The 121,184-nt window shown below is 40.9% G+C and overlaps 1 protein-coding gene across 3 annotated transcripts; it reads left to right on the top strand.

The window, feature by feature from the left end:
- The first annotated feature begins 46,662 nt into the window (after positions 1-46,662).
- Positions 46,663-116,016, top strand: LOC137286167 (ras-related and estrogen-regulated growth inhibitor-like). Of its 3 annotated transcripts, none has more exons than XM_067817848.1 (6): positions 46,663-46,758; positions 87,444-87,638; positions 106,881-106,937; positions 110,184-110,257; positions 110,895-111,724; positions 112,836-116,016. In XM_067817848.1, the coding sequence occupies exons 1-5, from the start codon at positions 46,749-46,751 to the stop codon at positions 111,333-111,335; spliced, it is 777 nt and encodes a 258-aa protein (XP_067673949.1). In that variant the 5' UTR covers positions 46,663-46,748; the 3' UTR covers positions 111,336-111,724; positions 112,836-116,016. The 3 variants fall into 3 exon arrangements, with proteins under 3 accessions (XP_067673949.1, XP_067673948.1, XP_067673951.1); XM_067817847.1 differs by lacking the exon at positions 46,663-46,758 and adding an exon at positions 70,999-71,191; XM_067817850.1 differs by lacking the exon at positions 46,663-46,758 and adding an exon at positions 71,024-71,253.
- The last annotated feature ends 5,168 nt before the right edge of the window (positions 116,017-121,184 follow it).

The raw sequence follows: 121,184 nt of genomic DNA, 5'->3' as shown, positions 1-121,184 counted from the left end.
GTTGGACCCCTTAATATAGACAGGTTCGTATCGCTTTTCTTGCTGTGTATGGAATACTGACAACGGTGAAAGGGCATTCATGGACTTATATCTATGAATCCCTAGACGCGATATAGTCGTATTGTTGCTATATCGCATTGCCGCCCTTTGAAGCAGTAGAAAATTATTCAAATCGCGAGAATGCGACAAATGTCACCGTCACCTTGTCGCACTTTGGATAATTTTGCCAGGTTGTGCTTGTACATGAAAGGTTGCCACCGCGACAATGTTTCTGTTAGGATTTATTTCAAACTTATGCCTTATAAGGCTGTATTCAAAATGTGTATCTTTCTACTGAAACATGACAGAATGGCATCGCCAGAAGTGAAGAATAACATTAAGTTCAACCACGGGTTTCTTCTCTGGTTAATTACCCACTAGTCACTCTAACATGTCTTTTACCGACTAATCGTCTCCGGAGCTTGGTTTAGTTGGTTGTTTCAATCATTCCAATAACTCATGCCTCGCCCCTGTCATCCTGAAAGGATGGTTGAAATTTCATCTGGCACCAGTAATGAGAATAATCATTCTGGGAAACCATAAATCGATATAACCTCTTTTAAAACTACCCCCTTGAGAACTGACTGTTTTCTCATGACATAAACTGAGAGTGTGAATAATCTCAACATGCACACTGTAGAAGAGAACAGAAGTAGAAAGTTGTGTACCATGTTGTCTACATCATTACAAGCAATTCAATAATTACTTTCTTTTAACACCATACCTCAATTTCCTATATTTAATTCAGGGTTGGTTACGTGTTAACCGGACCGGAAACATTTTTTAGTTGTCAACCCTGTGGACCTCCTGTCTGTTTGTAGGAGTTTCATACACTGCTCACCATCCTATGTTGGGGAAACAGTATCTAACCACTTGTTTTCTCCGCGACGGCATTTAAACCAAACATGAGCGTACCGACGAAGGAATGTGATCTGTTTTCATTCGTACAAATCGGCATTTCAGACAGTGGACGTAACAAATGATAGGAAATAGCTTCGGATAGTCGACATCTCACTGGCTGAAGGATCCACGCATGCATCATTTTGAACTGATGACCAAGTTGCTCAGGGTTCATCTGACGTGGCCACATGTAGACGCACATCAATGATCTGATATTAACACATGTACATAGTCTCATGCCTTTTGCTTGAGAGTTTTTTTATTACTTAAGTCACGTTTTTTACTACAGAAATAGTAATTCTAACTCCAAAGCGGGTTCATATATGAAAATGCACATTGGCACCACTTAAAATCATACCAATAGGTCTGAATATATCGTTTTCAGTGACTTTTGTGAGAAGGGAATAAGCAATTAGTGCATTCCATCCAAGACCCGGCCGGGTTCAGCGGCCCTTGGGCCTCAGCATGTCAAGATGTTCTCTTTGGGTTGGAAGCTCTTCAATAATGAGATTGTAGTCATTCTTTCCCCATGTCCTCAATGGTTCAGTCTCATTAAAGGCTGACCTTACAGCTCGTTGCTGTAAACACCAAAGAGCTGAGGACGTCCTATTACAGTTCACGGCAGAACGACCTTTCTCGAACTTAGACCGACGATTGACGTAACAGGAAGTCGACATTACACCAGTCACAAGGCACCTTTCTTACACTTTCAGCTATTCCTGACCGGAAGAAATACTTTTATGAAGTTCTTGATACAATCATATACCATGTGATACACATGAATGAGTGAGTTTATTTCGACGCCGGTTTTTTCAGCAATATTGCAGCAATATTACGTCGGAAGACATCAGAAACTTGTTTCACACATTGTACCCATATCGAAATCGACATCGATACAAAATTTGAAACTGAACACATGAAGACTGACATTGAATGACAGTGCTAGCCATGGGTTGTTGAAAGTCTTCATTTTCAAATGTTTTTTTGTTTTTGTTTTTGTTTTTGCGACCGAAATGAAAGACTGATGATGTCAAGCAATCGGAATTAGCCGTATGTCCCTTCACTGTCTTGTGTTAACCTTTTCGACTGATTAGAAAACACAGTGGGACGATTCCGTAAGCGACGTCCTGATATGTCGTTCTGACGTCACCTGTGATGGGATGTCTCTCGATCTGTGTGTAGGAGCAGCGAGCACAAAGGCCTGGTCTTAATGAGATTGTATTCTGTTGCGCCAGACAGCAGGTTCGTTGGACCCCTTAATATAGACAGGTTCGTATCGCTTTTCTTGCTGTGTATGGAATACTGACAACGGTGAAAGGGCATTCATGGACTTATATCTATGAATCCCTAGACGCGATATAGTCGTATTGTTGCTATATCGCATTGCCGCCCTTTGAAGCAGTAGAAAATTATTCAAATCGCGAGAATGCGACAAATGTCACCGTCACCTTGTCGCACTTTGGATAATTTTGCCAGGTTGTGCTTGTACATGAAAGGTTGCCACCGCGACAATGTTTCTGTTAGGATTTATTTCAAACTTATGCCTTATAAGGCTGTATTCAAAATGTGTATCTTTCTACTGAAACATGACAGAATGGCATCGCCAGAAGTGAAGAATAACATTAAGTTCAACCACGGGTTTCTTCTCTGGTTAATTACCCACTAGTCACTCTAACATGTCTTTTACCGACTAATCGTCTCCGGAGCTTGGTTTAGTTGGTTGTTTCAATCATTCCAATAACTCATGCCTCGCCCCTGTCATCCTGAAAGGATGGTTGAAATTTCATCTGGCACCAGTAATGAGAATAATCATTCTGGGAAACCATAAATCGATATAACCTCTTTTAAAACTACCCCCTTGAGAACTGACTGTTTTCTCATGACATAAACTGAGAGTGTGAATAATCTCAACATGCACACTGTAGAAGAGAACAGAAGTAGAAAGTTGTGTACCATGTTGTCTACATCATTACAAGCAATTCAATAATTACTTTCTTTTAACACCATACCTCAATTTCCTATATTTAATTCAGGGTTGGTTACGTGTTAACCGGACCGGAAACATTTTTTAGTTGTCAACCCTGTGGACCTCCTGTCTGTTTGTAGGAGTTTCATACACTGCTCACCATCCTATGTTGGGGAAACAGTATCTAACCACTTGTTTTCTCCGCGACGGCATTTAAACCAAACATGAGCGTACCGACGAAGGAATGTGATCTGTTTTCATTCGTACAAATCGGCATTTCAGACAGTGGACGTAACAAATGATAGGAAATAGCTTCGGATAGTCGACATCTCACTGGCTGAAGGATCCACGCATGCATCATTTTGAACTGATGACCAAGTTGCTCAGGGTTCATCTGACGTGGCCACATGTAGACGCACATCAATGATCTGATATTAACACATGTACATAGTCTCATGCCTTTTGCTTGAGAGTTTTTTTATTACTTAAGTCACGTTTTTTACTACAGAAATAGTAATTCTAACTCCAAAGCGGGTTCATATATGAAAATGCACATTGGCACCACTTAAAATCATACCAATAGGTCTGAATATATCGTTTTCAGTGACTTTTGTGAGAAGGGAATAAGCAATTAGTGCATTCCATCCAAGACCCGGCCGGGTTCAGCGGCCCTTGGGCCTCAGCATGTCAAGATGTTCTCTTTGGGTTGGAAGCTCTTCAATAATGAGATTGTAGTCATTCTTTCCCCATGTCCTCAATGGTTCAGTCTCATTAAAGGCTGACCTTACAGCTCGTTGCTGTAAACACCAAAGAGCTGAGGACGTCCTATTACAGTTCACGGCAGAACGACCTTTCTCGAACTTAGACCGACGATTGACGTAACAGGAAGTCGACATTACACCAGTCACAAGGCACCTTTCTTACACTTTCAGCTATTCCTGACCGGAAGAAATACTTTTATGAAGTTCTTGATACAATCATATACCATGTGATACACATGAATGAGTGAGTTTATTTCGACGCCGGTTTTTTCAGCAATATTGCAGCAATATTACGTCGGAAGACATCAGAAACTTGTTTCACACATTGTACCCATATCGAAATCGACATCGATACAAAATTTGAAACTGAACACATGAAGACTGACATTGAATGACAGTGCTAGCCATGGGTTGTTGAAAGTCTTCATTTTCAAATGTTTTTTTGTTTTTGTTTTTGTTTTTGCGACCGAAATGAAAGACTGATGATGTCAAGCAATCGGAATTAGCCGTATGTCCCTTCACTGTCTTGTGTTAACCTTTTCGACTGATTAGAAAACACAGTGGGACGATTCCGTAAGCGACGTCCTGATATGTCGTTCTGACGTCACCTGTGATGGGATGTCTCTCGATCTGTGTGTAGGAGCAGCGAGCACAAAGGCCTGGTCTTAATGAGATTGTATTCTGTTGCGCCAGACAGCAGGTTCGTTGGACCCCTTAATATAGACAGGTTCGTATCGCTTTTCTTGCTGTGTATGGAATACTGACAACGGTGAAAGGGCATTCATGGACTTATATCTATGAATCCCTAGACGCGATATAGTCGTATTGTTGCTATATCGCATTGCCGCCCTTTGAAGCAGTAGAAAATTATTCAAATCGCGAGAATGCGACAAATGTCACCGTCACCTTGTCGCACTTTGGATAATTTTGCCAGGTTGTGCTTGTACATGAAAGGTTGCCACCGCGACAATGTTTCTGTTAGGATTTATTTCAAACTTATGCCTTATAAGGCTGTATTCAAAATGTGTATCTTTCTACTGAAACATGACAGAATGGCATCGCCAGAAGTGAAGAATAACATTAAGTTCAACCACGGGTTTCTTCTCTGGTTAATTACCCACTAGTCACTCTAACATGTCTTTTACCGACTAATCGTCTCCGGAGCTTGGTTTAGTTGGTTGTTTCAATCATTCCAATAACTCATGCCTCGCCCCTGTCATCCTGAAAGGATGGTTGAAATTTCATCTGGCACCAGTAATGAGAATAATCATTCTGGGAAACCATAAATCGATATAACCTCTTTTAAAACTACCCCCTTGAGAACTGACTGTTTTCTCATGACATAAACTGAGAGTGTGAATAATCTCAACATGCACACTGTAGAAGAGAACAGAAGTAGAAAGTTGTGTACCATGTTGTCTACATCATTACAAGCAATTCAATAATTACTTTCTTTTAACACCATACCTCAATTTCCTATATTTAATTCAGGGTTGGTTACGTGTTAACCGGACCGGAAACATTTTTTAGTTGTCAACCCTGTGGACCTCCTGTCTGTTTGTAGGAGTTTCATACACTGCTCACCATCCTATGTTGGGGAAACAGTATCTAACCACTTGTTTTCTCCGCGATGGCATTTAAACCAAACATGAGCGTACGACGAAGGAATGTGATCTGTTTTCATTCGTACAAATCGGCATTTCAGACAGTGGACGTAACAAATGATAGGAAATAGCTTCGGATAGTCGACATCTCACTGGCTGAAGGATCCACGCATGCATCATTTTGAACTGATGACCAAGTTGCTCAGGGTTCATCTGACGTGGCCACATGTAGACGCACATCAATGATCTGATATTAACACATGTACATAGTCTCATGCCTTTTGCTTGAGAGTTTTTTTATTACTTAAGTCACGTTTTTTACTACAGAAATAGTAATTCTAACTCCAAAGCGGGTTCATATATGAAAATGCACATTGGCACCACTTAAAATCATACCAATAGGTCTGAATATATCGTTTTCAGTGACTTTTGTGAGAAGGGAATAAGCAATTAGTGCATTCCATCCAAGACCCGGCCGGGTTCAGCGGCCCTTGGGCCTCAGCATGTCAAGATGTTCTCTTTGGGTTGGAAGCTCTTCAATAATGAGATTGTAGTCATTCTTTCCCCATGTCCTCAATGGTTCAGTCTCATTAAAGGCTGACCTTACAGCTCGTTGCTGTAAACACCAAAGAGCTGAGGACGTCCTATTACAGTTCACGGCAGAACGACCTTTCTCGAACTTAGACCGACGATTGACGTAACAGGAAGTCGACATTACACCAGTCACAAGGCACCTTTCTTACACTTTCAGCTATTCCTGACCGGAAGAAATACTTTTATGAAGTTCTTGATACAATCATATACCATGTGATACACATGAATGAGTGAGTTTATTTCGACGCCGGTTTTTTCAGCAATATTGCAGCAATATTACGTCGGAAGACATCAGAAACTTGTTTCACACATTGTACCCATATCGAAATCGACATCGATACAAAATTTGAAACTGAACACATGAAGACTGACATTGAATGACAGTGCTAGCCATGGGTTGTTGAAAGTCTTCATTTTCAAATGTTTTTTTGTTTTTGTTTTTGTTTTTGCGACCGAAATGAAAGACTGATGATGTCAAGCAATCGGAATTAGCCGTATGTCCCTTCACTGTCTTGTGTTAACCTTTTCGACTGATTAGAAAACACAGTGGGACGATTCCGTAAGCGACGTCCTGATATGTCGTTCTGACGTCACCTGTGATGGGATGTCTCTCGATCTGTGTGTAGGAGCAGCGAGCACAAAGGCCTGGTCTTAATGAGATTGTATTCTGTTGCGCCAGACAGCAGGTTCGTTGGACCCCTTAATATAGACAGGTTCGTATCGCTTTTCTTGCTGTGTATGGAATACTGACAACGGTGAAAGGGCATTCATGGACTTATATCTATGAATCCCTAGACGCGATATAGTCGTATTGTTGCTATATCGCATTGCCGCCCTTTGAAGCAGTAGAAAATTATTCAAATCGCGAGAATGCGACAAATGTCACCGTCACCTTGTCGCACTTTGGATAATTTTGCCAGGTTGTGCTTGTACATGAAAGGTTGCCACCGCGACAATGTTTCTGTTAGGATTTATTTCAAACTTATGCCTTATAAGGCTGTATTCAAAATGTGTATCTTTCTACTGAAACATGACAGAATGGCATCGCCAGAAGTGAAGAATAACATTAAGTTCAACCACGGGTTTCTTCTCTGGTTAATTACCCACTAGTCACTCTAACATGTCTTTTACCGACTAATCGTCTCCGGAGCTTGGTTTAGTTGGTTGTTTCAATCATTCCAATAACTCATGCCTCGCCCCTGTCATCCTGAAAGGATGGTTGAAATTTCATCTGGCACCAGTAATGAGAATAATCATTCTGGGAAACCATAAATCGATATAACCTCTTTTAAAACTACCCCCTTGAGAACTGACTGTTTTCTCATGACATAAACTGAGAGTGTGAATAATCTCAACATGCACACTGTAGAAGAGAACAGAAGTAGAAAGTTGTGTACCATGTTGTCTACATCATTACAAGCAATTCAATAATTACTTTCTTTTAACACCATACCTCAATTTCCTATATTTAATTCAGGGTTGGTTACGTGTTAACCGGACCGGAAACATTTTTTAGTTGTCAACCCTGTGGACCTCCTGTCTGTTTGTAGGAGTTTCATACACTGCTCACCATCCTATGTTGGGGAAACAGTATCTAACCACTTGTTTTCTCCGCGATGGCATTTAAACCAAACATGAGCGTACCGACGAAGGAATGTGATCTGTTTTCATTCGTACAAATCGGCATTTCAGACAGTGGACGTAACAAATGATAGGAAATAGCTTCGGATAGTCGACATCTCACTGGCTGAAGGATCCACGCATGCATCATTTTGAACTGATGACCAAGTTGCTCAGGGTTCATCTGACGTGGCCACATGTAGACGCACATCAATGATCTGATATTAACACATGTACATAGTCTCATGCCTTTTGCTTGAGAGTTTTTTTATTACTTAAGTCACGTTTTTTACTACAGAAATAGTAATTCTAACTCCAAAGCGGGTTCATATATGAAAATGCACATTGGCACCACTTAAAATCATACCAATAGGTCTGAATATATCGTTTTCAGTGACTTTTGTGAGAAGGGAATAAGCAATTAGTGCATTCCATCCAAGACCCGGCCGGGTTCAGCGGCCCTTGGGCCTCAGCATGTCAAGATGTTCTCTTTGGGTTGGAAGCTCTTCAATAATGAGATTGTAGTCATTCTTTCCCCATGTCCTCAATGGTTCAGTCTCATTAAAGGCTGACCTTACAGCTCGTTGCTGTAAACACCAAAGAGCTGAGGACGTCCTATTACAGTTCACGGCAGAACGACCTTTCTCGAACTTAGACCGACGATTGACGTAACAGGAAGTCGACATTACACCAGTCACAAGGCACCTTTCTTACACTTTCAGCTATTCCTGACCGGAAGAAATACTTTTATGAAGTTCTTGATACAATCATATACCATGTGATACACATGAATGAGTGAGTTTATTTCGACGCCGGTTTTTTCAGCAATATTGCAGCAATATTACGTCGGAAGACATCAGAAACTTGTTTCACACATTGTACCCATATCGAAATCGACATCGATACAAAATTTGAAACTGAACACATGAAGACTGACATTGAATGACAGTGCTAGCCATGGGTTGTTGAAAGTCTTCATTTTCAAATGTTTTTTTGTTTTTGTTTTTGTTTTTGCGACCGAAATGAAAGACTGATGATGTCAAGCAATCGGAATTAGCCGTATGTCCCTTCACTGTCTTGTGTTAACCTTTTCGACTGATTAGAAAACACAGTGGGACGATTCCGTAAGCGACGTCCTGATATGTCGTTCTGACGTCACCTGTGATGGGATGTCTCTCGATCTGTGTGTAGGAGCAGCGAGCACAAAGGCCTGGTCTTAATGAGATTGTATTCTGTTGCGCCAGACAGCAGGTTCGTTGGACCCCTTAATATAGACAGGTTCGTATCGCTTTTCTTGCTGTGTATGGAATACTGACAACGGTGAAAGGGCATTCATGGACTTATATCTATGAATCCCTAGACGCGATATAGTCGTATTGTTGCTATATCGCATTGCCGCCCTTTGAAGCAGTAGAAAATTATTCAAATCGCGAGAATGCGACAAATGTCACCGTCACCTTGTCGCACTTTGGATAATTTTGCCAGGTTGTGCTTGTACATGAAAGGTTGCCACCGCGACAATGTTTCTGTTAGGATTTATTTCAAACTTATGCCTTATAAGGCTGTATTCAAAATGTGTATCTTTCTACTGAAACATGACAGAATGGCATCGCCAGAAGTGAAGAATAACATTAAGTTCAACCACGGGTTTCTTCTCTGGTTAATTACCCACTAGTCACTCTAACATGTCTTTTACCGACTAATCGTCTCCGGAGCTTGGTTTAGTTGGTTGTTTCAATCATTCCAATAACTCATGCCTCGCCCCTGTCATCCTGAAAGGATGGTTGAAATTTCATCTGGCACCAGTAATGAGAATAATCATTCTGGGAAACCATAAATCGATATAACCTCTTTTAAAACTACCCCCTTGAGAACTGACTGTTTTCTCATGACATAAACTGAGAGTGTGAATAATCTCAACATGCACACTGTAGAAGAGAACAGAAGTAGAAAGTTGTGTACCATGTTGTCTTCTCTCTTTACCAGCTTTCTCCAGTGCATTCGCACATTTTTCCTGTTCACAAATATTTAGGGGGAGTAGCTATGCAACACAACTTCCTCCGTCAGCTTTCTCATGAAAGTAAAAATATCAAGTCGTTTCTTTGTCTCATGAAAGTGAAAATATCAACTCGATTGTGGCCCACAGGCTGCAAATACTATGCTAACTAAGTTCCCCATGTCTCCAAATGACAAGGATGAATTGCAAATTAACTCAGCGTCGCGAATAGTCTATGTTTGTTCCTTCTGTTTGATATTTATATACATGTATTCACCACTGAAACACGTCGCTGTTGACAGACAAGTTGCAGTACACAGTGTCCCGTGACGATCAGGATTGATGCGAACTGATAAAGCTTGGTACGTCTCCAAACTATCAGAATAAAAATGTCCTCCTGTGGACTTCGGTCATGCAAGTTGGAATGATCCTAATGCAGGTGGATTAATTACAGTTTTGAAAAATAACAAGTGTTTAACTGCATTCAGAAAAAAATGTGCATATTACCTGAAAATTTTGTTAAAAAACTGAAACTGAGTTGACTGTTACAGAAAAACAATCGCAGCTTTTGGATTCATGTGTAAAACGGTAAGTGGTGACAGTAGAGGATATGAGTCTGTTCGATGACGCACAGTTAGTTACGCCAGACACTGTAACCGTCCATTCCTTATTCGGAAGCGTGGGAATTTGAGGACCTGTTCTACCCAGGGATTCCGAAAAGTCATCGAGTTTGTATAGAGTCCAGTATTTTATCTACATGGGGACACAATGCAGCATGGTTGTGTCTATCTATATTGAGTCGCACTTACGGCTGTCTTGAAGCAGAACCTCAGTCTCTTCAAATACTTTCTGTCTTCATTAGTGGCGGTGTGGTGCCTAATGGTTAAAGCGCCCGCTCGTCACGCTAAAGATACGGGTTTGTTTCCCAAAATGTATTCAATGTGTAGAGTCCATATCTAGTGTCCCCCGCAGAAATAATGCTGGAATATTGCTGAAAACGGTGTAAAACTTTACTCACTCACTTCTGTATTCATCATCGTTTTCGGTTGCGTCGGACCTTGGATAACTCGAAGCACTGACGCCATTAACTTCAACTTGGACTTTAAATTTCCAATCATTTTATACCCACGAAATCAATTCCGGGCCATAGGCGAACTGCTTAACCGAAAAATAAACCTTTACTGAGCAATCGTGACACATTTTCACTCTGTTTCTAAACCTCTTTAAGTAATATCATTATTTCATAAGGCAATATGTCAATGTGGATATGAAAAACGTCATAGCAGGATGTAAGATTAAATTTTGTTGATTAAAAGTTCCAACAATGGAAATACTTTAACAGGTTCGTCAATCTTTCGCTTCTACAACGGCAAAAAAGCAAATTACATGAACCCTCATTACCGACAGATGAATAGAAGAAACACATGACGGCTCCCCGCGGAAACATGACAAATACATACAGAAAACGCAACCCCATTCGTCTTCAGCACTCCAGAGCAGAACGAAAATTTGGAATAGTTATAATGAATTTGTTGCCGAACACCCTGATGAGCAGGCAGGATCCATGTGTCAGGACATACGTCATCACACGTGGGCGTATCCGGTTACAAAACAAACTTTGAATCATCATGCGGCGTCATGTTAGCACGTGCACCACGAGAAAAATCCCTGAATAGAATCTCGAGACTTTTTGTTCATGAATAATACGTGCTTTGTTAACACGTTCTGACAGATTTGTGGCTTTCCAGTTCTCCCACTGGGATTGTTTTCAAGACTGACTTTCCCTCAAAAATGGACCAAAGGTGCACGGTGTTTTAATGAGGTATTATGTTCATAGAGGACACTAAACGGTGTTCCGTGTAATACCATTTTTATTAAACGAGTTAATGATTTGGTATCAAACGAGCTAAATCTTTATCGAGTTTAATGAAAATGGTATTTCACGGAAGCGAGTTTAGTATTCTGTTTATTACTCGCCAACATAAATTAACAGAAACTGCGGCGAAATTGCCTACAGTGTGAGGACTCTCAGCTTTCAAGTCAAGCAAGGTCTAGTAAAATCGCGACATCAACATTAGCATTGTGACGTCATAACTCTGAACCCTTATGACGTCATACATCTAGCGGTATTACACTAGTGTAATATTGCCGTAAAAATATCACACAGCAGTATCTTCCACGGGCGAGTAATAAATACATATACTTCTAACTGTTTGGGGCAAACGATGTCAGGAAACTAAAAGACAGAGCGAGTAATCGGAGAGAGAAATGGGATTGATACATTATACCCATGGTAGGAAGCGAACCCGGATCTTCGGCGTGATGAACGAACGCTTTCACCACGAGGCTACCCCATCACGCCTTTCATGTGGAGTGATCGATCAAAGGTTTACAATGTCATGCCTTAATGACAAACCAAAGTCGAACACTCTAAAGACGTTAAAGAAAATTCGATTCTTTATATCACGTTAATCAAACATGTCAATTATGTGGGCAACAAAATAAACCTTATTGATCACTTTGACTGTAGAACCAGAAACACCGTGACAATCTTAAGTCAATGAGAAAATTTTAAGCCGCTTTTAGCAATATTTCAGCCACTTCAACCACTTCGCTACTTACCATCCCAAGTGGATCCGGGTTAAAATTAATCTACTCGGGATTAGAGACTCGGGATCGGGTGGTCAAGCCCACTGGTCAATTGCGTGGATAATGCTTATGATGTTGACCACTGGATTGTCTGGGCTCGACTCCATTATTCTGACAAACGATTATACACAGACCACGTAGCAGAGATACGATGCGTTTCAGAAATACGCATTAACATATTTTTTCATATCTTGATGTTGTCTTCTGTATTATCCGTTAATATTGATAAGAAATTGCATTGTTAGACTCATAGTTCACCCCCACGCTGATCATTATCCAGTGAACCCTTTGTCACCAAACTGATATGAGAACCCTGATTGTTTACTGCGATCTCATCTATGCAATTTCTTCATCCACTGTGTTCACAAATTGATCATTAAGCGGGGATTGTTGGACGGTGATGGATATCGACACAACAGGATTTGATTCTCCGGCTATTTCAGTACCCGAATTATCTCCCTTTTCACAGCTCCATCTATGAGACAATCAGTCGTTGCCAGCGGCAGATTACGTGTTCCAAAGGCTTGTTACCGACAGATAACAATCGGTTCATGTAACATTAGGGATGAAATTGAAATTTACTGCCAGGTCCAGTACCTCTGTAAATTTCTTTATCAGCTAAACTGTCAATCTATCCTCAGGAGAATTGAGAGAAGTGGTTTTACGGGGAATCGAGAGGACAATGTTGGTTGATGGATATCCTCTTGTAGACTCTCTCTGCTAAGTACGGATCAGTATAATGGTGCTTACCTATATAATCGTGGCTCAGACGAACTGGATTTTCTTCTTTTTATTAATGTTATTCTATAAGAAAAACGGGACAGTTGCAATGCTGTGTTTCGAGAATGCATTAGTGAGTGAGTGGGTTTCATGCCGCCTTTAGCAAAAGACGACTAACGGGATCGGGAAGTCAGACTCGCTGACTTGGTTGACACATGACACAGATCGATGCTCATGTTGTTAATCACTGGATTGTTTGGTCCAGATTCGACTATTTACAGGCCGCCACCATAAAGCTGGAATACTGCTGAGTGCGGCGTAAAACTAAACTCACTCACTCACTCCAGAACATTCCATTTGAATCAAGAGGGAAATAGGTTGGCGTCTAAACATTGAAAAGTTCAAATTCCTCGCGCCAATCGTGTTGTGGTGGTGTTTTGCCGAACTAAAATCGCTCTACGAGACACGTGTTAAACAGTAGCTGTATTGATTTCACGCCACGGTCAGCATATATTGCACGTGCATAATCTACCTTTAGCAACCAAGTGTATCCACCTCTTCGCAAAACACTGTTTGATAGTGATTCTTAAACACATGTTTATGTTGCATAACCCATATATCTGTAACATACATGTATCTAAATTAAAGTAATACACAAATGATACCCACTGGTCAGTAGTCTCACTAGCACTGGGACCGGAGTTGCGTTATAGTGGATACAGTGTCTATGTGGATAGTGGAATGTGTTTGGTTCAATCCTCGGCCCCAACACACCAAATGCGTTAAATAATGGTACTTCATGTTACCCTGGCCAGACCTAAACAAGGAAATGTCGGTATTCTGTGTCTTCGTTGGGTTTCAAGGTTACAACGCGACATGGCATCAGCGAACTTACATTACATCAACATTATATGTCGTGCTAGTGCATTAGTCACTCTGTATCAATGCAACAATCTTGAACGCGATGCTAAACCTAAATACCTCATTATCACTGGACTCTGGTTGGCATGATAAACACAAGGAAGAATAATATATATCCGAAATGAAGCGACGTCCAGGTGTTAAACCTTTAAATCAGCAATCGTCTCAGTGTTGTGAGTTATTTACAATGTACGGCGTCACTTCAGCAGTATTTCAGCAACATTACGACCGGAGCATTAATTTGCGTGGAATGAAATTGGCGCTGAAATTGAAACGATAAGAAATCAGCTTCAAACATGTCTGTAAAATACACAGATGCGGAAACCCGCTGTTCTGCCATCACTGCACTGTGTACGTGTGCTGTTGAACGTTTTCTTGCATCTTCTTATGAATCTTGTATACATCTGGGGAAGGCAAGATGATATAGGAGCAAGAATAAGTCTTATCCACTCGGCCATCTCTGGTGTGCGGAGTGCCTCACTGAACATCAACAATCTGTCGCATTAAAAAATCTGTTCAGTGACATTTTGTCTGTGTGTTTTTCGTTCTGTACTTATTACTTATTCTGTAAACATTTTTTAAATAAAATATGTTTTTTATAATAAAATAAATATTAGTGCATAATTATAGTGCGCACTTGTATGCACGGCAACACATTTGTGTGCAGGGGGTAACCCATCATTACCCCGGATAGTTCATGCTGCTTGTTAGACGCTGGAAGGTTATGGTGACGCGACTAATCCTACCCGGGGTACCCATTTTCCACTGGGTGAACAAAGGCAGTTTTGATCACGTATCACAAGTGCTTCGTTGTGGGGCAGGACTGACGTTCTGTAGAAAATCTCAGGTGTCAAACTGACAAACATGGTCACCCACACAAAGACTCTCCACGCTCAACGTTTTGCTCAGGTCACGCTGATTTGTGACCTGAGCAAAACACTACATACCGCCAGAGTGTTTGGGTTTGTATGATGGTGACTTGTAGGTCCGCGTCAGATTTGATCTTCAGTGACCTATGTCGTAAGAGATGACTAGCGGGATCGGGTGGCCAGGCTCACTGATTTGGTTGACGCATGTCAGCATATCCCATTTGTGTTATTCAATGAACATGATGTTGATCGCTGGAGTGTCTGGTCCAGGCTCGAATATTTACAGACCACCGCCATATAACTGGAATATTCCTGAGTGCTTCGTAAAACTAAACTCACTCACTACACCGTTCATTTGAAACAGTAGGTATAAGTGCTCGTTCTTAGGTTTCGCATCATTGCCATCATACCGACGAACCAACTGTACCAGACAAACGAGTGATTGATATTACGAGTGCGATTCGCGCCGCAGAAAAGGATGACACGCTATCACCCAAGTCGCTGTGACTGACCCCTTGTCAGTCGTCATTTACGTCCAGCAGTGGTTGCGTTCGGCCAATTCAAACACAGAATTCTCCCTGCTGACGTTCATTGTTTACAACATGAAAGATACGTGACAGTGTATCCATCATTCTCTTTGCTCTTCTTTCGACCACTGCTGAGGACTGAGTAGCACAGAAGGAACGGTTGAAAGGTCTGTGGTTCGATCCTGAGCTGCGATATACCGAAAGTGAAGAAGTATTGTTTTGTGCCGCTTTTAGCAATATTCAAGCAATATTACGCCGATGGACAACAGAATTGGGCTTCACACATTGTACCGATGTGGGATATACCAAAGGGGGATATACCTATGTGGGATATACCTTGTGGTAGAAAGGTACTTGTTGTTGCCTTGACTGGCCCTTTGACATGAAGGTGATAAAAAGCCTAGTCGAATAGGTTTCAGTAAACTGTGTCCGAGGTATTCATGTTAAACCAGCGACACGCACGCCATTCACCAACGCCAGCATAAAACCATAACAGTCTTGAACGAGACGCAATAACCCTTTTGTCCTCATTTAAGTTTAACGAACATTTATAATTTAATAGTCACGTATCATGCTTTAAAAGATGAGGTTCTAAGCGTACTCAAAGAACTTGAAAGAGCATGGCTTTCTGGCATATTTAAAGAAAGAACGGTAAAAAAAACTGCTTGTCTGAATCCAGGTGTCGCTTTTCAACAGACTAGGTCATTCGCAATTTTATACTTGGAGAAAAGGAAATACCAGGTTAATCTAAACATAAACTTTTTCTCTTGTAAAACTTTCTTGCCGAATACCCCACGTGTTTCCGTGTGCAAGCCGTTGTGGCAATATGGTGTGGAGCTCGGCCTTATGTGACCTCTCATGACCTCAAGTGACCTGGGGTCAATCTTCCCGTGATGCAATGTAGCACCGCTCGTGTCAGGCCGATGTCGGTACCGAGGTGATGAATATCTCAGAATGACGTCACAGACACGATCAAATTTCCCGTCAGCGCTTTTGTTGACATGTCGGAAAACCTACAGCATTGTGTTAACAAAATGACTATTTCATGTTCGAGAATAGCTTGGGAAAGATGTTTTCAGAGACCAAATTGCATCGGGAATCTCATCGATAAGTTTGGTAATTTTGTACAAACACAAGGGACGAGCGTTACATGAACGAGGCGAATACGGTCGGGGTCGAGCAATTTTCTTGTACGTATAGACTTAAGTATTTGATATAAAGTACTTTAAAGCGACCACTCCGTGCTTGGAGACAGACGCAGGGGATGCCTTTACGTCCTAATTACACAAGGCCGAAGCCAACCTCATTTCCCGGTCCCAACGTGGGCTCAAAAACAAACACGAATTAGTCAGGCTTCCTAATGCCGACCAGCCGTAAACCCTCTCATTTACGACAATCGATGTCTTGGAAAATCTCATGAAGGCGTAATGATAAGATATTTACGGTCGTAAGTCACAGTCGTCCACGATAGACGGCGTTCGTGTCTCAAAGTACACCATAGCTAATACAAAGTCATTGTCCACTACCGAGTCAAAGCTTTGTCCACATCAGTGCGGCTGGAGATCAAAAGGTCAATGCTGGAAGACTTCGTCTGAAAGAGTCTCAAGTTTTATGAGATCAGGAATTGTATAGGCCAAACGTTATTTTCGTACGGTTTGAAATTAAACACGATAAATGTCTCGTACAGCTGTCTACGAAATATATGCGGACAATGTTACAGATGAAATACAATATTGATATCCTTTGTATTTTATTTGGTGTGAATTACATTTGACGAACTGTTTGACATACTGATATTGCCCCTGTGGATTTCATATTTACTTACTATTCCTATATTACATATGTTTGAATTAACGGTTAAGGCATTTTAATATCGTCATCGTTTTTTGTCCCCATATTCTCAAAGCTCTCACAACCGTGAAGATCCAGGTTAGAATTGGCTTCATCAACCGATTCCCCCACCAAGGCAGAAAACATTAATCATTCTATTTTTGTCCGATAACCATGTTGATGTTCCCATTTTGATGGCATACGCATTCCCTTTCCGATGTGAAATAGAACCCAACAATTTTGCTCGAAATTATTATCGTGTACCTTAAAACCTAAACAGCAATTCAGTATTGAAATATTCGTCATACAATTTAAGAAGTTTACAATGAGATTGAAATAATCACTCCCAACTTTTACATATAGAACTGTAGTTTTATAGTCGTTGCAGAAAAAAACATAACTGAAATATACTGTACAACTTTATGGATGACAACTTCCTGTCTATTGCATTGAGCAACGTTTGTAGATTGTACATTCTTACATCGTTATCAAAGGGTATGTTTCATTTTTAACTCACCAACTTCTAAAATGCAGATAAAAAATCAGGACAAAACATGTTTTACGAATACCCCAGGGTTTGATTGTGGGCGCCATGCACGAATTCCCAAACACATCATAAATCAATGTTTACAGGAGCTACATCGTAAATCCGTAGCAAACGTTCTTTGGATTTCTTTGTTTACAAAGGACACAACAAAACAATCAGGTCCATTCAGCTCACGCCTGTACATATATATTAAAATAATCAGTGTCATGTTTATTTTCGAGTTGTAATCCGACTTAAGTAGTAAACACAAATACCACCAGTCTCACGCGTACTGGTGCATTGACCACTCTCGCTGACCCTAAGCTTCCTTCCATAGGGTTAAGCCATCAGTCAAAATAAAACAACAACGTCTAAAATCGGGTTTAATATTTTCGCTTTTTCAAGACGACTCCATCTGTTTAGATTTCTACATATCTACTATAATCTATTTCCCTCGTGCTGTTTTATCGTTTTTTGGATAAAAAGAAACTGACACGGCTTATCCACGTTTTTGACATGCTGATTTCAACACCTCGTGCTTTATTAGCGTGTTATCGTAAAGATCAGCTGATTACCTTTCCCAAGCTGCCTGTAAACATTATCCTCTTACCCAGGTACGTTAGTGTATGTATGAAGAATTTGGTGTCTGTATGTGTGTTTGTGTGTCCGTGTGTGTGTGTGCGTGCGCTCGCGCGTGTTTTTATATTCTAAGTGTGTTTGATGTTCTTTTATTTTCTTTTTTTATTTTTTTATACATTTTGGGATTTTTTTAAAAAAAATTCTCTCTCTCTCTCTCTCTCTCTCTCTCTCTCTCTCTCTGTATGTGTGTGTGTGTTTTATTACCACATTTGGAAATGCTGTTCTAAGTCTGTTTGTGTGTTAGTTGGGTTTCTTATTTCCTTTTTTTAATTTTTTGTTGTTGTTTTTTTAAAAAAAAAAAATTATGACTAACGGGGTCATGTGGTCAGGCTCGCTGACTTGGTTGACACATGTCCTCGGTTTCCAATTGCGCAGATCGATGCTTATGCTGTTGATCGCTGGAATATTTACACACCACCGCCATATAGCAGGAATATTGCTGAGTGTGGCGTAACACTAAACTCACTCACTCACTCACTTCTGAGTGGCATTTTTAGAAGTTGGAAGTCAGACAGAACAGTTATATATGAATGTCAACTTGTCTAAGTCTAGAGCACAAAGTTTCGATACGGGTTCTTGTATATTGTTTTCAAGTATGAATTCATTCTAGAATTAAAGATGTTGTCATCCATGTATACTTGTGCTTGAAAACAACACAAGAACCTGTTTCGAAACATCGTGCTCTTGAACTTAAGAAGTTGGCATCCAAATGTACAGGTTCTATCTATGTTGGAACATTAAATGCAGATTTTCAAAATCCTGAATCTCCTATCTTCCTGGTAGTCCTTCGCTGCAAAATATACTGAACAGCAAAAGAGACGCAACTCTGTTTTTGTCAAGTTTTGAAATAGAAGACATAAACATGAACACTTATTCTTATGAGATTTCCCATTGTTTGAAACTTGCGTTCCTTTTACTGTTCAATGTAGTAGGTGCTTATTTTTCGGAGACCGCACGCTTGTTTTCCGATACCCTGGTTGTGCACTAAACTGCAACCAATGCATTATGCCATGTACCAAACATGTTTAAGCGTTTTGTCATAGATACAAGATGAGCAGGGAATCCGTGAAGAAATATAATGACAATATTTTTAAACTTGAAAATGTAACACAGCGTTGAGAAGAAACTGTTCGCACGATGGCCTGTTAATTGTTGAGTCTGTTTCTATAACTACGACATCCGTACCAAATGTACCATCGAATAACAAAACCAAGACGAAGTCTTTCTTTTGTGACAGTTTAGGAAACCTGCGGCTATAAGTCAGGCTTGAAGAGGAAATAAAACAAATCTCATCACGTCCTTACTGAAAGAATTATCTTAGGTCTGCCTTTAGAAATCATTCAGAGCCAGAAGCATATCGTGAACGATCTTATTTCAGGATGCATTAACCTACTTATTGTAAGAAATATCACTTAAGTTGTGTGGGGTTATGAAGTAGCCTAGGGTTCCGTTCTGAACATGGGCAAAATGTGTGAAGCGTCTTTTAACTGTCCTCCGGATATCTGAATTGACAGAATCAAGGGGTCTTGTGCCACTACCATGAGACCAAGTATCAAGTGCTTATTGTCACTGACAGGGTTCTAACACTATGTGATAGGAAAGAAGTGAACGGATTCAATTTTACGCCAACAATACTTTAGCTATATGTATTAGACGGCTGGCCGTAACTAATCGAGTCTGGGCTAGGCATTCCAGTGATTAACAGTGTGAGCATCGATCTGCACAATTGAGATACGATGACATGTGGCAACGAAGTCAGCGAGCCTGACCACCCATGCCGCTAGTCGCATCTTACGACAAGCGTTGGTTACTGATATTCATTGGGTCGAGAGGAAAAAGATGTAACTGCAATAAAGTATGATCATAAGAAACTCACAAGGACCAGTAAGCTTTGTTCGCTGTAACCGCAGTTCGGTATACGAATTTTTAATTAATTATTTTTACAAGGGGGCAAAAATCAGTTAAGTATAACCGTCAGTTCGTCATACTTGTAGGCTTGTTTTATACACATATTTAAAGCCAGTGGATGTAGCGGCGCCAAAGTGAGAATGGATGATATAAATGAAAACATTTATGTTGTTGTTTTTTTTATCAGGATATCGCTGAAAGCGACGTGAAACCGAACTCACTTTCACATCACACGTATCTTTAACGTGCTGGGTTACTAGTTCAACTATTCCTACTTCAAGACAAACGACCCCCATGGACCTGGATCACATACAATTACGGTGCCTATTAGGAGATAAACATCATGTGTTGGCCAATTTCCGGGTGTTATTGAGTATTTGAAGCACGGGAATATTTCAGCCGGAGGTTTCAAATGAAATATTCACAGCAAAAATAACTTGGTTTCCGTTCTTGCGGAAACCTGATGGATACTGGGTAATGTAGGTTTCCGCTAGGTTTCAGTTTCAGGAAACGCGCAATGAGAGTTTCCGCATAGTTTCCACAACTGAAACTAACAAGTCTTAGTTTCCGTCATGTTTACGTCAACTGAAACTGTAGTTGGAAGTTTCCATTTAGTTTCAGTTTACTGAAACCTTTATAGCTGGAGTGAGTAAGTTTCTGGTCTTGCGGAAACCTTGTGGATCTTGGGTAATGTAGGTTTCCGCTAGGTTTCTGTACAAGGAAGATGACAATGAGAGTTCGCTTAGTTTAGAAAGCTGAAATATGTTGTATTATCTTGTTATATTTATTACATATTTATTTGAACAAAAAACAAACGCTGGAAATATTATGATCCAACTTCTTAGAAAAGCTCACATTTTAATGCAACAGGGCAGTTGCAGTAGTACACAATTCGCTGTATTAAGAAACTGGGGCGCTCAGAGAAGAGTAACAGAATTCTCTGCACACAAGCATTGCTCAGGAAGTAGGCACACTGAATGAAGACGAGCTAGCCAGTACACAAAGTGCTTTGTTCTTCTGTAGATGTTTGTTGGTGTATGCGAGTCCTGGTTAATATCTGGCGAAACATCTGAATCCGAATCAATCAGGCTCTCACATTGTGGTGGTAATAGCTCGCAAACCTTGAATGTGCAGTTAATATCTTGGTCACTGTCAGTGTCTGGAAAGGAAAAGGACATTCAGTTTGAATCATCAATTCAACTGAGAGACAATTCAATGAATGAAACACAGCAATATATATGATAATGCAGATAACATGTATTACAAATATTAAATACGTATTACCATTTGCTCACTTTCAGTTATTACAGTTACATGTATGATACATACATTAAATATATTAAACATGGATAGCAAAGTGACAGTGCAAACTCGATTTTTGGTAAAATCTAAAAATTCTTTGATGACTAACCTGATGAAACATTTGTCATTCACCCGAAAAATCTTTACAAACTAACAAACATCTTGTTACGGAGATGGAGATAACGTGTTTTTCTTGAAACAGACGTCTGGCAGTGAGGACAGAAAAGCCGTATTTCTCCTGGAATTTAAAATATATGTATATATTATGCTTGAATCCATGTACAGTTACACTTTGAGTGAGGTCAAAAAGGTTTGTTGTATGTATTAACATAGTGTCAGCTTCATTATAAAGCTATATGAATAATATTGTTATAAAAGAGATTCCCTTACCGGGCATCATTCTCCGAGTTTGTTGGTCCACAATCCATATCTGTAAATCAAATAACTGACACAACGATTCTTTCAGAAATATGAAACTTGAGGTGTGATGATAATGTCAATGCATTGTAGGGCTAACACATGCAACATGTACTGATGGACAAGGTTTTAATGGTTATAAAACAAATATCAAACCATGAAACTGATTAACTGGTACAACTGGATACACAGAACTGACACAGAACATAAGATACTGGATAATTTGATGAACTAATAAATGTATGATGTGACTTGGTTGAAATATTTCTGGAGTACAGATTATATGAATAGATATAACGAAGACATATATGCGGAATATCTCTGGGTACCCATGTTAAAACAAATATTGTAGAAACCAACCATATTTCAGAAACGTATTTCTCGTGATTTTAGGCTGTTTTTCTTGACAATTACTTGTCGCAATGTCCACAAAGAACTGTGTCCCTGCAGCAGAAAGTGCTACGAATAGTCTACAGAAATTATGCATGTACAAATCATAGCCAAAGGGTCAGTGGGATTGTGCTTCATTCACATTGACAAATGAATTAAGGTTTCAAAGAAATTGTGACACATCACCAAATTATATTAGTAATAGTAGTAAAGTTAACTTAAAGGGTAGATAGGGATAGTAGATCTGGGTGTATAACTGAAAAGAACAAACAATGTTAATATTTCTAACCCCCGTGCATGTTGTGAGCACACTGCGTAAATTACTTACATGGTACGTGGGGGGGGGTCCATCCAGCAGAAATATATCCGGATACTACTTTCTCCTGACAGGAGTTTAGAAAATAACTTATTTGCCACAATAAAGTTTCCCATGAGTGCTAAATCAGTAGGACTCATGACGCTCGGGCATGTTAAAGTAAGGTGAACATGTTTTCACAATTAATCACTGTTAATAATCACAAGGTCTACATATTGATGCTTGACACTGAGAAAAAGCAATCAATGACGCTAATGCGATGAAAAGACTGCTAAAACCATAACTGCTCACTGTTGTCACTTTGAGTACTTACATTCAATCCGCTGAATTCCACTTTTCACACTCCCCTTTGATGTCGGCAATGTAAACAAATAAACGAATGGCGACAGGATCACGTCCACGCGAGACTATCTAATTGTTAACAAAACAACTCACAACAGGGTGTACCTCCCTCTTTTGTTGTAGAACGAGGAAATCTACTGTCAAATGGTCACATTAGATTTATTTAAAAAAACACAATGACAAAACTGTCTATTTCCCGTGAGTGTTAGCGAGACGCCATCTTGTTTGGCGGGTAGGAACAAATTTGTTTTCCTAGCAATTATTTTTCAAAACTTTAAGCATAAGATGGCTGCGTTGTGTAAACTTTGCCATGGCCACCTCACTTTCCCCAAAAGCACTCGACGAAAGAATTCGCGACTTGGAGAAGAAAGCTTGGGGATGAATTACGATCTGCATCAAAAAGATCCGCCATATGTAGTGGTTCACTCATGGGTTTACTGGGTATTGCAAGATGTATTTCACCAATTCAGATATATTTTAAAGAATGATAAAAATGATGGGCTTTTACAATGGCAACATTTCGGTGTAATGTATTAAATGCAATCCTGGATCATTAGTGAAATGAAATTGTTTACCCCCAAATTCGCTCAGAGGGGTCAGATGTGTTTCTGAACTATTTGAGGCAAACACTAAATTCATATAAGAAACTGTTAGCTCTGTGTAGGATACATTTAAAATTTCATGTAATTTTTCAAAAGTTTAATACATACGTGTTGAGCATAATCATATATATACCTGTTATATATAACGTATTTGATTTAATCTTTTAGGCTGTTGTGAGAAAAATCTGGACACGACTGCTCCTGGAGGATCACCCTTGTCTATCGAAGGTATGTGCTCATGTTACTAGGTAATTTCACTTTGAATATTTCATTAATTCACTTCCCTACGTACGTTTTCTCAAAATGAAAAATACATGAAAGTATCATTTGCAAATGGATTTGAATAGCCGGTAAACTAAATCAGTTTAACATTACACCTGTGTGAAATTGCCATCAAACTGACCCCTTGATTTTACAATGCTTAATTGCTGCAAGGTTATGTCATGTGATATAACTATCATGATCTTTATGTCAGTTGTTCACTTACCGGTTGCATAACTTTGGCAAACAGGATGTACATAGAATTTGCACGAAATAACACAAAGGATGGTTAGCCTTTTTGGAAGTTATTTTAAATCATTTAACTACAAAATGGTAAACTTTCAGAACAATATATGTATTCAAAGTTATAAATCTGCAGTTTACTTGGTTGAATAATTTTCACTGACGATCGTTAATTTTAATAGACATTGTGTTGAATGCATGATTGAATGAAGTGCAAGAAAAATGACATTTGTTTTTATTTCAGTAAAGCCGATGACGAGGACTCTATGAATATAGTAGTCAAAGAAACAAGTGACTATATCACGACCAAGGATGGTCAATAGGATCTTGTGAAGGTAATTTTCACTCACCTGCCTGTCATTATAAATAGTTAATGATTTAAATAATAGTGTAAAGACAGATTTATGGATGTTAACTTCAGTAACCAAGCCAGCATGGCATATATAAATACCTTTGCCTAACAGATGAACTAAAATGTGTGAAACATGCTGTATAGTACTTTAAACATTTATTTTCAGAAGCGCTTTGTAGAGTGTGGCGGAACAGGCGTGATGATCTCAGTAGACAAGAAACCGGAAAGAAAGTGTCACACAGAACAGCAGCAAAAAAACAACAACAAAAAAGAATGAAATCCGTAAGTATATCTATTCGAATAATAACATGTAACAATTCTTCTCATTACAATGTGTGACAGATTCTAAGTTCCGGAAATATACATTTAAAATGTTTATGGATTATTGCTTTTTACATTCTTAAGATATGTAACACATGATTCAGATCATAATTTCATAAATCATAACATAAGAATGAAGTCAGTTAATGGTGATATATAAACATGTTATTACACTTCAGTGACTTCATGTCACTTCAGAGCAACAGTTTGTGTGTCCATAAGAAAATAGGATATGTCATTAAATGTGATGAACTGCTTAACTTGTGTTGGGGTGATTAATGAAGTAAATAATGTTTCACGACACTTCCTTTTTAATAATTTGCAATCCATCTTGGCATTATGGTTTATCTGTTGATTGATTTTTGTTTAATTTTCAGAAAATTGCACTGCGCATGAAAAGCCTGAAAACTATTGACTGGCCAGATCGACGAAAGGAAAGGGTTTCAACTATACTTACCTTGGAAATGACTTCACCAGTTGTGAGTGATGAAGAAGATGCCAATTCATTGCTCTCTTACCCCTTTACCTGGGAATCTAAACTCAAGATGTCTGCACTGGACTCAGCCACAATTTTCAACGCCACCACCAAAGCTAAGGCCAACATGAAGACCAGGATGCGGCATCCAACCACAATGACAGAGATATCCGCTCAAGGATGCCCAAGTGGGCTAGTAAATAGCTAATCGATCACATGAACGTAATTTTATCTGTGATCAATTAAATTTGAATTATTCTCAATGTAAAACTTTAATAGTTTTGATATTCTGATTGTATTTCAATTAATACAATTTTATTCAATCTTAATTTTTATCTATTTTCCAAGAGACCTTTATTTACTTTAAATACATTTTTTGTACTTTCAAAGTAACCTAAGTTCTTTATTGCATTTTATTTCATTGTTGTATTGTATTGCATGGTGTGTGTTATTATATGTTTAGCATTGACTGACTGGGGTGTGTTTTTCTGTGTCAGCGTGAGGAGGTGCAGGAGGAGTCAAGGGATGCAACTGTTATAGCATGTTTTTAGAAATATTTTTGTCATAAGTGACAAATATTGATCTGTTATCTAGTGCTATATCTTTTTATTATTTATTAGATATATGTTTGATCCATATTTGTGTGAAAATAAAACAGTGAATCTTATTGTATCTTTTGTTTTTCTTTATGTATACGTGATGATTGTACACAAACTCCTTATATTGTCTTTGCCAATCAGGAGTAACAAGAATGTTATATGCAATGACACACATTGAATGACTCCTGTGAACCCGAGTAAATGAAATGCTGTGGAAAGTTTTCTGGCAACAGAAACTCTGCGGAAACCTGATGGAGTCTTGGTAACTGAAACTCTGCGGAAACCTGATGGAGTCTTGGTGACTGAAACCCTGCGGAAACCTGATGGATCTCTAACTTAACTGAAACTCAACGGAAACTTGTTGGAGCATGGGTAACGGATACCGTGCGGAAACCCTTAGAAAGTGGGTAATTGACAGTTTCCGTCATTGCGGAAACTCAGTGTAAAAGAACGGAAACTCACTGGATTCTTGGTGGAAACTTAAGTTTCAGTCCACTTTCTATCAGGTTTCCGCACTGCGGAAACCAGGTTATTTTTGCTGTGATTCCCGTGCTTCAAATACTCAATAACACCCGGAAATTGGCCAACACATGATGTTTATCGACATTGTAAACACAAAAGTAAACCAAAGGGGTTTTAGTGTCTGCACTCGTTTACATCGAATACGGACACAGCAGTGAAGTTTCATCAGTTGGCCGTTTCAGCTGGTTCTCATGGTAGCATCTGGAGTTGCTCATTTGTGACGTCATTCTAACTTTACGTCACAATATGATTTGAATGACGTCACCACTGTTGATGACACAACAAAACAATTGTTTACGTGTCAATACGCGGTGAATAGTCTTTCAGTTTCCGGGGATCTAATACCATTTAATCATGTTTTTCAACCAATCAGATTACACAACACAATAACTGTTGGTTTACAATTTCAAATCTAGTACATTTTCTGCATGCTTCACCGTTTACCTAGCATTTCCCTTTAACGTTAGCGTGTGTGGTTGGCCTTAAGGCCGATTTGAACGGTATGTCGTAGGTTTTCTTGGGAACAATAGCGACGTTAACGTAATGATGAAATTAGCTTATAACGAGTTTGATATTTCAACCTTCAATTACCGGGGTGTAGTTGAGGAGGTTTAGTCGATGAAAAGAGATAGTGAGACGTTATTTGTTTGATAAACAAACGCAAACGCTGTAACATTATACGAAACTTTAACAAAGAAATAGGTTTCCATGGTTACTCGAGGGATGACGATTTATAACTAATACATGTTATAAAATGTAACAAGCGATTCGATACCACAGACATGAATGCATTCATCTGAAACCACTAGACATGTGTTTTTTGTGCAGGAAATAGTTTCGGCTGTGGGCAAGATACCCTGATGACATTAAGGAATGAAGCTAAATTAAGTTGAATTCTGAGGTATGTTATGTCGGACACACTTTCATTATTATTATAAAACCCAAAACTCACTACACAGTCGTTTAGAGGAAGGGAAAAGTGTGTCCACTGGCAACATAGTTTAAATTTAGAGTTTCCAAATATTTCATTCTTTTTTATCCTTAGTACATATCTATTAAATAAAATATTGAATTTTGTAACATTCTTTGCCAGGACAGCTTCTGAACACGCGTAAACTGGGTCGTGTTTTATATTAAGGAATCATGTGCTCGGCATGGTGTCTTCGTCATATCTACAATTACCTTTTTGTATGCTCAGCTCAGCTCAGCTCAGCACAGCTCAGCTCAGCTAGGTTTGAACGTTCTGAGCATGACTTGCATGACGCTTTTCACATCTCCGTAGGCATGCTCGATTGCACCGCAAAACACAAAATGCTGAGGCTGTTGTAATATTTACACTTTTAGGTCAGTCTGAACCGATAAGTACAAATCTTAAAAATACACAGACGAGGCGGTTCACTGGTGTGATTTATTTGTGGTTCAGATAGCTGAATCCGTGGTCCGCAATATCATCGGCGGATCCAGAGGGGTGGTGTGTGTGCAAGGGGGCGCACCCCCTCCCCCTCCTTTTGTCCTGAAAGTTTATTAAAGGACATTTGAAACTCGGGAGACTCGGAAGCGGGAGTAAATGAACTGAGCACCTCACCTTTCTCAAGAATCTGTATCGCTCCTGAATATGCTAATTAAACTATGTTTAAAGTGTTTAGGTCTTCATAAACTCTTTCTACCCTTTTCGATCGATATTTGTAAACGTTTGAGTTTCATCAGAGAGCGATCGATGATGATTTAAGTTGACTGACCCGCTAGGCTTTTCGATTAGGCCTTGTACACCTTTCAAGATTTTTTTCAAAACTTCGACTTTAGCAACCATCGATAGATGACGGATATAAGTTGCATCGCTCGGAGAATGTTATCTCCTATCGTCAGCTGCCAGTGGGAAAAATGAATATCTTTGGAAATATTTAGTTGACCAGAAAATACAGGACGTAACGTCATGATGGGCCGTAATCGGGTTACTAACACAAACATGTAATCTAATGCACACTCGCGAATCATAAGTAACAATGTTTTAATAGTTATAATAAACAAATGTTATCCTTTTGTTAACATCGACCATCATGTAATACTTGATATATTGGCCGCCATCTTGCATGTTGTCTTCTCTGACGTCCGCGCATCTTGGCCATTGAGTTTAAACACGACTCATGTGATGAACCAATAGTGTAGGTACGTACCGATGGCCTATGCTAGTATCCCGAATCCTTCTCTCTGTTGTTGTGCTGATACGGCATAAGAAAGATTGATTGCGACGTTGTTGAGATAGAAGCCTTGTCAACGATACAGGTGCTATTGAATCCTTTTGTGTGTAATCGTTCATGACAAGCCAGGGTGGTAGGAAGCAAATAACGATGATCTATGGCAGCCTTATCGAACAAAACTACATTAATAAAGATAATCTTGTCAAGGACAAAGCTCGGGTCATGGTGATGTCCAAGGGTTTATGTAGGATTTAACCTCATGGAAATAGTACACTCTGTAGAAGAATCATGTTAATCTACATGCGCGTCGAAAAATCAGTGTGAAAGCAAGAGCTTACCAAGACATGCAGCGGTGTAGCTACCACTGAAAAAACATCCCGGGTTTACACATGATTGTTGCTGAAATGTTTGAGCAATGCAAGCTCTCAATGCTATCTAAATTTATAACTTTGCAGCGTATCGGGCTTACACGCAAAAAGCGACTTGTTACGCACCTAACATTTGTCTTATAAACTGAGCTATGTTTACGAATCACCACACATTGTGTTCAAGTACACAAGGGAGTAGCAGTAGGTATATTGTAAGTCAACAGTAATGATATTCATCCAGCGCCAATGTATTGTGGTTAGGTTTTGAAACGATGCTTGCCTTAAGTGACGAATGGTTCTGGAGATGAGATTCGTAACTTGGTTGACCGTGTGTCACATTCGGATACGTGACTGAGTGTATCACTGCTCTGCTGGATTCAGGCCCTGCCAGTTACAGGTCAAAACAGACATAACAGTATTCTAAATACAAATATCGTAACTAATAAGGCAATCGCAAGGGAAGAAGTGATTAAAAAATCGACGGTCGATGATGAATTTCATGGGAACCATTTAATGTCATATCCAGGTTGGTCGGATTGCACAGTGTGAATTAACCGGATTTCCAGAATATTGCTTAGTGCGGAGTTAAACAAGAAACGAGACTTTAAAAATACCAACGCCTAATATCAGTACGTTTAATACCAACATCGTCGTGCATTTTGTGACGTTGACAGCATGGGGGTATAACTGCAGCCGTTCGTAACTACTAACCTATTTCTGTGACCTACAAGAAGACTTGCCGTAATGACATAAGTAGTTAAGAATGAACTGCAGCATCAGCTCATGCGCAAGTAGAACGTTTGGTCGAACCTTGGAAGAACATGCTCAGCTTGAACCGGAAATTGTCGCCTCTCAATTTCCCAAAATACCAGGGGGGACATTTGTGGAAGCAGAATAAGCCCTTCCCCTGGGAAGAAACGGAGGTACAGGATCAAGCCGAAATTTTCAACCATCGTTGATTCTGACAAAAAAGCTCTCCGTGATGAACTTTAAGCCGGTCTATAAGCCAAGATTAGCGTTGAGCTGTGTGTGGCAGCTCCATCGCTTCGGCAACATCGCGGAGACGTCTAAATCAAAGGATAGATATAATGTAGGTATATCTCGGCGAACACTGCCCTGGGAGGTCGTGATTTCCCTTCAAGGCTTCGACCTGATTCCAGAGAGAGAATAGCCGTTATCGATCGCTGCGTTGATTCGTCGCTTTATACGTCCATTTGTCTTATAGCGAGGAAGCGTATTCGACTGTTTTCAGTATACATCAAGATGAATAAGTACTTCAAATATATCGTGTTTTAACTTACATTTTGATAAAATCAGACCATGAACAATAACTATTCTTTACCGTTATATATTTCTAAAAAATGTCTACATCAGAATATATAGTTACAATATTAATACATGCTTTCAACAGGATAGGGGTGGTCCAGTGGCTAAAGCGTTCGGTCGTCATGCCTAAGGCCCGGGTTCGATTCCCCACGTGGGTTCAATGGTGGAAGCCCAATTCTGGTGTCCCCCGTGATATCTTTGGAATATTGCAAAAAGCGGTTTCAAAACCCGTTCATTCACCAATATTAACTGGACTGAGTTGCTACGTTGATTAACATAAAGACTCCTGCCTCAGCAGTTTGGGTCCCCTAACTAACACATGTACCTTGACTTGGACGCTGTGTATTTTGATATTTATGGTTTCCAGTTTTAAATGTGCAGTGTTTCATGTCATCATTTAAGTCGAAGCTATATTCTTTGGATAATATATGATTTATCAGAACGAGTTGTGGTACATAACAGCTTTGCCACAGTAATTTGACAGCATTGATAAGGTATACTCTGTACCACGCATACTAGATCTTGTATCAGTATGATAGTACTATTGTACTAGTATAAAGATGCAATCTGAGTGAGTGAGTTCTGTTTTACGTCGCTTTTGAAATTCCAGTAATATCACGGTAGGGAACACCACAAAATGGTCTACGCACATTGCACCCATGTGGAGAATCGAACTCGGGTCTTCAGCGTGACGAGTGAACGGTTTAACCACTTGGCTGCTCCGCCTCCCAGGGGCAGTATGATTGTGTACGATGGCTGGAATGACATACAAAAAGCGGAATTACCAATTATTCAAACATGAATACATGACACGTTTTGTGGATAACTTCTTTTGTATTTTCTATACCACGTTTCCGAGCTAATTCTTGCTCCTTCATCAAATGAATGCTGAGTCACTTGAAGGAGCAAGAATTAGCTCGGAAATGTCGTATAAAGATAAAGTGAAGGCTGAGCTGTTATCTATAAAACTCTCATTCGACTTCTAAAACCATTTAAAAAATGTTAGTTATTCGAAGTTGGGGACAAACATTATCTACCGATGTTACGAGTGCAACAACACATTCGTTGGAACAGAACAAGATTTGCTGAGTAGGGTAACAGCGATGTCAGATAATACTAAGAATGCCACAGTTTCAAGTGGAGCTCATCTTCAAGTACACATAATCAACCATTTTTCTGAGAGGCCTTGGGAAGAACTCGTCAATCTGTCTTAGTGCAAATCTGTTTACTTTCTTCTTAGGAACGTCATTATTTAGCCCTGATTGTATAATTTACAGCTACACAAATGTTTAGTAACATGTTTCCAGTAAGAAAACGTATTTTGACATTTACAATACAAGCTGTTTATGCCAGTTAATCTCCAACACAAATGTTTACACCGGCTTTAGTTACCGGTCGGGGAAGAAAGGATTAGATTTATGAAATGCCCGTCTACACCAAGCCAGTCTCGTGTTTATTTAGAAAGGGCGAATAACGGTAAACCGCCGTTAAAGGCATTCACGCTTCGTGGATGTTTTTATAATTCATATCACGTGCGTCTCACAAATGTACCTGAAATGCATATTTGTGCCTATCACCGACGAGCAAGATCAAAAGTCAATGCTTATTTACACAGCGATGTGTTGACAGGTGAGTTGTCATTTACGAGATATCAGCTCCCGTGGCACGGGCAGACACGAGCACTAAAAACACGTGCAGCAGTAGGGCGGGTTACGCGCGGGGCGATGAGCTCGGACTGCACGATTAGCACGTGCGGAATTGAATCAAAATAGACCAGCTGGACTTATTTTGCATCCCCTCTGGAGTATTTATACGGCTAATGGAGGTTCGGAATGCTAATTTGAGGAATTCAAGGGGAACAGTCACTGTAAGTCGTGTTTATGTGAGAGTGAATTTATCTCTAGTATTTGGGACGGTAGTGGTTTTATTAATAATCTAAGGGCGGTGGGGTAGCCTAGTGGTTAAAGCGTTCGCTCGTCACGCCGAAGACCCGGGTTCGATTCCCCACATTGGTACAATGTGTGAACCCCATTTTCTGGTGTCCCTCGCCTTAATATTGCTGGAATATTGCTAAAAGCGGCGTCAAACTAAACTCACTCACTCACTATTAATAATCTAACATACTGTCGTAACTGTTTAACAGAGAGGTAATGTTTCAGCCGCTTCGGTGATGACATATTTAGGTTGACATAAGCACATCTAGCCTGTGTTATCTTAAAGCTTCATACACATGCAGTGTGCGAAATAGTTTCCAGATTTTGCTAGGCACCCGGGTTAGCTATGCACAAAAGTTACTAACCCAAAAAAGAATTCACTAACCCAAAATTTGAATGTAAAATTTAGAAACAAAGCAAATGATTACAAATATTAAGGAGAATAAGGTATTGTCAGCATGACATGGGTTTCATAATTAAGTTGCTAGTATGATGAAGTCGGAGAGGGTGACATATTTACACACTGATCAAACCAGCCAGTCGGTCCAATGACTATGGAGACTGGATTTGTACTAGCCACAGACTAGCGAACTAGCGGTCATTTCGTACACAGGGTACATGCTTCTGTGCGGGCTCAATCCTTCATGTTTAAGGAAGTTTCATTTAACCCGCAAGTGTTAAAACGACAAGAGTGAAACTTGCTGCAATGGCAGTAGGGATTTTGAAGAGTGAGCGTAGTTTTACACCGTACTCTGCAATATTCCAGCAGTATGCGGCGGTCTGTAGATGATCGAGCCTGGACCAGACAATCCAGTGATCAACAACATGAGCATCGATCTGCGCAACTGGGAACCGATGACACGTGTCAACCTAGTCAGCGAGCCTAACCACCCGATCTCGTTAGTCGCGTATTACAAACATGGGTTGCTGAAGGCCTATTCTACCCCGGGACTTTCACGGGTCGAATTTGGGAGACATGAAGAAAAAAGACGATGAATTTGTCATATTTTGCATTAACAGTGTGTATGATCGTGATAGATTGAACCATCAAAATCCAGCGTACTTAAACATACAATATTTGAACGTATCAGTGGCCAATGGTAGTTTGGTAGTTATAGCAGCTGTTGTGTTGGTGAATGTAGTAGTAGTCGTAGTAGTAGTAGTAGTAGTAGTAGTCTGTCTACTAGGGTACTGGATGCATTTTCCCTTGCGAGAGTCGTTTCTCTAATGCCTAAGCCGTTATTGCAACAGGTCTTGAAATCTCTGAGGTTCTGAACGACTAACAGGGGTCTTTATAATTTAAACGGAGTTTATTCTAATGTATCACTATTTGATATTTTCGGAGACCAAGCGTTTATCTGCTGTAGTGTAGTATTTGTTGATGTGATTGTTGCAACAGCCCGATTACGCTGCCCTCCGCACCGCTCTGAAGGATTTATCTGGTAACATGACTAGAAACTGAGCATGACTAACTTACAAAACCACAAGAAATGTGTCGTTTTATAACAGTCAGTACTGCCGATTTCTTGTGGTTATTTCATATTTCATATCAGGAAATGGCGACAAGCCCAATTATTTCCTTAGAAACATCCAAAAAGATGATCAAAACTTGTCCATCATGAATTATTTATGTGCTTTTTGAATAAGATAAAAATAACATATGCAAGACCGGGAAACCTAAATTGATAATTTTTCATGAATTTGTTTCGGACCGGCAAGCCTTTGAAATATTTTACATTTATGAACCTTGCGCGGAGAATCTGTGCTTGTGTAGGCTGGCAGCAACGACGGGGGTAAACAACAACGGCGACGAGGCATTTACATTCTAGCACAGCACGCTGAGAGCTTGATTAAGCACTGACACCACCTTCGTCCTGTTTTCACGATCTGGTTGCCGTCTAATTTAGCCAGTAACGTCAAAATGGCATCACATGATTAACCACTGAGAAGGATTATATCTTGTCTATGATGGCGTGTAAACAAGCCCAGTTACGGCGATACGTATCGTGTACACGCAGAAGGATGTTTCGCCATTATCCATTCTGTAATTGCGATGGCTTATCACTACCTGGGTTTGATTGCGTGTTGTGTAATGCGTTACTGATCAGTATTTCATCTAAATGACGGCATTGTTTTGATTTAGTTTATTTGTTGTTTTTTCCACACTCAGTAATATTCCAGGAGGCATGTGGTCTGTGAGTAATGGGGTTGTTAACAAACGAGTGATCAACAACATGAGCATCGGTCTACTCAACTGGGATAGTGTCATGTGTCAGCCAAGTCGCCCAGTCTGACCACCCGATCCCGATCGCCTTTCGAGACAAGTATGGGTTGCTGAAGGCCAGTTCTAACTCGGATCTTCACGGGTCACAACCAGAATGGTTACAGCGCAGTCGGTTTCACAGTCGACGAAAACTATTATAAACTATTCAACTGCTGGTCGAAAAGAAACTTGTTTTCAAAGAAAATCATGAACGTTTAGAACACAGATGTCAAATTCTCACGTTTGTGTAACCCTGTAAATATTATTTAAATTATTGCTTACTACTGGCATTACCCGTGAAGATCCGGGTTAGAACTGGTCTTCAGTACCCATGCTGGACAATGACTTGGTTGACACATGTCAGCATATTCCAGTTGGCTAGATCGATGCTCATGATGTTGATCACTGGATTGATTGATAGTGCTGCGCTAAACAACAAGCAAACAATTGTTATGCCGTTAACTGACAGGACTTATAAATAACAGGAAGAGATCATTCCATTTGACACCCTCCGTCTACACGTGCTGTTGCCTTGGTCTGATCCAGTTTCCCTGAGCCAAACATTCAAAGGGCAGGTACTTGAATTTTCCACACATGATGTACTCTACACGATGCTTATCGTACTGATCTACTTGTTGTGTATTGCAGCGCTAAACAAGCTAATACAACATAAACCAACTCCCATTTTCAATAAAGGAAGCATACGTGTTCCATCTCAATCTTCATGTTATATTCTGGTAAAAATCGAATGAGTTTAGCTTTATGCCGCACTCAATATTCCAGCTATATGGCGGAGGTCTGTAAATAATCGAGTCTGGACCAGATAATCCAGTGATCAACAGCGGGGGGCGGTTTTTTTTTGGTTTTTTTATTTCGGTATTGCTTTATGTGAAACTGGTCAGAGGTTCAAGGACGCTGAAATGTTAGCTGACCACACATTACTGCCATAATACAATATGGATTTTGACAGTTTGTGCGAATTTCATTTGAGAATGTTTTATATGAACAAATCTATTACAGTGGTACAACATAGAAGAGATTGAAAGGGTCGCGTTCTCCCCATCCAAGATCATGCGACCTTTCCCGAGCTCTAGTTGTCACGTGCTGAAGGCGCCCTGTGATATGAAAAGCATTTTAAAATGAATGCCTTATAGTTCAATTTGTTAAAATACTGTCTTCCGTCACGTCTTAACAACAGTTGCATCAATTCTAAAATTACAATTATTGAACGCGCTTGTCCACATCGGGTGATACGCCATCACTGTGGCTTGAGGTTCGGTAATTGGAGATTCCAGGAATCGCGGGAAAGGAAAGTTTACCAAAAACATGAGCCCAGGAGATTCAGTGAGTGAGCAGGCTTCAGACATAGTACCCATGCTGGAAAGCGAACCTGGGTCTTCGACATGAAGACCGAACATTGTAACCAATAGGCTACTCCCCTTGGAGTGAGCGAGTGTGTTTTACGTCTTTTTAGCGATATACCTGTGGGGAACATCAGCAGTGGGCTTCAGACATTGTACCCAAGTGGGGAATCGAACCCGGGTCTGTGTTGTGACAAGCAAATGCTTCAACCACTAGGTTACCTCGTCGACTCCAGTTCAAAATACTAAGGATGACCTTACAGTATTAGTGATATGTGCCCGATGACATTTGCAATGTCTCACACACGTTCGGTCTTGGATTGCAGTGGGCTGTTCAGTTTTTCAAAAGTTAACCATTTCGGCACACAACTGAGATCGATAAGGTACACAAAGCCATAAATGCTTTTCCAAATACCCTCGTTCCCCGAGACGATTAATTCTCGGTTTTCAAATTTTATATTTCTTATCTTTATAACCGAGTTTCCAGATCCAGTTACCTGCTGAATCAGCACAATTTGTAATTTGCGTTGGTCAGTACAGTCGTTCTAAGTAAAATATCGTCAGCATGAACAGCGTTTTGTTGCTTTTTCAGGGACACCTGAAGTCATCTAAGTTTGAATCATCTAAGTTTGATCAGAGTGACTTTTGAATCATCGCTCACGACGTTATTTAAAACCTAACCTCATTTCTTGTGCTGCAGCCGTGTCTTTTATAGGTGATTTTGGTAATCTGAATTCATCGTAAAGTGAAAGTTGAATATTATTTCATTTTGTTTGATATTCGCAGTCTCGATATATCCAGGGCTCCCACGAGAACTGTTAGATTGAGTGAGTGAATTTGGATTTACGCCACTTTTGACAATACTCCTGCAATACCAAACGAGGGACACCAGAAATAGGCTTCACACACTGGAACTATGGTTAATCGAACCCGGGCCTTCGTCTTGACAAGAGAACACGAACACTAGGTTTTCTGACCGCCCGAGAACTATTGGAATGGATTATAGAGTTAAAATGTTTACCAAAATGCAGACCCTTGGGATACAGAAGATGTATTCTCCATGAAGACGGGGTGGCCTTATGGTTAATGTGTTCCATTGTGATGCTCAAGACTTACTCCAATTTCTCTGTCCTTTGCCGAACACCCTAGTTCGATTCCCCATTTGGATACAACGTGTGACCCATTTCTGGTTTTCCACCGCCGTGATATTGCTGGAACATTGCTAAAAACGGCATAAAACAAAACTCACTCACTCTGGTCTTGTGCCCTTGTATGCCGAGGATGTGATGACCTTATCTATTATAAAACGCCAGATATCAGACGAAGCATTTTTAGTAGTACTGAGATGAAATTAGGACCAGTCTTTGAACAGTCGTGAAGCACTCGCATTATTCACCAACCAGACTTCGCATTATTCACCAACCAGACTAAGTTCTAGTTCTAACCGCGGCGGTGTCTTGCCGGAACCCATGTAGACGATGACGTCATTGCCAATGTGGATGACCTTTTGGACAACCAATGGAAGGAAGGTAAGCCAGGATAAAATACCTGTAAAATCGTTGGCAAATACGTATCAGTGATGAAGGTTATTATGTTGGTAAAGATATCATCCTAATCTCCTTGAGAAAATGTTTCTTTAAGTTCAGAACACATCAGTCATGTGTTCCGATAGAAACAATTGCAATAAGACTGACGGGGCCATCTCTACACTCTAAACAAACTATAACTCTGTGAGACCATCAGATTGTCCAGCTGGGTTCGATTCCCCGCATGGGTACAATGTGTGAGGCCCATTTTCTGGTGTCCCCCGCCGTGATATCGCTGGAATATCGCTAAAAGCGGCGTAAAACCAAACTCACTCACTCAGATTCTCCAGTGACAGAATCCACAGACATTACTTACTATTGGTGCCACGGCGGCTCCTATGACACCATTTCGAGACCGGAAGATCTGGAGTACCTCAACTACGTTAAGAATTGTTGTGCTGGTTTGTGGCCGCGGTCGGTAAATAATGGAGTCTGGACCAGAAGATCCAGTAATCAGCTGCAGTGTCATGAACATCGATCTAGGCAACCGGGATATACGCTACCCAGCCCCAAATAGACAGCTGGAAACCTGATTTAGGGCTAGCATAAACTCTTACGTCAAGTCCGATATAACAAGGTGAGGTGGTTATGCCAAGCGGTTATTGCTCAGAATCAAACCCATACAACAGATACTGTAATCACGTCGTTTTCATTCGTGCTGATGACAGTCCTGCCAGAGAGCATGTTCTTCTTTGGGCCCAAATGCTGACTGACTGAACACTACTATGCCGGGCACAGAACAGGCACATATCATTTGAAAACAACGAGGGTATGAACAAGTAAATAACACCGATGTTCGAAGTTGGTGCAGGACGGTGGATAAGATTGTTGGGCTATATCTGGGTGTTTACACACAAGTAGTTTGTGCATATGGATGATATATGTCATGTCTGCTAAAGATCTTAGAATGAAAACATAAGGGTCAGGCCATTGGGTGGGGGTGAGGTAATACTTCGGGGATGGGGCTAGGACAGGGGTGGGGAGAGGTACACGATTCGGAAGTTGTGGGTAGGGAGATTACAGACACACCAGAAAAGCTTATGTTTGCATACGGAGCTAATCGCAGTGTCCGTGACGTCGTCACCACTCATAGATAGTCTTTACACTCATTTCGAAATCTCATTAACACCATTAAACCTCATTTGTTCTCGTGGGATTTAATTCAAAACTAACCATTTGAGGTGATTACAGAGAGAACAGTATGTGTTTGCAAAGAACATGAACGCCAGTGTGTTAATTACCAATACAGGGGGACTGCAAGGTTGCATATTGTTCCTAATATTATTGACAACATACACTGAACACCAAAAGAAACGTTACCCTCCTGCCTTAATGAATTTGTACCTATCTTCAGCTGGCGTTGTGATGAATGAACGTCAACTTTTTGGTCTGGCTACGGTGACCCCAGTCTGACTTTAGCGCTGGATAAGTCATATAACCGCGATACGGTGGCATTCGAGGGCGTTGGCAACTGCATTACTTTCGACACCATCTGCACCATTACAATGGTTCTTTCTCTCTCTTCAGCCGTTAATCGTGGAATATTTCTCGTTCTTGTGAATCATGCATTCTAGTCTCTCTTTAGACCATATGGAATCATTCTAGATGTGAAGCAGATGCACATATTGCTATGTTTTGGCAACCGATATTGCTATGTGTAAGCAGAACGTGGAAAAAGTGTTACTTTGCAAGCGAAAATACTAACAAAGGTAATTTCAGATGTTCCTAAACAACTTATGTCAAAAACGCCTTTTACTTGTTTTCTTTAATGCTAATCGCCCGAAATGTATTAAAAGACTGAAATTATAGGAATAATATTCTTTCACAATTTTAAACACTTGACAACAGTTGTTTCTTGTTTAAATAATATTTATTCGTGAGTTGCATACAGCTGTGTCAGTTTTCATGTAAACTAATACTTCTCACATATCTTTGGTTGTTTTTAAGAAATTCATAAGGCGGGAGCGCAGCATTTCTTATGGTGTGGAGGTATATTAAGGACCTCACGCTTCATATCCCCGGTCACTCTTAAAGATCCGGGTTAGAACTGGTCTTCGGCAACCCATGTTTGTCATAGCTGATGTATTTGACACATGTCTTATCCCAATGCTGTTTCCAGTTTCAATTAACAACAAACCACCGTCACAGAGCTGGGATATTGCTAAAGGGGATGTTCACCAAGAAACAACCAAAAAGATAAATAATCCTGATTGTTCACTCGTCATGTTTGTTTGTTTGGGGTTTTTTGGGGGTTTCTTCTTGGTTTTTGTTTTTTGTTTTCTGGGGTTTTTTTGTGTGTGGGGTTTTTTTTTTTGTTTTTATTTTTGCAGAGAAGAAATGGCAAATTAAACAAATGTCAAAATCATCAAAATCATAAACAAAACAAAAGAATTCTCCTCTGACTTTAAAACGAAGAAAGAGACTCTTGTCCGGTTGGAAACAGTCTTTCAGTGGAAATATCTTCGAAGTCCGAATGACTCTAAATTTAACAGATCTATTAATTCTGGCCTCCTGTATGCAAAATGACGACAGTGACTTAACTTTATGACTTTACACGCATGTCAGGTTGAAATACAGCTTTATAATCCATGTGTATCATCCAAAGCGTTCAACGTTCGCCCTTCAAACATGGTTTAAATCTCTGTCCATCAGACGGAAATATAAGGCAAGTGGTATCAGGCCAGCACAATAGCCAGCACTCTTTCAGCACGTGTGGAAGACGTTAATTATCAGACGCTCCCTGTGTTCTTAGCTGTAAATGTGACAGGTCAGACTGTCGTTATCGACAGCTAATAAAGATAACTCGTGTGAAAATCTTTATTTTCTTTTTTTCAATGCATTTTAAACGTTACAAGGAAATTAATTGTTTCACGCATCTGATCTTAATTAAACGTTGTGCTCATGTATTTATATTTATTTTAACTACTGAAATCATATATAGTTGCAATTGTGCATGTGTGTTGTCTTTTCAGTTGCTGCTTTTAATCCCGTGCGTATCATTTGCTTTGTTGTCCTTAACTTAAATTCCCACTTAGGTAATAAAGCCCTGTCCTATCCTATCCTGTCCTGTCCTGTCAAAGGTAGGTCAGCCCTCTTTGTTTGTATGTTTGGACGCCACACTCAGCAATATTCCTCACATATGACGACGATTTTTAAACACTTGTCTCTGAACTTGACAATCCCATGATTGACATAACTTATTGACATTGCGACACTCCAAACACGCTATTCCACATATGCCAATCAAAATGTCCTCTCATGTCCCTATCTCAACACAGAAATGCAGTCGCTCGTGGAAGCAATTTGATTGGATGGTCATTTCAGTGTCTTTCCATTCGAATCGGGATATAAACGAAGGCGTGGTACTGAGCTGGTTCACTGTGTTCATCAAACGGAGTAGCCATATATATGATCGAGGAAGCTTATTGAAGTGACGAAACCATGTCCTTAAGCACCGCAAATTACTCGTACCAGACAAACTCTCACGACTCCAACATTATTATAAGCTCGAGTTTATGAATCACACAAACACGAAACAGTTCTCTGCTTTATCAATATTACATTTCTCGGTTACACCAAGATCACTTCGGTTACTGAAGTAATGAGTAATCGTGCATTCACCCCAGAACTGTTTCATCCCAAGTATGAGTAAAACGTACGTCATTAACAGCTCAAATACGTTAAAAGTTACAAATACACATCTCCAGCTTGAGATCAGTAAGCTGACCTGTTTACTACAAGCAGTACGAGGGCGGTATGTGAAAGTATGTTTGTTCTCCCCAGTCAAGACACAAGAACAAACTATCGCTGTATGCCTACCGCCCTGTGTAACAGCTCATGATCGGTCGATTGTGCGTCACACTAATCGGAAACCATCGGGGATGCGCCGAAGGTGATGCGCCCCCGGTGTCACGGACAGCCAAGTTGGAACGTGGCGTATATGGTGAAAACAAATAAAAATGTCCATGCTCTCTCTTTCGAGAGTTAAAGTGACAGACAAAAGGAACGGTACATACATCTTTCAAGATATGGTGACTAAAAACGAGACTTTCAAATGCTTTTTTGATGAGGATAGGGATTTTTCTATAGGGGTATCGACATGAATGAATGAGTTTAGTTTTACGCCCTATTCAGCAATATTCCAGCTATATATCGGCATCAAAATAATGTTTTGGATTTTATTGGAGTGTCTTTGCGACTGTTTTAGCCTGTTGAAGTTTGTGATATGTTTCATCCACATTTCAAGTGTATACTTTCTTTTACCCGTCAGTTTACATATAACAAAATCCTGTAATGGGTATCATAACTTAGACTGCCATATTCACCTGTCTTTACAATAACACATGAAAAACACGAAAACCAAAAGATCAATGATACAAATCCACCTTCTTTTGTGAAAAACCGCACGTGCTCAGTGTACACCTTGCTGCGGTTATCGTATCACCCCATCCATTCATTCTAGTGTGATAATTATTGTTGTGTGTGTTTCGCTGCTGAGGGTCACTATACGTCCAGATGGGCAAAATATATTTTCGTTCGTTTATTGTATTCCGTATGAAGACAAGAAACGGAAATAAAAGTGAAACACGATGGCGTCACTTTTGAAACCGAGCGTGATCAGTAACGATAGAAGGGACAGTAGGGTAGCCTAGTGGTTAAAACATTTGCTCGTTATCCTGCAGACCCCGATTCGATTCCCACATGGGTACAGTGTATAAAACCTATTTCTTGTGTCCCCTGACTCAATATTGCTGGGATATTGCTAAAAGCAGCGTAAAACTATAGAGTAAGGGTTGAGACTGATGAACAGGGATTTTCTTCTATATTTTATGGTTGTTGCCATTGAATTCTATATGCAGCAGTGCACAGTGACAGACATTATTGCAGTCCGCCAGAAGTGAAACATTAAGAGCAAATATTTTCAACAAGGAACAGATGAAAGGACTGCAAACTTTATGCTCTGTACTAGTTTCGTGGCAGATAGAGAGAAGACGCAGTAGAACTTAAATGAGAGGTGAACGGAACGTTTATGGATACTTTCCTATTTTATTGCTCATGAAAGGATTCTATATTCCGAACTTAAATCTGTCGTCAATTTTACTCAAATAACCAGAGAAAAACAGTAGGAATGTAATCATGGTGAGTGACTTCATCATTTTCCGTATCATCATAGTTGAGCATTACGACGATCCTGCTGATATCTGAGGGGCGAAATCACGCGGAAAACCACGAAAGTTTCCGAATTACAGATGCCCTCACTGTTCTAAAACCTCGGTCAATATTGGAAGCCGGTTAAATCCATTATCTGATTACAAGATCGTGAAGGCTTACTCCCGGCCGTCTGGACGCTGGTCAGTTTCGCACATTCTATGTCCTGCCGATGTAGCCATTTACACTTGGCGTTGTTGTTCTAACGTTTGAATAATGGATGATGACCCTTCAAGCAGACGTTCATCAATCGATCCTCGGACTGTGGCTAGTCTGGTCAGAATGTCAGGTGTGCTTGCAACAGTTGTAAACTGACCTCTGGTTCGTGTTCAGATACTGCTGATTGTTCCTCTAGAGGTTCTGCAGTCTGTGGCTGTAAGCTACAGTCCAATACGTAGTTTTATAAATGACAAACAAAATATGGGCTGTGTGAATTATGAAACGTTCTAAATAGGATTTAAATGCTTGTTTGAGGGTAATCCTGATAGGTAAAAGGCATCCAGTAATGACTTTAAGTAGCATTTTCATTGGACAGTCAGTCATTATTTTAATGTCGCATTAATCGTCAAGCAGTATCGCGGCGGGGAACACCAGAAATGGGCTTCACACATTAAACCAGGGCCTTCGGCGTGACGAGCAAACGCTGAACCACTAGGCCACTTCGGAAACTTATAGGCAAGGTATTATTTTGTACCTGATAATCAAATAATGTAATGATTTGGAGTTTGCTAATGACCTTTACATATTTTTTTTAATCATCAGTTATTGAGCTTATGAAACCATTTGATATTAATAGGAAGTATCTCTGGCGGGGAGCCAGCGAAATCATTACGTTCGTCAGTGTTCTCCTATATTCTTCTATGTTCTATATTCGTGTCCTTATCTTCTAATCAATGCTCGTGGTGTCAGTCACTCGACTGATTATTTACATAATGCTTTCTTTGTTTCTGCTAGGGTATTGCTAAGTGCTGCGTTAAATCACAAATAAAAACGAAACAAATTATATACGCGGACACGATCATTCAAAATATAACCTTTCTAAAATGTTTGTTTTTAATCCCCGGAATGTTAGAATTTAACCCGAATCAAGTAAAACAGTCAGTAATTTTGCCTACTCCTTTATATTTTGTTTACTTTTTTAAAACAGTTTTGGAGTTTATCAAAACAATCAGGCTTCTAAAGCGTTTACAATTGACAAAAAAAATCATCCATGTCTCTCAAGGTTAAATGTTCTTGTAGTGTTCACACAAGGGGTACTTGTATCCCCGAGGAACGTCGTCAACGATAACGTTTTAACCTGTCAAGATCTGACATAGATACCTATCACAAGAATGTTAGTGTTTACTTGACGATGTCACGTGTGCGAGCTCCAGGCAGTGTTTGTTCACACCAGGAATGACTTGTTATACCAAACAACAAATGTATGTGAAAATATTTCTGTATTTAATACACCACGATGAAGTTGTTTATTAATTAAAGGATTAATTTAAAGAGAATGGGTTTAACCCCATGTTTACATATTACTTATATCACAGCTGGTCAGCTTAATGTGGACAACTGTAAGCGAATACTGTAAAACCTTGCAAAGTGATTGAGTTGAGTTTTACGCCACCTTTAGCAATATTCCAACAATATCACGAAGGGGACACCAGAAATGGGCTTCAAACATTATATCCATGTGGAGAATCGAACCCGGATCTACGCCGTGTCGAGCGAACGGTGAGCCACCTCACCGCCCCAAATAGTTGAAAAAAGTTCTTATGATTAAGATGCTCCCCGTGGGAACTAAAGCCTACTTTAAACAACTGCACAATTAAACTGCAGATATACCTACAAGGAACGGGCAGTTTATACAAAACATTGTGTAAGAGAATGCCTGTCTCAAAGAACCGTCAAGTATGAAAAAATGTCGGTCAAACTCCGAAACGAATAAATTTAGAATGGCTTATTCAAGGATCACCGCGATGTGAATATGGATTTATGTTGCTTCATAATCATGATGTCATTGGTGTAATAAATAGCATTTAGTTCCTTCTACCTATGTGAGGGATCGAACCCAGAACTTCGACCGATCGCTTTGAACTCTTGGTTACTCAAATTGCATTGTTTATGGAAGTCCGAATGGGTTTGTGGGGGGCGTGGGGTGTGTGGGGTGTGTGTGTGTGTGTGGTGGTGGTGGGGGGGGGGGTGGGGGGGAGATGGTGGGTTGTAGCCACTTTACGCCTATTTCACAATGAGGGTTACTTCGTTTGTTTGGTATGCAGTTAAAAGCCTCACTCAGCAACATTCCAGCTATATGGCAGCTGTCTGTAAATAATCGAGTCTTGAGCAGACAGTGTCCCAGTGATCACCAGCACGAACATCGACTTCATTCTGGTCATGATGACATGTAACAACCACGTCAGCGAGCCCGACCACCTGATCCCGTTAGTCATGTTTTACAACGAACGTGGATTGCTGTGGACCAATTCGTACCCGCATCTTCACGGAGGGATGAATGTGGAGAGCAGTTTGTTGCTTCTATTATAATGTGTTAACTAAATAAATAAATAACCCCCGCTGCCTACCAACCACCTTACTTCGTTTGCGGTCCACCCATTGTGTTGAGAATGGTGTATTTCAATGTTATTAAATAGCATTTCATCGGGTAGCCAATGTCTTTCCTTTACGTCTATGTTTCAATAAAAAAGAACAATTGACCCACTGTTGATGTTGTCATTACTGACCTATAATTGTCCTTTAACTGTTACTGACCAGTATATTCTGTGTTGTAATCAGCGATGTGGGTGCTCAAACGTATTGCGTGCGTTTGAAAACCCCATATCACACTAAAGAAAATTGTTCATCTAATGTCCATTAGAAATAACCCTAATGAACCCAAATTTAATTTAGCTAAGTTTTTTCCCTGATTTCTTTTCCATAATGTTAACGCCACGAACGAAACATTATTATTTTCTTTCATTTTACTTTTAATTTTGGAAACATCATTTAAATTACCCTATAAATACCATCATTAACACCAGGTGGCTGAGTACACAAGGATACAAGGTCTCCTTAGAACTCTTTCATGTATGCCTCACACACCAACATGCCCATATTGCCAACGTCAACAAATGAATACTAATCTAAACAAACCCAGCCCCTGTAGCATAAAATACATACATTTTTGTCTATATTTCACTGTTCCAGACGGTGTATTTCAATTACGAATGCACCCGACACCCAGACTGTTTACATCAACCACCTAAATTCATATTTCAAAAGCTAGGAATCTTATTCTTTGTCAGGCGAGCGCGCATTACTTGTTAACACACCTACCCGTTGCCATGGAAAAGGTTCAAATACTGCGGCATTTCAGATTATAGTTCGAGGAACCGTTACGTCTAGTCTGTGTCACAGGCCCATAACCATATTATTTTCCCAGCTCCCTACAACGCAATAGTAATAGTAATAGCAATAATAATAGTAACAGTAATAACAATAGTAATACCGATACCAATAGTAATAGCAATAGTAACAGTAATAGTAACATTAACAGCAATAGCAACAGCAATAGTAACAGTAATAGCAATAGTAACAGTAACAGTAATAGCAGTAGTAACAGTAATAGCAATACTAACAGTAACAGTAATAGCAGTAGTAACAGTAATAGTAATAGTCCGATTATATGTCACTCATTTCTAGGTTCATTGTCTGCTCGCGGCGCCACGTACTATCCCTGGTTATAGGACACTATCGTACTGTCTGATACTTTTTCTGCTCCCTGGGGATCAACCATACTGCCTGTACGCACTCACACTGCCAGCAGATCCTCACGGGTACCCATTTTACAGCTGGATAAACTGAGACAATGTGGATTGAAGTATCTTGCCCATGGATACAACGTAAATGTGACCACCTCGGGACCACCCCTAACTAAGGCAAGTCTAGATTTCCCAAGGCTCGAGTTCCCAACGTCAAGGTATCGACATATCATATTGTAACAGAGACACTGGTAAAGCACGAGTAGGATCATGTAATCTGAGTCTTTGGCGCCTTATGTTGATATCAATCGTCACCTTTAACCTTTAAGATAGCTGTCTAGCGTGATCACCTAGCGCTAAAGTAATTCCGTCACAATTCAGAGATATTAAATCATGCAAATATATTATTTTCGTGTTGTCGCTCAGATAGCCTGACCTCCAACGATCCTCTAATCTGCGAGGATATCACGTGACGCGATAAGGTGCTGACCTCCTCGGTTGCATAAATACTCCCCGTGACATAATTACCGTTCATCGCGTTCCCCCACCCATGATGCCAGGTAAGTGAGGAGATCATGTTTCAATTATTAGTCTTAATAACACCTATATTTATATATGATATTTGTGTCATTGTTGTGCGTAGGAAACGCTCCATCTATAAAATATGATACAATACCAACAGATAAGACGGCACGTAGAACATGGCGGTAGATACGCTGGCATTGTCGGTTGGATGGTTGGCTTGCTGTTTGAAGCCGCATTCAGCAATATGCCAGTCATGTGGCGGCGATCTGTAAATAATCTTGTCTGGAACAGACAACCCAGTGATCAACAACATGAACATCAATCTACGCAATTCGTAGGAATACGCCAACGTCACGTACATAATGCAGTTTCATGCTTAAAACATGCTTACAATCACACTTTCAAACGCAGTCATACACACCACAGAAGCACGTATCAAGTTTATGATTATATTTTGAGTATGAAAAATATTTTATATATTTTACGTAGTGATTTTTGCCAGATTTCAGTACATGTATAATTTGAAGTGAACAGAATTAGGTTCACTTTTCTCTCATGTCAACAATGTCTTTTATGTAAAGATATTTTAGAGAATGCTCTGAAAAATTATTTTACTAACCTTATTGTAAGGAATCCATATGGGAAGTTTTATTAGTTTACGTGCCTCTCATCATGTGACTGCTGGTCTCCGTCACTCTATGTGTGTGTGTGTGTGTGTGTGTGTGTGTGTGTGTGTGTGTTTGTGTTTGTGTGTTTGTGTGTGTGTGTGTGTGTGTGTGTGTGTGTGTGTGTGTGTGTGTGTGTGTGTGTGTGTGTTTGTTCAACCTTCCTCTCAGTGTATACGTAATGGACTGGACTGGCAATTTAACGGCTGCATGGGAACCATACAAGCGAGTGCAATAGTGACCTATGTGTCTTGATTGGGGAAGGTCTTGATTGGGGAACCTTATTCTAAGGAATCCATATGGGAAGTTTTATTAGTTTACGTGCCTCTCATCATGTGACTGCTGGTCTCCGTCACTCTATGTGTGTGTGTGTGTGTGTGTGTGTGTGTGTGTGTGTGTGTGTGTGTGTGTGTGTGTGTGTGTGTGTGTGTGTGTGTGTGTGTGTGTGTGTGTGTGTGTGTGTGTGTGTTTTTGTTCAACCTTCCTCTTAGTGTATACGTAATGGACTGGACTGGCAATTTAACGGCTGCATGGGAACCATACAAGCGAGTGCAATAGTGACCTATGTGTCTTGATTGGAGAAGGTCGTATAAATGAGGGTCAACTATATTTTAATATACATGTACAATTGTCTCCGAAGAAAAAACCCTGGAGTAAATAAATAAATAAATAAATAAATAAATAAATAAATAAATAAATAAATATGTGTAATTGTTGACTCATGTTGTTGCAATAAGTATGTCAGGTAAGTAAGTCAGTGAGATATCAAAATCAAAAAGAAATATAGACAGGTGGTAGCCTAGTTGTTAAAGCGTTCGCTCGTCACGCCTAAAACCCGGGTTCGACTCCCCACATAGGTACATTGTTTGAAGTCCATTTCTGTGTCCTTTGTCGTGATATTGCTGGTAGTTTGCTGAAACCTCACTCTCTTTCTCAGAGAGAAATGATCAGTGTTGACCTCCATTTAGGTCTGAGTTAAGTTGGGGGTCTGCATTGACGTATATAAATATCGATCAAACTTTCAAGGCCTCTTGATCCCCTTCAACATTGCAAAATCCATTTCGTCATATACAACACCAATCAATCATTGAGATTGAAACGGTCTTGCACGAACATGCATTTCAAATTTCGATAGGACCTTGACTTATCAATCAAATTCTGTTGATGGGGAATCTACAGCCCCTGAAATGTAACTTCTCGATAACATACCCCCGAGTCAGGTACTAGCGAGGGTCTATTGACGACGTTGTGCAATGATCTCAAGAAGGTTCAGCTGTATATATCACAGTTACTGCCAGCGCTATAGGACATTGACCACAAGGGTACAATGAAAACGCTGTCTATGACGCTCTCAGGGTTTAATCCCGACAACCTGCGTCGCAACTGATCTTTTATTTCCGTTCGCGATCGAAATATATCACATTGCCAAGAGGAGTATAGTTGTGTCAAGATCTTACCATCTACTTTAAGTAATAATTTTACCATGCTGCACACTCAGCAGATTTAACCAAGGTGAACTGAGTATATCAACGTCATGACTTCAGCGCCATATGATACATTGCTAGAACTGGCAACGGAGCTTGGCAACAAGCAGTAGTGTTTATTTACAGAAGCTTCATATTAATATCATATCCATTTACTATTTTTATCTTTATTTTATATTACACAGAAGGAAATAACAGCACAAGACGTTAACGACAGAACATATATAATAACCAAAAATATTTAAGTGGTGTAGAACGCAAAAAAGCAGTGAAAATTGTTAAAAGGATAGCTCAAAAACACTGCTTGCAACCAATGCTAGTGGAAATGTCTTGCTCAACTGGTAGCATCTGTGCCATGTATGGCCAATGTAAATACAATATCGGCGGTCTATAAATAATAGAATTTGGGCCAGACAGTCCTGTGGTCAACATTGTTAGGTTCTGCCTACACAGTTGGAATACGAGGACATGTGTCAATCACGTCAACCAACATGTGTCAACCAGCAGTGGTCAAGCTTACAAAAAGACCGATCCGGTGAATCCATCATCATCATTACGTAACTGCTTATACTGATGTTTTTTGCGCTGGCACATCGGAAGGAAGTCCCTTTATCTACAGAGCTTCTGGTGTTTGAGTGAGTGTAGTTTTACGCCAGGTTTAGTAATATTCCAGCAATACCACGACAGAGGACACCACAAATATGCTTCACACATGCTAACCATGTGGAGAATCGAACTCGTGACTTCGGCGTGACGAGCGAACGCTTTAACCGCTAGACTCCTCCTCCTGCCCTCCCCCATCCCCCGTCCCCCACCGTCTGTTTTTTTAACATTCTGTGTTGGAACATGCTAGGCGTTGATTCTAGCCGCTCGCAAATCATTCAGACAAGTCATACCTCTCAAGTCTTAATATAGGAAGTACCACTACTGCCACCTAGGCTAGTGTTAGTCTACTGACCGCATGTAAGAAATGATTTTCACGATTAAACCACTTGAGGGCCCTGTGTTTGACGAGCATGACTTTCTTGTTGACATCATGTCCAGTGTGTCGTCACTCACACTATTCACAACATCTCCAGTATCTGGAGATTGTCCGAAGATTGTTTGAATCACAACGTTTGCAAGACCGTCAATATCTAGACTCACATCGTCCTCAACACTTTCAGAATCTTGAATCATAATTCATCTAACATTTTGAATGATATTGTTCGCAACATTTCAACTATTTGATTCCTAGTTTTCGTAAAGCCCCCCGTATTTTGAAACATGATGTAAACAAGTATCGTTACTATTGAATTCCATCGTGATTCAAGTCACATATCCGTATTGTCTCTCACACAATTACTGACGCACCGACCCAAAGGCTTTTAAACCCACCCAAACCCTAGTATAACTATTATCTCTGACCACTAATTACCCCTGCAGACCCCGTGACGCTCTTTGGGTTTGTGGTAAATATTACAGAAAATTGGTCCCTTCGAGATCAGACAATGCAATCGAGATGTCGATTGCACTGCCCACGCTCACCCCATGGCAGTGCCCGTCCTTCACAGTCGTCCAGTGGTCAATATTAATTTTCACACAAAGGTCACTGGCCACTGTTGCATTTGTGACATCTGCACTCCTCCCTAGGGCGAGTACTCGTGCACCGAGGTTTTCATCAACAAGTGTTTACATTCACTGGGTGTCTCGTCCAGATACCCAATCTCGCAAAACCACGTCGGGTCTTCATTTAACCTCGTTATATCTCGCAGCTTTGTAGGACTTCCGAAAACTCGTTTAACCAGCTAGAGATGTTGGCTTACAGGCATACACTGAAGAATGCGTTTAGTATGTCAGTACATGTTTAAATCTGAACCTGTTGACGAAAGTGTTGTATTGATATGTACATGTTCTGTCTGACCGCATGGCATGAACTATTTTCCCAATAAACGCCAATAGTATCTTAATATGGAACGTGTTTTTCACCGTATCTGTGTTGTTCAGTATAGAAGCCTGACGTCAAAATGACGCGTCATTGTCTACAATGTAATTTATTTTTATTCTGAAGACAGGCAGTGAACCAAAACTAGCGCACAGTCCGACTTAATGTAACACACCACTCGACGGTACCATCAAGACAAGACTTGAAATAGCGATACATGTATCAAAGACCAGGACCTACCTTGTATAACAGAGAGCGAGCACTGATGACTCAGCCGTGAACCCACAGCCGCGTCACAGGAGTCTGTGACTGTAGGTGATTCCATTGAGGAATTATAGATAAAGCAGCTGCAGTACTGAATTCTAGGGCTTGTGGTGACATGATTTTCGTCCCACGCTGCTGAGTCGAGCCCTTTCCTTGAACAATGGGTGCAATTTGTGGTGCCGATATTACTTGGGTTTTTCTAAAGTGGCTTAAAACTATATGCATATGCATTCGAACACTCTCTCCTTCGAAGAATAAACCCGAATGAGATCTGAACATTGCTCTTTATTAACGTGTATCTTGATTGGAAATTGATTCTCTGTCTTATCATTCCATCTATATGTATATTGCACATATTGGTTTAAGAACAAGATGAGACTTTGAATGATATTATCGATTTACTGGCGAGCGACTGTCTACGACTTTGTCCATTTTGATCTCCAAGAATATCGTTTTGACATTATACGCCAGTCTAAAGTGTTATATATTCGTGTTTCATTGTAATTAAAGTTGAATGCCAACATCTATGTACAACAGGGCATTATCACAGCTTGACCCTCACATGGGTTACTGTATACGTTGTTCCGAGTTCTGGAAAGTAAGGGTGGTCGGACTATGCAGGTAACATAACCAAAAGGTCCTTTATATCTATTTCATGTTCATGTATTTACGATCTGGTTTTAAGGCACCAATGTAAACAAAAACTGACTATCTAATATAACCAGCTCCATTGCCACTGGAAGCTAAGGTAGACCATTCTAGCTGCGCACAAAATGTCACCCGCTTAATGATGTCTACGGTTGTACTCAGCTTAAGTTATTATAAAAAAAATCAAATACTGAACATCTAAATCCATGGTTAGTTTAATTACTGGACAGATTCCATGGTATAAAACAACAACAACAACAACAACAACAACAACAACCTGTGCGGTCTCACGGTCCTACCTTTTGGTCAGCTTGTCTGTGTCTCCAAAGCTCAGTAGTAATATGCAATAACTTTCTTGTTAGAAAAGTGCAATACCTTAAAAAAAACATTTATGGATGACAACTTCTTTATTTCTATGATGCGACGTTTCGGTATAGCTTATTATACCGTGTTCAAGCAAGAGTGAAGTTTTCATCCATGAAGTATTGTACGTTTCTGTTATCCATCAACTTCTAAAACTCCAATCAAACAGATCAACTTTCTTGTTGTATTCGTTCGTTTCACTTTCTACTGTTTGGCGCCACATAGTGAAATGTCTTCTATATAAAACCTGCTTGTAAAATGTGTGTTTTAAAACATATCTATGTCCAGAACTTTTCTTTACTGTGATGGCGTGTGGTCCTGTGCATAGAACTGAGGTCACCAATCAGGTGAAGTTAAGTAACAGTCCATGGAAGGATGTTTGGCAGCTTGACTCCTGAGGGCTTCTAGAAATCTAGTCCTGCCCTACAACGAACCACGTGTGGTGCATGTTGTCTCACCTTGTGCAAGTACGTTTGTGCACAATTGTCTAAGTTCACCCAGCAAAAACATAGTACCTGGTGAATTAATTCGTGTGACACGGCACCATAACCCTATATGTCAAGTAGACTGTGCGTACAGTTATGGTAGGACATGAATACCTTTTTGAAGAGCACCTGGTGTCATCATTGATTTGCGGTGACCCATTCATAGATCCTTCACAGCCTGTTTCCTATACACCTAACTGAATGTGTTTCTGAGGACAGACGTTACATATTGTTTGTTTCATTTGGCCACCATCAGCTAGACATTCATGGTTCTTTGTTCTCAGTTTTCGCTTGATGGAAACATAATTACCAAGGAGATAAAAACACGTTTCATTTCAATTTCGAATTATATTTTCAACACATCACACAACCCAGTAATTTGTAGAATTTCTTCATATCAACACCTACGTCGTTAGGGTATCTCATTGTGGATAGTTTCCACAGCTGTTGTCTATCTGGGACGGAATGCTGTAAGGTGACTGGCTAATGGTTAACCGCCCCCTTCCCTGCTGCTCCCAACCCTAGACTACTACTTAGTCTCTGGGTATATTCAGTTTGATAGTAGGAAATAAACCCATCTATTTTGAACGGGAGCCCCAAGTGATGGGGGAGATTTAGAACCTGAGGAAGTCTAGACTTGCTTCGTTTAAGGCTCTAGCATTGCACTGAGGACTATAGACTTGTAGAAATCTCGAAGGTAATGATTAAGAGTTTAAATAATAATTTAAGAAACATATGCATGATATATGTATCCTTCCGCTTATCTAGACTTGCCTCTTCAAAGAACAGCATTGCTATATATCCATAGGTGTAGCACTCAGTACAGCTTTGGAACAAGGCTAGGAAGACTTGGCAGTAGGGAAGATAATGAGGTTCAGGGACTGTGAGACAGACTACCAAAATTCCCTTGAGTCTCTGTAGCCCTCCATTCACATCGGATACAGGTGGCCATACCCTCGTGTTCAGGTATACAGACGCATCGTGTTTACTCCGCCGGGGGTAGGGGTTGGAGGTGGGGGGTTGTTGCCAGTACTGCGTGTTTCACTGCGTGTACGTATGTGTATCTTTACTGCTGTGAGTGTCTGTCGGGGTCCTACAGCGTGTCTGTGTTTTTATCTGTTACTGGCTCGGCTGTGTTATCTAGCGTACGTTTGTTATGGCTTGTAACGGTGGCACAGTTACATTATCTTCACTGGTCCATAGCAACCGCGTAAACAGAAAAAAAACGTTATAAAACAATGTTACCTCATGTTCTTTAAAGTGCGTCTTGGACCACTGAGCAAGTACTTAAAACCGCGGTGCAGAGCTATGCCCCTTAGCTGTTTCAGGATCGGAAGGCCAAAGTTCCAGACTCAGACATATCTTTTTGACCGTCATGTTTTTTCCGGTTTACAATAAAAATGTGTCACAGACTAAATCATTTCAACAGGTTTCCTTAAAACTTCATTTATTCAAACGACCTGTTTGTTTCAATATAAGTCAAAAGTGCAACGAAATTCTATCCCCTTTGTCTATGTCATGTATTCAGCAAACATTCGGTGTATCCCCTCTTATCATAAACCTCATCTCCGGGCAGGACGCTCAAACGTTGTCAATACATGGCAATTAACACTGTAACATGGTAATTAATCGTCTGAATTGTTATCTTGTGAAATCTCTTTTATGTATTTATTCATTTATTTAGCGACCCGTGAAGATCCCGGCGTAGAATAGGTCTTCAGCAACCCATGTTTGCCATAAAAGGCGACTATGCTTGTCGTAAGGGGCGACTAACGGGATCGGGTGGTCAGGCTCGCTGACTTGGTTAACACATGTCATCGGTTCCCAGTTGCGCAGATCAATGCTCATGTTGTTGATCACTGGATTGTCTGGTCCAGACTCCATTATTTACAGACCGCTTCCAAGTAACTGGAATATTGCTGAGCGCGGCGTAAAACTAAACTCACTCACTCATTTATTTAGCACTTCACTCAGCCATATTCCAGTTAGTTGGCAGCGGTCTGTAAATAATAGAATCAATCAAGTGATCAGCATCATGAGTATCGATCTACTCCATTGTAAAACGAAGACTGTAAGGACGTCAAGATTAACATCTTTGCAAATCAACATCAATGTACTGAGCACTCAGGTGATAATTATCTGAATTCACTTGCCATCGAATCCATCACGTCTGATGGGCCAGTCTACCTAAAGGCTCCGGGTCTAGATTTTCGAATCTCTCTTAGCGCTAAGATAGTCGTAAGTGCCATACATTAACATTGACTTGTGACTCACAACAAGGCTTGTTTTCGTCTTATGACCAGCAGAGAGTAACAGTTAATATGTTGTCTTACGGCTCATTTCGTCAGCTATGTTTACTACTGTACTGCCAAACTGAAGAACGCAACTGAAGTTAAATGAGATACTGGTAATGAAGATAGTATGGATGCCAGGTAGAGTTACTGTCCCTGATTTTAATTGGTTTTCGCTCGGCTGATTGTGAGTGCAGCAATTTTCGACTTTTGACATACATGCTTAACTGTGTTAGATGGTCGCATAAGATCGACCATGTAGAAACATTATGTTACGACACGACAATAGTTACAGGATGCCAGTGAAGGTCCAGGTGACAACCGATCGTCAGTAGCCCATGTCTGTTGTATCCATGTAGTGTAGGTCGATGATCATAATATCAGTCACATGATTGCCTGGTCCAGACTAGATTATTTAAAGACCGTCGACATGTACATATAGATGGAATATTCCATGGGTGCTACATTGAAAAACAAAAGTTACAAGTAGCTGAACGACAATTAATTTTCAACGGTGTCTGGGGTTGTTGTCAAGAGCTATAATTGTGACTTCATGCAGGCAACTGCCCTTGGTGTGACAGGTGGTCGTAAAAAGCCAAACATGTTTTTCGTGTCTTTTTAGGGGAGTAACACCTGAGTTAAATCATTTCCTTGTTCTTGTTTCTGTATTCTGGCACAAATTTAAGTGTTGACCTGAAAAGAAGCTACCGGCGGTACATATCATGAAAATTAACATAAGCAGAATTCTTGAAATTCAGAAGCGGTTGTTCGGATGTTTGTGTCTGTCCCGTCTGTATGGGTACTATATCTACGGTATCCGATACACGGGTGCTGTAACATACAATTACCTATAAGGGGAACGCCGTACAACCCAGTGGGAGACAGCTGGTATTTACAATGCGAGTACTTCACAAGAGAGTGTTTAAACAGATGTGTAAGGCAGGTATGGTGCTGACGGTTAATATACACGAGAACTATGTCAGCTATGGCAGAAAACATCTTCACAACGTTGATGGATGGAGCAACACTAGGCCACTCTCCCCGCCAGCAGCAGTGTACGTCATGTAGATCTACCTGCAGATAAGTATTTAACGTGTAACGTTATGGTAATGTCTATACGTGTCACAGAGGTGAGGAGGGGTGAAGTGGGGTGAGGTGTGGTGAAATTGGGTGAGACGTAGTAAAATGGGGTTAAGTTGAGTGAGGTTAAATGAAATTGAGTGACATGTAGTGAAGTGGGCTAATGTTTGATGAAGTGGGGTGAGGTGAGGTGACGTGGAATGGGGTGAGGTGAGGTGGAGTGAGGTGAGGTTAAGTAGGGGGAGGTATACTGGAGTTAGAAAAGGTGTGGTGAGGTGAGGTGAAGTGCAGTGATATGTGGTCGAGTGAGGTGGAGTGAAGTGTGGTGAGGTGTGGTGAAGAGGGGAGACGTGTAGTGAAATGGGATACGTTGTGGTGCAGTGGGGTGAAATATGGTAAAGTAGGTGATGTGGGCTGAGGTATGGTGAGGTGGATGTGCATGTGTCTGAGTCTGTGTGTACATGTGTGGTTGTTCGCCCTCGTCAGAACGGAGGCACATTTGTAACTCCCAGTATGTGGACTGTTTTTGTTGCATCCCCTTAATTCCGTTCGCCAGGCAAGGTAGCACTAAGTATCCTATTTTAACGTCTTGTATCTCCGAGCAGGCCTTAGGTAAATGTACCTATCTATCGACCAAACCCAGAGGCGGGTCTCATGTCACAGAACAGCTGCTGGGACTCTCTGAACAGCACATATGTTTAGCCACAAAAAGTCATGTTCCTTATCAATTTTCCAACTTAGTAGGTAGCATTGTATTCTGTATGTCAGTTTCCCTGACATTGCAACCGAACTGATGAATTGTGATAGAATAAGTTATTCTACTTTTTTTCAGATCTTTCAGCTCAGGATAGTGTAATGAATCCCGAACATGAAATGAAAAAATAAAACTGCTTCACATTCATATGAATATTCAATATGATTATAAAGAGGTCTCAAGCGGAGCAGAATCTTACCATGTGGGTGAGAAGTGTATCAATCTAGTTTTTACTTTTTACTTTTTTATTTTTTATTTTCTGTTTAAAAATCAATTTAAAGTGCACTTACATGTCTAATAAACATTCTCAAAACGGAAATCACCGCTCATGGTCACGGAATTTGCCGATCATATCGGCTGAACAGGTTCGCGAAAAGTGTACCGCAATATATCTTATTGTGAAGTTCGAATTGCAATAAACCGGTTAACCGGTATTATCGCCAGTCCCTATTCAGTAATATCCTTTTTCACTACTCCCAACATGATTACAGTGTACGAGGACAAATGATGACATCCATCGCTGTGACATTGTCGTGATGATATTGACAACCTCACTCGTTTCCATCACATTAAAGCTAGGAACATTAGCGACAGATGAGCAGTTAATATCTCTCTGTTAATATTTGAAGGCAGTGGGAAACGGGAATTCGATCTTTACGAGAAACACCTTGTGACCTTTCGAGAGGCAGAAAAACGGGTTAATTTAGGAAGAGCCTGAGGTTAACGGTGTTTTTAAATGTGTTCCAAGGTTTTCAATTCGTTCAATTGGAAGGCTTTGTGGTTTTCGTTGCAGACTTAACACGGATTTACTGCAGTATTGAATGTATTGGGTTTTAGTAACCAAGCTCAATATAGCCTTGGGCTACTTATATGATGACGGATTGAAATACCGTGTTTATAAAATTCATAACATAAACACCGGCTTTCGGTTACAATAGCCATATTCAGTTTTTGTCTTTTGATTTGTTTTTATAGTTAGTTCAAATACGTGCCTGGGTCAATGAAATCTGGACTAAAATTTAGCACTAGGTATAAAAGTGGAGCATTGAATATATAACATAAACATCCACGTGTTGCCCACAGTTCTAAATTTTAGAGCTGAGGCAGTTAAAATTTCAAAACCTATTCCACCTTTGTTTATTGGTTATTAATTCAGTTTGGAAAATATGTTTCACGACTTCCTCCACAAGGCGAAACACGTACAGCGAAGGTTATTCATGATCCTCCCCCAATCCACAAAACTTTTGGAAATGTTACGACCTATCGTAAGGTCCATAGGCTTACGGATTGTATAGTAATTCGAACGTTTTGCTGAATCGGGACCCTGAATTCAATCCAGATGGCTTAACGTTTCACAATTCCCAGACGTGTTTTCTTGGCATCAGACTTGAGTTATACGCAGATTGTTCCTCGTTTGTAAAAATATGTTGGACGTCCCATGACTTCCCCATGGATGATGCTGAGTCTTCAAGTGCTCATCCTCGGTATCTCCAGGGTATACGTTCCGATAAATCTCCACTATACCCTGAATGCATCTACGGCTCTTTGCTGGCTACGCATTCTCACAGAAACCAATCATCTAAGCCGCCGTAACAACCGAGCTTGCCAGTGTCAACAAGGATGGCGGTTGCAACTGCGAAGGTTTCTTCGCACTGCGACTCAGATTTCGGGGGAAATCATACAAATCGACAGGTCCAAAACTTTTGAAAACTGTGCAAGAACTCCTTCTGCCTCTTTCATAGTTCCTCTGCATCATTTATATTCCCAAGTTTAATCGACTGCATAATTTAATAAGCGAAAGCGAGTTGTGATTGGTTCGCTCGAATTTGAAGCGTAAACACCTGATTGGATAAAAAGCCAGCCAAGGGAGGTAATAAATTCATGGGAGCCGTACATGCATCCAGGGTGTAGCGGAGATTTCTCGGAACGTACACCAATGAGATATGTCAAGTGCTCTCCTCTGTTCCATCCGTTGCCGATGTGATGTAGTGAATGTTTGAGGAGGACTAGGTAGCCAATGACCCACCGCTCTGGGACGGTTGCGTCGCAAACCTTAGACTTGCATAAGTCTCTAAGGCTGTGTTGCTTAGTTTAAGTTAGGGATAATTAGAATTATGATTGAAATAATTTCCAAAACATTCCAAGCAACTCTAACAGGCGGACGTCCTTAGATGTATAGACCAACAGCTGCTCTCTGGAATGAACATATCATGCAGAAAACGAAGGCTTTATATTAAAATAGAATATAATAATAACGAGCGAAGAGATTTTCTTGAAACTGGAAATCTAGACTTACCACACATTCTACACGTATAGAACAAGTATCTATGGATAACAGCTTCAGGTATGATTCATACTTGAAAACGATATGAGAACCTGTATCGAAACGTCATTCCCTAGAATTAAAGAAGTTGTCATCCATATATACTTGTTCTGTCTGACTTCCAACTTTTAAAAATGCCACTCAAACGAGTCATTCTACACTTGTATTGGCTGCACTGAGTATATTTTTAATGATGTATATGACAGACCATTAGATGTAGTTTCCGCTTTTCTAGACTTACCTCATTAGAGGACAGATTTTGTAGTATGAATCTAAGGGCTTAGCATCCAGTAGAGCCGTGGAGCAAGGCTTCTATGCCTAAGCTCGGTGTGATAAAATGAGGATCGTTTGAAAATATATCTCGCTGCTTAAGACGGTTTAGTGATGAGGGTGGTACAACATGAATAGTCGAAGCCACTCCAAGGATACCTCTGGACCTCTTTAGTACAAACCCATCACCAACACATTGTCTTGTTGCTTCTGAAGGAACAAGCGACGCTCCGCAAGCAGATGCGACGTTGTGTATTAGCATCTGTGCAGACGTTGTTCGCTACCAGTTGTCGGTCGGTCAGGAATATCTGATAATTCGCCAACTTCAGAAGGCATAACAATTCCCTTTTGACATTTTCGCACCGGGGTAGTGTGTCGAAACAGTGGCGCGCTAATTACTCCGGCCGTAGCATGAGCCGCGAGTATCGCGTGTGTAGCATCAGCCGCAAGGTCCTGTGCAGTGTTCTCCGCGAGTATGCCTCAGGTCTGAATGTACAGACTGTTATGAACACGCGCGGTTATTAGCGCGGAATTATCCTCAAGACTCCATCATAATTATACTTAGGCAATATCTCTGTCATCTAATGCAATCGTTGTTTAGTGTGTTTGTATGACTGTAGCTGGAAATTCCAAGAATGAGGATCCCACGTTGACGTAACAGAACAGAATAAAACCAAGGAATCTAAGACAACTGCCCATCAATGGCTCTGGGAGAGTGTCTCTGCTGCTATTACCAATGTTATTACAGTATCCCAACTGACTCATAGTGTGAGTGAGTTTAGTTTTATGCCACACTTAGCAATATTCCAGCTATATTACTGCGGTCCGTAACTAATCAAATCTGGACCAGACAATCCAGTGATCAACCGCACGAGTATCGATCTACGCAGCTGGGATCTGTCCTATGTGCACTGCACTTTGTACTGTACTAGAATAACTTTGGTACTAGACAACTGATATAATTTTCGTCATGCACAGCACGCCAGTGCAATGCTGATTATACCTCCTCATTAACCCGTTTAAACAGCGTAATGTGATTCTCAAACAATGTGGTGACGCTGACGGACCTCTAGGTAATGACATCGTCTGGAACACAAACCCGCAAATACGCAAGCTTCAACAGAGGAAAATTCGTCTGTATCGACTTGAGCGTCAAGGTCGGGTTTGAAATGTCAAAGGTGACCTTTCGCTTTATTTTTCAACGAATTGTGCATGTTCTTCTGTAGTTTTTAAAAATCCAGTTACATCCAGGAACCAGTGTGTTAGCATGGGTTATTCATATAAATGACATTTCATTGGCTGATCGCGCCACGCGCTTCGGCATGAAGTCTCGTTTCATCTCGTGAGACCAATTACGATAACAGCAAGTCAAAGAAACGAACCCTTCCAAGCTACAAGTGTCTGCTCCGAACTGCGCCATCAAAGCCCTGTCTCGGAGCTAAATGTAGACCACTGTTAGAAGGCAACTTCCAGGTTTCCAATTAAGATATTCTTTAATTTCCATTGCTGCGGTGACTTCTGGGGACCCGCTGTGACGGGGACTAAATTGAGGGTTTAGAGTCTGGGGACAGAGTAAGTCAAGAGAGTGGAACTGGACCTCGTACAGTCGCAGCCTGTCCGTCTTGTTCCCAGTCGGAAGTGGCAGAAGCTTCTGAAACGGAACAAGATGATCGTTTTTAATCTGGGCAGTTAAATCTCAAGTAAATTGAAATACAAGCTCAATGAAGGAGTTTAAGGATAGCCCTTACCTTGGATGTGTAACGTCCATTTCTGAAGTACTGCTAAACGCGTATAAAATTAAATTCATTTTACTTACTCAAGCTTCTTATTACTGATGTTTATGAGGTAACAAAGATAGAGGACTGGTTGTGCACAATTGTTCTTAACTGTAAATTACAATATCTGGTCGGTGATCTCCACTTGGGCACTTGTGTTGTTTTCGTTTCTCGATGTCCCCTAATAATGGGGCGGTTAACGCAAAGATTTCGCACTTAAAAGCACCAAACGGGACAACTTCTGGATATTGCTACACCTTACTTCCACCTATTGCTCCTGGTGGCAGAAAATCCAAGATGGCCGCCACTTTGACGAACATATAATCAATGATTATCGCGTCATATTTCGTATTGCATCAAGGATTAACTGGAACAGTGATACACATATTCTAACTTTATTATACAGCGCTACTTGGTGGTGATGTAAATCCAAGATGGCCGCCAAAATTTTCAGAGATTGCACAGTTACACAGCTATATTGTAAGTTATTACCTTTTGGCTTTAAATTAGTGATATTTTCCGATAAGTTTATCATTCTGAATTATTCATATTATTCTATATGTATTTCTTCACTCTTGTGTATAATCTGTTGCTATTATGTTTCACAATGAACGATTCAATGCAGTCAACTTTCAGTACCTACTTGCAGATAAACGATTCTGTTGTATTAAAGCAACATATCAACAGATTACATGTTGTGCATTCGCCTGATGCAATTTCCTCAATCACAAAGAAATAGTTTCTTTTCTTACAATCTGGAAAGTATGTTTCAAATAACTACCTCACATGGTTTAAGACATGACGAGGTCTATCAGTACAATTAATCTTTGCACAGTTCCACAATTCATGATCATTCACTGTGAAACACTTTCTTTCACAACTGCACTAAGCAAGGCAATTCAGACCAGTTTTGTTACATTTACAAAGGTCTGTGCAAGATGCAGCTTGTCAGCTCATAACACTGATATTGTGCCTTACATGCCAACTTCCAAATCCAGTCGAGATCTGCAGGACGTGGTACAGATGCCTTCCTGAAATGTATATTGTTTTAAGGCTGCCCGTGGCTGTCTTGAAAAGAGATGATGTCTGGCTTCGATCGGAGTGATGTTCCAAGTCACACTAGTTATGTCATATACAATACTGACTAACCGTTCAATGGACTGGATTGCGTTGTCAGATATAATAGCAGGGACAGGAATACTTGGTGACTTTGGGATATACATTCCAAGTATCCCAAGCAGTTTTCTTCCCGATCACGGCAAAAGGTACATTGCAGTTGGTGAAGACGTTGGAAGTGGGTAGTTCTAGTTTCATGTGCTCCTCTATGTCTCCTGTGCTTGCCTCCGTCAACTGATATCCGTATTTAACAGGTATCTGATGGATGCTTGTTATCGTAATGACAACAGCGTCCGTGGCAGCAGTCCTAATCAGCACCGTTTTTGTGCCAATCATATGAAGCAGCAGTGCGATGCAAGACGGGTGCTCGTTTCTTCATGAACTCTTCTGTCAGCTGTTTCAGGGGAGGTTACAACTCTTGTCTAAAGGGTGCTGTGAATAATGATATGATGGCAAACCATAATTAGGGTACATTGGTAGAGACTAACGGCAACTGGACAATGGTCTTCCTATTTCTTCAATCAGTTGAACTGTTGGGCGCTGTATTAATAAACTATCCACCACAAGAATGCTCTCCAAAATGCAATGTCTGCTACAAGCAACCATCCTAGATTGTTTAAGCGAGATAATTCCAATGCTTCTTGTGAAGGAACTGATCACATTTAAAAACGCCATGCACATATGTATTTCAACAGAATATATTTTAAAGTTCATAGCTATAAGACAAACATTGTGGAACATGATTTAGCGGAACATTACTGCGTTCACCATGTTAATCAGTTTTATAAATAACAAATAGTAACACCAATAAATACACAAAGAAAATCGTTTTTGCATTAATAGCATGAACATTCAGTAACTCACACTAGGGACCCTTTAATCCTAAATTGAACTGATCTTAACAAATACTACTGACATTGCGTGCACACATTTGAAACATTCTTAAGAAATCTAAATTTGGCGGACACCTTGGAATTTTGTCAACACCTGTGCACATTACACGATAGATGTAAATTACATACAACACTATGAAGAAAATTCCTTACTAAAATTCTCAAAGTGACAAGACAGCTGTGATATGTTGAGCATAGACTGACAAAGATTTCGGCCATCTTTGATTTCCGTTCACCAAGGGACACTCCTAAGGTGGGTCCATATCCAGAAATGTTTAGAATTGTTTGACATATCAGAGTGTCAGGTTAGTGTTTTTAACCCAAAGAGCACAACTTTGACAAAATCCTGGCCTTAAACGTCCCACTTTTATACGCTCTTAGGTCTTTGATAGTCAGACCATCCTCGTGTTTGTTCCTTAATTTACGAAGACGTATACCCCTCCCACTACTACTACTACTACTACTACTACTACTACTACTACTACTACTACTACGAAGACGACGACGACGACGACGACGACGACACTACTTCTTCCACTATTTCTACTACGACTACTGCCACTACTGCTTCCATTACAACTACTTCACATATACACACTCTATATAATCCTTCTGCTACCAGTACAACCACCACCACTACTACCGCCGCCACAACTACAACTACACGTATACAACACCTTGTTTTCACTACGCACCTAAACGCCGCTAACATCCGCAACATTTCCATATCAAAACACTGTTACACGCCGTCAGTGATGCCTGTACTATCTATATGTAGTTCCCTTGCACCAAGGAACCCTACGCCACTAGCATGCCCGGCATACCATGGTCAGCTATCAGGATAACCTAGATATCTACATACTCAGTATCAGCATCAATTCCACCGACAACCTCACCAACCACTACCTGCTGGCGCAAACGTTACCAGTACATACGTACATGTGTCGGACCCGCGACTATTTAATATAGGTGATGGGGTTCGCGTTTTTGTTGAAATACATTAAGAGGAACCTAACTGTCAATTTGTGTAATTGTTGCATATTTCATCCTGGGATTCTGATGTCACCCGCCGTGATATTGCTGGAATATTGCAAAAGGCAGCGACGTAAAACCATACTCACTCACTCACTCACTCACTCTTGCCTGGACAGCGAATAGTTTCGGGACATGATTTCATTTTTTAAAATAATCAAAGGGCACCTTAAAGAACCGACTATTTGATATTCTTAATGGGATAGGGGTTCGTATTTTCTTTAAATATATTTTCGGCTAACTTGACTGATCTATTCTTTTATTACTGTTACATATTTCTTCCTGGTCAACCGACATATCCAGCGAACAATTTTCTGGATGAAATTTTAAATATAATCACAATGCAAGATATCCAACCAAATGTGTTGCTCCAACACTTGTTAAATGTGGATAAAATTAATGATTTATTTTTTTATTTTTTACTTTTATTTTTTTATTTTATTACTTTTATTATTTTTTGGCATTACAGGCTCAGTTTAAATGGCATTTCAGTTTCAATCTCGAGGGAGGGGCACGGAGGGGAGTGAGTGAGTTTAGTTTTACGCCAAGTGGCGGCGGTCTGTAAACTATCGCGGGGGAACCCCGATATCATGCGTGTTTTTTATTTACGGAACAAATCGAAAGGACCCGAATCTCGAAATCTCCGAGTTATTGGATGGCGTGACATATCTCCTCCGCCCAGCGGCACAATCCCCACTCATAAACACGCTACCGATGTGTATGTTTGGATAATCTCCGTGCAATGACGTACTGTGGGACGTAGTATCTAGTGTATCTCATCTCCAGTATGCATTATGGATATTTATTTTGTGAAAATCATCTCACATTTAAAGCTAAAAGCTTTCAAGTAACAGTAAATGGCCGCGATTTCCTACTTTTGACGTTATTTATAGTTTTGTCTAATGGCATTACGGAACTACATTGTTGGACATTAAAAATACGGATATGCCGGGAAGAGATTAGTAATTTATCACAGAAAGGCATCTTATGCATCATCCGATTTGAGAGTTTTATGCTTCCTGAGTATATGGGCAATCGGTTCGCAAGACATTCCAAGAATTGCTTTTAGACGTGGATGGCGAGTTGTGTCCATCAATTCGTCGTTAACAATCACGGTTAAAATGTTTCAGTGTGTTTAGATAATATATGTTTTCTATTTCACTTAAATCATTTTATTAATATATCGGGCAAATTCGACAGATGGACGACAGAACTATATATTGCGACCTTGGAGTGATATTTCCATATAATATGTTTATATGTTTTCAGTGGAATCGAAATTGCGCAGTTATAGCGGGATTTTACAGTAATGTAATGTGCTGTTAAGAATTTAACAGTAATATTTTTCTGATCTGGATGTTTTTCAAGTTGAGACTGTAACTAAACCAGGAATCTCTCTGTACATAATTTGGCATGGAACCATCAAAAAACAAAAACATGATGTACACATATAGAACTGTAAATTTAAAATTGGCCAAGGTTTCTGCAAAAGAATTACACTGGCATGAATTAAAGCAGAACTTCAAAGGAAGTACATTTACAATACAATAACAAGAATACGGCCACGGCTTGGGGATGGTGAGGAAGACTACGGGAACAGCCAGACGATGTCTAACGGAAAGGTCCGAGTAGTTCCGAATGGGAAGCATTACAGCCATAACCACAAGCTGCCGTCCGTTTTCCAGGATGTCAATATCAACACGCGTACTTTCCAAATGCCATGTCTTCCTAACGTGCTACAAATGTAGATAGGAGTTTATCAGTTTCAAACACTGCTATCTTGGACAAACACCATGTGGGACTTGACCTGGGTCAGTGACTGGATACCAGCTCATCTTTGGACGCGTTGCAGCGTAGTAAATGTCATAAGCTTGAATGCTCGACCATAAGTGCGTAATTCTGACTAGTTCATCTAAATGTACCTCTCTAAGAAGTAAATCTTATTAGCTTGAATACTTAACCAACAGTGTGGATCTCTGACCTATTCGAAATATTCATTGCTGGTGTCACCACGGCATCATCTTGCCTGACTATTACTGAAAGCGGCATAAAAACGAACTCACTCAGTCATTTTTGAGGAGTCTTAAAACTTGCAGGTGAATCTTATTTGGTTGAATGCTTGACCAGGAGTGTGTAACTCGAACCAGTTCATCGTAAGGCGCCTTTCATGCGAAGTAAATAATAGTTGCTTGACTGCTTGACAGGCGGTTGGGAAGCCGAGTGGTTAAGGCGTTCACTCGTCACGCCGAAGACCCGGGTTCGATTCTCCAGATGGGCACAATGTATGAAGCCAATTTCTACTTCCACAGTGATTTGCTAAGAGAGCGGTCGAGGCGTAAAACTAAACTCACTCAGACCAGTATTATGTACCTCTGACCAGTTAATCTATAGTGGCATATGTCTGTGTAAAAAATATCTAAACTGGCTAGTATTGTGATTGTAATTTGAATGTTGATATCACTTGAACAATTATTTCTCTTTTTGCATATATGTGCCTGCCCTTCTGCTTTGTTAGTTGAATCATACATTATATATTTGTATATTGAAATTGATGATAGACGTCTATTTAATTACAAGTACGGTTACTCTTAGTATTGCTGAGCAGTATTAAGGTGCGAAACATTCTATGAGCATCTGCCTTTTCTTCACTTACTCAAAACAACAACCATTTAAATGTCTTGGGTTTTTTTGTGCTTGGGTGTTTTGTTTGTTTGGGTTTTTTTGTTTTGTTTTGTTTTTGTTGTTGCCTACAGTATCTTGATCCAGTTTAAAAAACAACATATGAAAACATACCCTTGTTTTGGATTAGAAAACAATTCTGAATGAAAACCACTTATAAGATATTTTAAAAAAGACATTCTTGTGCATACAACCGTGTCTTTTTTCATGTCGTCTCAGTTTTCGGATCCTCTTATATTTATCTGTTTCAAGCAAATTATGCACAGTTCACCTTTGATATTTCCTGAACACACGCAGCGCAGGTATTCCTGGCGCATTTATCCGGTAAAACCACCGCAAACAGGCACTTGACACACGCGACTGGTAGCGGTCTATGACGCTGTTGGTGATTAGACAAGAAAGCGAGGGCTCACGAAGGCTCTAATCTGACACGAGATCCAGCGGGATTAGACGAGACACTTCCAGATCCTACAGTCCTTGACAGCTGGCGACGTTGCTAAACCCAATGCTGTCACAAACTGTGGGTCGTTACACCCCTCCCCTCAACCAGGTCCCGACCCAGGCTTACAGTGCCGTCTTCTCGGACGTCAAGGTGGGACGAATGCCTGGGTGGCTAAAGCCCTTGCTCGCCACTTCGAAGACGGGGTTCGACTCCCAGTATAGATAAATGTGCGAAATAGCTCGCTGTAGTGTGACCGACATGTGCCCTAAGCCCCACATGTCACATGTCACATGTCACATGTCACAATTAAACATCTATTACTTCCTTTCTGATCTCAATCTAAAAAAATATGTTTCCACTTTGTCTACTCAGACAAAGACGTCATTTTATCTTGTTTCTTGAACTTTGCTTCATTGTTTCTTTATCCTTTGAAATAATTTTAATGGCCATCCGATCCCCAATACACACAAATCTTACACGTCTCTCACACGCATATGTACATCCACTACCTACCACACGCACTCGACTGCTCGCTCAGCTTACTCGCTTGACCACCCAAACAACCGTCCACTCAACCGTTTACTACAGCAAACTCAAGTATTCGCCCAGCCTGCCATTCAGTTTGTCACTGTATCACTCACTCATCCACTTCGCTATTCGCGCAGACTGTCATTCAGTCTTCACTTTAACACTCACTCAATCACTCCGCTATTCGCTCAGCCTGTCATTCAGTTTGTCACTGTATCACTCACTCAGCCGCCCCTTGAAGGTCCCTGGGTAGAACAGACCTTCAGCAACCCATGCTTGCCATAAAAGGCGACTATGCTTGTCGTAAAGGGCGACTAACGGGATCGGGTGGTCAGGCTCGCTGACTTGGTTGACACATGTCATCGGTTCCCAGTTGCGCAGATCGATGCTCATGTTGTTGATCACTGGATTGTCTGGTCCAGACTCCATTATTTACAGACCGCTTCCAAGTAACTGGAATATTGCTGAGCGCGGCGTAAAACTAAACTCACTCACTCACTCATTTGTTTAGCGCTTCATGGTAACATGGTAATTAATCGTCTGAATTGTTATCATGTGAAATCTCTTTTATGTATTTATTCATTTATTTAGCGACCCGTGAAGATCCCGGCGTAGAATAGGTCTTCAGCAACCCATGTTTGCCACAAAAGGCGACTATGCTTGTCGTAAGGGGCGACTAACGGGATCGGGTGGTCAGGCTTGCTGACTTGGTTGACACATGTCATCGGTTCCCAGTTGCGCAGATCGATGCTCATGTTGTTGATCACTGGATTGTCTGGTCCAGACTCCATTATTTACAGACTGCTTCCAAGTAACTGGAATATTGCTGAGCGCGGCGTAAAACTAAACTCACTCACTCACTCATTTGTTTAGCGCTTCATGGTAACATGGTAATTAATCGTCTGAATTGTTATCATGTGAAATCTCTTTTATGTATTTATTCATTTATTTAGCGACCCGTGAAGATCCCGGCGTAGAATAGGTCTTCAGCAACCCATGTTTGCCACAAAAGGCGACTATGCTTGTCGTAAGGGGCGACTAACGGGATCGGGTGGTCAGGCTTGCTGACTTGGTTGACACATGTCATCGGTTCCCAGTTGCGCAGATCGATGCTCATGTTGTTGATCACTGGATTGTCTGGTCCAGACTCCATTATTTACAGACTGCTTCCAAGTAACTGGAATATTGCTGAGCGCGGCGTAAAACTAAACTCACTCACTCACTCATTTGTTTAGCGCTTCACTCAGCCATTTTCCAGTTAGTCTGGTCCATATTCCAGTTAGTCTGGTCCAGACTCGATTATTTACAGACCTCCGCCATACTGCTGGAATATTGCTGAGTGCGGCGTAAAACTAAACTCACTCACACACTCACTCTACCTCCAACACCAAAAATGTCCCCGCACTTCCCCAAGTCTTTCTGTTCCGACAATTTCACAGAGGCCAATTAAATGACCATGCACTTTCGAGTGAGCTCTCAGCTCCTAGCATCTTCCTCTCAACAATATCACCTCTGCAGGTACACGCTGTCCCTGTCTCAGATTGCTTTTTTAGTTGTAGTTAGCTTTTACTCAAAACAACTTGATCGATGAGGTGTGTTTCTTCGTTCGAACTGAATCCCTGCGATGCCTCGGGATGACAGCGTTTGGCTTACGTTTCCAACAGTGCTGCCAGAAATCGCAGCAAAGGTGCGAACTCTGCTATCCAGTGTGACACGTTACATACATCACGGCGTTCCCGCTCGGGAATTTGGACTGAATATGGTTTTACGCCGCTTCCAGCAATATCACGTCAGAGGACACAGTAGAATTGGCTTCACACATGGTCCGGGTGCTCGTCGTGACGAGCGAACGCTTTAACCACTATTCTACCTAGCCGCCCCACCTAGGGGACTAGAGTGTTTGTAATGGACGGTGGTAGAATGAGGACCAGTTGGTCACAATGGCGGCTGGCTGTGTCATGTTAAACCGGATAACTGATGGTTCAGAGGTACAACTCATGGTGTGTGAGCCGGTGGGGTAGCCCAGTGGTTAAAGCGTTCGCTCGTCACGCCGAAGTCCCGAGTTCGATCCCCCGCATGGGTACATTGTGTGAAGCCCATTTCTGGTGGCCCCAGCCGTGATATTGCTGGAACATTGTCAAAAGCGGCGTTAAACCTTACTCACTCACTCACTCACTCATTGAAACTGGCCTGTATCAGTTCAAAGCGAGACCTTATTTGAGCAAATTAGTTTAAACCTAATGTCGTATGAACAATCTTTCAATCATATACCAACGACAAAGCCATACACCCAAGTCACTCTCCCCATATTACTCAAATCTATTATAAAATACTAATTTGTGTAAAGTTAATATTGTTAACACGTATGTCTTATATGTCTCTCTTGCCAAGCTTTTATCTAGCTGATCACCAGAACCAATGCTCGCAATATCAACCCCGATGCTCGCAATATCAACCCCTGATCTGTTTAGTCTGCACAAGACATTTTTGCTTGGATATTTACATATACATATTACAAGTACCCCATTCACCTATAAATATTCAATCTCTACCCACCCCAAACCCTGTACCCAAGTAGTTATCCTCGGAGACAGAAATGTATTTTCTGAGAAACAAATGTTACGCTTCACTGGCGGTTCAATATGGGCCCCGATGTTACCAGAAATGACGTCACAAACCTTCTATTGACGTCATGCCGATTGTATCTAACAATCTTCAAAGAGTTGCAATGCAAATATTTTGGTAAGTAGGAGTTTGGTATTGTTTGACAGTCTTGAACACTGCTAACCTATTAATGTGTCTGGATACAACAATGCGCCACTTAAACCATCCTTGCTAATACCCTTGGTAAATATCAGTTCCATGCGAACAAACAACGCTCCACAACAGTGTACGCATGATCGTGTGGTCGATGAAATAGGTGGAGTCACTCTTGACTCCATTCGGGTTTTAATTAAGGCGTATCAGAAATGCCTATGTTCAAATCGATTCACAATACGGTAGAGTACGAACAAATGTTCTCACAGATTCGATTAGCTTTTTCCATTACCTCAAATCCATGGTCGACTGATTCAAGCAAACATTGACCCGGATAATCCCACTCGTCGATCTGTTGTGTAGCATGAAGTAACACTACTTATTTACCAACTAGACTGTCGTCTTTGCACCTCATCGAAATGGTTGTTTGCTTTGTAGCCTACAAAGCGCTTCCTCCTTAGCGACTAAGCTCCCTGTGCGGAGCCTAGACCGATGTGAAGGTATCTGGTTGAAGCCTTGTTCAACCTGCAGAGTGAGAGGAGGTATGTTGGAGCACAGTCGATAGTGGAAGCTGCGAGCGGCGAGTCAGAGCCTTGATCGCAAAACTAGGCTGGACTTACTGGATTGCAGCAGACGACAGTTGGAGTAGCAGACGATATCCGGTGGAGGAGCAGACGACATGGCGGTTACACCATGTGAGATGATGATGTAGTCTGTGAACATGTCTCGTGAACGCACCGTTGTTGTCACACATGCAGTATGTATGCACATGCACGTGCATTTTATTTCTTCATTTTCGTGTTATTGTCACAGGTGTTGGCTGGATGTTTCGATCAATCTCAGTTTTGCATTCTACTTTGTTTCGTCAAAAGCCTGTTCATGCAATCATTTCAGTCTCTTTCTTGTCAGTTTTGGTTGTATTATTTGCAAGTATCATGTTCACGTTTGTATCAATATACGATGTATTTTAGTATTATCATCGTAATTTGGACGGTACACCACTAAACACTTCTAACCCTACACTTGCCATGATAGAAGTACGGGGGTAATCCCTAACATGTTTACCAGGTGTGTTAGGGTAATTTTATATGTAGACTTTCTCCTTCAGCCATATCGATAATTACCTCTCTGCCTAACCTAGTCCCGACCTTTATTAACCACATATCAACGCGCACCAGATCCTTTCCCAGATTGACAGTTTGCACCTTCTCCGAGTCAGGACACCTGACTACAAAGTTACGTCCCACATGCATTGTAATGCATATATGCATAGAGCTGCATTATCATTTTGCCATTTCCATGTGGTCTTTGGACTGTTGTTCCTTATGCATCTTTAAAAGATGAGCTTATTACCAATAGTTGAAGTCTGTATTATTGAAATCTCTTATGCTGTCCAGGACTGCATAACGTGTTTTGCCTAATTCGTTTTACAGTTTGCATAAAGATGAAATGCTTGTGCTGGAACTATTCAGTTATTTGAAGCAGAGATAATCCTGGTTAATTTGAACTTCTTAAATGGCGTTTACGACGGTACGGAGGTATGTTTGGCATTTGATAAACGCGGTGTGACAGTGTGGTTCAGTCTCATTACATTATTTACAAAGCAAAATGAATGCAGCATCAATAAAACAATAGACCAGCAGTGTACCCAGTCGCTCCCTAAACACACACTCCAGGTCAGCTGAACAAATTTAGTGCAAGGGAATTCGAGGCGATGACTTTTCGAAATTCTAATTGAAAAAAAAGCAATTTGGAAGATTGAAACGCCAGATCGTAAACCGAAAATAGTCAACACTTCTCAAATTGTTTCCTTTTTCTGAGCTTGTTCTGAGATACGTGTTTGTCATTTGAACGTCATCGCCTAACCTGTCTCGCAGTCCCTGAACCATATAATTATCCCCTGCAAATGAAGAAAGTCTAGATTACTCCACGTTCACAGGGGCGCGTGGTAGGTTATTGGTGAAAGCGTAAGTTCGTCACGCCGAAGATCCGGGTTCGATTCCACACATGGATACATTGTTTGAAGCCCATGTCTAGTTTACCCCGCCGTGATATTGCTAGAATATTGCTAAAAGCGGCTTAAAACCACTCTCACTCCACAGGTTGACTGGAGCTCCTTTTCAATTTTATATAATTAGACACTGAACGTCAGTCTAGTCAGCGCCAGAAGCACACCCCCTCCCACGTGTCGTCCTCACAAACCGTCATACACGTGACAAAGTGTCATCAACAGGACATGTTATGTTTGTCCGACGTTCCGTCCCACACGAATCCGAGGTGTGAAGCACGTTACGTTGCCCCCGCGTTGAAGTGGCAGTAACTGTAGCGTTACGTTTGACGTGAACTCATCCCAGCCCACTCTCTTTCCCAGACCACACCCTGAAGTATTTTCCACACTCATCTCACTTAGACTTTGAAAATATCAATCTTTCTCGAAACAAGTATCACATTTCCATTTTAATATGTCGTGATCACCTTTAGCATTCCAACATATGCCAAAGTGCAGCTCTGCAATATTAATGTCAAGCACCGCTGTAAAATATTATACGATCAGTTAACGTGGAATTTGCAAAAAAAAAGAGAAAAAAAATACAATACAGAGCACACCATTTTGTGATCTGATGATGTGGAATTTGTGAAAAAGCTGTTTAACCGCGCACTTCATGAATAACTCATAAACAAAACTAGCAGTGTAATTTCAGGAATTTTGTAGTGCACAAGTCGATAAATATTATCCACTGTAATTCTAAGCTTGATCCACCCAAGTAACTTATTGACATGAATGAACTGCTGTGATCTTGGATCACCCTAACCTACAGAGTATTTCATATATGTTTCTGGCGCTTGTAACCATATTGAGAAATACTTCAAATAATTGCTCGAAGCGAAGCAGGCGCGACTACCAGAATAGCTTCTCCCCCAAGAAAACAATATACCTCTAGTTTTTGTATTACCTCCTGTGTTTCATTTTAAGCCCGTTCTTTCACTGCTCGGAGTTAAATTAACGCACCACACCGGGTGAGACGCCTGTCGGTTTCACCGCGCTGGCCAGAGCGCCATGCATTACTTATAAGATCTGGTTACAGGTTAGCTTGCTGTGGTCATTGTTGAGGTTTCAAATAAATCTCTCGGACATACGAATGGCTGTTTCGTGACAATGTGAATTAGCTGTTGCTTTGTGTATATCAGAACATGCAGACCTTTTTCAAGAACGTCTTTTGTAAGCACTGATTAACCTGTAATCAAATTTTATTATTAAGTTTCCATAAATATGTGTATTTCGGTCTTAGGGTGAAATTTCGGAGATTCTGGAAAATGATTATTCTCTGGCGTTTTGAATTTCCGACAAACATATTTCCAAAGTGTTGTTTGTATAGACCACGTAAAACTGGAAGAGAGTCGCAAATAACGAATTGTATTAAGACAAATATCTTAATATTCGTGTCTGAAGGTAAGGACACAACGAAATTCAATAAAAGTGAGGTGTTTGGGACTTTCAGCAGTATAAAATTCCATGCCAGTTTATCATCCTGACCTACCTGTTAAGGGTCGATGGGTAGCTCAGTGGTCGATGGGTAGCTCAGTGGTCAATGCGTTGGCTCGTTACTCCGAAGGCATGAGTTTGATTCCCCATAGGGATACACTATGTTAAAGCCCATTTGTCAGGAGCGTAGCTACCATTCTAAAAAATCCCCAGGCAAACACATGGTTGCCGCTAATGATGTTGGGCAAGCTCTCAATACACTTTAAATACAAAGGCTCAACAGCATATGGGACGTACAGGTTGCTACGCGCCTATTTGTGATGTTTTCCGACATGATGTAGCTGGAATGTCGCTGCGGCCTAAAACTCAACTATCAGTCCATTTTGTAATGTGACAGAAAAGCGTCTCTTGGGTCAACAAGAAGTAGGTTTGAAGCCATTACCTCAACACAGCTCACTCCCAGTAGACAGGCTTCGTAAGGCTTCGCAGACTGTATCCTTGTTTCACATGTTTTCGAAGGTATTCTTTGCGAAAGGTTGTTGACTTCCACGACTAAGTCATCCTTTGTAGAACACTGTCAGTATATATATACGCAGGTTCTATATCTACAAATGTAGACTATCCTTTAGCATATATATGCTTGCACATGTGTACGTTGTTCATGAATACCGTTTTCTGTACTAGGTACCAGTTCCCATCTTAGATTGATACATCTCATGATTCTTTCAGACCAAAGATGCCTAAATATACATGTCTGGAATCAAGTTTAATAATCATTTTCCAATTACTGGACTTGAATAATTTACTATTAATTTTTGTTTCTGTTTCTCAAATATTGTAACTTAAATTTCAAAATGATGTAAATCACGTGTTCTGAAAATGGAGATTTACAAAACCACTGTCTCCTCATTACTGGTTGGAATGAAAATGAGAAACCGTAAACGAATCAAGCATTGAAGAACAATGAATTCGCTTTGTGGACAGTATTGGATAAATTCTGACATTCTCTTGATTCCGTAAGCAGAAATACTCTACACTGTTCACGTTAAACCATTTACCTTGAAGTGTTTGAGAATTACTTCGCTGAAAGTATATTGACAGGGAATGTAATATCGTTGATATGTAATTCCTCTGTAAGTCAGCACAGAGATCCGACTTTGAATTGGTCATCGCCAGCAACCCATTTTTGTCGTAATGGGTGACTATGCGATCGGGTGGTCAGGCTATCGGAATTGGTTGACACAATTGGTTGACATCGTATTTCATTTGCGATCGTATCTCATCGATGTTCATGCTGTTCCTCTCTGGGATGTCTGGCCCAGGCTTGATTATTTACAAACCGGCGCCATATAGCTGGAATATTGTTGAGTGCGGCGTAAAACTAAACTCACTCACTCGAGATGTCAATCGCCGCCTTCATACAGCCAGAATAGTCAAAACGGAAAAGAAAATATTGCTGACATTAAACAACGAGCACACCAAACCAAACCTGACTGAGCACAAAAAAGGGCAGTCAGCTTATGGTTTAACTCATGAGTTAACTAGAAATATTAGGCAAGACATTATATCGTGCTTGTTTTAGGTGCTTGTTGCCTTCAGTGGAGGTCGGGAAACTGTAGTTTATCAAAAGGTAACAGCAACTTAGAATGTCAAGAATTTCAATCTTTAGAATTTACAGTGTTGCCAAGCAATTGTGAATATGGTGAACGAAACATTCAACCTGACGTTTCGAATTCCTTGCAGCTTATTCATTGTCAATTTTTCTTCTTCACCTATGTTGTATTTCTGGTTTGTTTTTCCTTTAAGACGACTTTGTGTTGCTGGCATGAGCTGTATGTTGTCATAATTATAGAACAATGGGCAATGTGGCAGTTTGGACGATGTTGACGACATACAACAAACCAAACAGGTGTACTGTATCGTGCTCAAGATGTTTTATGTTAAATTACGATGACTTAACTAAATGATTACTACTGACGTTCACGTGTCACGATCGCCTTGATTACTGGTCTTTCTGTTGCACATGCACACATGACATGTGCTGGGAATTTCGCCGAAGGGGTACTACACGCCTTGAAAAGATTGAAATACTGCTGAAAGACTCACTCACTCACTTTCTCGCGTTTAACATCATTCATTGGTTGGTAGCGACAACGTCGTACCCCCAAAATACCCCATTTACAGAAGCTTGAGCATTTGGGTAGCCTAGTGGTTGAGGCGTCGTTCGCTCTTCACTCCGAAGCACCGGGTTCTATTCCTCACATGGGGGCAATTTGCCAAGCCCACCGTGATAGTGATCGAATATTGCTGAAAGCGGCGTAAAACCATACTCAGTCGTCACTCAGTGAAGTGTATATATGTGTTATTCAAAACAATACATTTTCAAACACCGAGCACCAGTCAGCACCATATATGACATACTGTACAACCATGTTTGACCATGGCAAGCTGGTAGAAATATCGATCGATATATGCTGACATAATGGGGCACACATGGGCATAAACATCGTGATCATCGAACCAATTAAATACAAAATATCCGTCTGCCGTGTCTCTCGACCTGTGCACTGAACAAGATAGCGTGGTCTAATGCCCGGTAATTGCAAGCTAAAGCCATATGGTATAGGATTTGCTGACAATTACTGAAGAATTAATGATATCCTAGGCAGTTCTGGGGTGTGTCGGTGTTCGACGATCCTGACACACGAGCTGGACTGGAAGCGTAGTGTAACCATGTTTACATACACCAAGGGCGAGCACTCTGCTTGTTGCCCAATATTTCAAAACGAGGCTTGTATAGCTGGAGCTGATTATATGATCGTGGATTTTCCATCTACCTGGATCTAGTGAATGGATATAACGGTGTGCTGTATGTGATCAGTAACTACAGGGACGGAGGGAGGGGAAGAGGGGTGTTGTCATGTGTGTGTGTGTGTGTTGAGGGAATCGGGATGTGGAGGGGATCGAGTGTTGTTTAATATGTCTTTTAGCCGAGGCCCGGGTTCGATTCCCTACATCCGCTCAGTGTGTGAAGGGTATTACAGATGTCCGCGCTGTGATATTGTTGGAATATAGTTGAAAACGACGTAAAACAAAATTCGCTGGCTCAGCCAGTAGATGTCCTCGTGAATCCCCCTCATTCTGTAAGTTGAAAAGCCACTATAAACATATCGCGTTTCTTCATACACAGCAACGTGCCGGAATTCAAATCGTATTTTTTTATTTTAATGAATGGTGAATTAATGCTTCGCATGCACTCAAGTGACTTCAGTGTTGACCCAGCGTTTGCCGAATGAAAGCATGAGTTTAATACGTTTATGACAATAACACTGTTGAATTGCTCGTGTTCTGATTTAGCTTTTCAATCAGTCATTGTCTTAATTCGTCCTACTGCATTTACTTAACGCTACTGACCGTGTCATTGCCAGTGCACTTTCCCTGCTTTCGCAGCTCGGTGCTGTAAGAGGAATGTTTTATATAGCGCAGGGGAAAAGCAATCCACTTTGATTAATCCGCATGTAATTTGACATTGTTATCTTTTAGCTATTACGAGCATTGGCCTCGTGACTGATTAAATGGACTCCCTTTGGTCGAAGTTTTTGTCCAGATACATCAATTATGATCAGTCATTAAATCTGGTTTCATGTTTTTTGATAACATTAGTGTTTGCGGGGATTGATGCCATTTATGTTTTGTGGAAGTGAGTCAGGGCGAGATTAGCCGCCTCTAAACACTGTTAGAAAGGTGGACCGTGATGGTCCAGCTAAGACATGGCCTTCAGTAACCCGTGCTTATATCATAAGAGGCGACTAGCGGGATCGGGTGGTCAGACTCGCTGAGTGGGTCGACACGTGTCATCAGTTCCATTTGCGGAGATCGATGCTCATGCTGTTGATCACTGGATTGTCTAGTCTAGACTCAATTATGATTATTTACAGACCCACGCCATATAGCTGGATATTGCTGCGTGAGGCGTTGAATTAAACGCATCCACTATTACAGGGTGAGTGAGTGAGTGATTTATTGCTAAAGAGCGGCGTAAGAGTATACTCATTCACACACAGGTACCTGGGGCAGCTGTATTGTACTCAGATGCATTACTGACGTAAATATCATTGACTGAGAGACGCATAATTTAACTTGATACATGCATGCTGGGATACTTAGAGAAAAATGTTAACGCATTTTTTTCTTCACTAGAACGAACGCTGTAGCGAAACATTTCAATTGTAAGTTCATGGGAAATCCCTTAAATACTGATTTTATAATATATATTTCATCACAATCGGACTTGACTTAATCAATGTTATATAATACCGTTGACAGTGTGGCATATAATGTTGTAGTAGAAAAGAAATGTGTTGAAATTCACAGTAATTAATTTTGTACCAAATCTTCTGTCGACAGTAACAGTACTCGTTATGTCAATGCAGTCTTAATTGTTAACATCGTCGGTGGTGAAGCAATCCAGGCAACACAAAACCCCACCATATCAGTTATAAAACGACAGAAAAATATCGGTTTGGATTACAGTAGCGCCTGTTCTTACACAATATGACCGACATAAGTCACGTATGACCTAATGACTTTTTCTTTAACCCAGTCAGTTATAGCAATTTAATACCGTTCAAAAAAGGTAGGGGTATTCTATTTCGCGAGCATACCACATTTCCAAAGGATTTCACATTTTCCCTTCATTTTCTTTGCATCATCTGTGCCCTCCATGGCTTCGTCGTTTGCATGAAATATATATGACCTCAGCATGCTGTACGTAAAGGCTTAATAGGTCGGGTTGTCTGTTTCCACGGCCTGCATGACTGCGATCGTGTTAACATTCCCCATGAGTCGGTTGTGATAATATACCTTGTCCAGGCTCGATAGGTCATCCTTACTTTGTATGTCTCATCTCCATATAGTCATGAGACCCTGAAAAAATACACCCAATACAGTCTATACAAGAATAGAATATAAATCGAGGTTACCACAATTTCTAAAATGAAGAAAGTCTCTTTGGTCCTTTATATTTATGCATTTAGTGACTGTAGACACCATTTGTTTCTTTAAAGTATTTGTTCATTTCATTGCTCTAATCTAATTCTCAACCTGCAAGAGAACGGACGGGCCAAAAAGTATAATTTAAACAATTTTGGGGTTTTTTTTAACCTTATCGTGTGTTGTATTTTCTGATTTTTGTAACATTTCAGTCACCTAGTATTAGTCAGTATATTAGTTTTCGAGCGAGTTGCTTTGCATCTGAATCTGTTTTGTGCAAGAGTTAAGGTTTGCTTTTATCGTATAGGGGCACTACTGGAATGAGATGGTGTGGTAGCCCCGTGGTTAAAGTGTTCCCTCGTCACGACGAAGCCTCGGGTTCGATTCCTCATAATGAGTGAAACCCATTTCCGGTGTCCCCCGCCATGATATTGCAGGAATATTAGTGGCGTAAAACTAAACTCACTCATGTCGGAATTAAGGCTCGACCTGAGAGGAGATGGGAAACACAAAGAACGTAGAGACAGCCTTATGAACAGCCCCCATTTAAATAGCTGGAATGTGGCGTTAACCCAAACATATAATATATCAGTACTTGCCACCATCTGGAGAAGCGTGCCGTGTTCTGTTAACGCGCCTTAACCAGGTATTTGTGCTGTATTAGATATTCGTCAAAATATAACCAGTGTTATGTAGAATGTATGGGTAAACTGGAAAATATCTTCAGATTTTTATGCATAATTGTTGCCCAAAGTCGTTATACCTCAGTGATCAGTTGTGAATATGATCAAAATAAGTCATGAATCCACAGTAAGCTGTGGTGATCCTACACCATGTATTCTACTCCGTGTTCTACATCAAGCATATATCTCGCAATTCCAACATAAAATACTACCATTCACCAATCATTACGATCACAGATATCCCTATATCGGAGCCAGTGTGTATATGAGGGAGTTCGAATTACGCCCCCTACTGTGACGAGATCTTAGCAGTCGTCAAGAAACTAGCATGAGAGATAAACTATGGATTTGTAGATACGTCATGTGTTTTAATAGATGTATCCTATAGCGATACAGATGCCCGCCCTTTCTTATCAGCAAGAATACGATATGTCCCACCTATTTTGATCTTCCATCTGATCTTCCATCTAATATATGTAATGCTATTAACTATGGGGAGTTACCGAAAGGTATTCTGCTGGAACCTCTGCAGATAATCATCGGGGACTTTGAGTGATTTATTACAACACGACACAATGCACGTGGCATTTTGTATCAAGTTCATTTAATTTTAGCTGGTATTCTACTTAATCATTAGTACAGTTCATGGTCGTTCTTCGTACAGTAGGTGCGGTTAGAAAGTCAAGCGGTTAAAGCTTTCGCTTGTCATGTTGAAGACCCTGGTTCGATTCCCCAATGGATACAATGTTTGAAGCACATTACTGGTGTTCCCCGCTGTGGTGTTGCTGGAATATTGATAAAAGTGACGTAAAGCCATACTCACTCGCTTCGTACAATGCACGGCTAGGAGCATGGGCAATTGGGTTACGTGAGATGACGGTTTAATTGCGTTTTAGGAGCGTTGAACAGTATTTAATTTACAAAATAAATGCTTTGTGGTTGCGATTCACCTGTTACATGTTTTGCCGCTGAGAATATGACACCCACCTGTGCATGGTACTAACAAACCAAGAATAATAATCTTGAATTCGAACCAGCAAACTTAATTGTCTGAGGAACTGTGGCACGTTAGAGTGAGTGAGTGAGTATGATTTTACGCCTCTTTTAGCAATATTCCAGAAATATCACGGTGGGGGCTTCACATATTGCAATCATGTAGGGTATCGAACGCGGGTCTTCGGAGTTAAGCCTTTCTTATCAGTTTCTTACAGATTTATTGCCATTATGCAGATCTCCCGATCCACTGCGATGAACATATCCGTACAAAAACTCGTATGAAAGTGGTGTGGTGGCTGTGCTTGATCCGATTTTGATTTCCATTTTGCGTATCATTTTTGCAGACTCTCATGTGAATTACACAAATTTTCAGCCTTGCCAATATTCGCTACAGGTCTATAATCATTGTCGATACAGATTCGTACTTACACACAGCTGCACCCTTTGAATTCGCATCACTCAATCTTCATCGTTGTTTATGAAAAGGGACAGGGTGAACTCCAGGACCGAGTTATTTGAAGTAACCGCCAAATAAGTGTCTTATTTATTGAGTTTCATTGCAACTCCAACTTAAAAGTAATACAATCTATCTGATCCTAACTGTATTAGAGTCCGAGCGTTACTAACCGAAAACAAATCAGATTCACTGTCACTAGTCATTTGGGGAAATCTAAACATTTGAAATATCAATTTGTAGCTAGTCAGAAAATCGATGTCCACCATAACGCCAGGCCTTGGAACCTCATCCAGCATACCTAAGTACTTCCAGACCATCACTCGGGCTATCTGCTGCTACAGCAAATGACTTAGATGTACTTCACGCCACCGAGGTGCTTTGAGATAAATCCCTGATTTGGATGTTCGCATCCTTCAGCTGTCAACACTTGTTATCATGTTAGGCTTTCATGCAAGTCATCTTACAGAGCTGTACGACTCAAGTATAATTTCCGTTACATTGTTAAATGAAGTGAAGTCATGCCTCTTCCAAGCAGTCCCAACAGGGGCTGTCGGGTGAAAGGAAGTCATGCACATTTTTGCAGTGCAGGAGTCTATGGATGAAACCAACAAGATAATTAATGTTTGTTAGTTAGTTAACGCCACACTCAGCAATATTTCAGCTGTAAGATCGTGGTCTGTCTGTAATCGCTTCTGGACCAGACATTCCGGTGATGTGTCAACCAAGTTAGCGAGTCTAAACACCCAGTACCTTTTAGTCGCCTGTTACAAGTATGAGTTGCTGAAGACCAATTCTAACCCGGATATTCAATGTTTATTTAAAAGTGACTTCAAGTATGTTACACTGGTAAATTCAGTTTGCAGTGTTTCGGAACCTGTTAGAATCCAGGTAACGTTTTGATAACGTTTGCGTCCAAATACAATTTTCAAGTGAATATGCATGTTTAGCCCCTTTACTGCCTACCGTGCGTCTGTCTCATCGCGTATGAGGTAAGAGAAATGAGGCGGGAGTACGTCATATCTGCTTGTGATGTGCCGCTACAAAGACGGTTCGTAGTCAGAGCGTTCAAGCGAGACTTGGATCAGTTGTCATTTCAGCAGGCCGAGGACATCAAAATGTTATCATTTGTATTGTGCTTAACATACATGCTCTACTAGATCAACATGATGGACAGTATTACCCGACTAGCCCATGCCAAGCTGCCCCTGAGGCGCTAGAAGGTTAACGGTTATATTACCACCGGGTACCCATTTCGGGCATGGTGAACATACCTGAACATTGTACATCAATTTTACTAGAGATAAGGAAAACATAATGCTTTAGTTTAGCGTGGGTGTTGGCTACTGTGTAAGTTATAACCGCTGTAATTCATTGCAAAATGATTTAATGGACTTTGTGCTCGCGTATATTAGGGTTCTTTTTGTTCTTTTTCTCTGTTCTTTTGAGAATATTCATTGTCACGTTGCACCTGAGCTTTCAGTTGCTAACATTCTTCGTACAGTTTCTTCATATTCATGCTGTATATATATTTCCTGGTTGCTGCTTCAATTCATTTTTCACTTTCTGCTCCGCATAACCGTGAGCTATTTTTTCTGTCATCTCCTTATTCACTACGATGCAAAACGCAACTTAATCACTTTTTGTTGTTATAGCCAAGTGTCGGTAATTCAGAAGAAGGTCGCTGCTGAATAAAACAATGTTGAATAATATGGTTTCATTGCATTGGAAATGATAAGTGTGCTTGTATAAATGTGTGGTATAAATGAATATGGATTTAAGCACTACTGTAGCAATATGGTCTTTATACGTTGTGCATAGGGTAGGAATCGAACCCGGACCTTCAACGCAACGGGAGAACTATCTATCCACTGGTCTAGCAAACTTCGTCCACCTACAGGAAGGCATGAGATATAATGGTGATAATATGAGATATAATGGTGATAGTATGAGATATAATGATGACAATAAGGGGAGACATCAGTTACTATTAAAGCTGATGCTAGTTATCGTTACTGACGTCGAGGACGTTGACGGTGTTCGAGGGGATTTACACGACCACGTCCCCAATACATTGTGCTACAGATCGATGTCGTGAGAAAGCCAAGATTAATCTAACAAGCATGTAAACAAGGGAGGGAGACCCCTCACTTACATCCTGTCAAGAATGATTACCTCCCCGTGTAAGCTGGGGAATTGATGTCGTGATTAGCCATCAATAGTCAAGGTCACCAAGGTCGCTCACCATTAGAACATTGATGTTCTTGCTAAAAGTCTCAATGAAATCGTTCGAGCTCAACCATTTGATGGATCAGCGCTCGTATCAAGTTTCGACTCCTGTATGGATAATCGTGACAATAATCATGATAAATGACACATTTGCGTTAGTGTGTACCCGTATGTTTACCGTTATAAAAAGGATTTTGTTTTTATTTTTCTGAACAGGTTGAAAGGTGAAATTGTTTGTGATATTATGTTTTCATAGCCTTCTTAAACCTTAAGGTAGTTCTTATTTGCTTGAATATCGAAAAATGGTAAAGGTTCAACGCTTATTCATAACATTCAAACAGCACTGCACGTTTCGAAGTTATCTCAATATCGTATCTCAAGTGGACGTCGGTGTTCTTCAGTGGAAGAAACGCCCATCATTCTGAGTTTTGCAGTTTTATCTCTATGTGTCAGGCTAATTTTGGCGTGAATGAGTGAGTATGGTTTTAACAATATTCCTGCAATACCACCACCTCATACTGAAGGGCGCCCAATGTGAAGCACGTGTCTACGTAAGCGGTTATATGTCCAACTGGTTGACGCTTTAAATCGCCTAGCATGGGTTCTGTTCCCAAAAAGTTTACTATCTGTTAGACCGACATTCCTGTTGTTTCCCACTGCAAGGACTTTGATAAAACAAGTCCCTCACTCCCTTACTTCAGTTACCCAAGTATGTTGCCTATAGATGGAGAGTGTATAATAAGGGTAATATTACATGCATGGAGTATGTTTGTCACAGTGTGACTTGAAAAATGGTCATGCTGAAATACACACATATGTTGATTAATAATATAATATAATATAATATAATATAATATAATATAATATAATATAATATAATATATTAATATAATATATACAGAACGGTTAACCAACAGTGAACAATTGCCTTGGCTACACTTGTGTTTGTGATTGGTGCCTCTAGGAGGGTCTGGTATCCTGTTATGTTTGTATACAGTATATGGCACCAAAATGTCGTACTAAAAGTCAGAAATGTCTGAGTAAAAATATGTTATATTACTTAATAAGGAGAACGGTTAACGTACTAGTTTGCTTTGAGAAGTGATTTCTTACAAATACGGAAAGAGTTTTGTCGTCTTCACTTAAATCTTCATTCACGCTAATTGCCTCGAGAGACATAATCTGTACGGTAATACTTCAGCTGTCTATGGGATGTGAAAGGTCTTAACAGACCAGCAACCACCCGTGCAATAACAGATTAGGGTCGATTTCAGGTTTAAAACATTTCTCACCATAATAATTCTTGTCAAAATATAAGGCATCATGGCGAGTTTTGTTTTAAAAGCAGCGTCTAATATACGTCAGAAGGTGCAATACTCGTGTTACGTTAGATAGCTGGTATCTGCGTGTCAGAATCTTTGTTAGAGGTCGATGCAAAGGTCGAATCGTTCTGAAGGATGGTGAAGTGTGAATAGTGTGGTAATGACTGCACTTTGAGTGTGTCAATCAAAACAGTGTACGGAGCTGAGAAGTTTCGATTTTTTATTTTTTTTAATAATAACGTCATTACTGGTTTTATGCAGGGTGTTTTGAAGTGTCCCGTATTTTGTTACACTGGCATCCCACGGCTTGTTCTAAGTGCTTGAAATTATCATCTTGTCGACACCCAAACACCATGGCTGAGGGACCGGTATGTCCACACTCTGAAAGAAATCGATTTGTAAAAGACTGGAAGGAGGGCGATGGCGAGCCTTGCCTTTATCTCCATCTTGTAGCATGTAAATGACGCGAGAAGATCCAGGATAGAATTGGTCTTTAGCATCCCTTGCTAGCTTGTCATAGGAGGCGACTAACGAGATAGAGCGGGCAGACTCGATGACTTCGTTGACAAGTCATCGTACCTTTATTGCAAAGATCGATGTTCATGCTGTTGGTAACTGGATTGTCTTGTCCAGACTCGATCATTTACAGACCGTTGCCATGTAGCTGGTATACTACTGAGTGTAGCATCAACAAGCAAACAAAATCCAGTTTGTAAATAAATCACTGTATCTTTGTAGTGAAACAAACTTAGGCAGCGAAAAAATCTAAAGTTAAAGCGTAATTAATAGGAGTTAGGTTTCCAGTGAGATAAGTACGTCCGGTTGTCTTATTTCTTCGTCAGATAAGAGGAGAGAGATCTACCGGATTTTCTTTGCAATTGCTTGCTGACCTAATATCGTCGCCAGCAGCTTTGCAGAAAGTCTTGTATCTCAGAAAGTCAATCGTCTTGTTAACTCTTTGAAAAAGCAATTTTGTATTTTTTCATATTTTACAAAAATAATATTCATTAAAATCCAGAACCTTAAGAGATTTTTTTCATCTCAAAAGCACTCTACAATATGAGTATGTTTGAGTGCGAAATGTCTCTATTAGCGCCCGTAACTGTCAGTTCGATCAACAGATGTGGAGTTTGGTTCGATTGCGCTTTAATGAGGTCTTCGATGGTTGGATTGATTCTGGGAAAAGTGCCTAAATTTTTCCCACAGTGTCGTCATAAAAATATGCGGCAATAATTACTCCGCGTTTCCGTCACAAAAGCGTTTCATGGTGAAAACGTGAAGTTTCCCGTTCCGCATAATTGCCACTTTTACTCGCTTTGAATTCACCCAAATCAGGTCTCTTTCCACATCACCAGCACAAGTACGTTGTTATTTCAAATTAATCGAAATTAAATTCCAGACGTGGATGAATGATGAGGTAGATTATGTAAAAACCCTGCTATGGAGTATGCAATGTGAGCTGTAAGGAGAATTCCGGTTCTGCAAGTCGACATTATTTATTCGATAATCCAGCGAAGTGATTTCACCCAAACATATAATATGAATGTCGCTGCCAATCTACTAGATAACGCAAAAAGTAAAAGTGTGTTTTTAAAACCAAAAGTGTTAGAAATATAAACCCTTGCGGCAAAGTCTTTAAAGCGTTGTAAGATTTGTTATCGTGTCCGTTTTAATATTGATTGGGGTTGTTACAGCGATATTATTTCCTACAATGTCACGTGATAGAGATATGAAAGTTTTGGGTTTCGTTTTCAAATTGAAATTGTATAAAATGATCGATGAATTTATTCAGTACTTTCTTCAGGCGTTGTGGTTTCCTCTGGTTACAAGGGTTGAAGTCATGCGGAAGATCCATGGGTTTAACGTCTGTGATTAGACTTTGCCGAAGCCTGAACGTTGCATAAATTCACCCTGGTCCAGAGCTTAGTTTTACATCACTTTCTCAACGCGACGAGTTTCATTCTCGAGTGACATTACTGTGTTTAGCCATCCTTCTCGACTACTTCAATGCAATCATGCCACAGCGGGCATCAAATATGTATGAACCTCTTCAATGTAACAACCCATGAAGATCCGGTTTAGAATTGATCTTCAATAGCTCATGCTTGTCGTAAGAGATCGGGTGGCCATGCTTGCTGACGTGGTTGACACGTCATCGGTTCCCAATCGATGCTCATGATGATGATCACTGGATTGTCTGGTCCAGACTCGGTTATTTACAGACCGTCGCCATATAGCTGGAATATAGCTGAGTGCGGCGTAATTTAAACTCACTTCAATCTATCACACTAAGGGGTGTCTTGCATCTAAATCCGAAATGTCAACTTCAGCAAGAAATCTTGTGAGGCATACAACGCAATGGTTGACAGAATACTACACCGTGACCGAAGTCAGCTTACATGAACCACTCAATACACACTAACGTGAGGGACTTTTCGTGCCTAGAAGATCCACGTGTATTTCAGATATTGTTATGCACCATGATCAGTCAGCAATATATGTACTTAACGAGGGCTGAAAATAATCAAGGCTTCGTCAGATGAACCGGTCAGTGATAACATGAACATCTGTCAGCCCAGCTGATGGGACACTGATACAAAGCCGGACTGCTCAATTCCCGCTCCCCCGAAAAAAATCCGTGAAGGATATTACCCCCTACTCCCCTTCTCCTAAATCGTGGATCCATCCTTGCATGTACACGTATATTGAAATGATTCCAGGACATGTTAATTTGACTTGAAACCTACTTTCATCAGTGTTATCTTATCTGTGTGTCGTCTGTTACAGGTGTGACGTTTCCCGCCAAAAAGGAGCAGGACAGCCTGAAAGTGTCGTCTGGCTATCTGAACGTTCTCCGACGGCACTCCGTGGAAGAGAAGCGCAACAAGATGAATGGCACCAGACTAAAACCGCCTAATGGCGACTCGAAAGACGGTCATTGTCGTCTGGTCATCCTGGGAACGCCCGGAGTAGGGAAGACAGGTGAGTTATGCCTCATTCAACATCGTCGTCAAATCTGTTTGTGGAGAAGGAAATGCCCATTACTTGTGGATCGTCTGCCCCCAACATCCGGGTCTCCGACAATCTATGCTTGTAATAAGATGCAATTACCGGGATCGAACGGTGATCAGAGCCGCCAACTTGGGTTGGGAACGTCAAGGTATTCCAGCTGCACAGATCGATGTTCATGATGTCAATCACTTGACAGACTGGACCAATGGTTTAAAGATCGCCGTTACATAGCTGGAGTAATGTTGTATGTAGCGTTAACAGCAGATAATTAATAAATCGTAAAATCGTAAAGCCTGTTAGTTGGAAACTCATGCTGTTTGTGTTTCCTAGCAACGAATATCTCGGACATTACAGCAATGTCAGAACGTGAAGTCACGCGTTATTACCGAGGAATCGAACCCAGACATGGGGCGTAACGGGCCATCACGTTACCAGTATGAAGACTGTCAATGTTGTATTCCCAAAGTAATGTGCACGATCGCTTATGCTGCATTAAAATCGCCAAGTGACACAGAGAACCCCGTGAAGATCCGGGTTAGAATTGATGTTCAGTGGCGACTAACAGGATCGGGTGGTCAGGGTCGCTAGCTTGAATGACATGTGTTGTCCCAATTGCGGTGATCATGATGTTTATCACTGGATTGTCTGTTCCAGACTCGATTATTCAGAGAACGCCGCCATATGGGTGGAATATTGATGAGTATGGCGTTAAACAAACAAAAAGCACAGAAAATGTCAGAAAATATCCGAGAATCGATTGTATCTGCTTATTCAAACATAGACGGACAAATGAATATGAACTTCAAATTGAACACCTATCAATTCAGAGAAAAACTTAGGTTTCGTCATGATTGCCTATATAAAACAACTTCACGAGACTTATTTTGTGGAGCTCAGATATCGCGGACAGGTCGCAATGACACGATTGAAATATATATCCCGTGCCTGGAATGCGCTTTTAGGAACATTAATAACAAAAGCTGTTTATTCAATAAGCATGTTTAGTGCCCACAACGAACAGAAATGAAGAAAAATGAATAAAACATATGGCTGCTTAATGGTAGATTCGTGAAGATCCGGGTTAGGATTGATCTTCAACAGCCCAACTGCTTGTCGTAAGAGGCGGCTAACAGGATCCTTGTAACATATGTTGGCATTATACTTCTAAGTAAAAATTCAGATTGTGGCACTTCAGTTAGGTTGGGTCGGGGCCCACACTCTCAGATGATCGCTGTACTGGCGTTAAGGCGAACATCCGGGTAAGATCTGGGCCCCGTTTCACAAAACTCTCGTAAGCCTAAGATCTCGTAATTTTTCTCGTAGCCATTGTGCCTCCTATACTGTAGCATAGGAGATGCGAATGCTACGAGAAAAGTTACGAGATCTTAGACTTACGAGAGTTTTGTGAAACGGGGTCCTGGTCTATAGCAACCCGGCCATGCTAACGGGTTTAGGGGTTAGGTTCGCTGATGTGGAGCATGCATGTCAGTCAGACTAAGGTTTAGTCTCTGAATATATGTAATTTTGATAGTAACAAACAAACCCATTTTAAGTGAAAAGGAGACCAAGGGAGACCAGAGATTCAGAATCTGAGGAAATCTAGACTTGCTTCATTTAAGGCTTTGGCACTGCAGAGTAGGCTTGGCATTAGGCAAAATAATGTGGTTCAGGGACTTTGAGACAGACTAGCATATCAGTGTATCTCAATATCAAAGCTCTTCACCTCAATCCCTGGATTATTTAGCCAAAATTCCATTGTTTACAAGACGCCGTCATGTAGTTGAAATATTGCGGAATGTTGCGTCAACCAAGTGAAGCAGAGAGATGGCTTTTGCGAAGCTTTTAGCAACATTCCAGCAATATCACGGCAGTGGACATCATTAATGGGATTCACACGTTGTACCCATGTAGAGAATCGAAATCGGGTGCTGTACCAGACAAGCGAACGCACAGTCCCAGAACTGCATTACTTTCCCTACTCCCTCGTCCTCCCGGCTATGGGGCGGTGGGGTAGCCTAATGGTTAAAGCGTTCGCTCGTCACGCCGAAGACCCGGGTTCGATTCCCCACATGGGTATAATGTGTGAAGCCCATTTTCTGGTGTCCCCCCGCCGTGATATTGCTGGAATATTGCTAAAAAGCGGCGTAAAACTAAACTCACTCACTCACTCACTCACTCACTCCCCCCGGCTATGTTAAAGTACCGAAAGAAACAAGTCGTCTCTATGGGGCTCCTTTGCAAGTAAAATGGGATTATTTATCGAAATTTTATAAATTTAATCAGAGACTAAGCGATAGTCTAGCTCGACTCCACCGCCCCGCGTTCACTAAGATGCAAGTCACTAAAAACATGGTGAACAATACGATTGAGGATTGTTTAGCGTCGCGTTGGCAGTACTGTAGCCACCTGAGGTGCCACAGTCTCACCTATCTGTTGTTTGTGGGTGTCTGGTTCTTTTCCTCGGCAGCTCGTACTCCAGTTTATCTCACATGGGCCAACATATCTACTTAGGCCCCCTATCTAAACCACGTGACACTTACTGCTGGGGGTCAGAAACGGTACTATTTACCTAACAATCACCTCGAACAGATAAATCCTCACCGCCAGAGCTGTCATGTTAAGTTTAGCTTGAAGCAATGCCAGAAGATCCGTAGAACACATCACTGTAAGTGAATGAGTCAGTTTAGTTTTATGCCGCACACAGCAATATTCAAACTATATGGACATATCATTGTAAGCGGCACCTCTGTATTGTGGTGAGGTGAAAAATAGTTTCACGTCTCTTTCAGGGATATTCCATTTGTAGCCTATGAGAATCGCTCACTCACCCACCCACTTACTAACTTGCTCTCACCGCCCTCTCACTCACCCACCCACTCACACACTCACCCACCCACTTACTTACTCGCTCTCACCGCCCTCTCACTCACCCACCCACTCACACACTCACTCACTCACCCACACATTTTCTTACTCGCTCTCATCCACCCACTCACTCACCCACCCACTCGCTCACTCACACACACTCATTTCAGCACCCACCAACTCGCTCGCTCTCTCACTCACTCACCCACCCACTTACTCACTCAATCACCGAGTATTCTTAACAATACATGTTGTCTTCCTGTGGAATCAGTTCTCATAAGAAATCTGAATTTGAACAAAGAGAACTATGAATAGAAACTTTGAAAAACCGATATATTTGGATCAAATGAAATACTGAATTGTGACATGGTGGGGCGAAAAACAATATCACATATCTCGTGCGAACTACGTTCTTCAAAAACTTTCTTGAACCACAAGCCACAGCAACCCACGTGTGCTCTTAAAAGATCCAATAATAAGTTCTGTTATTGTTGCTAAGGGAATTAACAACAGAACCAGAATACTCCTAAACTATTTTCCCCAACAAACCTTGTTTATGTATGTACCCAGCTCATCAATTCTCGCCACCGATATTGCCCCGAGGCGTTTGGGGAAAAAACATCTTGTCACCTGATGACACGAAATTGGCAGCGTCCCGATAACACTTAAAGATGTGTCTGAAGACTGAAATTCTAAAACGAGAGTTTACGGCCATGACACTCGGCCCCTCTTGGTTTGAGACTGTAATAGGTTGACAAGGGAAATGTCTCTAATCTGGCACGTTTCGTTCTGAGATTGGTCGCAAATTAGCACGTCTACTTCACGGAGGGTGCAAAATTCGTGACAGCATTTAAACTGGGTGTACTTTATGACTATCCTATCGCTAGATATGTTTTTCCCTCTTGGTCCATATTTTTCTAATTCTGTGTGTTATAGAATTGACTATTTTCATAACTGTGTCGAAACATTCAAAACTGTGATTGATTGTCGGAGTTATTTTGGGCGTCAGTGATCTATATCGGGCAGCGCCAGTATTGCGGATTATGACAAAAACATGTTTTCATTATGGTTGCTGTGTCTACGCACTGTTTAAAAATATGTTGTTTGTGTACTTACATGGATGTGAGTTACGGATGTGTTTTATGTCGGCACCCCAGAGAGTATCTGCGTTCCACACAGATTAAAAGTGAGACTGGACCAAGCAAACCCTATCTGATAATGCCAGAATCAAACTATATGAGCGAGTGACGGTTGTTATAATTTTCATCAGTAACGTGGCTATATTGCTATCGCCTCTAAATAATCAAATCTCGGGACACAATATCATGCACCCAAAGAAAGGGGCGATGATGATGGGGTAGTTTAGTGGTTAAGGCGTCCAGCCAGAACGCCGAAGATCCGGGTTCAATTCCTCACATGGCTGCAATGTATGGAGACATTGTGGTACTCCTAACCATGGTGTTGCTGAAATAGTACTAAACTGGCGGACCTTTTAATCACCCGCTACTTCATTTCGTTCACTCAGAACTTTGGACCAATGTTGTCATACTTTTGGGGTATAGTTTCATTGTAAGCCTTTCATCTCGTAGCCAAGTGATCGACACTCCGTTCTGTTCTGTTCAATACAATCCATAAATGAAATATTTCACACCAAATAATCGTCGAACATAGTGAGTATGGTTTTACGCCGCATTTAGCAACATTCCAGCAATTTCACGTGAAGGCGGGGGACACCAGAAATGGGCCTCTCACATTGTGCCCATGTGGATTATCGAACCCTGGGTCTGCAGCGTGACAAGAGAACGCTTTACCGACCAGGCAGTTCTTGTTTCAAAAATAGCTGTGGTTCAGAGATTTTCACTTTTCTACCAGTGGATCACCAGCTCCTTTGTTTGAGATCAGCACGAACTTGTCCAACACGATCTGCACGTCCTAGTCGTACATAAGCGAGGTTTCTTGATTATGTGCATATTAGTATTAATGTAGTTTGAACGTGGCATGACGTAATTGCTTTGACATAATGGGCATGCATGTCCGCCGTTAGCCCGTGCGTGATGCAGTGGATTGAGGTCATCACGTCTGACCTGTGCAATAACCGACTCTATCACGCGAATCACTATCATATCCACCAATGAAAACAGTTCTTCTCAAACTGAAATATTTCAAAAACCTTCTTTAAATCTGATCCATTCCAATTTCATCCGGAGTTTATCATCCAGGTTTCGGGACGTGGGACACAAATTATACGGTATCTGGTACGCCGATTCGATGTTGAAAACCACACGGTGTACAAGCAGATATAAAACATCTGATATAGGTTGGATGGTTTAGTAATGTCGTAAATGAAGATCCAGTCACGGAAGTCCGTCTCTCCTGGTTAGGGGAGCCCGGTATAGGTATACAGTTGGAGGCATCCCCAGGTATCTATTGAATTGCAGATACAGTTGCATTCTGTTCGATTTGAGCGAGTAGACCAGATTTAGTAGACGGCGTGTAACCCCGTATCGGCGGCCATCTGTCTTAGTCGTCACAGGAAGCAGGTGGCGCCCCCTGTGGATGATACCGCGTAGTAAAGCACCTACTCGTAATTCTTAAGTATGTCAGTTATCTTGTTTTGATTCATTGATGTGATCGGCGTTACGGTTTCGACAGTGTTTGAAATGTTCCCGAAACTATGTTGTTTTTTTCCTCATTCACTACCTATGTGAGTATATGTATATATTGTGTCCTGCAGCTGTGCTTCGCTACTTCTCACATTCGTAACGCATTCATTTCTGGGGGGTGTCGGGTTTTGTATAATCTCGTATTTTCTTCATCTGATATCTAAATGCTAGTTTACTGGAGTTAAACCCACCCCAGCGGTTTCTTTTCGTTGTGTGTTTTGCAAACGTGTGGAGAGGTGAAGATAAGGCGAGAGCATAAGTTGGTTTGACGCTCAGAGTGAATGTAGCTTTACGTCGCTTTTAGCAACATGTCAGCAATAACAGGTAGCAGCAACACTAATGAAACAGTGTAAATTGATAGGATTCTATGCCACTATAATATATGTTACACGTGTTGGTATCTGTAATGTGTTAGTGGATATCTACAGTGGAGACTGTCTACACTGGCACACATTGGGACTGAAGAAATAATCCGATTTAAAGAACATGCCGGATTGTACAGCTAATGAGAAATGTGCAAGCCGCGAACGGGACTGAGATTTTATGCCGGTGTTTACAGCTTCCACTGTGTATAACAGTTCAAGGTGTCTTGAAATATTTTCAAATGTTGTCAAGGAGCATGTGGTGGTAATTGTTTTATTGATAGCTTAAAACACATTTAGAAATATCACTGTATACTTTTGTATCTCAGTAACATTTTACTATACAATAATTATACGTTCAACAGTAGTACATTATTACATATAATAAAAGCATGTTTCAATTTTTACCGTTATCTTTAAAACATGATTGATGCCTGTAACCATAGTACATGCATCTTTAAAAGGATTGAAGATATCAGTATATCAAAAATAGGAGTAAACACGACTTGCCATATTGCTTTGCTGTTGCTGGAGTAAAGTTGAAAGCGGCATAAAATCAAATCCAGCAATGCATTTGGCAGTAGGTAGTTCCCAGATTGTAAATGTCAGGTTGAACAGAAACTGAAATCAATTATCCGTCTTGCTTTGGAGCCACTCCAACTTTCTTTATGTCACACACCTAGATAGGGGTCGAGAAAAAGGTCAATGCATCGAGTAACATCAAACAATACTCCCCAATGATAGCAATGTAGGCATGGTATCACGGATCTATCACGGATAATCTACAACATATAGTCTCCCTGGTTCTATGCATTATTTGGTGCATGAACCCCAACCCCAACATACGACACGCAATACTAAACTGAAGCACAACAGAAAGTTTACAGCTGATGTTTTGAGGGTATTATGAATCACCGTAAATATTTTGACAAAGTGTTTAGTGTGACCTGCGAGCCACATACTTGAGCACAATGTTTGTAAGTCACCATCAAATCACTTTTCAAAATATTTACAGTGATTTATGTCTAGGGTAATTTAGGGACTCTTCGTTAAGGTTACGTATAGTCGGTCACGATAATGGTTCATATCTGCCCATGAGTCAGAGCCATTTTAATTATGTCTAAGAACCATGTAAAATTAGACAAACCTCTTCAGATTCACCTGCTGGATTGTTACATACCACTTCACATTTTATCAAATGCAACTGATAAGATTGAGAGCAGATTCAAGTGCCAGCTTCTTCATAATGGAACTATATACAGAGGAAAAGGGTCTGGTTCTAGACTATTCGGGCGTGGCCTCACCTCGGATAACAAGTTTCGAATTCCCTGCCAACCGCTAATAGATTTGTCTTCGTGAATTAATTACTGTGACCTGCCCCCCAGATTATATCCAGACTCGAGGGTCGGGTTTTCCAAGTATGAATCATGAGTATAGGTATACAGATACACATACATCACATGGATGTATAGGAGTGTAATAAATGGAAGGGGAAAACGGTAAAACGATGGTTGTTGAAAATAATAATAAAATCGTTTTATGTTTTGTCATTAAAGATTTAACGTTTGCTTTCCTAGGATCAGAAATGTTTGAAGCACAAATGTCGCCTTCTCTTTGGCAAATGTATTCGTCTTTTTCAGGATCTTGGCTGTGAAAAGAAAATTTGAACTAAAAACACATAGTCGCCTTTTGTGGCAAGCATGGCACTGGCGTCACGTAATATGTGTGTCTAGTTATACAGATTTGATGTTTGGTTTTACGCCAATTACAGCGGCTTGAGACTTCATGAACGGGTAGCATACATTGACACCAAATTATGAATTGAATGCTGGGCCTTGATGTCCCAACATGCTCTAACCTGTCGGCCATGCAGTACCATCGATCTGTGCTTGAAGTTACGGGCGTTTACTAGAATCTTAGGGGCGGTGGGGTAGCTTTGAGGTCAAAGATTTCGCTCGTCACGCCGAAGACCCGGGTTCGATTCCCCACATGGGCATAATATGTTAAACCCATTTCTATTGCTGGAATATTGCTAAAAGTGGCTAAACCGAACTCACTCACTCAATGCATTATCCAACCCCTCCCTAAATTTGTTTATTGCTTAACCTACATAAACCACCTCGTATCATTCGGGTCTTCCTCCCTTCCCTGCGTTCATCCGAATGAATGACCGGACCGCAGTTCAGATCGCATCAATACCAATATTGTAAATTTTCTCTCTCAATAAGTAACGGAATCATCGGTTAAAAGGGAAAAAGTATGCATGGTTGTCTCTAGGTAAATGTCTTTTCTAGGACGTACTTTAAGTAAGGCTAACTCTGGTTCCTTCCGCAGAAAGCAGGAAGATAGTCCCACCGTGGCCATCCATCACCATGGCTGCTGAAACTAACGTATCACATGACTTTACGGAAGAACGTTTTTAAAACCATCCATCGTCATCTCTGGGCCAGGTAGTCATGGTATTTTTTTTTGTACTTAAGCTGGAATAATCTGTCGGGTCAAACCGCGCGGGTGATAGTTTTGTCACTCTGGACTTAATTTGGGATAGTTGTGCTGAAGTTTATTTGTTCTTTGCACACATTTCTAGCTCGTTGGGAAGTAAAGAAGCCACGATTTAACTCATCTGGTACATGATTTTTATACTTGTCGTTCTGACCTAGGATCAACCGTGTGTATATTCTGAACTGCAAAAGAAACGCTATTTTCGAAAAAATAAAATCTCGTACAAGTAAGCGCTCATGTTTACGTTTCCTTTTTTAAAACGTGACAAAAAAACAGTTGCGTTTCTTTTGCTGTTCAGTATAGTTTCTTCATTACATGGCAATTAACGCAGGACGTAAGATCACATGCAGACGCGCTTGTGTTGAATGGAATCTTCTTCTAATGGTGGAAAGAGAGGGCGTATCGTTTTACGCCGCTTTCAACACTATATATTGTCCCCAAACGGGCAATGGAACCCAGATCTTCATCTTCACGAGCGAACGCTTTATCGCTCCGGCTGTCCCACGATGACAAGGGTTTAAACTAACGCTTAGTCCTTGAATATTTATGATTTTGATAGTAACAAATTAATCCTTTTTAACTTGGAAAGACTCCCCATGGAGTTAGAACCTGAACCTGGGCAAACCGAGACGTGCTTCATTTAAGGCTTTAGCATTGCAGGGGGGATGGGTGTACTGGGAGGGGGGATAGGAACATATGTGCTTCAGAGACTATGAGACGGACTAGTCAGGGTTCTGTCGCTGGTATTTGGTCAAGACAAACGGTAACTACTTCTCGTCATTACGCCCGACTGGACAGCTGCCGTCTGCATAAAAATAACTCAGTCTCACCTTGTCATGAAATGGGCGTATGATGCTCCGTCTGAAGCTCATGGTCGGTGGTCTAGACGTTGTAATTAGCGCCACTGTAGCTCGGTAAATCTGTAACTGTCCGGGATATATTGAATGGCATAAAAAGGTATACGTATCCACTTGATTTCACCTAAAACCTTTGTTTGCGGTAAAAACAACACGCTGGAAACAAAACGTCAAAACCACTATATTACCTGTGTCATATACACCATGTCTTATTTGTTTTTGCTAACAGCCATCACGTGGGTGTATAGTTGTGTCAAAAGGATCAGTAGGGTAGCCTAGTGAATGAATCGTTCGCTCGTCTCAAGTAAACCTTTACGCACGGTTTGCAGCCCATCATTTTGTATCATCGTGGTTGTCATCAAAAACGAGTGTCTGCTTTAGAAACGGTAAACGATTTTCTGACATGGGCTCAAAGGTACCAAAAGCTCCAGCATCGCACAGTGAAAATAGCGCTACAATCCTCGTAAGTGTGTGTTAAAATATGAGAGTTACGATCGTCATAAGAGTCACGATCCTCGTAAATCGGTGTTGAAGTATGAGCATTACGATCGCCTTAGATCTACGATCTTCGCAAGTCTGTCTTAAAGAAATATATTACGATATCCTCGTAAATCGGTGTTAAAGTATGAGAATCAGTATCGCTTTATCGAACGAGGCCCAGCCCTATAAACTGAAAGAGTTTGAACCAAAATATACTTCTTCTTCTTCTTCTTCTCCTTCTTCTTCTTCTTCTTCTTCCAAACTTGTACAATTTTTGTACAACCCCATGCTATCTTCTCGCAGCTCACACGTACTTTATGTTTCCGTAGAAAGATCGCTTTGTGAAACCGGGCCCTTGTGCTGCCTGGCGAAATACCAATAATGTGTCCATTTCAATGGTTTGTCAATAGCACACTGTCTCAGATCTTGATCACTTCATAGAAATCATTTGACAGTAATCACTTCATAGTAATCTGTTTATGGTAATCAATTCATAAGGTCGACATTAATCAGGCATTTGGTCAGCCGTATCCGGTGATGTCTAACTAGGTTAACGATTTGCACCTGAATATGTGTAATTTTGAGGGAACCGAATAATGCCATTTAATTTCAAAAGGAGCCCCAGTGAGATTAACCTGAGGAAATTAAGACATGCTTCATTAACGGCTTTAGCATTGCAGATAGGACTTGGCAGAAGGAACAATGACGTAGTTCAGGGATTGTGAGACAGATTTGCCTGTTATTCAGACCCTGAAACAAATATATCATTCTAAGAAAATCCATGCAAGTCTAGAATATTTGTCAAATCTAGATTTTCAAAGTTTCAGGAAAATGAAGAAAGTCTCTGGAATCTTTTTCATTATATTAAATAATTATTTTTGATAAACCGTTATTTTTCTGTAAAATATGTTCACAGACTAGATGTTATTCTAGGTTCTGACCAGAACCCCGTTCCTCAGAGCGATTGCTGCACTGCAGCAATCGTAAGTCTATTTTAACGTATAGGATTTGCGATCAACTTAGCGCTACGATCTCTACGTGGAATGGAGCCAAAGGCCGGGTTACGGAGAGTTGACCAGGCCAGGTCCTGGACATTTGCCTGTGGCTCAAGCATATAATCAACGCTGATCGATTGCTTCCCTGAATTTCTGGGATGAGGAATCAGAAACACGCCTGAGGAATTTCGAACTGAACTTGATATAGATGAAATGACATTCCCCTACGTGTCTTTCAAGGCCAACCAGGATAGTGTCAATTTAATTACAGTGACACCTCTTTTATCCAGACTCCTGTTATTCCAGTTATGCTACTACTCATTATTCCTTCTTAATTTTGGAACAAGTGGGATAAACTGAGTAAGTTCCCAAATTATTAACATTGAATCCACCAATCGATAATAGCGACGATTATATTGGGAAAGGTATCAAAGTATTATAAATTTCTCAATTATTAACATTCAGTCCACGAATCGATAATCCTGACAATTATATTGGGAAAGGATCGTCCTGATTTACGAGGGTAATCATGTTCAGGTACAGCTTTCTGTGTCGAGTCACTAGTATAGGTTGTATAGGGTGGGGTAGGAGACTGAGAATTATAAGCTTAAAGGGCAAAATCTTGATCATGATCATATTGCGGATCACACATGTCAAGTACTTTGCATCGTTCTCTGATCAAAGTTCATCCCACGATTTTCTCTCGTGTAGGTCAGATTGTTCTCACCGGTTACTCGTTATTTGCAGTCAGTCAACACTGACAATGTCAACATGCCCACGCGCGTCTCTATAAAGAATATGACATATTTATAGCCGAAAACAGTATCCAGGTGTTTTTTCTGTGGCAAAGGATACGGAAAAATAACATGAACTGTTTGTGGTTTTATCACAATGGGTGTTGTGTTTGCAAGGATGTCAAAAATGTAGTTTGTCCTTTAAAGCATCCATGTATTATTAGGCGATCATGCTTACAAAGTCATATAATAACTAGTCTTTGTTAATGTGTGATTGTAACCAATGGGTTGTTTTGTAGTGTGCGGGCTATATTTGTTTGTACCTACGTCAACGGGCTATACGTTTTGGCGGGAGTTAGTGGCACCTGATGGATTGTGTTAAGCGGATGTGACGTACTCGCCTGATTCTGAGAGTGTTCAAGTTTCTTTCTAAACGTGTGAAAGGTATATTTAGTCACTGATCGATAGATCGCGGTCTACTAGGTACTGTTCGTGATTAGTTGAAAAGGCAAGGAGGACAAGAGTAAGGTCAGGATATAACGTACGTGTTTTTTAAAACCATAATCTAACCGTTATTCCGGAAATCTGGTTGTCCTGGCGATCTCTACGTAAATAGAGGAATATTTAAGCAAACCTCGTATGTCTGGACGATTCATGAAACAGCACCGTCCTGAAAATTGAAGTTACTGTGAATTGTGTTTCTCAGATTTAGAGCAAACGAAAGGTTTTGTATCACTTGCATTTAAAATCTTATACACCTATTGTTGAATGATAGGCGGTGTGGTAGCCTAGTGGTTAAAGTGTTCGCTCGTTGCGGAGGTCCAGATTCGACTCCCTACACTGCTTCAATGTGTGAAGCTCAATTTTGCGGTATAAGAGCCTTGGTCCGGGTAAATTACGCCACAGGTTAAGTTGGTTGTTTGAGGTAGCAAAATAGGTAGGGTGGTCAAGCTTAGTGGCCTTGTTGTGGGTCATGCTACTATGACGGCGATGATAGTTGTTCACAGTATCGGTCACGACTAGGTTATTTAGAGGCCGCTGTCGCATATGTGGTCTTGCTGACACCGACGTTGTTCAAAATGTGATGTTGGAGAAACATTCAGTGTGGTTTTTTTTTTACTAAATGTTCTTTAAGCAGGATTTTGTGATATATGCTTATAGACGTTCAGAAAAACACTATATTTTAAATTATCCAACGTCAATGAATATTCCAATATATAAATACGAGGATGGCTCATAAGTTCTTCAGGAGCGAATACGATCAGAGCATGGTCTCGCTTCCATTATAGTGTATGCCTGTACTGTACTCTGTTTTAGCGCCTTGTGAGACACTGCTTTATGTAATTTAAGCAATCTGCCGTTGCTGAATTGATCTAGACCGTAGACCCAACGTTAGCAGACAAGCAAAGTGCTTGAATGGCCTCATCCAAACTCGGCGACTCCAAATTACCTCAAGGAGTCTATCGGTTTTCACAGGGCCACAACTGTCTCATAACGACTGCTTGAAAGGACCGGTGTCCGTGTTTGGTATTTCATGGAACCAATAAATATAAGCAACGACAAGAGCTGCGAACACGGTATGTTCCTGGTGTTAAATTTGACCGTTCTGTACAAGTAGGTCACCAATGGCCTTGATCTGTATCATGTGAAGTCACTATGATCAATTCGTCATTCGATTTCAATATGACCGTCTTGATGGGCCGTGCACGAGGTAGTTCTGTTATTAACCAGCTTCTGAAAAAACAGCTGTAACTCAGTCGAATCTGTCATATGGGTAACTCACGGCGGAAAATGATGACATAAATCCATACTGGTTACTTACACTAGGGCAATGACATCCGACATTTGCGAGCCGGTGTCTGAGAAAACTGTCAGAAGTTAGGATTGACTGACACCAAATTAACCGGACATTTTGTTTTATGTGAAATGGACAGGAATGTATTCTGACTTTTTAGTGATACGAGTTATTAAATTTTTTAGGAAAAATTCAATAATGTCACCATGGGTTAACATTTTGTTGGAGCAATCGGTAGATTTCGCAGTCCCTAAATGTTTGGTGAAACTAGCTTTGGTTGAGACTGACAGGGGAAGGTGACAGTTGGTGGGAATCTGGAATTCAAACCCATGCTTATAAAACGATGAGAGGCAGCCATGCACCATTCGACAATGGTCACCGTGGTCGCGAATAGATTACGCTCTATATTCCACTACTGCTGCTACTATTGTTGTTGCTGCTGCTGCTACTACAGTGTTCCCAGAAATTGAGAAAATCTTTGTTTGTTTTTTCTAATGATGCTAAGATTGGAAAAAGGGCTTTCACTATGCACTAAGCATACTAAATAAGGGAGACAACTCTTGAAGGCTTAGAAGGCAGCTCATTACGTCAAGAGTTATCTCCCTTGTCTGAGCAGACGGCTTCCTGTGTTGACATGGCAGAATTTACAGCAAGAGAGAAAAGAAAGCTCATTCTAGATGATTTTGAAAGGGGTGAGGCTGATGCTAAAGTGTTAGCTTGTAGACATGGTATTCCTCTGTCTACAGTATACAGAACTTTGAAGAATATTCAAACAGGAACCGGGATAGAGCACAAAGCAGGGGCAGGTCGGCCTAGGAAATTCAGTGTTGTGGATCGCCGAATACTTGGGCAGATTGTGAGTAGGGGCAAACTGAAAAGTGTTGAGAACATCAGAAATGAAATGATTAGCAGAGGAAGTCCTCAGGTATGCAATGGAACAGTTAGGCAGGAATTACAGAGACTTAATTGGGTGAAAAAACGTGGAATTCCCTCGCCGTTGATGAAAGATGCACAAAAGGAAAAACGTTTAAACTGGTGTCGGGCTCATGAAAATCAAGATTGGGATAATGTTTTCTTTTCGGATGAAAGTTCTGTTTGGCTTTTCCCTAATTGTGTGAAAATTTGGACCAAAGATACTGTAAAACCTATCTACCAGCGACCAAAACATAGCCCGAAGTTTTACATGTGGGGTGGCATATCGGCTCGCGGAGTGACTCCATTGTGTGTTTTCACGGGAAACTTGACAAAAGAAAGATACGTTGACATTCTAAATGGTTACCTTCTTCCGACAGCACAAACATTGTATGAAGATGATTGGATTTTCTAGCATGATAATGACCCAAAACACACTGCGCGCTACACAAAACAGTGGTTGTCGGGCGAAAATGTTCCAGTTTTAGACTGGCCCAGTTACAGCCCAGACCTAAACCCAATTGAGAATGTGTGGGGAGTCATGAAGGACAGAATAAACCAAAAGGTACTGAGAAATATTGAAGATATGAAGGCCGAGGTGGTCCAATATTGGGATACCCTGTCACACGATTACCTACAAACTTTGATGGGTAGTGTGCCTAGGCGTATTCAGGCATGCATTGCTGAGCGAAGAGGTCTAACAAAGTACTAAAACAAGACTGAGACTGTAAAAGGATGATGTTTTAACATGTTTATGTAAGTAAAACGCAAGAAGTTAATAAACGTAATGAGTTACAGGACGCATTATGATTCTCAATAATTTCTGGGAATACTATACTTCTACTGTTGCTGCTAGTACTACTGCATCAAATACAGGTACTTCCTTTGCTACTGCTTTTGATGCAACTTGTGCTGCTGGTACTACTGTTGTTGCTGCTACTGCTACTACTACCACTGATTCTACTACTACTACTACTACTACTACTTCAACTACTGCATGTCAAGTATTAGATTAGCCAGCGGAGTGAACGTGTTTGTGACAAGCAGAGTAGGAGGGGCAAGTAATCTGGACGAATACACTTGGTTGCTACAGGTAGATTGGCGATTAAGCACGTGCAGTACATGCTGATCGTGGCGTGAAATCAATACCACTACTGTTTAACACGTGTCTCACAGAGCGATTTAATTCAGCAAAACACAATCACGACACGATTCGCACGAGGAAAGTGAACTTTTCAATATTTATACGGCAACCTGTTTCCCTCTTGTTTCAAATGGAATGATTTGAAGGGCGTTCCCATATATGCAGACTGGGGTCATTTGTCGTGGCTCATCTAATACTTGTCAAGCAGTACTGCTGCTGCAACTTCAGCTAGTTTTTTTACTACAGTTTTTGTTGCTGCTACTAGTGCTAATTACATGTACCACCTCAGCTGCTGCTTCTAATACTTATACTGCTGCTGCTGCTGCTGCTGCTTTGCCTCTACTGCTGGTACTACCACTGCTGCTACTACTATTTACCTGTGAAGGTCCCGGGGTAGAACAGGCCTTCAGCAACCCATACTTGCCATAAAAGGCGACTATGCCTGTCGTAAGAGGCGACTATCGGGATCGGGTTGTCAGACTCGCTGACTTGGTTGACACATGTCATCGGTTTCCAATTGCGCAGATTGATGCTCATGTTGTTGATCAATGGATTGTCTGGTCCAGACTCGATTATTTACAGACCGTCGCCATATAGCTGGAATATTGCTGAGTGCGGCGTAAAACTAACTCACTCGCACACTACTGTTCCCCGGGGATATGACACACTGTATGTTGGGCATATGGTGAACCTGCTGTCACTGTGAATGCAACAGGCTGGACAGTTAACATCGATGTGTACATTCGATCGCTTTGACAGGATTTGTTTTAGCCTTGCTCAAGGAAAAATGAATGATTAGTGCATGGACAAAAAGTAATGGGGGTTGGAGTAGCCTTAGTCTTGATCAAGGGTATACTGAATGATAAGTCCATGGGAAAAATCCACTCACTAACTACTGGTGCTGCCTCTGCTGCTACTACTACTACTCATACTACTACTACTACTACTACTACTACTACTACTACTACTACTACTACTACTACTACTACTACTACTACTACTACTACCACTGCTGCTACTACTATTTCTACCACTACTTCAGCTTCTACTACCATCACTACAGGAGTAGAGACATCACAATATGGTCAGCACAGCAGTGGTGCCTCCAGATCTCCAGGAGATGCTCCCGTAAAGCCAGAAAGCCATTACACTGATCCAAAACTATCACGTACCACAAGGCATCCGTAGTGCTGGTGTTTGGAAGTATCTCAACTCATTTTAAAATCCTTATCAGAAACACTTAGAATATTCCCGTACAAACTGAGGTTTAGAACTCCATCCGGTGATTGAAGTAGAACTGTTTGATGATAAACGTTTCCTAATGTAACCATATCAGATCGGTCATGACACCAGTTGATACGGGCTTCTTTCAGCCTCTCACGTCTGGAAGCAGCTTCTTAAATAGCCCTGACCTAAATGGCCTGGCTGTATACGTGTGTGTACGGTTAAATCTAATGGCATGATTACGCAGTTCACGTAAGGTCCATAAAAGGCGACTATGCTTGTCGTAATAGGCGACTAACGGGACCGGGTGGTCAGGCTCACTGACTTGGTTGACACTTGTCATCGATTCCCAATTGCGCAGATCGATGCTCATGTTGTTGATCACTGGATTGTCTGGTCCAGACTCGATTATTTACAGACCGCCGCCATATAGCTGGAATATTGCTGAGTGCAGCGTAAAACTAAACTCACTCACTCACTCACGTAAGGTCGCACATCATAGGATGGCCAGTGTCCATCTATTCATACGTGCTACTCTCTACGTCTTACGCCCTACACCCAAAACACTACAAGGGGCGGTTGGTTAGCCTAGTGGCTAGAACGTTCGCTCGTCATATGGAAGACCTGGGTTCGATTCCCTACATGGGAACCATGAGTGAAGTACATTGCTCGTGACCGTTCTGTTATATTGCTAAAAACGGCGAAAAATTAAACTCAGTATGTGAGTTACAGATCTTTTTATGTCTGGACCCTACGGATTATCTGCGTTCCAGTCAGTTGTGTTAAAAATGGACCGGGCAAACCCTGGCTGATAATGCCAGAATCGAACCATGTCAACGTAGTGGGAGGTCGGTAGCCAAGTTGTTAAAGCCTTCGCTCGTCACGCCGTAGACCTAGGTTCAGTTCCTGACATAGGTGTAATTTGTGAAGCTCATGTTTGCTGTTCCCCGCCGTTGAATTACTGGAATGCTGCTAAGCACGGCGTAAAACTAAACTCACTCACTCACTTACCATAATCAACACCCAACAACCGCCCACCTAACATTTCACAACCAATTTTCTCAGATAGTAACGCTTTAGTGCCTACCATTCTAAGTAATACGGAGTAAAACGAAAAACCGTTTTATATTTGTAAATGTAGGAAAATCGGCTCAGATTTAAGCAGACGCTTAGTACTATAGTATCTTATCAATATCAGCATAATAATATATAATATCTACAATTACCCATTAAACACATCTGACCTGACCTGTTACCGAATTATCATTTGATTAGGTATACCCCCCAATCCCAGACTCGACAGTTATTGAATTTCAAAAAATCATAACGGTTAAAAAGTTCTTAAGGGTTGTAATAGTGTAATATAAACGTGAAATGACTTCAAGTTCACGCCGGTTATCGTTAATGTAATGGATACTAGTCGGGTAATCTTTATATTTACGTTCTCTGAAAGGTTATCTGGGAGTTACCACTTGGAGGGACCAGCTCATTATTATGCATAGAAGGGTTGATAAACCTAAGTGTATTTAGATAATTCCACGTGCCTAAAGCAATGAAGAGTGCTTCAAGAGTGCTTGAAATACCATTTTTTTCTAGTTTGGATAAAGGACATATACAACCGACTATCATGACATTAGACTCATTATATACATATCGCCGTTACCCTTTGTATAATGTGTTCTTTAATTAGTGTCATTAACGGTTATCCCTTATTCGTGTGCATTATCAGAATGGGACGTTGGAAGGAGGATATGCGGTTCCCAAGTATTTCAAGACTCCGATGGATGTGGTATTCATGACTGTGAATCTTTCACCATGAACAATGGAAATCTGTCTGAATACTATCCCCGAACTAAGACTGTCACTGATGACATCAAGACTCTAGCAATGAGTTTGGTTTTACGTCGCTTTTATTAATATTCCAGCAATATCACGGTGGGGGCACCAGAAACGGGCTTCACACATTGTACTCATGTGGGGAATCAAACCCGGTCTTCGGCGTGACGAGCGAAAGCTTTGACCACAAAGCTACCCCACCGCCCCTAAGATTCTAGTAAACGCCCGTAACTTCAGGCACAGATCGATGGTACTGCATGGCCGACAGGTTAGAGCATGTCGTCACATCAAGGCCCAGGATTCAATTCATCGTTTGGTGTCAATGTATGCTACCCGTTCATGAAGTCTCAAGCCGCTATAACTGGCGTAAAACCAAACATCAAATCTGTATAACTAGACACACATATTACGTGACGCCAGTACCATGCTTGCCACAAAAGGCGACTATGCTTGTCGTTAGAGTCGACTGGTCAGGCTCACTGACCTGGCTGACACATGTCATCGGTTCCCATTTGCGCAGATCCATGCTCATGCTGTTGATCACTGGTGTGTCTGGTCCAAACTCGATTATTTACAGACCGCCGGCATGTGGCTGGAATAGCGTAAAACTCAACTCACTCACTCCCTCACGTGGCACCAGTACAATTTCGTTCCGGCCTCACGTCCATGCAGATCCCCCCTTCATAACAAACATGAATTTAATGGACGTCTAGTCACCATCCTATTCCCCAGCGATATTTCCCTCTTTCTGTGCCCAAACAAAGCTAAGACTGTCGTTGCTGATGCAATCAATCAGTTTCACTGGTTGTATGTTGATGATTAAAAGAACTATTTTTGTTGCAGCTCTGACGGTGCGTTACTTGACCCGAAGGTTCATTGGAGAATACTGTCCGACATTAGGTAAGGGATGCAAGTCTGTCTTCCAAGAATTCCATTTCGTTATTCGATATTGTCGCAAAAACCAATTTCAATTAGTGCCTTTGTAAATGTCATCAAAAATCGATATCCAGCCTCTTGTTCGCAAAGGGGATTCAAAACTTGGGGCAGGCGATGTACCCGAACTGAACCAAACATCAGCCTTGACATGAGATATCGGCATATCCTCCTTCACTTTGAGTATTGCTTTGTGCATCTTTCTTATCGATCTAATAACAGATATTTTTTGCTAAAATCAGATTACGAACACCGGATACAAAATAATAATTTCGACTGTTCTAAAACTAAAGAGATGTTTATGACGTCGCGTGGCCTTTTACCATATAAGGAGATATATATTCCGTCTGTAAAAAACGACGGAGAGATTGATTTGATATGCGTGATGAACAGTTGGAAACAGAGGGACAGTCCTCAGTATACTGTCTCCTGTAAATATCGCTGCAGAATTACGGACAGATATAGTCGCTCGTCGTAACAAGGGCAGTAGGGTGGCCTAATGGGTAAAGTCTCTGCTCGTCATGCTGAAGACCCGGGTTCTATTCCCCACATTGGTACAATGCGAGAGGCCCATTTCTGGTGTCCCCTTCCATGATATTGCGAGAATATTGCTGTAAGCGGCGTAAAACCATACTCACTCATCTACTATCATTGTCGTCTATAGTCATGGTTCTGTGTTTTCATCAGCACAAAATTTGTCATTGTTTTTTGTTTGTTTTTTTTTGGGTTTTTTTCCGTTTTCACCTCCCAGCACTAGCCAGACCCGAGTGAGAATTGGTCTTCAGCAATCCATGCTTGTCTTCAGTAATGACTGACGGGATCGTGCGATAGGCCTCGCTGAGTTGGTTGACACGTCATGGTATCCATGTTTCGTATATCGATGCTCATGCTGTTGATCACTGAAGTGTCTGGTCAAGACTCAGTTATTTTCAGACTGCCGCCATATAGCTGGAACATTGCTGAGTGAGGCGTTAAGAAAAAAACAAACAAACAACCCAACAGTAGCGTTCTTACTTTTGGCGAGGTTCCATTTTCGTACTTGGTGCCATTTTCTCTTGAAGAGATTTTTCTGTTAGCTATAGCTCATCTTTACGTACGGACATTAAGGTCCAATAAAGATTTACTACCGGCTTACGTAATGTCAACAGTGGGTGGGCGTATCGCTTATCGGCTGTTACAGTATTTTCAGGATTAAAGGTATCAGACTTGCGTTTACTGTTCACGTCAGTCAATATTAGATGTTGGCTTTATTTTATTTAAGTCCTCAGCCTCGCTCCACTTAGTAATCAGTGAGTTAAGGTGATGCTACATCTATTTTAAGAGCTACGATCGCTGTCTGAAGAGGTATGGCGAGTACGGAAAGATTAATATACCGAGTGAATGAGTGAGTGAGTGAGAATAGTTTTACGTCACTTTTATCAGTATCCCAGGAATATCACGGCGGGGACGCCAGAAATGGGCTTCACACATTGTACCCACGTGGGGAATCGAACCCGGGTCTTCGGTGTGACGAGCGGACGCTTTAACTACTAGGTTGTCCCATCACCCTATTATAGCGAACTTAACAATACTAAGGTATTCGTATGAAAGGGAGAGAAATCGTTTTGCGGTTTTCCTCGGTCTTATATCAGCTTACATGTTTATTATTTATCGGCAAACTCAGCAGTATTCCCGTGTTTCCCATCTCCCAATCGCCCTGAAATGTCATTCCCACGAGAAATTTACTTCTCATCAAAAGTTTACACTCACTAGAGTACATACAGCCACTTATTTCAGCCAACTGTTCTAAACTGAATTTTGCAAAATATTCAATACTGTTAAAAGTTACTGTTTACACATGAACCTATTTATTGTAACGCAAACTCGTTACTTTGAAAAGATTATTGTCATGCGTTCAGTAAATGATGACAATGGGTGAATTCTTAGCAAACCGTACGTCAAGATCAGCTGTTCTCATGCACGATATTTGCACTTGTTTTTAAGGAATTTTAGGCAAGGTCCACGGGCAGTTCAGCTGCATAAGGTTTGCATTTGGTTCCCGACTTTAGGGTAGAAATCAATCTTCAGTGTAACCATATATATGTATACTTGACGTATGGTGAGTGTTAAAGATTTGAGGGGGTATAATAAAATGTTTTCTTATCTAAAACCCTGCCGCTATGGAAATTTATGCCCTGGTGAAATGCAAAAATATACTGAGCCTCTTACCATTCCACACTTGGATGGAAACCAGGTCAGCTTGATCTCTCCTCATTCTCATCTATAAAAATGTTTGTAGCATATTTCAAAGTGATCTAGTGCTGGGTTCACACTGTCGTGCGATTCGTTACAAATGCTACGATTGGCCATTCGCAGCTGATCATGGAATTTCTCTGAACTTTCAGGTTTGGATTTGAGGTGATGCGAGTCAATGCGTTCTGATTTGTTGCGTTTGGATGCGATATTGTCACGATCAGATCTCCCGTTCAGATACGATACACAGACAGGATTGTCCCGATCGAAACCACGATTGGGTCGCGATCTGACACGATCACCACAAACGAGGTCCCCAATTTTGGACGATGTGGTTGGCGCAGGTACGTTCCGACAAGTTCACCAAGAGCCGATGCGCTCTGTTGCGACAGGAAACGAATTTCATCGCGATATCTTTCACGATCACGATAGAGATGATCACGAATTGATGCTACGATTGTACCCCAACGGATATGTATATAATTATACAACATGGACTCCACTGTTTCTTGAGCTTCTTACAGAGAGAAGACATCAACCCAGAACCGGTTGTTCCGGTCACCACGATTCGGAATCAAAATTAGACGCGATATGTTGGCTTTGTTATTATTCAATACGATCGGAGGCGATAACTACGACTGACAATTAATCGTGTTGCCACGACTGACCTCAAGATTAAGATCTGATAGGTTCACCACGATTAGTCTACGATAAAGACCGAGATTTCAATGGTAGCGCGAATCGTGATAGTGTGAACTCAGCAAAAACTGTATAATGCCGTAAAATATGTTACGCAATTAGTGAAAAATACTTATTACTTTTTTGTGTACTTTTTGTTTCAACGGTTTTCTTGCTGGTTGAGGTTTGGGATGAAATACATATATTAATATAAAACATAAGATTTGCTAAATAGCGACGTAGCGTCAATTTACGTGCACGCCTGTAACTGCAAGCGTTATAAATGTAGGGTTTGTGTTTCAGAGAGTGTGTACAAATACCACACACGTATTGATGAAGATGACGTCAAGCTGGAGATACTCGACACCGCCGGACAGGTGAGCTTCCGCTGCTTGCCAGCATCACAGAACAGAAATAATTGTTGTCTAACATTCACCGAATACTCTTCCACTCAAAGTGAATATACTGAATCACGTCTTACCAATGGATTGGTTTGGTTACTTTTCTGTTTTTGACTTTGTGTGTCGTTGCTGACAATAATGATACCCCCAGGAATCTACCGAGCATTCGAGAGAAAATTCGTCGCTAATATGACGTGACAATTAACTGTGAGGAAAGAGAGGAACAGAGATAGAGAGAGAGAGAGGAGCAAGGCCAGAGACAGCAAAGTGGTAGGGGGGGGGGGGAGGGGGAGGAAAAGAGTGTGTGGTGGTGGGGGTGGGAGAGGCTGTGAGAAAGATAGAGACTTTGGACACTGACAGTTTCATGACTTATATTAAAGTAGATATAACTCATCACCAACTGGGCACTTGTAATTTTAGATGTGCAAGTATTGATCACAACCGATGATGGGGGAGGGACCAATAACACAATTCTATAGACTTACAAATAATCAAATGAACAACTACTCCTTGATTTTCTTAACCCGTTATTCCTTCTTTCTGTGCCGATCCCCCTTATTGCGTCATTCACATGACTGAATCCAAACTCACGTTTTGTTCCGTGTTATTACAGATTCGTGCTGAGTGGAAGGACGGCTATGCATTATGGGCAGACAGTTTTATATTCGTATATTCCATAACAGATCGAAACTCATTCAACGAAATTACACGAATCAAGAAAAGCGTCGAGAACGCTCGGAAATCATCGACTCTCGCCGGCATTCTGGTCGGAAACAAGAACGATCTTCTACATGACCGTCAAGTTTCCGAGATCGAAGGTCAAGAACTGGCCGACGAGTTAGGATGCAGGTTTTACGAGGTCTCGGCTGCTGATTGGACGCAAGTGGAGGTCATTCAAGACGTTTTCAGAGACATGTACAGAGAGTTCAAACGGACACGGTCACTCAAAGATGGCCGCCAGCGAAAGACGAGCTCTTCTCAAAGATTCAAACAGGCTATTCAGAAGGTGATCACGGGAAAATCGAACAATAATAAACGCACAGCGACGATGTGACAACGATAGAAAATGGCGGTGGATGTTGTTAAAGTATATCTGTGATTGTGTGCGTGATTCCTGCTGATTCGGTGGAAATATGAAGCAAGATGTACATAGCTGCGTCTTGCTGCATATATGGATTCATTTCAAAATGGAGGAATGGTCGGGGAAATAATTCATTGGTTATTTCATTGTTCGATATTTAAATGTTGAATGACCACTGGACATGGGCATCAGGCGATTCAACGAAATCATGATCTCACAATGTTACAATGGGACATTACATAGGCGACCGGAGGATATGTTTAATTAGAGCATCACGTGGAACAAGGTTCTTTGCGAAGCAGTCGCCGGAAACCAGTCCCGCGGAGCCTGCACTCAGTTTCATGACTCCAGACATCACTGCGGTATGTAAACAAGATTTCCGGGAATATTACTCAAGTCAAAATAGACAATCAAACCTGGCAAACAGTCACAATAGAATCACATAGCCAGAATCATATACATTCTACTGGTTGAAGCGGTTCTTGCCTATTTCCACACGCATAGTGATTATCATTGTTTACTCTCCAGTCTTCCTATGGCTTAAGTGTAATTTCAGCATAGCTAAACCTTTCTTATTTTGCATTTTGGCTTTTTCACAACATGGGAAAAAATAGTGGTAATTAATCTCAACTGCTGAAATAGGTTACATGGTTTTGGATATGTCGGAATCCGATAGCCAGAAAAATGATATATGCTCTAGAACTGGTGAACCAGTTAAGCGGCTAGGCTTTTTCAGTATAGTACTCATCGATCAATGTCAAACACTCTTGCGATATTCCTGTTCATATACAGAAGGAAGCAAACAAGGGAACACCACTCCACGGCAGTGTGCCTTTATTTAGTCTTGGAATTCCTTCAACAGCTTAATTCAAATCTAGTGATGAAACTAGATGAAAATGTAAAAGGAACACTCGAATTTTCCTGTGTACCTTTATTGGATTGCTTCAGTATTTATTCATTTCGTTATCTATAGTAGATGTCATGTAGCTTACGGTCCAGGCTGCTGAAAGCCGGACAATTGATGGCGACCGTGAAACGGTGTCTCGAATGAACCTGAAACATTCTCTGACACAAACAGTATGTGAGAAAATCAATCAAAAGACTACATTCTAATCATGTTTGACGGCAAGCATAGCAATGGAGAACGCGTATTTACATACCTGGATAACACCAGTGCGTGAAATGATATAATGTGTGGTTGATATGAGTAGAGCATTAGTTGAATTATATTTTATATGGCAGTGTACAGTTTCGACTAACAATGTATACGATAAAGTGATTGCCTACGTCACATTTATGATGTGGCACATGTCATGCTAACGTTACCACAGTTTGAATTATATCCGACAAAATATTTGAAGGAACATCAAAGGATGTAATACCGGAAATTTAGAATTTAATTTTATTATTATGTAGCAACAGAAGCTAAGTTTGAAAGTTTAGATGGTGACAATATTTATTTTGCTTTTTCAGGATGAAACCAAAAGACCACACCCAAAACCGATTCAAGATGGCCGCCATTTACACAGACTTAGCCTCTGAAACGATATAATTTTGATATAAAACAAATTTCTCCTTTTAAGATGGAAAGGGATCCAATGAAATGGGGGTCTTCAGAAACCCGAGGGAAATGTATTATTGCTTTTGTGTTTCAGATAGAGGTGGGAGGAAGGGGGAAAGTATGGTTTAAAACTGTAAAACAGTCTTAGACTACCATTTAAACTTCGTGTGGCCCATCTTTTATCCGTGTATATTTGTCATGTTTGTGGAAATTATCGTCATCTTTCCTGGGTTTTCGGAAGTATTATTAAAGCACTGAAGCAACGACTTCTGTAAGGACTGACATCCTGGGAGTAAGGTGTTTACTGCACATGGTAGGAACCTGTAGACAAAGATGGCGGACTTTCCGGACGTAATGTCTACATCATTCACTGTGTTGTTATGTCAACACGTCACGCATTATTAGAATGCGTTACGTTAAGGAAAACTGGCCGGCGTTTGGAAATATACAGCGGAACCTCCTTTATACGAACCTTGTGAAACGAAACACCGAACTATCAGTGGTGGACGATGTTGAAAATACGGTTACCTTTGTATTAAGTTCTCTTGACATTTGAAATTGATGGGTGTCCATTGTGTTTCTCAATATTCGTTAATTGTCATGAAGATTGTTTTTTCATCCCAAATGCCTATGTGTATATATCGAAAGAGTTCTCTGATGTAAATTTGGGACAATGTTTGTATACTGCATATTGTCTGTTTTCATGAGGGAAGGTAAGCGGTCATGTCTTCCATGGTTAACAAGTATTGTACCAACCCGTGGACATATTGTAAATAGAGGCAGCGTCATGAACGTCTGTCTTGGCCACTGACATCGACTGGAACAGTAGTTCATTGTATGATTATGTCACGTCCACACTTTGGTCAACCATACATCAACTGTTCGCATCAATCAAGATACGAAGTTCGGAACTGAAGTGCACATAATATTATCACATCGATGATTCACAGATATGTGTTTTGTCTCCTATCACTAAAATGAAAACACTCATTGCAAAAAAACTAATTTTGCACTAATTTTTTGTTAACACGATTTCAAGTTTCTTTTTCAGGACACCTTGAGGAAACCTTGAATAGATGTATGTTTCGTTGCAATTAGTATATGACAACGACATATCCGTATTTGGTGTTGATTGCTTTCCTACATGTGGATAGAAGTCTTCTCGAGAATGAGTGAGTTTAGTGTTACGCCGCTTTGGGCAATATGCCAGCAATATCCCGGCGGTGGACACAGATATGGACTTCACACGTTGCACCCATGTGGGGAATCGAATGGGGTTTTCGGCGTGACGAGAAAACTTTGACCTCTAGGCTACTCTTGTCGACAGTGAATTGTGCTCTACCTGAAACATGGATGGTGCTGTTAAAACTATTGATATAATATATAAATAGTTCATGTTTAATAAGCAACATTATATACATACTATGTATATAATGTTACTTATTAAGCATTAACTCAAAACGAAAAAAAAAAACCCTTCTTATAAAAGTATTATAATTTTCCGAAATATTAAGATGAGTGAAGTTTTGCTAACTCCGAATGCACATATCGATTCGAATATATTCTACAGTGAACATACCACGCTCATTCGGTGTTGAGGTACGTGTCAAACTGTTCGATATTATCACATTGAGCTCTGATGGCTAACTTTCCATCTCACGCAGCAGGTGTACGTCCGCTGTCTCGAACTCTTGTTATGTTGCCAGTCAGACATCCCTGGCGTTCCATGCACATGGTACTTCGTACCATTAGTTGCTATCAATGCAGTTAAGAGTTCTCGAACTCGCACATATGTATATGTTAAGTGAATACTTACATTTCAAAGCCTAGAATAAGTCTACCATGCCGCTGGCTATCTGTCCCTCTCAGTTTCTCTCCCCCCCCCCTCCCCTTCCCCTCTCTCTCGCCGTTTCAACAGCCGCCACCCAGTCCCACTCCAGCGCTCTCTCTATCTTTCTGTCTCTAACAGACAACCTTTCTATTTCTCTCTCTACCACTCTCCCTTTCTATTTCTGTCTGTCTACCACTCTCCCTCTATCTGTCTCTCTACCACTCTCCCTCTATCTGTATCTCTACCAGTCTCCCTCTATCTTTGTCTCTATACCACTCTCCCTCTATCATTCTGTCTCTCTACCATTCTCCCCTCTTTCTACCACTCTCCCTCTATCTGTCTCTCTACCACTCTATCCTTCTGTCTCTCTACCACTCTCCCTCTGTCTCTCTACCACTCTCCGTCTATCTTTCTGTCTCTCTACCACTCTCCCTGTATCTTTCTGTCTCTACCACTCCCCCTCTATCCCTCTGTCTCTCTACCACTATCCCTCTTTTTTTCTTTCTAACACTCTCCCTTTCTCTTCCTGTCTTTCTACCACCCACTGTCTTTCTACACACACCTCTCTCCTGTCTCTGCTTCCTCCTCACTCTTTATCTCTTCCTTTCCTTCCATCCTCTCTCCCGATGAGAAACGTTTACGTTCACAAAAAACTATTTCAGAGTATCGCCTTCAACTGCTTCTTGTTTCCTTTCGGCCATTTTCAGTTACGGGTGTAGTTTTCTTATTGCCTTCAGTTAAGTGCCACATGCTATTTACGACGCTCTGGCACTTGTTTTTATCTAATGTTAGAGGATGTCGGTAGATCCCTTGAGATATCATTATCATTGTCTTCTGTATATGTTTTACGCATAATCCTGATGGTAATCCTGGTGGTAATCCTGGTGGTAATCCTAATGGTAATCCTGCAGTGTCTGAGTGTAGCAATTCAGACATCAGGACTCGAGGCAGCGGACGTTCACGGTAGCGCCTATAGTGTATACGAAACACATTTGTTTGTATTTTAATCTCGACTGTGTAGTTGTTTGGTAACAACGCTTGAAAACACGGGAGTAGTCTACACGTGACATGCAGGACGATGACGTCACTGTTGCAGCACTAGCGTGGTGTACATTAATGTTCACCGTCATGTACTTGTTCATCAACACTTGATCACGTGATGAATCGTGTTACCAGATCATGTGATCACACCCATCTGTAGCATCGCACCCGTCTGTGATGTAAATCTATCTGTGATATCCATAAATATGATACACAAATCAGTGCTGTGTTGTGTTGTTATCTTCTTGTGATCATTATATACTACTAGGCAGTAAACAATGTGCTGTTGGTAGTTCACACTGGGGTTGATGGAATATCGATGGCAGTTATGTTACTCATAATTCACGCACTCACTCACTCACTCACTCACTCGGTAATCAACAGATTCATGGTTAGCAGTAATTCACTAGTTGATCTGGGCCAAGATTTTCGAAGCTGTATTAGCGCAAAGAGATTCGTAAGTTAATGTCTGGCACTTACGACTATCGCTAAAAGAGCTTCGAAAATCGAGGCCTGGGCCTGGATTTTCGAAGCCCTCTTAGCGCTAAGACAGTCGTAAGTTAATGTTAATGTATGGCACTTACGACTACCTTAGCGCTAAGAGAGCTTCGAAAATCTATCGTACCAATGGGGTGATCGTAACTCCCATGCTTTGATAAAGACTTACGACAGTCGTAGCACCAGGATAGTTTTCTGACACAGGGTCTTCTACGCCTATCTGACCAACAAAAGGTTGCGCGTCTCTCTCTGTAGAGTTATGTCCCCTTGGCGTACTGGAAACGTACGTCCGAAGGTCGGAAGCGGAAGTTGAGAAGGCGCCCTGATAATGTGAAAAACGTATACGAACTTCGTTTCGAGCTAGAGCATATTTCAGTTTATGCTGAGCCGAATGGGAAAGTGCTTCACCGTGAACACGGGGGACAGACATTAGACCAGGCAGTAGCGAGCAGTGGTCAACAACGTATCGTTTTAACCATTCACCTAGGAGGTCACGACCTATGACATACGAGCGACGATCTACTAAATATATTTATTTTTCAAACTCTAAAGTGACATTATTGGATTAGAATAGCTTACAGCGATAGATCCTTCTACATGACATAATATCCACCAGATACAAGTCTGTATCACCTTCCTAATTCTAAACTTTACATTTCCACAGGTTCTGAATAACACACATACACACACACTTTTTCTTCTCCATTTTACTGCCTGTTGCTATCACAAGTAGATAGTTTCAGAGTCTAAATGGTTTCAATGCCCATTTAACGGCATCAGCGACAGTACAAGGGCCGCTACTGCGTCCAACACAGGACCACCACAAACTCGTGAACTTTCAGGCATCTCTGACGAATTCCACTTCGTTTGATCTTCCCTTCGTGTTTGTAAAAACCCAGCGACTGTAGTATGGTTTCTGTGAAGATTAAAACAACTCCTTACCACATCGGGCTAGATTTCAGACAAACATCAACAGACCAGAGCTTAACGCTGTAGCAGCTTCACTTCCCACAGCGTGTAGATTACCGTCAGGAATAAAACACACGTCATCGAACACCGCTACTAATTACCTCCGATGACTCCACAAGCCCCAGTTATCCCCCCTCACAGCTGTGAAAACCTCAACACCTGGCACAAGCTTCCAGGCAGTTCCTAAAATTCTCATATCGAGAACACACGGATATACCGTCGATTTGACCTTGAATTGTTTGTAAACTGAACCAATGACGTCACCAAGAGACGGATACTTTTTATCCAACGAAAACGAGATCTAAGACTCCTGTTTTCTCCTAGTGGCTTCCACTTAAATGTGTTTTACGACGCCGAGAATAATTTGTTTTGTTTATTTATTAAGATTCTATTATCTCTGTGGATAGCTGCGGGATTACGACTCAAATCATGGCGGCAATAAAGTTGTCAGCCATTTAATACTTCTGTAACGGCTTCAAGACCTGTACGCAGCGTACATAACGACCATGTGCATGGCAAGAAAAGCACACCTTTGTATTCCTCCTCGAATCTGGCGGTAGAAATGTGGAACAATTTGGCACGCAAAACAAACAGACGCTATTTCATGGCCGATAAAATAACACCAAACTGATTAAATGCGTTGTTTTTCAGTAAACATTTTAGTTGATGTATTTCTTCTTCTGTATGTCTCATGCTTGAGCGTAGGCTTACAACACTGTCTATTACAGTGCATTATTGCGTCTGTGATACTGCTTTCCTTGATGGAATTATCTCGGTGTTAACTGGTCAAGAATCTCGGAATTTTCTTTAGACTGGGGGCGATCGGGTGGCCTCGCCGAAGCAGCGATCATCTTACACGCTCAAGGACCGATTTTGAAGTGTGAGTGAGTGACAATATTCCAGCAATATCGCGGGGAATATCATATAGGGAATCGAACCTGGGCTTCGGCGTGACGAGCGAACGCTTTAACCTCTCGGTTACCGCCTGTTCCTTGAAGAACCAAGTGCGTTAAGTGATAATACTTGTACTTAAGTGATATTAGTTGCTCTGACTGGAATTCGGCATTAATAGGGATCAGTCAGTGCCTACCCAGATCACAGTCAGACCACTATCAGGAAAAGTATTCGTGTTAAAGCTAGTGAGGTAGTTGGATCTAATGCCGCTTTTAGTAATAATTCATAAATGGGCTTCACACATTGTACCCATCTCGGGACTCAAATCCGGGCGGTCGGGGTGACGACTGAACGTTTAAACCATTAAGCTACCGCTACCGAAGATGTAAAATACGATCGGTATTTTTAGGGGCCACATAATAATCATCCTTTTACCTTGACCTTTCACCAGCACAAGTAATCGGTAATCGGTTCTGCGTTTAGAAGACTGCAATGATTAGCACTTTGATGTATTCCACCGCGTCTACGTAAACAGTCACTTAGATGCTTAGGAATGCATTGTGCAGATGGTGCCATCTCTCTGCTGCATTGCATCCCCTAATCCCCCAACAACCCACGACCCCAATCGTCTATACGATAGGCGAAACTCAGATATGATTAATCACTCCAGAACGTGCAACAAGTTTTAAAGGAGATCTATTAAACATAACCATTTTAACATATACTTCCCATCAAAGGTTTAGACTCACGTGAGTAAATACAGCTACTTACTTCAGGCAACTGTTCTAAACTTTGCAAAATGTTCCACACTGTTTAAAGGTACTGTTTACACATGAACTGACACATTGTAAAACAAGTTCATAATGAAAGATTACTGTCATGAGTTTAATAAATGATAAAAATCAGTGAGAATTGGCGAATTCTTAGCACGCAGCTGCACGACACACTCACGCTGTTATAGGTGTGTGTGGTCAGTGTGTGTGTGTGTGTGTGTGTGTGTGTGTGTGTGTGGTCTCTCTCTCTCTCTCTCTCTCTCTGTGTGTGTGTGTGCGTGTGTGTGTGTGTGTGTGTGTGTGTGTAGCTTATATCACATATAGTGACGTTTTAGTGAGTCCAAACGTCTGATGGGAAGTATATATTAGATCCAACAAAGTATGCTTATTCACACTTAATAAAAGTCATAAGTGATTTTATTGTAGCATCTACGCCATCCGATCTACAAATGACATCACTGTTTCGTAAATGTACACCTGCGTCAAAATTTTCAGTTTCAGAAAGGTCCTTATTTCAAATGATTCATTTCAAATTGGTAAAATATAACATACATGTACATAAAGCAAATATCCGGACGAACCGTGAAAGTTTTGAAGAATGTACTTATTGTTGCAGCACCTTAATTGTGCCACGACTGTGAGCAGACCAGACGACCATGTGATTATTTACAGTACTAGCCATTATTTCAAGACCTTGAAGTTGACAGAAAGAGGAAGGTTAAGACAGTGACATCGACATGAGAGGCCGGCATGACGAATAGCTGAGAGCAGTGTTTGGTCACACGACGGGCAGCCCAGAGGCCAGATACCATGTACTGAGACCATATGCCATGTACTGAGACTACACGCCATGTACTGAGACTATATGCCATGTACAGAAACAGGTGTATTTTCTCTGATCTGGACGTTTCAGCAATGAACGCGTGAGTGAGTGAATATTGTTTTATCACTGCATCAGTAATCGTATTAATCGCCGCACCAGTAATATGTATAAACTAACTGAACACACGAAACCCGAGCTACACTCTCACTATCTCTCCCTAGAAACAAAACAATATCAGTACGCACTGATTATACTCTTTCAAAGTCGAATTCAGAACCAGAACCATTATATTTTCCCTTCCCTCAACATTTCTAAAATACAAATACCCTGAAAAAAAATAAAGCGAGTAGAGGTTTTCTTCAGATGCGGGTTTCAAAGTTCCAACTCACCTCGCTTCATTTCAGTTGTAAAGAAGATAATGTTTCGTTTTGACAAAATGAAATATTTTCAAACACTAAAACACTAAATTTAATATTACAAAATTTATAAAGTCTGACCACTAAGCTCCAAGCGCTCCCGTTGGGTTCTCCGTAGCAGCTTTGCACGCCAGGCAGCGATATCGGCCGCTAATTGCTAGACTGACTACTCGTCTCCACACCTGACATCCACCTGTTGATACGGATATGTTTACCGTTACAGCACGCGCCTTCAGCCTACATCTCCATTATCACTTCGACCTGATGACCTGTTTTGCCCTGTCAGACTCAGCTGGAGAAGGCTGTTGTATTATGGGCAGGTATTGGTCAGTGTGCCGGCTCCGAGCCAGGAACACCTGGGACACTTCCTCACTGTACATGTTGACCGGAACTCGATACTACCGCTTTGATGTTTTCTTGGATTGACCTGTCGAAAACCCGTTGAAAACAATCTGCATTTGTGAACTGAAAACGTGGAATCTGGGTCAGTTTAATTCAGCACTATCAAGTGTGCATTGCAACTGGCAATCCGTTCCGAAGGTAACTAAAGACTAACAGAAGCTATTTCAGCCAATCAAGGGGGACTTTTTGTGTTTCTTTAAGGTAAACCGCACCGTAAACCAATCTGTAGCACCTGAAAAAAGGCCAAGTACATAGTTCTTAAACTAGGATTGTGTGCATTTAATACTCCACGGCCTTAGTTCATGTAGAATGATTTTGAAATTAATAGGAAACCCTTCAGTATTTAAGGAGCCTCAATTCAAGTGCATAACTCTTCCTTAAACTAAGATTTTGTTCCTGTAATCATGCTACGTACACATTTCAGCAGAACTGAATCTATGTATGTTAAATTGCCTCAAATGTTTTATATAATCCTTATGTTAAACTAAGTTTCTCATAAAAATAATAGAGTGTCTCAAGCCTTTGCATAACTGTTTTCTTCAATTACGATTTTGTCCATGTAATAATGTTCTGCGCACAGGTCAACATGAAATGTATACTCTTATAGGTACTGC

This window comes from Haliotis asinina, chromosome 6 (assembly GCF_037392515.1).
Source record: "Haliotis asinina isolate JCU_RB_2024 chromosome 6, JCU_Hal_asi_v2, whole genome shotgun sequence".
NCBI lineage: Eukaryota > Metazoa > Mollusca > Gastropoda > Lepetellida > Haliotidae > Haliotis > Haliotis asinina.
This window is presented reverse-complemented; position numbering and strand designations above follow the sequence as displayed.

Excerpts from the sequence above, each read along its gene's own strand:
- LOC137286167 (XM_067817847.1), top strand. Across the intron at positions 87,639-106,880 it reads GCCCGGAGTAGGGAAGACAG|CTCTGACGGTGCGTTACTTG; the intron begins GTGAGTTATGCC and ends TTTTTGTTGCAG. Across the intron at positions 106,938-110,183 it reads AGAATACTGTCCGACATTAG|AGAGTGTGTACAAATACCAC; the intron begins GTAAGGGATGCA and ends TTTGTGTTTCAG.